At 40.2% G+C, this 144,179-nt stretch overlaps 2 protein-coding genes across 4 annotated transcripts; both read right to left on the bottom strand.

Annotated features, from left to right (window-relative positions):
• Positions 1-77,320: 77,320 nt before the first annotated feature.
• igsf9a (immunoglobulin superfamily, member 9a) lies at positions 77,321-132,372 on the bottom strand. Its single transcript, XM_072371647.1, has 21 exons — positions 132,169-132,372; positions 124,540-124,634; positions 124,203-124,403; positions 115,349-115,495; positions 112,689-112,834; positions 110,254-110,368; positions 106,136-106,277; positions 99,772-99,917; positions 98,383-98,525; positions 96,876-97,016; positions 96,295-96,411; positions 93,785-93,935; positions 93,416-93,527; positions 91,617-91,807; positions 88,154-88,371; positions 87,720-87,804; positions 85,862-86,035; positions 85,434-85,470; positions 82,870-85,173; positions 82,267-82,340; positions 77,321-81,033 (listed from the first exon to the last, which is right to left on the bottom strand). Exons 2-21 carry the CDS (start codon positions 124,598-124,600, stop codon positions 80,870-80,872), a joined length of 4,869 nt encoding a protein of 1,622 aa, XP_072227748.1. The 5' UTR covers positions 124,601-124,634; positions 132,169-132,372; the 3' UTR covers positions 77,321-80,869.
• A 595-nt stretch (positions 132,373-132,967) lies between these two features.
• Positions 132,968-142,301, bottom strand: tmem230a (transmembrane protein 230a). Of its 3 annotated transcripts, none has more exons than XM_072372240.1 (4): positions 142,191-142,301; positions 140,498-140,593; positions 139,556-139,678; positions 132,968-135,622 (listed from the first exon to the last, which is right to left on the bottom strand). In XM_072372240.1, exons 1-4 carry the CDS (start codon positions 142,215-142,217, stop codon positions 135,482-135,484), a joined length of 387 nt encoding a protein of 128 aa, XP_072228341.1. In that variant the 5' UTR covers positions 142,218-142,301; the 3' UTR covers positions 132,968-135,481. The 3 variants fall into 3 exon arrangements, with proteins under 3 accessions (XP_072228341.1, XP_072228343.1, XP_072228342.1); XM_072372242.1 differs by having other exon boundaries at positions 140,498-140,589; positions 142,191-142,275; XM_072372241.1 differs by lacking the exon at positions 142,191-142,301 and having other exon boundaries at positions 140,498-140,599.
• Between the last annotated feature and the right edge of the window lie 1,878 nt (positions 142,302-144,179).

The following is a 144,179-nucleotide window of genomic DNA, read 5'->3' as shown; positions in this document are numbered from 1 at the left end:
AAGACCAGAAAGCTGGACAGCGCTCTGATCATGTCACTTGGAGAAATTCTGCAGTTACTGAACTGTAGAGGCATAAATGACAGGAAGCGAGACGCAGAAATATATCTTCCCGGAAAGGAAACTTACTTGACAAATGCAGCTGTTATAGAATATCAATTATAAAAACCAGGAGGTTATCTTCGACTAGACTTTTATTCCTAACTACCCACTTCAATAAACAACTTATGTCACCATGTCATTCATTCTATTCTATTCTATTCTACCAGCGTTTTTAGGAACACCTATCAGATTGTTGGTGCTTCACAATCAGGGTTCAGGACTGCTTTGCCTCTCTTGTCCTCTAACAGAGTTTGACACAAGAAACAAACAAATGACGAAACGAAAAGGCATACCTGTCAGACCAGAAGCAAAAAGAATTCAGTCTTCAGCATTTTTACCTAATCAGTGCAATAAAATAACCATGCTGTTTTCAACATGTTGTAATGGCGTTTGTCAAAGTTGCCATTTGACTCCTTATTAAGAAACCACTCCAGATCAGTCCGGGAGGCTACTGCATACAGTATAGCTGCATATCTTTCAGAAATTAACCCATGCTAAGAACAGATGTGTTTTCTATTCAGTTAAAGGCAGAAAGGGATTTAAAGTGATACGGTGCAGGAAATGTGAAGTTAGTAGTTACAGCTTATCAAGCTAATAGTTTGTTAGTCTGCCAACTTTGTTTATTCAACTTTCTAGTACACAGTGTGGTCTCTCTCCCCAATCCACTGCAAAAATGAAACTTTTTCAACATACTTGCAGTTCCCCATTGGAATAAACAGATTTCCTTTTGATTCGCACATAACCCTGGAGATATAGGTCTGCCTCTAGTAGAGGCTGGTACCCTGAGCTGCTGAAGTCAATAAAGGCCTTGGCCTTTGTTTGTTTGGAAATAGGGTAATGCATTTTTTCCACCTTAGCTTCTTCGATCAGCACTCTTATCTCACAGACTGTGTACTTTGAATTGTCAGTTTTGGGAGAGACCAAGACAGAGTTACAGACTCATGCGCACATTTTCATGCTCATCAAGCACCTTCTTTTCAGATTTTGGGACTGCGACCTCTTTCAGTATGAAAGCTGCACATATGTCTTTCATTTGTGAGGCAGGCCCCTGGTGCGTGATGGTGCCCCCTCTCCCTGTTACTTTTGCACTACAGATGCACACACAGATTGCTGTCATCACTGTCTCCTCTCACATCAGGCAGCTGATCCCCCCTGTTGCAACTCTTTAATTGTGCGCATGTGCGTTAGCTGCAAGCTGCCTGTTGCAAAAATAATTCCCCCCTCAGGGGATTAATAAAGTATTTTCTGATTTTCTGATTCTGATGACTGTTAGTGAACACTGTATTCACCGCTTCAATTAAATTCACACTGCAGCTCAAACTGCACACTGGCACTTTCTATGAGGGGAGGGCATGTAGGAGGGTGACTGTCTGCGTGGGTGTATGTTCACTTACATGCATTAACGTGCCTGTATCTGTGAGGATTGAGGACACCTTCTCAATCCAAATCCATTTGCTGCACACACACTCAGATATGCAATAGGACATGCAGAGAAACCCACATACAGTTCCCAGTAGGAGGCCATTGAGAGGCACTGTGTAAGTGCCACATCTATCTTTCTGCATCAGCTGAATGCAGTAGAATGCCTTCATGGGAACTTTTTTCAAAATCAAATTCACAGTTTGACAGCTAAAAACACACCTAACCTGGAAAAACATTATTGTCAGATGAGATTTTCTTGAGTGGTGTGGAGGTTAAATGCAGCACCATGGTAACAGTAAAAGAGGTAAGCTAGTGCGTTAAACAAAAATCCATTATGTGGTCATAGAATGACAGCTTCAAACCTACAGCTAGCATAGATGGGTGATCGGATGAGTATATAATCAATACATGTATTTGGAGGCAGAAAAAAGATGGAACACACAGATGTTCTTGTTAAGTACACATCTGTTGAAGGATTTCTATGATTATTTGTGGTGTTGCGTTTGAAGAATTGCTCAAACACTAAAATTTTTGGTTAAACTGTTGCTCTGCATACTGTATGCCACTGAGCTGCTCTCAGCCATCTCACTGCACCCTTGAACATCCTAATGAATACTGCTGTCTGTTCTCTGGAGAAAGCCCCCACTGTGCCTCTGAATCTCAGTGGACGAAGCAAGGTGCTGCTGCTGGCTCTAAACCCGCCGTTGAATATAGAGTTATCTCTGAGGGATTCATCAACTTGAAGAACCAATTAATAGAAGGTACACATGTAAACTTAGGCAAGCAAATAACCAAAAGGTAAACAAGACAATTTCCAGCTGAGTACAGGCATGAGGCATTTTTGCCTTATTTAAATAATGTATTGCAGGAAAGGACTATTTTAACAATTTAGGCTTAAGGATAGCCAATACAGTTAGAAGAACACAGCTTGTGAGATAAAAGTTGTTTGATAAATGTCAGTGCATAGGTAATCAAAAGAAAGTCTTCCATCAAACCCCCTGTGGTCTGAATGGATGTTGCTCTAAGGAAGAAACCTTCAAAAACTTCTCCAACTGAAACAGCTAATTAGGTCTATTTGTATGTACCATGAAATACAACCTATAATGGTGTCCTTTAAAGTGTTACATAAACAGCAAGAGCCAACTTAGGTTAGCTTCTCCTCAATGGGGTAAACGTCATTCTCAAGTATTTCCTCTAATGACTCACACAATCATCTTAAAGAGGAAGGAGAGTGGGTTGGATTGCACAATTAAGATAAAATTAAATTAAAGTGAAAATACTTCACTCACTGTTAGACAATAATGTTACTTGGTTAGGGTCAAAATACATTATTCTTGCAATGTGAACGTCATCTTCACAAGAATTTAAAACTACTTGTGTGGTGCTGGATAGGTGTAGTTGGTTATGTTATACATGGAATATATAGTTGAGCCAAAAAAATAGGAAGAAACCTGACAACACCACCCTGTGAATTGCACCTAAGGAAATGTTAATTTAGGTTAGCCTAATTTACAGTTAAGGCACTCCTTAGGTCATCAGCACCTAAAGAACACAACAAAACTAAATTGACAGTCCAGAAAGAAACAAACAAAATGTCAAATAAAACCCCATAATATATTTAAAACAAGTTACTTGATGAATAAAAATCACTCACTCACACATGTACACCTTAAAATGATTTAGAGAACGACCAGCTCCAAAGTCAGTCAAAAGTCAAAGTCAAATTTATTTGTAGCACATTTCATTTACAAAATAATTCAAAGTGCTTTACATAAAATAAAAGCTTTGCAGCGGGGAGCAGAAAAAGCATTAAAAATATGTAAAAGAATATAAATAGAAATAAATAAAACAATTAAAATGAATTAAAACAAGCAACAGTCTAGATAAGTTAAAAGATACTGTGTTGATTTCATGCATAGACACATGAGAAAAAAAATGTTTTTAACCTGGATTTAAAAATGTCTACATTTGGTGACAGTTTAATCTCCACTGGCAGTTTGTTCCACTTGTTTGCAGCATAACAGCTAAATGCTGCTTCTCCATGTTTAGTCTGGACTCTGGACTTGACCAGCTAACCTGAGTCCTTGGATCTAAGAGCTCTGCTGGGTTTATATTCTCTGAACATATCACAGATCTATTTTGGGCCTAAACCGTTCAGGGATTTATAATCATTCCACTTATAGCCACTTATGAGCCAGTCACAAAGAAAATCATCAATATAAGTGAGCAAAACAAATGAAAAACAAAAAGACAAAACAGCAGCAGAGTTCCAGCTATGGTATTAGCGCAGGTTAACAGGAGGAGGCCACAGTAGCAGCAGAGTTAGCTTCTGTGGAAAGCTGCACAGGAAGGTCCCAATCCAGGCTTACAGCTCCGATCAGGCAACGCTTGTTGGCTCCAGGGAGAGACAAAGCGCTTGAGCTCATCCAGCTAACCTGGTGACCCACTAATATCCAAGGGAGGGCCTACATTAAAACAAGCTGCAGCAGTGTCAAAGGACGGGTAACTAGAGCTAACAGCACACACACCATTTGCAGGCATAATCTACTTACTGTATATAAGCAGCCACGTTTGAGTGACAGGCTGGTAAGTTCCATGCAATTAAAGGGGACCACTCAATAAATAGGAATAAAACATTCCTCCTGCTACATTCTACCCCTCCTTTTGCATCGTTGGCCCGAGGACGAACCCACAAAAACAGTTCTAACACCGAGGCCTAAAGATAGCAACAACTGCACTGTGCATATGATCAAAATGTGCAGGCTCTTGAACCAAGTCCCTCACTGGCGGGGGAATACGATGGACATTTGAATGTCACCCTGCTGTTGACTGTGTTGTCCCCCATACTACCAGGTCATTGGTGTCAGGGCGACTGCTGGACGGGACAGGCATGGATGAAGAAGGTTGACTCACTGCCACTGGAACAGCAAAAGAGTGTGACATTGTGGGGACTGAGTTGGTTCTAGGCTCAGCATCACAAAGTAGACAAATGAGAAGTCTCCTGCCTTAGGAATAAATCATCATGATCATATCAAAATCATTCATTCCCTGAAGTTTATGCAGGACCTAAAGATGGACCACTGATGGAGCTGTGGATGGGAGATTCAATTTCCACCACAGCTTTTAACAAGTTATGATGGACCTGCTTAGCTTTGACTGGGTCCTCCACTGGTGCGATAGTATAAACAGCACTACCAGGAGCTTTCACAATGTGATGCACAACAGAACTCCATATGTCCCGAGTCTTATGAAGTCCTCTTGCACTTGAATCGCCCACCAACACTAACTGACCTTTTGTGAGTGGTACATCAACATGAAGATCATAGTTCTCCTTCCTGTGTGCTGCTGCAGCTTTCAACCAGACCCTACATTATTCTGTAACCATCTCATTTATTTCACAACAAAAACAGGCTGCGTATGTTTTTTTTAAACACACTGCAATTACAAGCTGTTTCTGCCTACATGAATTAAAGACCCATGGGATTGATTTTGGCAGGAGGACAGTCTCAAAATCTTATGGTTTTGTTTTTCAGTGAGAGTATGATGAAGCTTGACATCAATGAGAAGACTAGTGCTGCACTTAGGCAAAAGTAGACCTTTAATGCTCAACAGAGGTTAGGCTGAAGATCCTAATTAACCTGTCCATCTGTGTGTCAACCCTTAGTTACAGTCACACTCTTAGCGTAGTGACCAGCTAAACAAAGCTATTATGGCAGAATGAAGCTACAGCTTAGAGTAATTATTGATGCTTAAAGCAGGAGAAATAACTCTGGATGCCTCTGTGTCACAAATATGCTGTTTTTGGGGGGGTAACAGTCCCTTGTAGGCACTGATTCTGGGGCCAATGTTGTTAAAAGATTCTAGTCAGGAAATCATCATAGAAACAAGGCTGTGAATGTTGTTCAGCTGATTCATAAGGTGGATGTTGTACTGTTTAAGTCAGACCTTTCTGCAGCTTTCTTTTCTTTGTCGGGAGCATCGGGAGCATCGATAAAGATCTCTCTCTCGTGTCATTTTGGTGTGTAATGTGCCACTGGCTCTGTCTAAACCTGTTGCTGCTTTCTCAGAGTGATTAAGCTTGTTGGATTCCTGTTGGTCCATAAGAGAGGTTACTCTGATTGGCTGCTATGTGTAATGAATTAACTCTGTAGTATGGTACTTTAACTGTGTTATTTTTCTATACTTGAAGCATAAATGCATAATACAAACATACACAAAACAATCCTTATGATGTGCTAGTTTAAAGTAAAATGCAGGTTTTTGAATCTCAACACTATGAAACACTGTGCTATTTCATTCCAATTACATTGGATACTAAACTCTTAAGTATTAATGACCATGTAATGAGTTTACACAAACCTTGTTTTGCTTACAGCTATCATTATTGGTGAACAATGCAGACTTCCATTCCATTGTGCATTGCAAGTTCTTGTATATGCATAAATTATATTTTGTACTTAACGGTTGAAGGTCATGTTATTGTTTTTTGGGCTTTGACCACAAATGTTTTGTCACCTCTGGATTTCAACAATGTCACAACAAGTAAAAGTCCTCAACTAGGGGATCTCTGTTTAGGTACAAGCTCATGTGCTTATGGCAGGTTGGGTAGCTAAGAAGGTGAAATGTCTTAACATCAGATCTAAAACATGCTAGGGGCCAGTACAAGGAGGCTAAAACAGAAGTTATGTGCTATCTTTTTTTGGTAGTTGTTAAAAATCTGACACCTGAGTTATGTACAATCTGGAACTGTATAATGGAATTTTGCCTTTGTGTAGAGAAGAAGCATGAGTTTTGGTGCATTTTACTGAATTTGAGCAGCACTCTTCAGGTTTCAAATAGCTATTTCTGTCTACTGCAACATCAATAAACACTGGTAGCCTGGTGCCATTGGACGTAATGGGATTCTATGCTATCAAAATGCCCCACCATGTTCCAAGCCCTCTCCACCTTCCCTTCATTCTTGTACAGGTCGATCTTCCTTTTGTCAACTCAAAGAATAATGTGTGCAGACCATTTTGCCTCCAGATGTGTCCTTAGCAAAGTTTAATCTAACATTTTTATTCTAAGGAACCAAATGGTGGATTTGACCTTGTGGTGAACCCTCAGAAGAGTGGACACTGATGAAATGTAGACCTGAAGTAAACCAAGAAGCTGCTGGACGGTCTACCTCTGGAATTGTAACCTGCGTGACCTGGACCTAGGTTTGGCAGGGTATTCAAGCAGAAGCAAGAGCTTTGTTGAACAAACAATTTTGTGAATGATGACTTTCATGGTGTTTCACTCTTCACTCTTTCTCCATTTTGAGAAAGACCCACAAAGCAAGGCAAGGCAAGGCAAGTTTAGTATAGCACAATTCAACGACAAGGTGATTCAAAGTAAAGCAAATAGAATACAAAGATGGACAACTAAACAATGCAGTAGTTGTATGAGCATTAAAGAACATGTTCAACTTCAAATTCGTTTGGTGAAATATGCTTAAAGGAAAATCTTTGTTTGCATGAAAATACATAGGCCACCTATGGGTGGATGGATAAATGGATAAATTTTAGCATCACCACATAAGTTTAAAGAGGTTTTACTGCTGCAGAAGGACACTGGAAGAACTCGTCCCTCGCATAAAGAATCCATAGAGCCAGGGCAAACGCACATTTTCATAATACGAGCTGAACTGGGTGCCCGCCAGGTATTAGACAAGACAGATGTCAGAGCAGAGAGCTTTGGCTAAAATGTGCCAGATGAACAAAGGACAAAGTGCGGAAGCCCGTAAGGCCACTGCCGCCCACTAAACATTACTGTTTAAGCACTACAGGGTCTTAGAATTTAGTTAACATGTGTAATTATACTATTAAAGAGACATATGTTATAGATTTGCCTGCTTATTTTCACTACTTCTCCTTCATATCTTTTGCAATTTAACTAATGCTCCAGTCTAGAGTAACTTATGAATTTAAAAAGGAGAAACAGGATTTTTTTTGCTGCCTCTTGAAAAGGCTGCTGTGATGCCAGGAGCAAATTCTTTATTGAAGGTTCTCATCTGACGCAAGGACATTATTTACTGGGTTGAATCTGGGTCGGGGTTAATCTTTTTAGGTTGACTGGAGGTTAACTGGACTAATGTTTAGATGCAATGGCCTGGAGGTGCGTGTGTTTTCTTGCTCCAAGCTTCCAGGGTGGGAGGAGTCAGGAAGCCTTATTAATCTTGACAGTGTGACTCATTTTTCTAGTATTATTTTTGCTTGCTTGTCACATGAATGGGATAATAGTGTTAGCTGGGAGTCTGGGGTTTTTTGTAACATGAGGCGGATATAGAAAATTACACTTGTCTAATTGTTTTTTATGGCACATGTATAATGTGTTTATTTATTTTTTCCTATGAGGAGTTTATTATATACCGCATGAGGCAGATTTTCACAGATGTACGCTGAAATCAATAACTATTACTGGAAATTCACTGGTTCAATGCAAAATGTTCTTATAGTGGACAAACAATTCTAAATTTTGTTGAAGAAAATGTTAAAAAGAATTACCCTTGATTCCAAAAGTTTACTTTAATTAGATTTAGCCACCTTTGGAAAATAAATCACACAGCAACCAACTGCAATTATTGAAACAAAATAATAATTTCTTGTGAATTTGTTACAGATTCAGACACATCGAAGCAGAAACAGCTTGCAAAATCTGAATTTTGGATTGTGCATGATGAACAGAAGATATTGAAATGCAAATGTCCCATTTGTTTGCAGAGGGAATGCATTGTAATATTATTCCATGTTTTCACCTTCATTTAACATGAGTAATTATAGCACAGGATGAAGTCACAAACAATTTGTCTATGAGATACTTCATCTTCAAATTCAATTAGCATTACCCAAAGCCTGTGAGCCTGTTTCAACACTTGCCTTGCTGAATTATGCATGGCGATTAGCTGTTTGTATAAATCAGATGTGAAAGAATAATGCTTCGCTCTTATAGCCTAACTGAGGTCTGGAATTATTAGAAAGAATGATAATGAGCAGCAATGAAGTGGAGGAGCTCTGCTCGTCAGAAGCGCACCACGCAACCTGATTCAGGGACACATTTCTTTTGTTCCTTTTTCTTTTTAAGCTCACACTCAACTTTTTTTTCTTAACTTTCAATAGATGTTCTCAGTAACATGGGAATGTTTGAGTCATGGTCATATTTACAGTTGTAAAGAATTCTGCACCTATTCTGGGCCAACAGAACTATTCCATTTGCAAATATGAAGTTGTTGCAAAAAACATAGAAACTTACATACCTTAAAGATTAAGAGTTTTATATCTTTTTTATATGCTGTATATTACAATAATTTTCATTCTAAGAGCATAAATAACTGAAGTTTTGTCAAAGGTGAAAGTTTTTCCAACTTGAAAAATGATTCCTGAGAAATCATGGGGAGAGGACAGAGAAAAAAGCCTCTAAGCTTTTCTTTTGGCAAGGATATAGAGCAGAGGGATGACTGATCGGACCTCGTTACAATTTATTTGCAATCCAAATTTTGTTGATTTATATGTAGTCACATGGATGCGTCAGCTATGTTGTTCCAGGACTGTGTGGATTTATCCTGGATCTATCTTTGTGTGAATTTTACAAGAGATGTGGTTCAAGATATGAACTATTATGTAGTAAATAACCAAAATTATTTACCTATGTAGCAGTGAGGGTGTATAGTCAAGCCTTGCAAACAGAAGCTGAGATACAGAGAGCAGTCAAGTTGACAGAGGTCGTTCTTCTCTCCCTGCAGGGCAAAAGTGTTGCAGAGTGGATGAAGAACAATTTCGATTCGGTTTACTGTCATGCACATTAAAAAGAACAGCAATGCCTTCCAAAGCAGTAAAATACTTATAGTCGGGCAATGCCCCTTTGGACAGCTTGCAACTGTGAGAGTACAACCTATCACTAAAAGTACAGAGACTTAGATTTTATCATTGAGTCCGTATAAAGCCTTTTCATTTCGGAAAGTGGAATTCTTGTCAAACCCCAGTTTAAAAAAAAAAAAAAAAAAAATGCAATAAACAGTAGCTCAGAATGAACATGGTCCAATGATTTTATGTATGAATAATAAGTGCAGAGTATCTTCCTCTCGTCAGTGACCCTGTGGGCGGACTCTTTGTGAAATCTCTCTGCCTGTGTTTTAAAAGCTCTTTCCTAAGCAGGAGGTGTGTGAGACTTTATGGTGTGCGAACCCTTACAGAGAAAATAGTAAATAGATAATGACTTCTGATGACCCAAGGGAGTTATAGCAGTGTCTCCCTGAGTCAGTTTGATACATACAGACAAATCAGTACAGAAACCAGGACTTTTCTGATCTGCACTGATCTTTTTTTTTTTTTTTTTTTTTTTTTTTTTAAAAAGGCAAATGTTTTCCGCTTGCATGGACTAATGTTGACTCTGAATATGGACAGCTGCAGGCAAGTGGTCCAATTTACATGAACAGTTTTGGAGAATACAGTCATCTGCGAAATTTGTGCTTTTGGAGGAAAAATGCTCAAATCGAAACAGCAAAAAGAGGACTATTGTGTGTTCTTCTGTGGTGTAAACTAACATGCTCTGTTTAAGGCTGTGATAGCACAAAATCAGATTCTGTGAGCCTTCATGTCTTATCCAAAGATGTCGAAATACAATAGAAAAGGATTTTGCTTTGTTGGAGATGCTGCAGTGTCATATAAAGATACGAGAGGACACGAGTTTGCAGTCATTTTCCAGGCAGCTGTGACAAATTTGACACAAAATAGCAAAGCTTTGCCACTAGACTGATTGCAGAGTTAGACGCTGTTCCAACAATTTAGGGGACAGATCTATCAGTTTACTTTGTAATGTTTTATAACCTGTAATAACCTGCCTGCCACCCACTGCCTGTAATTTGCTGAAAATAAACTGAGAACGAGTGGTTCACGAATCTCAGTGTTTGCAAGTTAGCTGCCCTGATCATTATTAGCATAGCTATTAAGTTTTTATATATACAAGCTACTAGAATAAGCTGATAATGTTGTCAAGCCAAATGTTTCTATTTTCCTTTATCGTTACACTTCTAATGTTGTTTAAGGGATAGAAAGTGAGTGCACTCTAATACTTCTGGTTGCATACCATCTTGTAGAATTTAGCCTCCTCTTACAGAGAATTGTTCTGGGGTCCAAGTATATACCCCTGACTTACCCAAATATCAAATCTAGTTACTCCATACCACTGCAGAGATGGAGGAAATGGGCATGGATATTGGTGGGACCATATTAGCTTATTTATGGATTCCGATTCACTGAATGTGTTGTAATCCAAGGTTAAAGTCGAGAGGTTTGGACCCAAAAGCAGACCGACCAACCAGAGGAAGAACATGAGTTCCCCTAAAGTAACTCAGAAAACAGTACACTCAAAAAATACTCCAAAGGAACAAAATCCAAAATCTGAACAAGAGAGCGTGACGGCAAAGCAAAGTGGCTTTCAACAACAAACTGGCAACTGACAAGGAAAACTCAGGAGATTAAATAGTGACGAGACATAATCAAATAATTGGAAACACATGTGCAACCAGGGAGAACTAATAGAGGTGTAAAATAAAACATGGAACTCAGCACACTAACAACTAACAGATCAGGACTAAACAGGAAACAGAAAGAACACAAGCTCAAGAAAACATGGACAAAAATATGAACAGAATTTAAACACATTAACCTAAACTAGGGAAATAAACCAAACCAGAATCTGAATTCTGATCAACCAGAAAACATCTCACAAAAGGGACTAAACACTAAGACAAAAATACAAAAAGAATGAATGAATGTACTTACAAAAGGTAAATAAGTAAAAAGCTCACAGGATATATTGATGTAGACATCAAAATATAAAGAAAATACATGAATTGTTTTTTCTTTGGACAGGCAGGCCAGTTCTTCACACCACACATACAGCTCACCTCTGTTCTATAGTTCTAGTTACAGCCTCCTTGTTATGATGGATTAAATTAATCACAGTTGCTAGGATGTAGGTACAAAGTCAGAGTCTGGCTTTTTCTTCATGGCTCCCTGTCTCGCCTCCCCTCCCATCCCGTTGTGTATCTTTCTCTTGTACTGTACTGCTGCAACCAAACCATATTCATAATAATTTTAAAATTTTCTTTTAAATTAATCAAAATACATGGCCTCCTAAATGAGGGGTAGCGTACCCTCATTTGGAGAGTGACTCTCTGTTGACGCAGCACTCCATTTTATCTGCAGTGTGATCATTTTGTGCACATCCACAGCAGTGTGGGAGATGTACTTTAAAAGAGCAAGAAGACACAGAATCAAATTTAACACACTACATTCACACAGTTTGAACAATGTTATAGCACTTTAGAGATCCCTGAATGACTCCCATTAACCCTTTGCACCTAAAGCCATCTTTCATCCCCTTTATTTCAAGGGCTAATTGCGTAGTGTATGTGTACGTTTCAGCCAGGCAACCCATACTTCTATTTTCAGGACTAGAGCTACTCGGAAATAGCCTAATTTGGAATGTCAGTGATGTTATTCATGCTGCTGCTTTATGTAGGGTCTTAATGGTGAAAACCACCAGCAGTTTATGCATAGCAGCAGTAGCTGACAAATGGAACATGATGCAGTATTTCAACTATGTAGCGCTCAGTGTCTTTCGGCCACTTGTATTTGAACATATTCTTAAACATCCAGGCATGTTACACTCTTTTAGGCATCACTATGCTTTCAGAGATGTACACAGTGTTTAGTCTATCATTTCAATGTAAAAGCATCCACCCAAGTTTGTGGAATTAATATTGTGCAACTTGCAATGAACACACAGTATGAGCAAAAATAACAAAGTTTCACTGACATGTCTAATTTGTTGCCCTGTGAGGCATATGCAGGTCGGTGTTTTAGTTTATAAAGACCTTAAACTAATGCAAGAGATCCAACAATGCCACCCTGGGAACTGCAGCTGAGGAATGTTATTATATTATGCACTTAGATATAATTCAACAGTGTATTTCATAACCTAAAAAGGCACTCAAGCTCTTTATTCTTAGGAGACAAAAGATGTTGCAACATCCTTAACCAGGTTTATAAATAGGAATATACAGCACTTTGAAATATTTTTCAAAAAGAAGCAAAAACACACAAAACTAAAGTGCAGCTGAGATTTACCCATAAGCATGTAAATGGGAGTAGGGCTATTCGTATATACCTCCAAATCATACATGCAACACATTTCTTTTAGAACCACAGTGGTGCCATCCGAACCAGGAGGTGCAAAACAGCTAAAAGTACCCAAGAGGGAGTAGCCACCAACAGAAGGACCACCACCTCTGTAATCTCTCAGCTGCTGAAAAGGACAGAAAACATAGATTTATGTAGGAAATCAAAAAACAAGCATCCAGAAGATGTTCACCAATAACTAAAACACATTGGAGATCAAGAGCAATGAGCAAAAAGCTACAAAATCAAAATATGTTAAAACAGTATTGCTTACTTTAAACTACTCAATAGATCTGCCACATAACTAAACTGGTCTGAATCATATTTATGGGACCGAGACTGCCCAGTGTCTGTAGACAATCACTAATCTGTTGGGAAAGTTCTGAAAGGTTCTACAGCGTATTCAACATCTGTATGCTCCCAATTACTTTAATTGTGTAAACAACATGCAGATTGACATAACCATGCTGTCAGGTGATTTTAATTTTGAATGTTCTACGTAAGGCACTTGGAATTGATTTCTTGTTGAATTGTGTAACATAAATAAATTAGCTTTGCCTTACTGTGTCCACTTTAAATGACATGTAATGCGGGTACTGTCCATCCATTTTCTATACCCGCTTAATCCAATTTAGGGTCGCGGGGGGGCTAGGGCCTATCAGTCCATCACAGGGCCACATAGAGACAAATGAGACAAACAACCATCCATGCTCACACTCACTCCTGGGGACGATTTAGAGTCAACAATGAACCTAACATTCATTGGGTGGTGGGAGGAAGCCGGAGTACCTGGAGAGAACCCACACATACACGGGAGGAACATACAAACTCCAGGGTACTGGTTCCCCTTAAATAAAAATATGTACAATACTGAAGAAATATTGGGTTACACTGGTGAATGGCTCTGTTGGTTGGTCAAAAGTGCTTCAACTACTTCAACACTGCTGGTAACTTGTCAACTTTAAGATTTTTTTTTTGTGCAGGTTTTGGATGCTATAATGCTGAAATAATTTCTGCTGGTAATTTTTGTACATTGGTTATGATGTGTAACCGTGCCAACAAGACATGCCAGAAAATTTGCACGAGAGCGGCTTATTCAGCTTTTCAAAGGTAAAGTAATGTCTGGAACAAGATCAATTAAATTTTTGCTCCCATCATCATGGGAAATGTCACTGGTCAATCATGGGTTGAAAAAATTGCAGTGAATTGAACTCTGGCTGAGTGGTGAAAGGAGGAGGCTGGACTCAAGACGTCATCCGATGCTTGTCTTTTATTCAGGTCAAATCTTCCAAAATTAACCAAATTTAAACTCATCAGTCACATAGTTCAACACCTGCAGGCCCTTAGCTGTAGGGCTCTAGCACTGAGATCTTTCAGGCCCAAACTGCATACCTCCCCCTCGCATGGAGCTGCTACTCCAGGCTTTATACTGGAAGGTCCTCCTACAAGTAAAACCAACATCAATTAACAGTCATCCATGTCCCACAAACACATTTATATCAAAAAATATTCACATGAATATAAATGAACCAGTAGAATTGACATGACAATGAAATACTCAGATTGACTACATTTCTAAGTCTACTGAATGAGGATTCTTTTAACATTATCAGAAACATCCCTATGTAGTTTCACACTATTGGTACATCCCATGCTTCTTGCTCTATAAAAGCATCGGGACACATTCTGGTTTAAATTCCAGTCAAGGAAAGTTCGTGCAGGCGAGACAAGGAAACAACATACGCAATAATCTAAACATCCAAAGAAAAGTTTAAAAGTACCGTACCTAAAATGTCTCGTGAAGGATAATGCTCTGCTCAACACAGTATTTAAAGTGGAGCACAACACAGCATAAACTCCACAATTCAATAAGCCTACCAGATGGAATAATGCAATAGAACAGTAACCTTCAGTAATCTGTGTGTGCGACCTGTGTGCAACGTACTTATCAAAAGGCATGGTCTACATAATGACACCAACTACCTCAGTGTTTTTCTGACTTGTGACTGACTTTATAAAGAATAGCCCCATACTCAACTCTTAAGATATTGCTTTCCTTTAGGGTCAACCACAAATGAAATTCAAATGTCTTGATTTAGTTCACATACAGTACTCCGAAATTAAGTTGTGATTGTTTTATTTTGAGCCTGGGAGGGGAAAAAAATGTTGTAGGATCTACTTAAGTTCTGACATCCCTGAGCATTCTTGTTTCTGAAAGGTCTTTCTATTCTTGCCAAACTTGAGTGGGCGTGGAACTTGACAACTTGACACCGGGAACAGTAATATGGCTTTGAACCCTTTTGTGATGGAAAAAATGGACTTAATATTATTTGTAACAATGGTGATAGAGGGTTTTCATTAATTTTCAGTCAGTTTACTGCTGCTATGGGCTTTCGTTCTTTTCTTAGGTTTTGCTTGTTTGCTTTAGCCCTTTCTCTACCTGTCTGTAGACAGTAACAGCCTTGCCAACAGCTGCGGTTTCTGAATCAATCTATTCGTTGTATTCTGATTAATCTGCTTCCTGACTAACGTTTGTCCAATGTGTGAACCTATACTTAATACTACTCGGTTTGTTTGACACAATGATTTTACATTCACAGCTACAAAATAAAGTAACAAATCTATACAGCGGAGACATAAAACCAGTAAAAATCTCATCTGTTATTACTAAAACTAACTGGTGAGTGCACTGTGATTGATATACAGTTTGTACTGACTATACATCCAAAGCTTATCAATCTAATAGGCTGAAACAGTTAGGATTGCGCTGTCATTGTTGGGACCTTCCACATAACACGCACAGTCTTTTACACCCTCCCTCCTTACCCCTCCTGTGTGTTTAGTCACGTACAGCACTAATGTCTAATCAATATCCATGGAGGGCAGAGTGTAGTTAGGTTTTTCTTTCCACCAATCAGAGAACCAACTGTAGATGTCACTGACTAAAGAACTTTCACTAATGCACCCTTAACATTTCACTTTTCTCCAGCGTTTCGTTTATTGCTTTTCTGTTGAGTGCACAGCTGATAATTAGATGTAGACACTGTTCGGGGCAGAGATGATTTAAGCAATTCATGGCCAAAGCAGATTTACATTTGCAAGAATTTTTCCCTGCAAGAAATCAAACTTTATAGCGATACAGGTTTTTAAATATTTTTTCTCATACAAAAACAGAATTTTCTCCTATGTCTGTGCCTACATCAAACTCCTGAGTGTGATCATAAGGTCTGGTGTACATACTTGTCGCAAAGACCCCATAGGGCACATAAATCTGCATTCACATTATTCCCTCCGGTTCCTGACCAAGACAGGCAGCTCATCAATCTTTTTGCCAGTGATCTCACTCTTCCCCATCTGGAGGGATAAGGTAGGTTTTAAATCTCCATTCCCTTCCTCCCTCCACCCCCTCCTTCACCCCTGCTCCCTTCTCTTTCCATCACCCAAGCAGCTCAGTCAGTAGATTCCTCAGACTCAGGCTGGCTGCCAGCATCAGTGTGATCAGGCGCTACCAAACGAAAGCCTGACAGCAGACTGAAAAACTGAGCAAGATAATCAATTGTTTAAGAAGGATCCTTATTTGTTTTTAGCTCCTGTTGCGGCTCTTCCGTAAAACTGCCTGAAAACTTACCCATCTATGTTAATTGGAAACCATTTTTAATTTAATTCTTTGAAATAGTTCAAACTTAATACACCCTCCTTAGCAATAAGTGGGTCTTAAACATAAGATGGACTGAATGGTAGAAAAAAAGATCTGATGTGATCTGTTCATCGAGAGTGTAGCAGAGAGACCGAGACAGCTCAGATGGAGTTTGTAGTGGAGCATCTTTGCATTTCTTTATATAGTGCCAGTTAAATTGGAATTAAATACAATGATTTATTGATTTTATTATGTGTAAACATAAATATAGTATATATACTGTATATACACACGCACACACACACACATATATTTATATATATATATATATATAAATATATTATATTGCCAAAAGTATTCGCTCATCTGCCTTAACACACATATAAACTTAAGTGACATTCCATTCTTAATCCATAGGGTTTAATATGACACCGGCCCACTCTTTGCAGCTATAACAGCTTCAACAGACACTGATGTAGGACAAGAACGCCTGGCTCGCAGTCTCCGCTCTAATTCATCCCAAAGGTGCTCTATCGGGTCGAGGTCAGGACTCTGTGCAGGCCAGTCAGGTTCTTCCACACCAAACTGGCTCATCCATGCCTTTATGGACCTTGCTTTGTGCACTGGTGCGCAGTCATGTTGGAACAGGAAGGGCCATCCCCAAACTGTTTCCATGAAGCTCTCTACGCACTGTTCTTGAGTTAATCTGAAGGCCACATGAAGTTTGGAGGTCTGTAGCAATTGACTCTGCAGAAAGTTGGCGTCTCAGCTTCTGCTGACCCCGCTCTGTCATTTTACGTGGCCTACCACTTTGTGGCTGAGTTGCTGTCGTTCCCAATCACTTCCACTTTGTTATTATACCACTGAGAATTTGAGTGGTCAGTTAGACTAGAAAAGTGCTATACAAGTACAAGTCCATTTACCATTTACTGTGGAATATTCATTAGGGAGGAAATTTTGCGACTGGAAATGTTGCACAGGTGGCTTCCTATCACGGTACTACAGTGGAATTCTTTCACAAGTGTTTGTAGAGGCAGACTACATGACGAGATGCTTGAATTTATACACCTCTGGCCATGGAAGTGGTTGGAACACCTGAATTTAATTATTTGGATGGGTGAGTGAATACTTTTGACAGTATAGTGTATATACATACACATTGCCCACTGTGTTAAGATACCAATAATTCATCTAATAGCTCTTTGGGAATCATCTTGTTAGTGTAAAAAGACAAAGATTTTTGCATTGAACCCTCACTTTTTAGAAATGTCCTCTTTTTCTCTTTTTTTGATATATGAGCTTTTATTTTGTTTATTTAAGTAGTTTTTATCCACAAACTTCAGGTTAAAGCGTAAGATCAATGTGATGTTTCCAGAATGCATTTCTAACAAAAGGCTAACGGTCACTTAAAATGGTATAAATTGATATTGAACAATTTATGCGGCTAATTAGACTAAATTTTATTTAGTGTTTATATTCGCTTTTTGGATGACAGACCAAGGGGGATCCAAGTGGATAATGAGAAAAAAACACTAAACAGAGGAGGAGAAACCAGTTAAGAAGGCAGATGGGAAGATGGTTATGATGCTAAGGCAGTTTTTGTTTCACCCATCCACAGCAGTGGATTCCGCTTTGATTTCACATAACTAAGAAGGGTACTGAAATAACGTAAACTGCATGAATTGATGGGGCCATAGTTCATTAGACACTAGTTTTCTTTTGGTGCTGATAGGAAGAGGGGTTGAATTCAGATGAAGAAGCAATAGGTAAAGGGAGCTTTATGAACAGTCAGGGCAAACAAAAATAGGTGATCCAGGACCTGCATTTAACCCAAAGGAGCAGTTGCCCCAAAGATTACCCTTGTTTCTTATAACTTATTTCTTTCATACCTAAATGTTTACCATTGTTCCTTCGAATATTGGCCGCGTTTCCTAGATTCGCTAAGCTCTTAGAAGCTAAGAAGCTCTTCGCGAATCTGGGAAACGCAGCCATTAAAATCTCTAGCCTATGGTTTCATGCGTATCCAGATTATAGAGTTTACCAAAGTAAGTTATGTAACGTGTGTCACACATGTGCAGCGCCTTAACAATGAAAAAACATGAGCTGAGCTGTATGTCTTGCAATGCTCCTGGTCCCTTATCCAACATGTTGAGGGGTGAAAATTCACACAGAGCAGGTGCCACACAGAGTGGTGAGATTGTGAGGGTGCACAGTGTTAATGAAAGTGTTTATTAGAACAAGTGATTAATAAACAGGTTGCATAAAATAATAGGAATTTAGGTAGTAGATAGTTGTCAAGTCGGTAAGAATAAGAATGCAAAAAAAGTCAAGATTTTACATCTGTAAGTGTTGGTCCTCACCTGGCGTTCTGATATTTAACTCTTCCCTTTTTTTGGATGAACACATGCATTAGATAAAAAAATAAAATAAAAATTAAGTTATTAAACCAAATTAAGCCAAATTAATAATAGGGAGAAAAAGGGTGAGTGATCTCCTATGGTATAAACATTACTAAAGATTTAAATAGAAATGGTCCTTTTAGGGTAAATATAAAATAATTGATTAGAACGGAAAATTGTAGGGGAAGCTGTTTCAGAGATGAAGCAGTCTGGATGCAGAACCTTCTGAAAGCTGCTTTCCGGTGACCCACATGTAAGCAGAAACATAGGGCTCATGGATGTAACTTGTCTGAAACATATGCTATTATCAATCATTTAAAAAGGCAACATAAATCTAAGAATTAGGCCTATATTTGTCTAACAGTCTTACATTGATGCCTCCAAATGTGGACTCTTCAACACTACCTGAATAGATCTTGGCAATTTGGGCATCTACTACATCCATCCATTTTCTATACCTATGTAATTTTAATACATAATTTATTACTTCCAATGGATTTATAAAGATCATGATCATTTTATAAATTTCTTTCAGATGAAGTGTGATGATATAATTATATAGTTATCAATTCAGCTATTTACAGAAAATGAAAAGAACTTGCCATCAAAGACACTTTTGTATTCTTTCATGATGAGTTTATTTGTGGAAATGAGCACATAGCAAGCCAATGGTAAAAGATTTCTGGAAGTAGTTGATTGTGATCCCTTTGACATCTGCACTGTCAGGGCCCAGATGAACACAGGACACAGATGCAGGAAAAAGGTGTGGTCAAGGAAGTTTGGAGCTGGTGATTTTGGCATTCTAGCAATGGGCTTAATACTCATAACAGAGCAACTGGATATTGTTGTAATTCAACCATTTAATCAGGCAATTTAATAAACTCCAACTAGGTTTACTGTTCCCACAGCGGTACTCCTGCTGTAACTAATCAGAATACTGGATTTTAAAATGCTAGAAACCAAAGGTATGTATGTCTAATTTAAAAGTTTTTCAGTAAATGCTCTGACAACATATGCAAGAAGTTTCCTTTGCGGGGTGGTGGTGAACTATGCTCTAAACCCACAACTGGACACTATAGTTGCAGTCCCATGTCAGATTATTATTTTATTTTAATCAAATTCTTAATTTTTATTTGACAGACTCGAGTTGATTAGATCTGGTCATGCTTTAGTGTGATAAACATCCATACATTTTAATGGGAAAATTCTTTTTTTGGACATGCACTATTTGACCATACCTTCTGGTGTGAGCCGAAAATGTTACTGAAAAGAATCTACCTGACCTTGTTGTGTTCATTTAGGTAGGATAAACTGTACTGGTAACATAAAATGTATCTGATTGCAGCTATGCTAGGAACAGAAAACTTTCGTAATCAGAGTTGCTCGTACTTTGTATCTTGCCTATGCAGTGCAGTGATTGCGGGCTGTAGGCTGCCCAGCGAGAGCACATATGGTGGAAGCAATTAGCTCAACATCAGTGTCTAACCTAACAAATGCACTTCTGGAAGAACGGTCAAAAATTCACATAAACACACTCCTAAACCTTGTGGAAAGCTTGCACAGAAGAGTTGAAGCTGTTATAGCTGCAAAGGATGGGCCAACGCCAAATTAAACCCTATGGATTAAGAACGGGATGTCACTTACTTTTGGCTTTTGGCAATCTAGTGTATCATGTATATATAATCCAATATGGTTGTGTGAAAACGTTGAAGTGTGTATGTGTGTTTTAGAATATAAATGCTGAGATATAACTTCTTTGTCTGGTTTATTGCTTTGTTCTTTGATGGACTGCAGTCTGTCTCTTACTTCAAAGATGTGATGCAAACATGAAACTTGGAGTTTCCAGTTTCTAACTTGAAAAAATTATCGTCACTTTATATATAATAATAGTAATTAGAATAACAGGCTGCAATCATTGTAACTTTTTTCCAAAAGGCACCTGTTAAACAGTGAAATAGCTCATATATATATATATATATTATTTTAAATCGTATAAAAGATTAAGAGTTTTTGAATTCCTGCATCCACCTCCAAGGTTATATTGAGTGCAGCAGTACTTGGCAGCAAACAGCAGGAATTATCATGTTGGAAAAGGCTGCATTTATAAACAGTAACGAGAGAAAGGTAACAGCTTTAAATATCCTTGAAAATAAGAAAATCTTGATGACTCATCCTGCACTATAGGCCATATAACTAATTTTGCATCAAATGAAAATGCTCTTGACTTTCAAACTGCAGCAAAGCTAATCTAAAATGGTTGACTTTGCTTACTCAGGTCAGTGGAGCAGACCAATCAAATAAGACTGGACATTTTAAGAGGGAAATCTCTTATCACACAAAATGTGTAAATATGCAGAAGCAAATAGCTATTTGCTTGTAATTTCACAGCAACTTTAAGTAAATTCATAAAGGACATAGCAACCTGTTGCAGGTGGCTGACCACAGAGTCATGAGAAAATCTAAATAACAGCATGACTGCAGATAACAATTAGTTGCTAATAGTAAAGTAACTCCCTATTGTTGAGGTATAGTGCATGCAGAATTAATTCAAATTAAAGTTGGGAGGAGACAAAGATGAGGAGACTGGACATTTCGTACTCCGTGGCAGGAGTGTGTACTTTCCCCCAACAAATCTGATGGGCTTGCCAAATAACATTTTATAAAACCTAAAGAGGTTCCAAACAAAGTTTGTCACAGTTTATGTTCTGTTCCATGTCTTGTCTCGTCATTTCCTGTTTTATTTTGAAAGCACTAACTGTCTCCTCTCGTTTCAAGTATCTTGCCCTTCCTCCCGTGTCAAGCGTCTGATTGTCTTCCCTGATTCCCAAGAATTTCCACCTGTTCCCCCTGGTCCCTCATGTGTTCATATAGTCTGCGTTTCCCTTGTCTTGTGCCAGTATGTTGTCTCTCCATATGAGCATCATTACCAGCCATCTGTCTCAAGCCTTGATCCACAGTTCCACGAGCCTGCAGTGAGCGCTCCTCCTGCAGTGCTATCTTGTGTTGTAATTTATTCTACCCATAGCCTTAGTTGATTTATTCTAAACGGTAAGTTTCACAGCCTTGTTTTTCCCTCTGTTTCCAAGGAGTGATTTTTGTTGTAAGTTTTCAAAGTCACATCCGTTAAAGGAGAGTTTTAAGTTTATCGTTAAAGTTCATAGAGCCTCTGCTTTGTGAAGAGTACGTCTTTTGTTTTATTACGCCTCGTTTTGAGAGCTTGTCTATGTTTTGTTTTGTTTTTTCAGCTTTTCTGTTTTCCTCCCAGTTTGGAGAGACTTGTTTTGTAACTTTCATAGCTGCGCTTAGGTTTTTCATAGCCTTTTCTTTGCGCTGCTTGGAGATCGCCCTGCCTTGCTGTGTGCTGTGTTTAAATAATAAACCCTCTTGGAACCCATACGACTCTGTGTCCTGAGTCCCCTGGTAAACTGACAGTTTGCAGTATATTTAGGTTTGCAGAAATCTAAATACATGCTCTGAAGTGCATTGCGACAGTACATTAAAAAAAAAAAAACTTAAATCCAAAGGTCCAAACCAAACACCAAAACTCATCTTCTGGTAATGTCCTGATGTTGTCTAGTCAATAATTTGTTTTCAAAACTTTGTCCTCATGTCAGTACACATTGAATATGAAACAAAATGCACTGCAGCAATTCTGTCAGAGAAACTGTGACAGAGGGTGTAATTTCATGGTTTGATTTTTGAGTCTTACAAACAGTACTTGTTGACAGAGCTAAGCAAATTGAGTCATCTTCCCACTGTGCCAGCTGAACAATCTCTATTGACTGTCAATTTGAGAACAGACTCACTTAGTCTGAGTAATATGAGATGATGGATAAGTGGATGGCTGCTGTAGTCACAACAGTGTTGAGCACTGCATCCCACAAACTGGAAGCTGATTTCAAGTGACAGGATTGTTGGAAGAAGAATCTAATGTCAGCTGCATTTTATCAAACTCAGTTGTCACAACAGTCAAGTAAAGTGGACATGCTCCTAAATCCTGAAACTGCAGCAAATGTTAAGGGCATGAATGTTGTAGTTGTAAAGGAGGCTTTGTCATTGTACATGAACAACAAAACTGAATATTACCCTTTTCAGTTCCTTAATAAGTACACTGCCCGTCCCACACACTGTGGATATTCTTTTTTTCCTTTGACTTTTTACCAAATAAAACAGTTTTTCATTTTTTATTTTTCATACCCGCTCCATTCGATTCGGAGTCACAGGGGGCCTGGGAATTGACCCAGCTGACACTGAACACCCCTTCATAGGTCATAAGCGCGTCACCAACACTGAAACAAATGAGACAAAGAGCCACGTATGCTCACACGTGGTCTTTTTTAAGAAGCTAGACAGGCTACATAAAGAAAAATTGAGTAAGAGATTAAGTAGATGGGGAATTAAAATGTCATCGTTTTTTTTTTTTTTTTTTCAATAATCTTAAGTGTAAATACTTCATTGCAGTTGCGACTTTAGTGACATGCGTCAGATTTTTGTTTATAAAGTTTAAACATCAAACGTGTTTTGAGGATAATTGATTTCCATAAATAGTTTTTCTTGTCGTTGGGCTCGGAATAGAGCCGCTGCTCCTCCGCATCGAGAGGAGCCAGAGGAGGTGGCTCGGGCTTCTGGTTCCGATGCCTCCTGGACACCTCCCTGGTGAGGTGTTTCAGGCCCGTCCCACTGGGAGGAGACCCCGGAGAAGACCCAGGACACACTGGAGAGACTCTGCCGGAGTAGCGGTTGATAATGGATGGATGGACAATCTATGTACTGTATGGGTGCTGTCAAAACCTGTCTGCTACGGAAATAAATTTTTTTACCGTACATGTAACAAGAGACTGTTAGGCCAACAGGTAAGCCCCATTTTGTCATGGATGAAAATGAGACAAAGATGACAGATTCTTGCAGAGACTTTTAGCTGCCGGTTTGGTTGATTTTGGACTAGATGCAAACCGATCCATAAAGACATTTTTTAAAAGCTGAATAAATTCTCAGAGCTTTGGTGCGTTTGGAAAAAAGTGAACTTTTCTCGCTATACTGCAGATTTTGAATCCATGCCAACACCACGTCTCTGGAGTGATGCTCATCGAACAACAAATATTCAATTAATATGTTACAGATATATTCATTACGCCCAGACATTAAATTCTTCTTGCTGTGGTTAAGATTTTCATTCTTTCAAATCTGTGTCATGTTCGTTTCTCTGAGAGAAGATACACAAAACTAGTCTAGCTCAGAATTTATTATATGGTCTAAGTTATCTCTCTGCCAGGCAGTCTGATCAGAAAAAGGGTACCACTCTTTTGCAAAATACACTTATATATTGCCATACAAACATGATGTAAATATTATTGGTCCAAAAGTTGGGGAGAAGCTGTGGTTTATACTTGAGTTTCCCTGATTGATGCTTGGTCTGATATCAGTCTCATACCCCATCTCTGCTCCATTCAGATCTCTTCTCCCTGTGTCTGGTACTTTTCCACTTTAGGCCTCATCTCACCTGTTTTGACTCCCTCTTTAAGCATAGCAGTTTCTCTAAACACTCAACTCAGTCTCTTTCCTGTTTTAACCCTTCACACCATGGGGTCAATGCTTGTTCCCTTCAAGGAGTGTATCAACTCTGTATAAGCACAATGCATAAATATACTTTAATAGTCAAAGGTAAAAGGTAATATTAAACCCTCAAAATGTGTCAGACTCTGCTTTATGGATTAGCCCAACATTGGATGCTGAGATTCATGTTCTCCACAGTATTTCAATTTCGCCAGTCCTATGGATATTGTCAAAATAAGTTAAAGACATTTGAGTTCCCACAACCGTAATTTGTGTTTTGGGCTAATCAAACTATTGTGCAGAACAGGATGAAGGCAAAACACAATGTGAGTGTATTAGCATTGTATTTGTATATTAACACCCCGAAATGATAGTTTAGCCCAAAACACTGCTCTACCAAAGAGACAGCCTGACATACGCTGAGGATGAGTAATATTATTTCAACATACTGACTACTTAAGGCAACAAGATGCATTGTGCATTTTATTATTATTTTTTATTTTAAATCAAATTATCCAAAGCTTTTGATTTGCTAAATCAAATACTTCTCAGTGTAGTTCTCTTAGATAACACTGCATGCTGGCTTGAAAACTACCTGCCAGGCAGATCTTTGTGTGTACAGGCAGATGGTCGACCACTTCCAGCCTCCTTGATGTAACTAAGTATGTTCCCCCGGAATCCGTCCTAGGTCTGCCTTAAATGATTTTATAGATAAATAGTGTTTCTTCTGCAAACTCTCACTTTTATGCTGATGATACTGTGATATGCAGATGATATTGTGATATGAGCTCCCTGCGAGCTGCATCTTGCATTCAGTACACTTCAACACTGATCCTCTATTAATAACCACTTTTCAAGGCTCTTTCTAAATCTGCATCTCATACATTTATTGATGTTTATCAGTGATTCTAAATCTCTTATTCACTACTTCCAACGTTTGCTTGTGTTAGATGACCTGCCTTTCCAACACTTACACTCAACCATTGGTACGTTCTAGTTTACAAAGCCATTTCTGGACTTTTACCTCTATATTTACAGACTTCAAGTTTTTCCTGAAAGCTCAGTCGGTTATTGTCCTCACACTTTTCCCAAACTATATTGCATTTAAATGTTTCTGCCTTTGAATGGGATATTTATTTGAGTTATTGTGTGAGTTTATCAAGATGCATGATTTATGTTTGCCTTCAATTTTGTGTAAACTTTCGAGTTATTTGCAAGAATTTGTTATATATCTGCGTGTGTGGTTGTGCTTTAACTGTGCTGATGCTAATGATGTAGCTGAAACTCTAAAGCAATCTTTGATAATTTCCCCGGGTTAGATAAAGGTAATAATAATATTAAGAAGAAGAAGAAGAATCATAATCATCATGATACATACGTGACATAATGTAATAAGTCTGGTCTGAGAATATTAGATTAATTTTGAGAATCTTAAACAAGCAGTCATGCATGAAGTACTGTGAGCCACTTCAGTATCTGTCCTTGAAGCGACAGTAAAATATTTAATACCATTTAATTTTGAATAGAGCCCCGTGGGACTGAAAGATGATGAGACTTCAAATGCATATCTCACGAGATGTGAGAGATGCTTCAGAAAATTCCCAGTGCAGGGTAGAAGAAGTGGATGAAAGAAGGCAAACATAAACACTGCTTGTTTCCAACGATGGCTCAGTGTATGAGATACATCTCTAAACTCAGATGTCAGTGTTGGATCCTGTCAGGGCAGGAAAAACAGACTCAGGGAGGCGTGCACATAAGCATAGGCTCTTCTATTTGATGCAGCTATAGTGCTGTAGAGTTACTGAAAGCTTTTGGCAGTTGTTGTGGATACCATCTGATTTACGGCATTATATGCCCGGGGAATTGGATTCGTTTTTGACAAGAACATTGTTGAAACATGATTGTCATACTAATGTGGTCGAGTTGCTGCATATGGGAAATCTGATGTGGAAACGTGGTATCAAGTTAAAAGTGTAAGCAGTTCCCACAGTTAAGAGACAGAGAGAACCATTATTCAATTTGATTTCATTGCTTTAATAGACTGTTTATATCACTTTCTCATTTCAGAATATTTCAGCAAATAATGCAAACTATGCAGTGCTCAGTGCCAAGTTAACCAGCAGATAACTGAAAGAGGACAAACATTTGACGGCTCCATAACTGTTAAGGTTTACAAGTAGGCAGGATCCAAGATGGAAGCAGACACTGAACAGGTGGGTAAAAAGGTTATTGGTTTATTTACAGTTGTGAGGTTGTTGGCCCTGTGATGGACAGGCAACCTGTCCAGGGTGTACCCCGCCTGTCGCCCAATGACCGCTGGGATAGGCTCCAGCCCCCCCGTGACCCGACAGCTGGATTAAGCGGGTATTGAAAATGAATGGATGGAACTTAGGTTGTGCAAAAGTGGAGGGGCTGTTCTCCTCTGGTCTGTGATGCAGTTCTGCGGCTCTGTGAGGGAATAGACTGGTTTACAGAGTACTTGGGAGTAGGAGTCTGGAACCTTGGTAAAACAGGAGAGTTTTGACCAGTGGCTAGGAAGGAGGGAAATTTGAACTGACTTTCGTGATGCTAGTTTAAGGTTAAACGTTGGCCGTGGTAGTCCTAAAAAGTGCAGCATGACTGTGACACTCATGGCTTCACAGTTTGGCTCCCGAGGCTATGAAAGTGCAGTGTTTTCACAAAGCAAGACTTGGCACTAGACTGAATGGGAGTAATTGGTCGGTGAAGTTCCTACTAGTAGTGCACAACGATCTGTCGTCAAACTCTGGAGAGTTTGTTTTTGTGTTTTAGTCTGGTTTTGAGTTACTCATTTTAGATTTTTCAGTCCAACTGAATTGAGAACATGTATTCTAAATGTCAGTCAATTGGTTTTTTTTCTAGTCTCATGTAAATGTGCTCACTGTCTGAGAAGGGAGATAATGGCAGTTTTGCTGTTTGATGTTTGGCTACACCTGGGTACATGGGGATAAGAAGCATGCTAAGCAAGGCTTACAGTGGTCCACTACTTTTGTTGCATTTGTTTTTGCATTGCAGCTCTTACTCTACCTTTTTTTTTTTTTCTTAACACAGTCTCATTCTCTGCTTCATGTATGGGCTCAAAGCCAAGTTATATCTGCAGTTTAGGCTTGTTACTTTCGTGCCCCTGCAATAAGTTTTGCTCTGTCATACCAACATTTTTACTTTCACATGTTGGAGACAGTTTTCAAATTTTAAGAATTCATGCACCTCAGTCAGTAAAAAAAAGTATCCATTGAAACCTACTGTGTGAATACGCTCACCGAGATTTATGTAAGAAAATGTGCAGGTATGTCAAAATGTCTGTGACACTTTTGCTCTGGAACAGTGCAGGATCTCACAGCTCCTCAAAAAGTAATGAAGCCGGAGTGCATTGTCATGTTGTGGTTTTCGTAAATCAGTGTTCTTAATCTTTCATTTGGAATAAATCTCCTCCCTTGTTTGTTCCTCTCAAACAACACGGACAATCATATTCCAAATGTCGACAGAATAAACAACTCTAATCCTACTGCTTTACTCATATGTATGTATCATTCATATTCCTATTTCTCTCCTGTTTCCAAGTACACTCACAGCCCTTTTTAATCAAACCTATATCCATAATCAAGGAGAGATACTAAATTACATAATAAAAGGTTCTGTTGCTGGTTGTCTTGTTTTCTACAGTGCATTTCCGTGATGTCAATACTATGGAGAGAACCCTGACAACAAAATGCACTCACCCTGTGATTGCCTCCTCATTAACATGCTTCTCAACCTTAATTACAATTTTCTAAGCAGTGAGTGAGCTTTCAGAATTCAACAATTCAATGAGCAAGGCATAACTTGAGAAGGAACTAGCAGACTATCTGACAAACATCCCATAAGATTGATGTCTCTAAATGGGGATGGAAATGCATTCCTATAAATAACACTTGAAGAAAAGCTTCTGAGCGTATGCATGAAACACTTTAATTGAAGGACAAAGCTAAACTACCAACACTCCAGAATTTAATAGAAATGATACAGTTGTAATCACCTTTTCGGTTAAATTATGTGGAAAGGCATCAGAAGCAATTGAGCTGAAAGAAATGTAACACGCACTCCTTTTTTTCTGATGTATGATGTTTCATAACAATGCACACCTTAGGCCCTGTTCAGACTTGGTGCTAACATGGGTCCTGGATGATTAAATCACAAGTGGACAACACCAAGTACCCCATAGATCTATTGTTGTCTCTGTAAAAATCACAAACCCATTTAGAAAAAGAAAAAAAAAATCATTTAGGTATGAACACATTTGAAAGTTGCCTGATATGCAATTATTGCAGTGATTTCAGAAACATTTCGAGACCTTATGTAACAGACACACTATAAGAGAGGTAAAAGATGGGGCAAAATCATTTATTAGTCATGTTGCAGAGCTTAGTGTCAGTGCAACACTGCTTACAAGAGACAAACTAATGCTTTTAAAATCTCAGTAGTATTCAGTGGAATGTTATTTTGATCTCTCCTAAGTGAGTGAATGAATAAAGAATATGCTGATGACATAAAGACATATGCAAATTATATAAATGGACCTGGGAAATAAGCCCTCAAAAAGAATAAGTAGAAAAATATAGAAAGGCACCACTTTTATTTGTCTAAAGTGACTTATTTCAAAATTCTGCGTTTATTCATTTCAGGGATTTTTTATCTTCTAATGACACATTTTCCCCTAGCTTTTCTAATATCCATTTCTGAATTAGGTGCAGTTATCTGATCGTATATCAAAAGGGGCACAAGTTCAAAATATCCATAAACAACATACTTCACATTGTGTGTCTGTATTATAGTCAGTCAGTGAGTCAGACATGTGAGGTCACAGTGCCACAAACCTGAGGGAATGTGACTCGTTGACTATTCAACAAAATACAGCACATTATTCAAAAAGCATTTTCCACTGAGAACACATCTCTGTCTAACTCTGACCATGAGTATTTCTGCTGAATAATGTAGGATTAAGTATCGTGTTCATCGACACTTTAAAGGCAAGGCAGCACCCTGCTTTATAATAATGACCTTTATTAAATCCTTTGGAAATAAACCAATTCTTAGCAAGAACCGACTCAGAAACTGGCTCAAGCACCAGCCCTGAACCAGCACTGGAACAGTTTTGGTCGACAGTTGGTCTGCAATTTTTTAATTTTTCTTTATCCAACTTGGACCATTTGTTACCAGTTTCCTCATACATTCCTCCAATGAAAAACCTGTATTTGTGGGCAGTAATATGCCTTATGAACTGGTTGCTGGCTGTGGATTCTGATTGGCCAGGCTGCATGTAGAAGCCTCCAGGAGTGCTTTGTTCTCTTGGATGATGGTGCTGTATAAACATTAGGCGCGCTAACCTGCATTTCAGAGGGTCCTGCCAGCTTCTCAGAAGCAAAACAAAAGCAAAAAGCTTGTTGGCATGCAGAAATCCTCTCAATACGAAGCCCACAGAATTGAAATGTAAGCAAACAGAAAGATGGAGGTAAACAACATTTGTGATGACACATATGGGCATACTTGCATTTAAACAAAAGACGTGCAGAGCATACATTGAGCCTTCAGAATATTCTTTTTTATTCTATTTGAGAGTAAAATGGGAGAGATACACTTCCGGACGCTGAGAGGAGATGGTGGGCACAGCTTAACACAATGGATTTTTTGGCTGAGGATCACTTCCTCCTGCCAAAATAACGATGCATTTCAAGCTAAGGGACACTGCAGGAAGCAGTTCATGTTTTGATCTGTCTTTTTTTTTCTTCCAAATCCAAAGTGAGCACCCAAACGCACAATGCCAAAGACAGAACATAATTCAAAAGATACAAAATTGAATCCACAGTCAAAAAATGGTAAACGGCAACGGCAAGGAAGAAACAAATAAAGTGTAAATCATGGCATCTATACGTCATCACTACTGTTCTGTAGTTCAGAAATCAAACGCTGTTTATGCACAAATTATCGGATGTGGAAGCAAAGTTGGAGAAAGACTGAGGTTAACATTGGCAAAATGTACTTCTGCCTTTATAAAAAATGGAAGTAAATTACCTGCCAAGTTCGATTACATCTCTACGCAGACAGAAAGGCTGTGTTTGTTTTGGAAAAGTTAAAAAAGCATTTTAAATCTCTGCAAAGTGGCTTGTTGCTTTCAAACACCCCACTGCAAGAGAGTGAAAATACATGATTAAATCATTTCTTTATTCATCCCATAAATATAAATCTGCTGAAAACTGGTGACCCGTCCAATGTGGTTTTTCCACTCTCTTAATTGCATGTGCTGACATTAGCATCAGGCCTTTTTTGATAGGTCCTGCACATTTACAAATCCAAGGAAAACGCCACTGTCCTGTTAGACTCATAGTATCCTGAGTTGCTCCTTGAACAACCGCCACTACAAACAGACTAATGAGCACTACAATTTAAAAAACCCTCAACAAAAATATTACTTATAGGCAAACTAAAAGCCTTAACTTCCATTGTTTACTGGACTAATGGCAATTGAAGGAAAGAAATGCTAACTTTACTCATTATGTTGGAGTTTTCCAACAGTATGTCTTCTCAACATCAAATGATGCTGCTCTGAGAGCTCTAAATTCTAATGCTATAAAATAAAATACTTGTTTGAATGTTCCAGTGTATACCAGCAGATTAGACCAAGCTTACTAGCAACTGCACAACTGGAGCTGAACCAACAGGCACAAACACAACCTCCCCAACCCCATCCCCTGCAAAGCCAATGTCTGACTACTTTGAAAGACTCCAGACCATTACCAACTTACAGTGTTACCACAGTGCAACCCTCCATTCCAATCATTCACATCAACAAAGCACAATTTTAAGACCAGTGGACAAATTTAGCTGAGTGCCTGCTCACAGATCCAGTCAGCCTTGTAAACATCACCTGCTTTGCCATCCTTAATCCCCTCCCTGTGAGACTTTGCAGGATGTTCTCAGGAGAGGTCTTACAGATAAAAACATGAGGAAGAAAAACATAAACCCATAAGAACAGCTGTAGCAGTGTGATGCCCGCAGGGCCTCTCTGCAAGCCCACTGACTCTTTGACCTGTGGATCTTTGTCTCACAGCACGGCAGCTGTTTGTGTTAAAACAACTATTTGAATCCAGAAATAGTCAAAACCAACAGTCAATATTCTGACTTAAATGCTTAATGTTTTAAAATGGCTTTTCTTTAAGATCAGTTGGATTTCAGTTGCATTCCACGTTTCCCATTGAAAACTGGCTACATACAGACTGCCTTCTGAAGCCCAAAAATATTCCTCTCAGCAGCCTGAAAGGCAAGATTGGAGAGGGGGTGGAATAGCTATTATTCATGCAGATTTATCTAATTGTATAAGAGATGACCTTGGGAAATAAAGTTCCTTTGACTATTCTCAGTGAACAGAGAACAAAGCTTGATGTATTGATCTTCTGATGGCGTGGTCACTTTTAGTCCGCCTGATCGTGCTTTGAATACAACTGATCCAGTTTCTGCAAAGCTTTTTAAGAGTGCCGTGCACTGTCCTGCCCCTGTAGAGCTCTATTCCAGTCAGGTTTATAAAAAGTCAGAGATATTACTTTGACTTCATGTACGTTTAGATCTGAAGTATCGTTCTGTCTATCACAATGGAAAAAGTCACTTTTTATCCTTCACCTTTACATGATAGGCTCAAAAATATTCTAAGATACACTCATATTTGAGTGAAGACATGATCAGTGAAAGTGGTTGTATTTGCCTCTGACGAGCTCAGATTGTTGTGTCTGACAACACAATAAAAAAGCTCTTTGCTAAAGTCTTGTTCAGGAAAAAGTCTTGTTATGAAATCTTGTTGGAGGTGAGTTGATGCATGAAGAGTTCATTTCAAATGAGAGTGCGGTAAGAAGCAGCTGCCCTGGGAAGAGTGGACTTTACACAGCTGGGGTACATGTGGCTTTCTGAAATTAAGCTGTGATGAGCCACACTCCAGACATTTTTATTCAGACTACCTTGGAAAGGGAATGCAGACCACTGAAGTTGCAGCCTGCACACAGCTTACACCAAGGCACATCTTTCTGAGGAAGAATGCCATTCAAAGGCAGAGAGGCTTATTGTATTCTGTGGAGGTCATTTTGTCAGTTTAGTTCACCCTTCTCTGACTCTAATCCTTGTCTGCTCTAAAATTACAAGGACATGCACCGTTATGAGTTCTGCTTTATTATTATCATTATTATTCAAGTCTTTTTATTGGCTTTTAAGTATTTATGAACATGCATGAACATCGCACAAGAAGACAAAATAGGTAGGGACAGCAGGCACTATAAGATAACAAAAAATACAAATAAGATCACAGAAATAAACAGACAGTCATCAAATTTAAAACCTCAATCAAAATCAGCAAACATCTTCTAAATATAAGGCCATGGTACGTTACATTGAATTAATCCAGGCGGAAGCCATGATTACTGAAATAAAGAGTCAGGTCTGATTAAAATCAGCATGGTCTCTCCACAGGTGATCATCTAACATTGGGGATGAGAATTAAGAACCGCTTCCAAATTTTCAAAAGCACTGGAATCCTATGCCTCTGAGCTCAAAAATTCCATTAAAAATTAAGTCAAATACACGGGGATCTCAAATCTGCATTGAATGTGAGACTTAAATCTCACCTTTTACACACCGTCAAGGCACAATTCATTTTTTTCACAGCAAGTTAAAAACTTATGATGTTGCAGCGGTTAAAAGAAAAGACAAACATCCCCAGCCTTATCAGCATGGCAAGTATGTTTTTAGATAACACCCTCAAGGTAATATATGCAATTTATCAGAGCAGGGTAGCATCTAGCATCTTTTTTCTGGAGTCTTAAGCCTTTCAGTAACAATTCCCCATGTGATACGAGTGTCACTATTTAGTTGGAGAATTAGTTGTGAAAGGCTCGAACCCTTTCTCAAAGGGACAACAGTCAAATTTCCAGGTTAGTTCCCCAGTCTTTTACAGCCTGATCTATGTGGAGTTGACAAATACACTAAACCACTAATTTATTCAGTTTCAGATAGAAAGCAGTTGTGTTGATGCTGAAAACCTGAATAGAGTACTTGTTTACACTAAGGAAATCTAAAGTAGGATTCACAGATTGTGTCCTTTGTTTTTGATCTTTTTTTAATTTATTTTTTTAGTACCTAATTATCTTTGTTTTTATAGAAAACTATCATAACTATTGCACTGAAAATAGGTTTTTCAGTCTTCTTACCTATGCCTCTATGGCAACAAAGTATCTGCTCATGTAGGACTTTAATATTTGCCACCAAACTATGAATAAAAGCTTGCATATGACGCTTACAGAAAGGCTTAGAATTTTTTAAGTAAGAAGGAAAAATATCTGCCATTAAATCTGCCATTCCGTAGTTGCTGTGTGACGAATCAAGACAACTGACACTGTCCCTTCAATCCTGTTTAGACTCTCACTGCCAAAAGAATGGGTGTAGCTACTAGGTGTTAATGTTGGTTGAAGCATCCTGGAAATGCCTTTTTCGCTGTGTTTGTAAAGGCAGCAGCAATTAATAAAAATAGCAGTTGAGAGAACACAGCCATATGGATGGGGATGTTTTTCCTGTTAGCCTCAACACATTTTTATGTGACCCTGAAAAAAATGTATTATATATGTGGAAATCTGGTTTAATCCAGGCTTTTCACATCTAAGGTCGTGCTGCTTTCAGACTCGCCTTGCTCACCTTGATCTCATAGTAGATGAGCAGTATGCTAATTGGCTTTTTTTTTTTTTTTACCTTTTCACTTTTATTCAAACATTACACTGCCTTGGTCAGGGGGTGTGATCCTTTCCTCCGTCAGTGGGTCTAAATGATGAGCTTAACTCGATTATAGCTATAGTTGGGTTATGCTCCTTATCTGAGGGTAATTATCCTTGGATATATGGTGGTGAATGAATGGAATCACTGGCACAAAGCATGTCATACCCCGGTACAATAGGTGGCGCTGTACCCATTTCAACTATTGCTGATAGAGCCACTTCCTGTTGACATCTTCACCACCAACAACAACAAACTCAGGCATTCAGAAAGATGGCGAACGAAGAACGAGATGAAGCTACGTCCCTCTACATTTGCCATGTTTATGGCACAAACAAATTCTCCATCACGTAATTTATTTCTTTGCGACGGCGGCAACAACAACAGTAATATCGTCTCCTTCGACTTCCAGGTGACGATCCTGGGAAACAAAATCTCGCACATGCGCAGAACGCTCGATCCGATCCACTGTCGTCTACATGCACGTTCAGTGTACATTTGGATCGAGTTATCTCGGGGTCTTAATTCGATCGCGAGTAACCCGATCCGATCTTATTGTAATTTAGCCATTAATCCGATCCGATGGCACGCATGTAACCCCACTGTGTGAGACGAGCGACTGCCAAAGGTCAATGCTGATTCTGTTGAAGAAATGTCAGAAACACTTTACAAAGAAGCAGGAGATTATCTGGGCAGTAATGCTTGGTTTGTTCACATTTCAATGCACTGACATTGAAGGGAAGAACATCACAGGGTGCCAATTGGATTTTTTGAGTTCTTAATTATTTTCTTATTTCTGTAAAATAAACCTCTGCAACCTTTTAATTTTTCCCCTTCCATTTTGTTGCATTTCGTTTTTTCTTCTTTTTTGGTGCGTGTGTTAAATTTTTAACACAAGGAAAGTTTACCAAGAGCACAGCATGAGCAGGGAATTCAGGTGTTCCGTAAAGTAGCATACTTTGAATTATTTTAAGTATCACAGAACACACAAGTATGCACCAACTCAGTGCAGTTTGTGGTACAGAAGAGTGACCATCAGAAGAGAGTCCATCTTGCAAGAATCCGGGCTGTGTGTGTGGCTGCAGCAAGGAGTTACAGATCAGCGTCCAGTTAACAGAAGTCACTTGTAAAGAGGTTGACGTCATGCAGCTGCTTCACCATTTCGGTTGATAAGAGTGTCAATGCACACCACGAAGGGATGACACCCTGCTATCTACTCGTCTCTGAGAACATGTTAAATAACCAAACTTGGAAAAACTGTTAGGACAAATGTACACTTGTGCTGTATACACACACGCATATATATGTACATATACATTGTGTGAAGAAATATGTTTCTCTAAGCTGCTTGATGTTAATTTTCTTCTGGGATAGAGTGCAACACATGGCTCTCCAGCCCTCTCCATAACTGGGGGGGGGGGCACACATTGACAGAAGGAGCCAATTCAGCAGATCTTAAGGTGTGACAGAGAGATAAGACCTGGGCTTTGCTTTCACTGCCATTAGCAAAAACATGTACACTCATTCATGGAGTAATGATATGCTGCAGGATCCATCTCTGTGTATGCTTTCGCCACACCAAGTTGAGCAGAAAAAATTAAATACATTTCACACTTTTACCAAAATGGATATTTTCTTGTCAGCGTGTTGTAACTGTCATCATATCGTTTCCCAGTAAAAAGAGGGAGTCCGGAGGGCATTTCAAAGACATCAATCTATTTCCAACGTTGAAGAGCTGGGGTGGGGCTGTAGTTGAGCTCTGAAGCTCCCTGAGGGAGGCAAACAATCATCCTGATGTGTGATTTCCCTCTCGCTCTCACAAACTGCACATGGTCATATGCAAATGAAACAAAGATTACATAAATGTTTCTAAATGCAAAAGCATTCCCCTTAGAAAAACAATTTTACAGTTCCCCAACAACACAGCGCCTGACAGCTTGTGATGCTAAGCTGCATGAGAATGTGGGAGCTGCTATTTAGCCTGTGCCTGTCTGAGGGCACACTAATTTAATTTTAATGCACCCATCTGTGCATTAATGGAAATAACGATGCAAACACACAAACAAAATGTGGACAATTGTCAACTTTATGATTACATGCTTATGTAAATGAGCTGCTGGAAATAAACGGTTTAAGAGTGAAGAACTGGAATACATGAATTTATATTACAAAATGTGTAACCAGAGGAGGGAAAGTAAAAAGAAAACATAAACAAAATGTTTCCCCCCCCACTCTAAAGACATTAATTAGGGAAACCCTGCTTTTCTATTCCATTTGATCCAGTCCGAGGCCGACACTGTGGTTTGTCAAGTCCTGTGCTGCAAAATAAGTCTCAAATGAAGCAAACAGGAAAGCACACAGTAGAAAACAACAAATCACTGAAAATCATTTCTGCACGCCCATAACCTTCCCAAGCAAGCATATGGGCATTAAAGAAAAGTTACATGAACACAGCCATCAAAAGATGGTGGCAACAGATGAAAACTATTTAAGAGGAGAAAAACAACAGTGTTAGTGTATGAAAGAAGAGAAATTCCTATTCACCTGAAATTCAGGCTAATAGCAACGCATAAAGCGACGCATAAAGGGTATCAAAATGCTCCTGAAATTATCCTATGAGGAGAACAATATGAATTGATCCGTTGCTGTTGAACTGCAAAAATTCACAAAGCGAATCAAATAAAAGTCACCTAGTGAAACTAGAAAAAATTGTTTTCTTAAAAACCTTGACATCTGTGCAATAAATAAATGGTCTCTCAGCTGCTGCTGCAAAAGTTGCTGGTCTTGAGATGGATGACGTCGAGAGAGAGAGAGCTGAACCATGAATACAGGACTTAGATTAAAAATAATTATTTTCTGACCAGCCACAGAACACTTTGTCATCCCATCATCAAACTGGATAGCTCCAACTGCATCACCAACTTCAAACCTGGGGAATTGTGTGACCACAAGTGTATGACCACTTGTGATCAGATCTCATTTCCCCACTCTGTATGCAAATAAACTGTCCAGTTTTGCAAACTGGCATCTGCATTCAACCCCTTACCTCAAGACCACAGCTGATCTGTTCCCTTAACTTAGCTCCAAGGCTAATCCAGACCTGACTCAAACCTATAACACCAGTCTTGTGATAAGACCAGTGTTAAAAACAGGTGTTGCATCATATTTGTGTTATGAATTGAGAGGGGAACAAAACTCAAGAGCATATCGTAGAATTTTACATGCACCGCTGTTCTCAGTCACTCATGTAAAAGATGTCCTTGTGCTCAAAATGAACAACTGTGAATATAAACAGAGCTGCCAAAGCGAGAGATTAAGACTACAGATTAAGACTCTCTGCTTGGTATATTCTTGAGGATGACTGCAACTTAAATGATTCTAAGAAATTGTCTCATCTCCCAGTCTATCTTGGTCTGTCAATAAGGGTCAAGGAGGATGTCTGTGAGGGTGGATTCACATTTAAAAGACCAATTACAAATTTCCACCTACATACTGTTAAAAGAGCTAAATCTGACTTCTGGGGTTGAGTTACTTGAGCGGGCATGCAAGTGCTTTATCAATCCCTAAGAAGAAAGAAGATGTTCATGTCACAGAAGGTCAGAACTGAACCTGTAAAACAAGGAGTCAATGGTTTTAATGTTGTGGCTGAAATGAAAGTAGAAGAAAAAGAAGGTAAGTGACATGCAGACAGGTCAGAATCTAACACGGAGCTCCCTATTGTGGTACTGCACTGCTGCACAAGTTGCTCTTTTAAAAAATAGAAGAGTTTGAATGAACAGTCCTTGAGCAGCTCTATCTCCATAGTAGCCTCTGATCTGTCAAAACCCACGAAGTTACAGCTATTGAAAATGTTATAAAAAGCCTCAAATTCTGCTCAAATAAAACAAGCTGAAACTGTGTTTTTGTGTATTCATGGTGTGCTTCCAGTACAATAAATCATTTCTCTGTAGCAGCAGCGATGAAGACGCCTCATGCTGCCGGTGTAAACAGTTAAGGCCGGTGACGACATCACAGTTTACTGGAAATTACCAACAGGGTAGCCGTAATCAGCCTTTTCAGAAATTACCCCTGAGGTGTGCAATCTAACATATCTTAAATAGTATTATATTTAAATATGAAAAAATACAGATAATAACTGTAATTATAAATGTAGTTTCTGAAAAGATTTTCTGTGTACCCTTGAATTTTTCTGAGTAAGCAAATATCGCTCACTATTTACCTTATTGTGAAGAAGGGCTTTATGGTGTAAAAAGATGTAATTATTGTGGCTAAAATTATTCACAATAACAATATAATCATAATATCTAATAATGTCTAAAGTTCTTGAAAAAATTGTTGCAGTTCAACTTTGTGATCATTTACATAGAAATAATCTGTTTGAAGAGTTTCAGTCAGGATTCAGAGTGCATCATAGCACAGAAACAGCATTGGTGAAAGTTACCAATGATCTCCTCTTAGCCTCTGATAGAGAACTTGTTTCTGTGCTTGTCCTGTTGGATCTCAGTGCTGCATTTGATACGATCGATCACAGCATTCTGTTACAGAGACTTGAACATGTTATTGGGATTAAAGGAACTGCATTAGGCTGGTTTAAGTTATATTTATCTGATAGATTCCAGTTTGTTCTTGTAAATGAAGAATCTTCCTCACACATTGGAGTAAGTCATGGAGTTCCTCAGGGTTCTGTGCTTGGACCAATTCTTTTTACTTTGTACCTGCTTCCATTAGGTAACATTATTAGACAGCTTGGCATAAATTTCCATTGTTATGCTGATGATACTCAGCTGTACTTATCTATGAAACCAGATGAAACCAATAGGTTGGTCAGACTACAAGCCTGTCTTAAAGACATAAAGACCTGGATGACTCAGAACTGTCTGCTTTTAAATTCAGACAAAACTGAAGTTGTTCTCTTTGGACCTGAGCGCTTCAGGGAGAATTAGTCTAGTTATATAGTTACTCTAGATGGTATTTCCTTGGCTTCTAGTTCTACAGTGAGGAACCTTGGAGTTATTTTTGACCAGAATTTATCATTTGATGCACATATAAAACTGGTTTCTAGGACTGCCTTCTTTCACCTTCGTAATATTGCTAAAATCAGGAACATCCTGTCTCAGGGTGACGCAGAGAAACTAGTTTATGCATTTGTTACTTCAAGATTGGACTACTGTAATTCCTTATTATTGGGCTGTCCCACATATTCTCTGAAAAGCCTCCAGCTGATCCAAAATGCTGCAGAGTTCTGATGAGAACTAACAGGAGAGATCATGTTTCTCCAGTTTTAGCTTCTCTTCATTGGCTCTCTGTTAAATTCAGAATAGAATTTAAGATTCTTCTCCTCACATATAAAGCTCTTAATGACCGAGCTCCATCATATCTTAAAGATCTCATTGTAAGATATTTTCCTAACAGAGCACTTCGCTCCCAAACTGCAGGTTTACTTGTTGTTCCCAGAGTTTCTAAAAGTAGAATGGGAGGTAGAGCCTTCAGTTATCAGGCCCCTCTCTTGTGGAATAAGCTGCCAGTAAATGTCCAGGAAGCAGACACCCTTTCCACTTTTAAGATTAGGCTTAAAACTTTCCTTTTTGATAAAGTTTATAGTTAGGAATGGCTCAAGTAATCCTGAAATATCCCATACTTAAACTGCTATAGGCTTAGACTGCTGGGGGACCTCATCTGTCACACTTTTCCTGACTTTGCTCTCTTCTCCCTGTTTAATTTCTCAAATGATTTTATGTACCTGTGACATTATTGTGGTTATTAACTTGTGTTTCCCTGTTCCAACAGGTATCCTTTGAATGGTGTTATGGTGTTTTTTCCCCCCTCTTTTCTGTCTTCTCAAACCCCAGCTGGTCGAGACGGATGGCCACCCTTCCTGAGTCTGGTTCTGTCAGAGGTTTCTTCCTGTTAAAAGGAGTCGTTCCTTTCCACAGTCGCCACAGGCACGCTCAGGACGGGAGATTGGACTGAAGACAAGTTTCGGTGCAATCTGTTGGTTTCCTTAGCTAGGATATTATTTTTGAATTGGCTCTATGATAATATAAGAATGAATTGGATTAATTTGAATTTAATTAATTGTATTTAATTGAATTATTATTATAATGAATTGAATTCCAATTGGCTTGAACTGGACTATATTATTTAAGTGCCTTGAGATGACATTTGTTGTAATTTGGCGCTATATAAATAAAATTGAATTGAATTGAATATCAACAGCAAAGCTGTCAGACAAATTCAAATCTTTTTTAACCATTTTGTCTAATTCAGGGAAAGTAAAAAAGATATATAAGAAAATGTAAAGCCTATTCCTCAGTGGTTTGTAAAATTCACAGCAACCTCCTAATCTGGGCTTTAAAACCCTTACATAATGCTCAAAGTGCTCTTTTATATTTAACTAATGACAAGACAAGGATAAAGATACCTTTGTGCCTCCGTGATACTCTTTTGCACTGTAAATCTAAGCAATCTTTTTTTTCAATTAAAAAATTAGTTGCTACATCATCATCATACGTCTTAATTATCACACTACAATGGTACATTTTCATTTTAAAGAGCTTCACAGGTGAGTAAACCGAGACCATAACTGTGTTACATCAGCCCACTGAGAGAGCCACACTTGAGCTCAAACCTTATCAGAACTGTCGGATGATGTGATCCACCGTTGAGCTCTGGAAATCCCTTTATCACTTTCCCGTCTGCAGACTGATTAGTGCTGCTGGAACCAGAATTCAGCATTAAAGTTCCCTGCTTCTAGCAATGCGAATAATTGTTAAATTCATATCTTCTGTGCACACATTCACTGCATCCTTTTTGTAACACTAAATTAATTTTTTGCAATAAGAGATGGTGTACACTAGTAAATTTAACACTGTGTGAACACTGTACAGGGTGAACTTTTCATAAAAAATGGAGATGCAGATTTTATTGGGCATGCCAGCCATGCAAAGCCAGTTTTCGTTTTGGAGTTTTTCCCCACCTGACAAATTCAACAGCCCTGTCTCATTTAGCCTTATTTTAGCCTCCACTGACTCCAGAGGGGCATATCACATGCTCATTAGCCGATAGCTAACTTCTCTGCCTGCTGTGTAGTGCCGAGCAGCTAGCATACTTCTCTGCTACAAATGACTGCCTGCTGAAAATGTCGTGGGTGAGACTACAATATAGGATTAATTATGATGGTGAGAAAAAAACTGCTGAAGGAAGAGCTGCAAGAGATTTTTGTTTAAGTAAAGGTTTCGTCTTAGCTTGCTGAGATGCACGCCAAGGTTGCACTTTTTCTTTTCCCAGATCAGCACCATGTCCTCTAAATACAAAACAGAAAACAACACAGATTTCATGCATACTAACAGCAAAATTGCACAGTAGAAAGAGGAAAACATCCAAACAAAAGGTAGCAGAGTCCTTACCAACAAATAGGGTTTTAAGTGTCTTACTCAGAGAGACTTTGACAAGGATCTAAAGACGGATGGATTTTTGTCTCAATACAACCAACACCAGGAAGCAACTCCACCAAAAACTGTTTTAGCTTCAAGCTAAATTGAGTCTCATCATCATAACTACTTCTTCAGTATAATTAACATCATTGGCCCCTAACAGTGAACATGGTTAATCCTGCACCGTCTTCCTGAAGCAATCTGCTGAGATGATGATGTAACTGCCGTTTTCACAACCAAGAGATGCGGATGAAGACAGATAATTATAGCTGCCAGAAAACGTGTGTCAGCTGCCAGAATGCCAAAGTTAGTCTCTGCAGCAAACAGACACCTGCTTGTTAATACATTCAGACAGTGTTAAGTCAATGAATAAAACACATGCAGTCTGGGAAAGCGATATCAGAGACCACGACTGAGGAGCAAAAATCATGGAATTTCCACTAGATTTACAAGATGTTTTTAACTTTAATCTCTGTGGCAAAAATAAACTCTAGCTGTGCAACACACAGAACACTTTGGCTGCAAATGTGAAATGGAAACTGTTCAACTGGAAATTCTCACTTTGGGGAAGATTTAAATCAGGATAAAATCAATTATGTGCGACTAAAAAACATCCTGTTTCACAAATTTGTCAGTCAAATAGTTTTCTTATCTTACCACTAAATCCAAACAGAGTAGCAAAATAAAATCCTGTAACTTTTAAGGACTCCCACCAAAACCATTTCCACAGTAAGAAATACCCCAGTATTTGACTTGTACTGCAAAGGCAAATACACCTGCTGCTATCTTCTGCTCAGAGCTTTCCTTCCCAACATTTCCTTGGACTGCAAAGTGCTTGGTCTGCATTTTTCTTGATATAGACCCAGCTTATCTTAAGCTTATAGAGATGTCAGCAAAACCCCCTTTTAATAGCACAAGACTCTTAATTCATTACCAAAGGTAAACTTTGCAGCAGAGGAGAGTGGAATGGGCTGGGGGTGAATTAAAGGGTATATTCTTCTTAACTAATTAACTAAAAAATCTAAACTCTGGCAGTTTTGTCTGCATTTATTAAATCCATGTAGCTAGAAAGTCTCATTTTGAATAATATTTATTGTCTTTTTTCTCTAAACAGAAAGACAAATCTTTTTTATTTTTCTTGCTTATTTAAAATTGTATAATTTGCAAAAAGCAAAGAAGTTCAAATAATTATCTGCTTGCGTTTCTTCTCCCTTTAGTCGCTCAGTTCTAGTTCAGTGAGGCAGAAAGAATAAGGGTTCAGTGTAAAAACAAATGTGTAAAAAATACATATCCAGACATCAGCTTTCAAAAGATGTTTTCTGCCGGCAGCCTTAGTGCTTCATACGGTTGCCAGGGTTACAAACAATGATATTCAGCTACCCCGTTATCCTGCTAATTATGATAACCAAACCCTTTGATGCATAGTTGTTGCCCTATCGGGGGGAAAGAATCATGTGGGACAAGACTAAAATCCTTGGGAACTGACTTTTTAACAACAGACAATAGGGTACTGAGGATAAGCCAGAGCAAGTGTTGCTTCTGTCTGCAAATCCGATGCATCTCATCTGAAGAGACAGATTCTAAGGCTAGGCAGTGACCCCACAACTGTCCAAGCCATCACACTGGTTGTTGTCATTGTTTCAGTCTGATAATGGGAATCTTGTGTTTGGCCTTAAGACACTACCTGAGATGGAAACTTTGATTTCCCATTAAAAAAAGTCAATCTCACAATGAATACAGAAAAGTATATTTCATCTATATGCCAACATATACGAAATACTAATGTCACATCACAATACTTCAAAGTGTACAACTCAGAATAAAAGTAGCAAAATTGTTGGTTTTACTACTGGCGTAGTCTTGGTTAAGGCATATAATCCTGACAACTCTCCCACAAAAGAAAAAAAAACAAATGTTTGAGCTACGTTTGCTGTTCAATGATGTATCTGAGCCCAAGCTTTGACCTTTTCTTTTAAAAAGTATTTTTGGGCACTAGCAGCCTTTATATTAAAATACGTGGACAAGAAAGCAGACAGAGAGAGATGCAGCAAAGGGCCTCAGGCCGGGAATTGAACCTTGAGCTAAAGGGCACCCAAAGCCTTGACCTTTTATAACCATACAGCTCAATGTCCATCCAGCCTTTCATTCATTTTCCATACCTGTTTGGTCCTGTTCAGAGTCATGGGGAGCTGGAGCCCATCTTACCTTAGGTGCCACTCTATCTCACGGCAACACAGATGAACAACACAAAACAATCATAAACACTCAGACTCACTCCCGGGGAGTGTGCTTCAACAGGGAGAACATGCAAAATCCACAAAGACGGGCTCCAGTTGAAAATCAAAACAGGAATCCTCCTGCTGTAAGGTGACAGTTCTCACCACGGCACCACCGTGCAGCCCACAGCTCAATGTAAAGAAGTAAACACTAAGATAATACAAACCAACATTTAAAAGTGAAAACAAAAAATTAATGGTACCACATTGATACAAACTGAAAAAAATAACCTGGTAAAAAAAACAAATGGATAAAAGTTAGTCAGAAAGGAACCGCAGTACCCTGATTACCGGACAGAATCCCAGTCCCCTTTGGTAAAAGTTCTGTATTCAAGCAGCGCCACTACGGTCTACACCTCCCTCCAAATGTGAACTTTGTGGCTATTTGTTTGCAGAGAAAAAGAAAATTTATAGTCACGTAACACAGATCCACTCAGGTGGGTAGGGTTTTATTCTCAAGACATACCGTAGATATTTGGTGGAGCATTTCTAAGTAGCATTATTAATAAAACAGAATCCAATAAGTAAGCCATTGTAGCTCATGGTATTGTGAAGTGTTACAAAATCACATATTTATATATACATATATATATATACATATACATATATATATATACATATACATATATATATATATATATTATATATTATTATATATATACACACACACACACACACATCATAGGCAGGCAGAGAACCCCAAGACCCAGACAGCCAGCAGCCCCAACGGAGCACAGAACTCAGGCTGCCCACCACACGGACAACCACGTTTTCACCCAGAAGACAGCAGAGGAAGGCCCAGGAAAGCGGCCCCCCGGGAACCAGGGACTACAGCCCACTGGCACCGCCAGGCCCTGGTCATCCAGGCATGAGTTGAATGTGGGACAGTACGATATTTTAGAGACAGCCTACATCCCTTTGAAGTAACGTGGGACAATTAGTACAAACTCTTCACAACATGAAATACAACAACACTTTCAAGGGGACATAATTATCAATGCTGTTCATGCGGCAGAAACAAGGTTACTGACATGATTAATTCTAAGACATAATTGCAGATAAGACTCTTGAAATATTTGATTAAAGATTGTATTCACCTCACTCTACTCATCTGTAAGCCAGGAATGAAACTAAAAAATCATCAGTTTGTGTATTTTTGCGTGTGCTCGTTGAGGGTGGGCATAGGAATTTGTGTCACTATATTTCCCCTTAAATGTATTGGTTACTGAAATATGGACTATAGCTGTACAGTTTATAGAGTAGGATAGATTGCTAAACTAGTTTGCCATCTATCTAACATCAGTTGCACTACTTACACATCTGAATGACAATAAATTATATTCACTTATATCAAGAACTAAAATATGATGCGAGACAGCTTGAACTTTTGAAGTTTAATTAAGCCAACTGAGCAATATGTTTAATATAGAATGTGCCTTAGAAAACAAAATAGCAGCAGAAATCACCACATATCACATAAATAAAATATGCTAATTGATATTTTCTAAACCGTATGTTTGGTAGATTTTGCAATTAAGAATAAACAGTTCTCATGAAGTGCAAATTGATGTCTTCAGCTTGTTCTGATGTGATGGACTATATGGAAGTAGATGGATTAGGGAGAGTATTTGCAGTAATAATCTGCCAGAAACAAAAACAAGTTAGAACTTTATCAAGTATGTAGTGAGAGTACAGGCAACATACAAGCAAATAGTATCCAACGCCATGAGTAAAGACTGGGTGGCGTGACTCCATAATGAATATTAAAAGTAATCAATGCTTTGTTGTGATGAAAAGATCTCAAAGGAAAACACACAAGGCTCACAACTGGTCTAACATGGGGGCAGAAAAGAATAGTACACTATTCCCTTCATCTCTACTCACCGTTTGAATTCACTTTCTTGGGGCACATTTTTTTTTTTTTTTTTTTACTGAATTTTTCTGCACTTTTCGGCACAGACATTATTGTCCCTAAAAAAAAACAGTCTGCACACAAGTATGCAGAACCATTAGACTTCCACACTTCTTAAATTTCTTTTTCTCTAACGTCCTTGTTTTCAAACAAATAAATAAAATAGCATTTTAACTAGTTAACCCATACATGAATTAAATAATTCCCCTTTTTCTTCACAGATGGAATGAAACATGTGATGAATTTAATTATTATCTGCATATCTAGCTTTAAACAATTATAAGCTTCGACATGAAAAATACACAGCATTTTGTAACACATACATTGAATGGCATTACTCTGCATCACTCGCAATTGCAGTTACAGCAACGCTACTGTATATGCACCGTGCACAGCCACTTTGCCGGCCGCGGACTAAATTAGCAGGCCGGAAAGGAAGAAAAGTGCTAAACATTCATCACATCATCACAATACTCAATACAAACACGTCTCAAGCATCATTGAACAAAATTCACCTACTATTCTGACTGGTTATTTATTTTCCAACGCATTGAACCGCAACTATAGTGCTAATTGAGCTAAGCTAACTCACCAGAATAGTTCGAAAAGTTTGAGGAAACACTCCGACGAAGGCTCTCTTACGACCCACTCCGACTCCTTCGAGGTAGGTACTGGGTTATGGTTCACCACTAACAGCAGCTCTTTCCCAATGCCTATGGAAAACTATCTTTTCCTCTGCTAATTAGAAAGCAGCGTGCTTCACGGCAGCATGGAGTTTCTCCGGCCTTCTCTTCTTTCTCCCGGTCCCACACCTTTGCTCTCACCGAGAGCTGCAGGTGATATGTTCAGGACAAGCCCGAAAATTAAATTATCAGACGAGAACCCTACGATACGGGAAAACTACGATGCATTCAAGGAACCCGATATTTCTGGGTGTTATAAATATTATCAGGGTTACAAAAGCATAGAAAGTGAGTATATTACCATAATGATACTTGTGTTTGACATTGTTTATTGTATTCCTTTGACTTTTCTTGAGAATTGCTCTCTGGGTATTCTGTGGCTGAATTTCTTTTTTCAACTAGGTTTTATTGAACATACTGTCATAACACACTGAATATATGGAGTGTTGCAAAGTATTTCTCATCAAATGTAGCTAAAGTCTGCTATAAATTTCCTAAATGTTGCTAGATGACCTCATACACTAATTTGCATATTAATAACATCACATTTGCACACTCGGTTCCAGCCCTTTATATATCTCCTTCCTGCCCCGCTACTCTGCAATCATCTAAACTGTATACGAATAAAACCACATTTCCATAAAAGTGTACATTCTCCAAAGATGAAGAAAATCAGAAACTGTAGCAGACAAGTGGCCCATAAAGACTAAGTATTCAGCCACAGTTCATTTGAAAGCATTGCAAGGCATCTACTCTGCTATCATAAAATCTTGATTTGATATTGATGGCGTCATCAGGAAGAAAAATAAAGACATTTTCTGTGCAGTGATTTAGGTTATGTACAATTGTACATGTACAATTATCACAGAGAAAGCCAAATGCTTTAAACATTTTTTCTCTAAGATATTTCCGTTAGCTGCAGCAAATACATCCTGCTCTTGCGAGAAATACTGAAGAGTTTTCCCTATGAAGTATCTAAGATTTGTCCAAACTCACTAAATGAACCATTAGTCACTTTTAAGAAGGAAGTTTCTCAGATTAAATCTGGCAACAAGTGGGCTAAGTTAGCAACAGTGAAAGTGAAGCTGGTCATTGCTCAGAAGAGACAGGGAAGTCCTGGTGTCAGCAACTGGTGGGCGGAGATATTGCCGGAACTGGATTGGAATATTCATCAATGCTCACTTATTGAATGAGAAAGAAGATAATCATATCCAAAAGAATTTGAAGACACAAGTTTTTATCCTGGCAAAAACTTTGAAAATTTGTAATGTACGATTTGGAAGTACACAGATGAGTTTTTGAAACGGTTGGAGTGGGACTTTAAGGCCCGTACACATTTCTGCAGGCTCTTTGTAAAGGGGCTTTGCCCATGCACATGTTATAGTACTTTGCTGCCACTTGGGACATATTAGAGATATGTGGAACATTATTAGCTGTGAGCCACTCTTGGTTGTGTTGGTGCCGTTGTTGGTCCTCTAGCTTTTGCTCCGCTTTGGAAAAGACAAAAGTCAAAGACGACAAAGTTGTGTTTTGACCCTCCTGTCTCCAGTTACTCGGTCAGTCAATCAGCATTTGACCATTACCTTTGTGGAGGACTGCACATAGTCCAAACTGAAACGAGTACCAGATGTGACACAGGTAGAAACATTTTCCCAAAAGTATAAAATGGTTCTTTTAAGTCTTATCTACACCAGTAACAAAACTTTGCAGCTCCAATCAAAGCAAAATGTTGCAGAGAAAATAATCATTTAAAAAACTCAGACTAAATGCAAAGAATCTGATTAGATTCTGGGTTTTGCTGTGAATTAATCTGATGCAAGGAAAACCATGCAGATGGTGTGCTGAGAAGCAGAGATCACAACAAAAGCGTGAGTGGAACAAAGGAAAACTGAAGCCAGTTTTTGTTGCAGCAAATCAACACAATCTGTTTTCCCTTTATGCAACTGTTACACTAGTATGAAGCTGAAGACTTTTTTCACAGTGTATCAAACTTTTTCTGTCATCTCTTTAAAGTCAACATGTTGATGTGGAATTTTAATTATAGTCCATACATGTAAACAGATGCCTTCATTTGGTAAAGTATTAACACTGATAACACCTTGCATGGTTATTCATGCAGCAAGCAGAGCGTGTGGAGCTGTGGAGAGAAGAAAAAGAGGGACAGAAGAAGAGAGGATAAGGGCTGAGAAAAGAAAAAAAAACTTCTCACTGATGGGAGCAGAGAGGCATTGTCTCAAGGAAATTATCACCTGCTCTGAAGGGGCGTTACATGTGCAGATGGGAATTGTCTAGTGAATACTCTCCAGTGGTTTGGTACTTGCAGAGAGCCACGTGGGGACAGAAGCAAGGCAGTGAGTGATGAGTGGTGAAGCAGTGGTTCACGAAGTGACGTGTGGCGTAAACAGCATGAACAACACGGGTTAGAGGTTAAAACAGTAAGAGGGATGAACTCTCCAGGGTGGCGGGAGAGCCAGTGTGACAGAGTGCTGAAGTGTGTGTGTGTTGCTGTGTGTTACGAGCAGACTGTGAATGCTTAGAGAAATTGCGGGAAAAAAAACCCCTCACTCTAAGGCTCCAGTTTGCACGTTATGTATGTAAGTATCATTTACAAAAGGCTTGTGAAATTGTACCTGGAATGAACAAGGATGGATGGGACCAAAGTTGAAATTTCAGCTCCCAAAGGGGTGCTTAGCTGGTGGTTAAGTTAAAACAGAGGTTTCACCACTTCTGGCTCCCGAAATAGAAGTCTATCCAGATGAGCAGAAGCCACTGATTCCAAAAAAATGGGCTTTTATTTGATTTTTTTTTTCTTTTACAGCTACATCGGAGTAAGTACATATATGCAGCTGTAAAAGAACCTCTGCTGCTTTGTGATGTCCAGGTTTGACATCCTGTGTTGGTTAACAGTAAGTTTCCTCTTGTTCTGTTCTGGGTGGTGTGAGTGATCCCGGTGTCGTCTCATCATAGAGCTTCAATCATTAAAGCTTCTGCAGATTGTTGTTTCTTGTTGGCTGTGTTGAAAGACCATCTCCAGAGGAGCTTTATTTTTGCGTGCATTTACTACTCTGTTATGTCTATCGTCAAAAGATATAATGTTTAACTACTTCTTAATTTAAGTTAAGGCTTCCAGTTTATTTAAGCTGGGCAGAGACGACTTTCTCTGGCCTTGGGGTTTTGACTGACTGCCAAAGCGATAACCTTAAACACACACTCCATCTCTCTCTCACACACACAGCAAATATTTCATTAGGCAATTTTTCTAATCATATCAAGTATAACTGAAAAAGCAAACATGCATATAAATTATGATACATCATCATCATTATGCCCCTTGGAAAATAAAACAAGAACTTAGAGAAAATGAGTAGGCCTTGCTCCTGTGTCACACATTATTCTGAGGTTGTATTTACCTCATCCTAATAACCTGCAAGGACCGGATTACTTTTTAATTACGTTTCACAGATTAAAATGACCATGTCTCATTCTGTGTACAGGTTCATGAATGGAGCAGTTTATAAAGGTGTTTTACTCCATCACTAATTCAGTCAGTGACTGTGCATTGCATATGAACCTTTTAGTCACTGCCTACTCAGCTGTGCCCCTTTTAGGTCTTTTCACTTTCTGCTCCAAAAGTCTGAGAAAGGGCGAAATTAAACTTTTATGTCTGTACTCCAATTCACACCGAGACCTTGAACAATAGTGAGGATGTGAAGAGGTGCAGTCGTTGGTCAAAGAAAGTATACCTTATCTGACTTTTAAAGTTTTTATGTATTAGCACATCAAAAACAAATAATAAAAAGAAACATCTGGTCATTATAATACATAAACACATGTAAATACTACACAGGTTACCAACACATGACTTCTAATGCAGTGACATTATTTATTCAACAAAAACTAAGCCAGAAACAGCGTGTGAAAACTAAGTACACCTTGTGATTATGTAGCTTGTCAGACCAATTTTGGTTGCAATAACTTGAAGTTATGTTTTCTCTGTCATGTTCTCAGTCCCCCTCATTGCTGTCGGGGCATTTTGGCCCACTCCTTACAGCGTTGTTTCGTTTTATCTCGGTCTGCAGATATTTGGCGTTCCACAGCGCTGTGAAAGTCCCAACATCTTTACATACAGCATCTAAAATCAGGTTGAGGTCCAGTCATAAGCAAAACCACAGTGACTGACAGGTGATATGCATTGTTGATATGTTGAGTTTTGCTTTCATTAAACTTGGTACCGTGCATTATGTCCAAAAATCACTACTCTGGTGTCATATATCCAAAGGATATTGTTCTAGTAGTCTTGAGTTGTTGAAAAATCTTTCTCACTGCAGAATGATGGATTCCGAATAATTTAGGACTGGCCTTATAAATCTTCTCAGATTGGTGGGCAGATACAATGGTCTAAAGTTAGTGCTGATGTCGTTCCTCCTTGGCATTGTGTTACCACAAACACAATGCTCCATGCCAGCAAACTCCCAAAACTTCTGCTTTTACAGAGGTGCTCACGCATACTGATGCCGTATGGGTATAGTTAAGTTTTTCTACACACTGTTTCTGCATTTTGGCTTAACTTTAAGCCAAAAAAATATATATGCCTCCAGAAACCACCAAAATGTCAAGTGGTATCTAGACAAGGTGAAGTTACTGTACCCAACAAGACTCAGACTGCAGATGTACATATTGTGTGATGAACAAACACATCGTGATGTGTGAAATGCATACAGGTTCAGCGGAATTCATATTGTACATTTCTCAGTACGATGTATTGCAAACAACCAGAGAACCTTTACAGACTACAAACCTCCAAGACTGCCAAGAAATCAGCAAAATTTTACATGAGATAAACTTATTCGTAGCACTGAAGTTAACTAGGCTTCTTCTGTTCATTATTCATTATTGGGCTGTCCTACATATTCTCTGAAAAGCCTCCAGCTGATCCAAAATGCTGCAGCCAGAGTTCTGATGAGACCTAGCAGGAGAGATCATATTTCTCCAGTTTTAGCTTCTCTTCATTGGCTCCCTGTTAAATTCAGAATAGAATTAAGATTCTTCTCCTCATATATAAAGCTCTTAATGACCGAGCTCCATCATGTCTTAAAGATCTTAAAGTTATATTTCCCAACAGAGCACTTTGCTCTCAAACTGCAGGTTTACTTGTGGTTCCCAGAGTTTCTAAAAGTAGAATGGGAGGTAGAGTTTTCTGTTATCAGGCCCCTCTCTGTGGAACCAGCTGCCAATTTGGGTTCAGGAAGCAGACACTGGGGGACCTCCCATGATGCACATTTCTTCACTCTGCTCTCTTTACTCTCCGTGTACATGTGACAATTTCTGGCCAGGGAACTGGCATAACAAGGGTTGGTTTACTTGATAATTAAAACTGTTTTAAGGTTCATGTTCTATCCTATTCTCGCTTCAGGGTTACCGTACAGTATACAAATTTTGATTATGCTGCAGTTTCTTTAACATGGCGAATTAATATATTGGAAGAAAGATGTCATGTTTCCTTTATATTTGCAGATAGTCAGTGAAGCCGCTTGCCGGTATTTATTTTGGCTCTTTGCAGCTCATTTTAAAGACGGTCAACTTGAAGCAGTCATCACTCTCCTTATATTTTGAAATAATGAAAAGACATACAAATAGAGTCAGTTATGATTACAAGAGAATAAAATAGTTTAGGGCTACAAATTTACACAACATGAAAAATAGCTGCTGATTGACATCTACTTACTGAATGGAGCGCAGTTTGTATTGGTTTCCATAACAGATTTTCAGTGTTTTGTTTCACTGAATTACAGTAATCTAGTTTAAGTTATTACATATGAGCAACTTTGCAGGCCTTTTATATCTACTTCCATCTGTGTTTTTTGCGTCGGAGCTCACAGTGAATTTGCCAAGTTCAATATAAAAACAATTTTCAGTCGCCTACACATGAATGTCTTCATATAAAACAGCGTACTTTTTCTAGTAGAACAACTGCAAGGTAAAATATAATTACTCTGAATCATTTCAGCAGTGTTTAAGCACACAGCCTTAAACATTGAGAAGGCTTCGCTAAATTGCAAAAGCTTGAAGTGGTATTAAGTAAAGAACCATCTTGGAACCGAGGAGGTGATTCTTTTTCCTGAGCCAGGAAATGAGCTGGATCTTTAAAAAGAGACAGAATTACCATCATTACCAAAAAGAACTGGTAACTAGCAATGGGCGAGATGAACAATTTTCTGAATCATGAATCGTTTCCTGTTGTTTCCGTTGTTGACCTCCCGTGTTGGTTTGTTCAGATGCCATTTTACATTCTCGCTCTGTTCTGAATTTGAACTTCAGGATAGTGTTTCTGCACTCAAACCGTAGAATGAGCCTCTGAAATCATATCCAAGTTTGTCCACTGTAAGTAAAAATCAAATATTTTAGTATCAAAAACATCAATTATTATCAATATAATACCTCATAAAATCTACTGCACACAGCATTATATTATACATATAGAGCACTGCTGAATCCATTTGGCATTCTAACTGGTTTACTTTATTAAAATTTGTCAAAAAACAGGTTAAGTTTTGTAGGGGATGAGATTTCAAAGCAATATTGACTGACAGATTTTGCAGTCAGTAGGGCAATTAAAATACTCCCAGTCAGGTCAGTCCTCCTTCTCCATCTCTTCTACACTAGATTTGCCCGTTTAGCCAAACTTAATATAAAAATACAGATATTAATGTAACTCTGGCGAAACTGAAACTGATTAAGCAGAAATACAGTGTCAGTGAGCTGTCACAGCAGCCAGCTGGAGCGGAGCTCTCCACAGAGCCCATGCGTCTTTTGCACGCTGCCATCATATACAAAAGTAATAATTGCAATTGCAGATATCACGGCTACTGCACAGGACACAGTTGCGAGCACTCTGCCTTGCCTTGCCAATAGAAGAGGAGAGAAATGACAGCATAGAACGTATAAAACACAACAAAATGCAGTAAAAACGTTTATTCATGTTATTCACGTTATTTATGAATACTCGCTCCAATTTTGGGAAGCGCGGATGGGCTTTGCGCATTTGGCACAAACACACAGCCGTTGCGCAAGGCTTTATACAGCCTGTTGATATCTTAAGGACCTAACTGGTCACACCTGGGAGTAAATGTCATGTAGAGATTGTTTTTACATGGCATTACAGCTGAACATATAACTTTCATCCACAAACCAACGTGGGAGAGCCCGAAGACGCATGTGCCAGACGCACATAGGCATGCGTAAAACCAATTTTGACCACTTCATGCTGTTTATTTGCTTTCTTTTAGTTAACTTTCGTTTCTTTTGGATTCTTGTGCGTATTATGGAGCCGTTTCGGTCCATGTTTGTAAGCCTTTTTTTCCTGGATTAAATTTTCGGAAGTTGAAACAAGTGGCATTGGAGTGTGTGATTGAAAACCACCAAGATCTGCTTCTCCTCCTCCAGTTGTCGAGACTTTTAATAACGCTTATCTGTAAACATGTGTTAAACATATAAATTGCATGAACAGAAAGAAGGGACTCGCCTGTTGAGTAACGCACATTTCCTTATACGGAAAGCCTTGTCGGAATGGTGGGATGTCGGAATGGTGGGATGTCGGAATAGCGGGATGTCGGAATGGCGGGATTTCGGAATGGGTGTTGCCACCCGTTTCAATGCTACAGTCAGAGATGTTCCATCACCAAGTGCACCATAAGTTCGTACTACACTCATGTGAGTTTGAAACAGTACACGCACACTGCTGCATATAATGTGTGACGCTCCACAAATCCAGTGGAACAGCTTGCACGGTAATACTAATGTACTTGACAACTCTCTTTTAGTGTTGTACAAGCGTGTCCTATTCATGTCCTCCAAACTGAATTCCTGTTCATAACGAGAAATAAAGAAAAGAGGAAAATAATTATTATTAAATAGAGAAACAAAAACAAAACTCCAAGTCAAATGGAGGGCAACCATATGAGGGAACTAGGGAATATGAGGGGGAATAAAAAAAAAAATAATAATAAAAAAAAAAAAAATCAGATGATTCTCCAGTTGATTTTATTAGTATTTGATGCAGCTGATTAGCTATGTGAACCAATTTCCCTTGGGAGAACTATTTCTGTAATGGCTTAACATACATCTGCTCTGGAAGTTTATTAAATTGGAGGGATATGGGATAAGACATAGAGGCAGGAAATCATAAAAGGGAAAATATTAAAATGTTAACATTTGTGATGTATTTGCATCTTTTTTGAACAATAAAATACATGAAAATAAAAATGTATGGAAATCTTACCTAAATAAAAAAAGGGACAGACAGCAGGCTTTTTGTTTGGCTCCAAAATGTTTGGGACAAAGTCCCATTTTTCTTTGTTACCCCTCTTATCCCCTGTTGAACAACGGCAACTACAGACTCCATATTGTAGACGCAAGCCTATGTTATCCCTGCACTAATGAAGCAATGAAACCTGGGAAGCCAATTAGCCCAAACATTATGGTGCCCTGAAACGAGGGGGACTATGTGAAGAATGTGTTGTAATTTCTACATGGAACTGAAATGTACTATGTAGCTACTGCCAGGTGCTCAGTAGACCTACATTTGGCCATTTTATTGTACCACTAATTTGATCATCGATTGTCTGAAAGCAGTAGACAATTTAGTACGTCGTCAGCTGTGGGATGAGGGTTGCCAGCCTCTGCATGCTAATGCCCTGCCGAGGTAGCGTCTAATCCAGTGGGTCAACAGTGTAGAGAAGGTAGTTGTTAGCATCCCCAGTGCTAGCACACATCTGACAGAATCAATGATCCACTGAGTAGCTGCATTAGGCGAATGGATGACCGCACAGATAAAATGAGTTTGCCACAGCCGGCTGCTTAATTGCTGGTGCAGGCTAATCGTCGATTGGTTCAGTGGTTGGCCTCAAGGGGTGCTCAGTGGTCTCAATTTTGGCTCTTTTACAATGCCATATGTATAAATATGCAAACAGAACTTTCCACAGTATGTGAGTGGGAATTTCTGTGGCCAGCAACAAGCTAGTTTATCTTTCCTTGTCTGCTGCAATTCATCGGTCCTTCTGAGATTCAAGTTAAAGATCATCATTTGCAAGCCTTTTTTTTTTCTTCCCCCCCTTCTTTATTGCATTTCAAATATCTTTGCAAAGTGTAGTCTTCCAGCATTTCTCTGCAAGATGTAATTTTCAGTATAGGAATATCCACAAGAAAAATAGGTGTTCTCATAAAAGCCATTTTCAAAGAGATAGTCTATATCTTAGATGAACCATTCTGGTTACATCGTTACTTTGCTGCAAGCTACAAACTTTGCTGTTATCTAACAACTTTGGAATCAAAGCACCAAGCAATATATCAAATGTTATTCGTTCCAGTCCATCAAACACAAACCTTTAATTGTGGTGCATCTTGGTAATCGCATGGATTGGACTAGGTCTTTTCAGAATGTCGATTAGATGGTTCATGTAACATTTAAGAATAGGCAAACTGTTTCTTTCACTGATTATATGTCTGAGCGAATAACCTTAAAAGGGGATCTACATGTCTACCAGACATTCTCACACATTTTGGAAGCACACAAATAAATAGAAACCAGCCCTTAATACAGGATGGGTAGGCAGGGAGGGGGGAGAAAAAAAGAAAACATAAAAGCACATCTGTCATTATATTATGCATACCAAAGATGAAAATAAATCTTGGTGTACCACTTTGAACAGGAACAATTCAAAGGAATAAGCATGTCCTTTCAAATAGTTTGTTGTACTGGATTTCGTATTTATAAAATTGGCCATTTAAGTCCCTAATTTTGAGTTATTCAGGTCAGTCCAGTAAGTTGTTAAATAGGTTCACACGATAAAAATTATGTGTACAATAAATAACAGTCACTTTTCCAACATGTTAAACATATTTTTGCTTTGCATAACTGCAAGGAGCTCACTGCTTTTCTGCAGAATACATCCCTCCCTTCGATGAGCCTCCAAGTATGAATACACAGCTTATAAGGAGTTTTAGTTAATCAAGGTCTCTGCCTCTATTTGAGGAAATCTGGTATGGACAATACAACACTGCAATTTCCAATTCATCGTCTTAATGTATTAGAAATAATTATGCTTCAGTCTTTGTTTAAACAGCAGTTCCCCAGTTCTATGGTGCTGAGACCAACTGGGATCAACTCAATACATACACCATGGAGATGGGGGGAAAAAATGGTCCATGTTGTCATTTAGGAGTAGTGTAGTTGGAGAATTGGGAGGGGGGGGGCTTCATCTGTTAAAAGAGTGAAATTGAAGTGAAGGTAATTGATTACTTAAGAGGCTCTATTATGTGCAACAATGCAATACCTTACAAATATCTCCACATAGTGGACAATCACTTCAGCTCTGGAACTGCCGATGGTCGTCCCATAGATGGCAGAAAAATCATTGCGTTTGCATTGATCATTCTCTGATTTAGCATTAAACCAATACTGGTAATTCTGCACTGGTTAACCATTAAATAAATAAGTTATTTTAAGATTTTAGTTTTTTTGTTTTTGAGAGCCCTAGTCGCATACTTTCTGAACTTTTATTGCCCTACTCCAATGGTACATCTTTGGAACAATGGCTTTTAGCTGTTCCTTCATAAAGGTCGGTCAGTAAGGGAGATTGTACAAAAAACAGCCTTCCATCCCAACAAAAAAAATAAATAAAAATAGATTGACAATTTTAAGACATACCTGAAGCCAAGTACCTTTTCTGTGGTTCCAGATTCCCCTTTACAGTGCAAGTATTTTATTCACACTTCATTTATTGAGTTACCCATTGATTACTTCTGGTACACGTTCTTGAAATAATTTAGTATTTCCTTCGGTGAAGTTTGACTCTTTTCTACGTTTTAAAAATACAATTTTTTTTTTTATTTTATTTTTGAGGCACAGACTGTTGGAGATGTGTTTGGGTTTTTCAACAATCAAAATGTACTTCTTTTGATGAATACAGAACCCTGATATTGCTAATAATTCTTTGCTGCAATAGGCTGGTGAAGGTCAGAAACCTTGAAAACGTCTGCATTGAAAAGCACAAAAAAAAAAACAGTATTAACGTAACATAAACTAAAGTGCTGAAGCAGTACTACTCATGCCGATTCATTCCCGTCTTGCTGACATTGTCACCTTTGCAATCCCTTAAGCAATTTTCTGGATTCCACAGGAACACATGATGTAGGTGTTTGGTAGCTACGCCCCTTGTCAGATTTCCGTTTCTTGTGGCCCCGCCATTTTTAAAAACTACTGTTGCAGCTACGAAGACAATGGACAGAGCCACTGATAAATGGACCGACGAAGAAGTAAAAGCTCTTCTGGCCATCTACGCCTCAGAGGAAATTCAGACTGGTTTTGAAAATTTTCGCGACGATAAGTTGTTGCAGAGGGTGTGATGCTGTAGTGTCGCGAGATTGTGTGAGACTATCGGCAGATTCAAACAAGGCGCGCCTCAAATACAGCAAACAATATAGTAAGATTATAATTACGCCAATAACTACTGTTTAAATAAATATATTATCGGGTGAAACAAAAACAAAACACTGGACTACAGTGAAGAAAGCCTGGAGAGCCTCACGGATTTCATCGACGAGTGTTTTGACAGGATCGTCATGGGGAAAACCAACCAAACCCCATCTGCTAGCAGCAAGGCTTCAACTTCAAAGAGAAGTCGCAATGAAGAGTCACCCGGAGCGACTTCTCCAGCTGGTAATGATTCGACGGACATTTTAACATCGATCGATAACAAATTATCCAGCTTCGACGCCCGTATGTCTCTGTTAGAAATTCTACACAGAGAGTTCCAGGCATTACGGGAGTCGTTGGAGTTCAGCCAGCAACAAGTGCAGACGCTGGCTGCAGAAAACGCAGCCCTCAGAGGATCGGTGAAATCACTCACCGAGGGAATGAGCCGGATCTCTGACGAGAACAAGAGGATGAAAGAATCAATTATTGATCTCCAGGCTCGTAGTATGAGGGACAATCTGGTGTTTTCTGGAATCCCGGAGCAGGCAGACGAGGATCCTGAACTCACAGTGAAAAGCTTCATTCAAAATCAGCTGAAACTTCCAGGAGATGTAGTGAAAAACATTACTTTTCACCGAGTCCACCGCCTGGGAGGGAAGAGACCTGATGCCCGCCGACCGAGACCGATTGTGGCCAAGTTCGAGCATTATCAACAGAAGGTCCAGGTGAGGGGCCGCGGCAGGGAGCTGAGAGGAACGGACTTCAGCGTCAACGACCAGTTTCCCAAAGAAATCCTGGAAAGACGCAGGGTTCTGTTCCCCATCCGGAGAAAGTTCATGGAAGGAGGCTCCCGAGCTGTCATCGCGGTGGATAAGTTATTCATCAACGGGCAGCTGTACCGCGACCAGGAAACCACTCCTTGGCTCTTCTAAACTCCAGGTGATCTGTATTCGTTAACTTGTATAAATCATATCACCATAGATGGTACATAAGTAACTCTGAAATAATCTATCCAATTCATATCTAGTTATCTATCAAGGCAAAATATATAGCTCACTGCCAGTCTCAGCAGCATAGGATATATGCAGCTCATATTTGTTTATTTGGGTATGTTTTTTTGTTTTTGTTTTTCCTTTTTCTATCTCACACTTCCACTCTTTTGCACTGTTTTTCTATTCTGTCTTTCTTCCCCAACCCGCTGCGTTTCCACCTTAATAAGTAATGTTAACAAGCACGGCGCACATAGAGTTTTGAGCAGAGCACATAATCAAGTTCCACACAGCATCGACAGCGCAAGTACATATTGTAGCAAGCTCATACTGACAACTGAAACACCAACAATGGCATGTTCATGGAAGCATATATGCACACACACGCACGGGATGCTTTTAGCAAGCATCCAGCACTCACTGCGTTAGTCTGAGCATGTCCACACTGAGGTTTATCTCATGGAATGTGCATGGAGCTGGGTCCAGGGAGAAGAGATTAAAAATCTCCAATAAATTGAAGGATTTACAGGCGGACATTGTTTTATTACAGGAGATTCATTTATCAAAGACTGTAGCTGATGTTCTCACCACAGCACAGTTTCCTCATGTGTACTCAGCCTGTTACAACTCCAGACAAAGAGGTGTAGCCATTCTGATAAATAGAAGAGTAAATTTCACCGTAAACAACACAGTTATAGATCCAGAAGGTAGATTTCTAATAGTTAATTTATCTGTTCAAAATATGAATTTATGCATTGCAAATATATATGGTCCAAATGTGGATGACCCCTCATTTTTTCACTCCTTTTTCACTTCACTCTCTGATCACTCAGATAACACACTCATCATAGGAGGGGACTTTAACATGGTATTAGACTCAGGAGTAGACAGACTCAGTACTTCAGGAAGTCAGCGGAACTGGCAGTCCATGAATATTGTTAAACAGTATATGAAAGATTTTGGTCTTTGTGATGCTTGGCGCTCCCACCACCCCACTCTTAGAGAATACACCTTCTTCTCACCGGTACACCACTCATACTCAAGAATAGATTATTTCTTAGTTAGCAGTTCCTTGATGAGGGATATTTCAGACACCAAAATCCACCCCATCACTATCAGTGATCACGCTCCAGTTTCTATCACACTGAAGAATAACAGAGTTATACCACCAGCTAGGAATTGGAGATTTAATACATCATTTCTAAAAGACCCTGATTTTATTAATTATTTCAAAAGGGAATGGTCTGTATATTTAGAAAATAATGACCTGCCAGGAATGTCAGCTTGTACTCTTTGGGAAGCCGGAAAAGCAGTTATGAGAGGCAAAATAATCTCTTTTTCATCAAATAAGAAAAAGAGGGAAAGTTCAAGGAAATCAGATTTAGAACTCAGGATTAAATCATTAGAAATTGTCTACAGTACCTCCAAAGAGGAACACACACTGAATGAATTAAGAAAAGCTAAACTTGAATTAAACAAAATTATTGATAAACAAACACAGTTTCTCATACAAAGACTTCGCTTGGAGAACTTTGAGCACGGCAATAAATCTGGAAGGTTCCTAGCTAACCAACTAAAGAGAAACAAAGAGAAAACAACAATCACTTCTGTTAAAGACTCAAAAGGAAATGTCACCCATGACCCCGATGTAATCAACAATGCTTTTAGGGACTTCTATAAAACCTTATATTCATCACAAAATGATCCATCAGACAGTAACATAGATCAGTTTCTTAGTAATATCAACCTTCCAAAATTACAAACCGAACAGGCAATGGCTCTGGATTCAACTCTTTCAATAGGAGAACTCCATGAAGCCCTTCAACATATGCCTAGTAACAAAGCCCCGGGACCAGATGGTTTTCCAGCAGAGTTCTACAAAGAATTTTGGACTGTTTTGGCACCTGCATTTCACAAAATGGTATTACAAGTTAAGCAGAATGGCAGATTATCCCCACACATGAACTCTGCTAACATTATCTTGCTACAGAAACCAGGAAAAGACCCCATACTTCCATCCAGCTACCGCCCAATATCTCTAATAAATGCAGACCTCAAAATAATTTGTAAAGCCCTCGCCAAAAGAATAGAAAAAATAACTCCACTTATAATACATCCTGACCAGACAGGTTTTATAAAGGGTAGACACTCATCCACTAACACTCGCAGGCTAATTAATCTCATAGACTATTCTAACATCAACAACCTGGAAACCACAATAGTCTCTCTAGATGCAGAAAAAGCATTTGATCGAGTGAACTGGAAATTTTTATTCGCAGCATTAAACAAATTTGGGTTTGGGTCACACTTCATCAACTGGATAAGGATATTATATAGCTCCCCAAATGCGTGTGTTAGGACAAATGATCAAACCTCTCCAAACTTCAGTCTGCAGAGAGGTACAAGACAGGGTTGCCCACTTTCTCCCTCACTTTTTGCTATTTTCATCGAACCTTTAGCAGCTGCTATCAGACAAGATAGAAATATTAAAGGCATCCAACCCCAAAATATTGAGCATAAAATAAGTCTTTATGCTGATGATGTTTTACTTTTCCTTCAGAACTCTCAAACGTCTCTCACTCACACGATCACACTCATAAATAAATTCTCAGCACTTTCTGACTACTCTATCAATTGGTCTAAGACCACAGTTCTGCCCATTAACTGCAGAGTCCAGAATATACCTGCAATCACTTTACAGTCAGGAAATATCAGATATTTAGGCATAAACATTTCCTCCAGGCTCTCAGAGCTAACAAAGCTAAATTATGTGCAATTATTAAAGACAGTAGAGGACGATCTCTCTCGTTGGAAGTCCTTACCTATATCACTTATGGGGAGAGTTACAACCATTAAAATGATGATACTACCAAAAGTTAATTATTTGTTCTCAATGATCCCCATAAAACCATCTGCTACTTGGTTTAAGTCACTAGATTCTTGCATCTCCAAATTTCTGTGGAAAAACAAACCACCACGTATTAGTTTAAAAACCCTACAGAAGACCAAGGACAGTGGTGGATTAGATTTACCTAATTTTCAGCACTATTCCTTAGCCAATAGGTTACAGTATATATCAAAATGGTTTAAACCTAGCCCAATAGATGAACCATGGATAAATGTAGAACAAGCATTGTGTGATAATCTGGAAATCTCTGACCTGCCACTTATTAGTCAAAACGTAAAACATCACAAATGTTTCAAAAGCATTAACATCAGCACCTCTCTGACAGCCTGGTGGGAATTTCTTAAAATAACAAAGTCTTCAATTGTCCCATGTAAGCTTACACCCATCTGGAACAATCCTGACATACTGCAAAACAAAAAAATGCTAAACTTTACTCTGTGGAAGATCAAAGGAATCAAACATCTGGAACATATAATCCAAAATGGACATTTTATTTCATTTGATGAGCTCATATCACAACACGAGATAGGCAGCAATAAATTCCTAGAATATCAACAACTTAAGTCTATAATAACAAAGAAATATATCCTCCACCAACCAGACTTACAACTCCCGATTAGGGTAGCAGAATTTCTAAGCATCTGCACCCCAAAACTACTATCAAAAATATATAAATTATTGTCTAAAATAGATGACACAATGTCTCTTCCATCCTCAAAATGGGAGGCAGATTTATCCATCAGTTCTAGTCATAGCTTCTGGCCACAAATATGTTTGAACACCTTCAGAATGACTCAGAATTCTAATTTACAGCTCATACAATACAAAATCCTTCATAGAACACACTATACAGGACAAAGGATGTTCAGGATGGGTCTAACACACTCAAACATCTGCGCACATTGCACAGATAACACACCTGATGATTATGCACACGCTTTGTGGTTCTGTGCGCCTGTCCAGAAGTTCTGGCTTGAAGTCTGTGCGGACCTATCAACATGGCTAAAGTGTAGCATTCCTGCATGCCCCACACTGTGCATACTGGGTGACTTAGACAACATCAACATGGAAATTAACTCAGCACACATGGTTCTCACAGTGTTATGTATCGCAAAGAAAACTATTCTCATGAACTGGAAAGCGAAGAACAATCTGTGTATTAACCAGTTTAGAAATTTTCTTTTAGATTATATTAGCATGGAAACAATGTCTGCCTCCTCAAAACATCAATTGGCTGAATTTAACTCTCTCTGGTTCCCGCTGATTAGCTTTATCACATAGTGGTGGTGGTGGGTTGCTGTCCCGTCGCTCTGGGCGGTTGGGTGTGTGCTGGGGGGGGCTGTGTGGCTTCGGGCGTCTGGTGGTCTCGCGGGTCGTGGGGACCGGGTTGGTCATTGCTGGGGGGGACTGTGTGTCGGGCTTGGAGGGCAGTTTTGGGGGCTTGCGGGTGGGACTGTCTTGCGGTGTGGGGCGGGGTCACTTAGAGGCCTTGGGGTGGTGGCTGCTGGCTCTATGCCGGGTGGCTGGGCCGCTCCGGCATGGGTGGTGGTGCTGGGCCTGGGCCCTGGTGGCTGGGCGCTGCCTTGCGCCCGGGGGGGGGCCCTGCCTGTGCCTGGAGGGGCTGGGTTGTCCTGGACGCGCCACAGTATGGGTGGGTTGGTGCAGGTCCTGGTGCCGGGCTTGTTGCTCTGGGACCTCCAAGGTGTCCGCAGATGGTTGTTTTTTTTTCAGGGTGTTGGGGCGTGCGGTGGGGGGGGGCGGTGCTTTTCCCCTGTTGGGGGGGGAGGGGTGGCCTGTGTGATGGTGGGTCTCAGGCCCGGGCTGCTGCGACTGGTGTGACCGGGAGGTTTGTTTGTTTGTTTTTTGTTGTTGTTTGTTTGTTGTTTGTAGAGGTCCTCCGGGGTGGGGTGGGGCGGGATGGGTACCTTCTGGGGGTACAGTAGCTCCCGCAATATGGTCGCTGCAGGCCCCGAGCCTGGTGGACATCAGCCCCTCCTGCCCTGGGTTGGCTCCCAGGTAGCGGGGATGCCTATTGCAGCCAGTCCCTGGCTGCCTTCTCCGGGGGAGAGTAGCTGCCCCGGTGTATATCCCCATACCCCTCTCCCTTCTGGCTCCTGTACACAGCACACACTCACACATGAAGGGTTTTGGGGGCGTGTGTGTTCGGTGGGGTGTAGTGGATGGGGCCACGTAGGTGGTCCCCTTTGGTTGCACTCTGCAGTTCCCCGCCCCTGTTTTAATTACACCTTAGACATTACTACTTATCAAACACACACTCACACACACACATTAGGTCTTGGGGGGTGGTTACACTGAGTGGCATCTGGTGGGCGGGGCTCTTTGGGTATGTAGGCTGCCCAGAGGGCCGCGCTCCCAGTCCTACAAGTTGGGCTGCCCCTCAATTTTAATCGCTCACTATTAGAAAATATTGAAGAACCAGAAGGGTGAGGGGAGGGGTCTTCTTCCCACACCCCTGCTTCCTGGTTGCTGCTCGGGGCGGGAGGGGCCAAGAGGATTAATTAATTGTTCTGCTGGTTCGGGGTCTGTGGTGGCTGGGGGGCTGCTGGCCCCCTGGTGTGCCCGCTGCACTACACCCCAGCAGAGTCGAGGGAGGGAGGATGTGTGGATGTATGGGACGTGAAAGTGTGTGTGGTAATGATTGGGCCTGGATCTGGGACTTGCTGTCGCCTGGCCTGCCTGTGCTTCTCCCGATGGGGGGGCGGCGTTGCCTCTCCCCGCTGCTCGCGACTTCACCCACCTGTGGGCACGTCTTGACTCCCAGGGCACTTGGCCAGGGGCGCTGGGGCAGGCGCTGACCCACTGCGTGGCTGTCTGGGGCACTTGGCCCTCCTGGGTATTGGGTGGGGCCTCTGCCGGGGGGTTTGGGGGCGCTCGGGCTCCCGGGGCCCGGGTCCAGTGCACGGCCCATGTCTGGGCGGCTGGGACCTGGCGGGGTCGGTGGGCTGTTGCCCCTGGCTCTCTGAGGGCCTCTGCCCTATGCTTATGGGGGCTCTATCCGGGGGCTTCCTCTGCAGTCTTCTGGGTGGATGCGTGGTTGTCCCTGCGGTGGGCTTCGTGGGTTCTGTGCTCCGTGGGGGCTGCTGGTGGCCTGGGTCTTGTGGCCCTCTCTGCCTGCTTCTGATTGCTGGGGGGGGCTGTGGATTGTGGCCCTGTACACTTATACACTCATAACTAACCACGGTTACCATGTAGATCCTGTGCCATGGGTGTTGCATGTTCTCACACACACATTTATTAGCCCAGTAGCATGCTCGCTAAGCAGTTTATGTGTTATCCTGTGGTTTCAGGTCATCTCTCCACAGCTGTGTTGTATGCGATTACCGCTTCTTGTGCTTGTTTTTGTTTGTTTGTGTGTTTGTTTTTTCTCTGCTTGTCTGCTTTCAGGTGCTCCTGGTGGCGCTAAGGCTGGATTCCCCTCAGAGGCCATGGATTGTTGTCTGTTTTGTTTTTTACAGGTGTAGCAGCTGGTTGTCTGGTTTTTGTTTCTATTTTTGTTCTGTTTCCTCTTCTTTCCTCTTCTTCTTTCCTTGTCCCCCGGTCCGGTTCAGTTCTATTACATGTCATATATTGTAAACAGAAATAAATAAATGGGCATCAAGGGGAGCTTTACATTTATAAAACTTCCCTTGGCAAAGCAAATCTGTTTGGCATCAAAGGTATTCAGACTACAATTCTGCTGCCATAACGCTGAACAGGACAAGGGGGAAGAAAAAAAAAAAAAAAAAAAAAAAAAAAAAAGTTGTTGCAGACGGTTGCATCTCTGTACAAATGCAGCTATTGACTGTTTATAATGACTAATCATCATTAACATTTATGTACATTGCAGTTGGATTCATAGAGTGTCATTCAGTTCCACACTGTCCTATCCTATCCTCTTTCTATATCTATTTTAACAGTATCAACTGTCATAAGTGGTGTCCTTATTGGCTTTTACTTACTTAACTGCAGCTCGGTTCATCCAGCAGCGCCAATTCTGCTTACCAAAAGTGGCCACTTTTTGTTTTGCATATGAGGAAAGCTGCTCAGACGTACTCACATAAAAGTTCTTGTTTTTACTTTGGTGCCGATGTCCATTTTGCATGGCAGGAATATTTCACAAAAAGGGATTCATGAGATTTTTGATTTTTTTTCTGTGCATGAGGAAGCTGAACTCATTCAGAAGAAAATTTACAGACCCATTGATCTTTCCTGATTTTTGCTATCCATTTAACTGGAGAGACATTTCTACAGATCCCATCATTAGGTTAACATGACTGAAGGAGTCTTTGTGATTATAACTATTGTTCTCATAGAGTTAATAAGCAAGACATTAGCATCTCCGCTTATCAGTATAAGACTATGAATAATCATAGTAGTGCTTTGTGCGAGTAAAGTTTCAAGGAGAAGCTCTGAAAAACATTTCTGTCCACAGACTAAATATCTCTCCATCACATAACTGTACCTGTGATTGCTAAAGGACGTTTTGAAAATAGCCTGGAAGAAGCTTTGTGCTGAAATTCAAGAGGTTTTCCTGCAGCACAGCACTAAAGGAAGAATTTTCTCATGATGCCAAATGGCAGTTGTTCCCATTTTAGTCAGCAGAGCACTGCCAGCAACAGACCAGTGAATGTTTTACCAACTGTCATTAGCTTATATTAGGAATTATTTTCATGAGCGCGATGGGGTGTTTAGTTACGTGGATTGACATCCTTTAAGATATTTTCCCTTGAACATTAAAGCTTCTTTAAAGCAGAAAATTTCAAAGTGTTAACAAGCCGACTTGACAGAAGTGTTTAGAAAGACAATAAAAAGACAAACATTCAAACATCAGGTCATGGATTCACTGAGAAGATGGAACCGACTAATTCAGATGGCCCCAGGGATTAACAGCTGGAAAAAGATAGACGGCATCAGTAAACAGCAGATGTCAGTCCTCATTAAACAGTAGGCTAGAATACTATACAGATGTTACAGCTGCTGGAAGGTAAAAAACAACAACAACGATTAGCCACCAGTGATGTCTACAAGACAATGTACCAAAGCAAGGAAATCATGACAATTGCATTGATATATAGTAGTATAGAATAACAAAGTAGTACATTAAACTATGCTGACATGACTTGAACTCAATAGACCTCGGCACACCATCCTGATTGCAATTACTTTGATCTAATTTCTTGTTTGGCCAGCACACAAACCCACTTGTAATCAATTTGACTAATGGAGTAATTTATTTATCTGAAACATTCATTTTGTAAGATGTCAATAGACGGGTGTATTGTGGGCTGAAAACAGACCTTTTACACTGTAATCATAAGTCATGAGTCAAGAATCCAACAGAAATCTTAATGTTGAGTTTTGAGATATTTTCATCTCTGGACAAGCATTTACGAGCATGAAGCCAACTGTATAGCAGCTGACCCTGACATATCACTGCTATTTTTCTGAAACATTTTTTGTATTTGGTCTGCTGGAATTCTAAGTGTGCTTTTGTATTAGGTTATATTTCTCTTTACACATTATAGCAAAGTCATTGCATCTTGAGCAAAGAGGAGCAAGCAGCAAATCAACAGGTGCCTTCTGGAGATCGAGTGGACGTGCGATTTTATGCAGCCGCTGTGATTGAAATGAACAGCTGCAGGCAGCGCCAATCTCATCTGAGGGGAAATCATCATGGGAGTAACAAATCACAAGGGATTGTGTTAACACCTCAAACTGGAAATACATATTAGGATTACAGCAATATGAGAACAGAGTTCTGTTCATTACATTTTTTCTCCACTATAAAAGATTTTGTTAAGACATACAATTCGAGTTCGATAGGTCTTACAGATTGGCTACAATTGTATACTTTAATTCAATGTGACCCTGAATTTCATGTGCAACAGCACTTTCTTTACAATGCCATAATCAATACTGAATGCAAGTCACTTTTACTATCATATCACATTTTTGTAAACAGAGAGAAGCCTTTCTAATCAGTTTTCAACATGATGGGTAAAAACTGTATTTCAGAAAAATTGTCCAACGTGCCACCTTAACATTGTGAGGTTACTTCCTAAACCAAACACCAAGAGAAAACTAAAGAGTGAATGTAATGCATCTGGTCTTGGATATTAGCAGTTATAAAATGAATAAAAGTATTATGGATTACAGTACTATCAATTGTACTTAGTCTATTAGCAAGTGTCAGACCTGCATATCTTTTTGCTTTTCCATTATTACTTTATTTTAATAAATTAAGACGTTTTCTCAGATGAGGTGGCTTGGGCATCTGGTTAGGATGTCTCCTGGTGAGGTGTTCTGGGCACATTCACCGGGAGGAGACCCTGGGGAAGACCCAGGACACGTTGGCTGACCTGGTAACGCCTCGGGGTCCCCCCCTGGAAGAACTGGAGGAAGTGGCCGGGGACAGGGATGCCTGTGCTTCTCTGCTAAAAACTGCTGCCCCTGCGACCAGACCCCAGAGAAGTGGCAGATAATGGATGGATAAGATGTTTTTTCATGTGCATATTTTAGTCACCAAAATATATGTTAAGATAACACAATAAACTGCAGTTTGACTGTACAAACAAAATATTTGACACTGTTTAAATGTAAAGTGGTGCTGATAATATTAATTTAGAAGTGTAGCTCAGTAGTGTGAGGTCAGGTAAGCGTAGCTGCACTCAGCTGAGGCAGAGGGAATGTGGGAACAAAAAAAAAAAAAAGTCTCCAAGTTGTTAATGAGGAGAAATTCTATGCAACTTATGAGCCTTCTCACAGGCATGGTGAATAAACAGAGGAAATGGTCTCATACAGCAACAGATTATACTAGTTTAAATTGTATTGTCCAATTTTTAAATCTCGAAAGAGTGCAGAACTTAATTAAAAAGTCAACATTCCCAGCCAGGTCTCACCAGAAAACATGCAATTTGTACATTTGTCCCCTTGTCTGAAAAGTAGAGTCATGATCCATGGCTGTGAATTGTGAGATGGCAAAACACCTCGAGGGTATCTGTGAGGCAGTGATCAGGTGATGCATCTAAAAAAAAACGCATTTAATAATATGGAGACCTGAGCATGTACATAAATTCCAACCCTAATGATGTACTTTTAAATTAATCTACCGATTTATCTTGTAAAAAGACAATGTGTTGAGGAAATGTTGACATCTCAGTTTATGAGATATAATACACTGTATTAAACCGTAACACAATTTAAAAGTTGTAACATCAGATATAAGCAGCTGCTACTGAGAATCAGATTGTTAAAACATACAGACTTGATACCATTAACAATTTTCTGCTCGTATTCCACCCCCCTCATTTCCACCAGTGTTGCTTTTTTTTTTTGCCATGAATTTTTATATGTCCTTCTCACCTTTCCATTTTAACAAGCCGTTTCACTCACCCGGATTAAACTGAAGGTTACAAAATTCAGTCACAACGGGTCCAATAATGATTGCAGCATGAAGCTCATGACATCACTTAACGAAAACTCATCAGGATCAACGCCATAGGAACCTTCAATTTGCATGCAAAATTGAATAGCAACCAATTTAGGTTGCTGTCAAGTTATTTCTGCTTCGATCCAAGTGATGAACAAGTGAGGAAAAACAAACCTTGGGGAGAAAAGTCAATTTTACTTCAGAGCCTGGCTAACTGAGTGAAAAGACCCAAACATATCACAGAAGCAGCCCTGATAAAAGTCATTTGCATTCTTTATGTGCAAGCTCCAATGCTTCTTAAAATAAATACCATCCTTTAAAATAGGAGATAATTCTGTTCCACAGTACCTTGTGGGCACAACCTTTACAGCGATGATCGGTCATTTTCATCTGTTAGTTCAAGGCTGCAATGTTGTTGTTATTGGCGGCAATCGGGGGGGCTTATCGAGGGCTTTCTACACACTCGTCTACTGGGATGACTTCATCGACGCCCGCCGTTGCAGCACAGCTCATTCCCTGCAGTAAGGACGTCCATCGTACTCAAAGTTGTTGTCCACGTCGTCAAAATCTGATAAATATTCTGTCATGTTGCACAAAACTATCAGTAGCAAACTATGTGTGAAGTTAGCCGAGCACGGAGCTAATGCCTTATTTAGAGGCTGCATCGTCTAAGCCCCGTTCACTCCATTATGTGGATCTCGAGGAATCTAAATATCTTCTGAAGGATGCCGACTTTCACCAAACTGTTCTCGGTGAGTAGATAAACGTATTTCATGCCAGAAATAAGGTCTAAACTCCGGTTTAAAAATACAGGAGTTCCCCTTTAAATTACAAACTTCGGTCCATTTGATAAAGAGGAGAGAAACTATGAAAACACAGTCCCCTAGATGACGAAGACATCAAGACAGGAAAAAACGCTTTACCAGGGTCGGTCTCGAGTACGAGTCCTATGCTTTGGAGTTGGATGTCCAACGCCTTCCTCCCCTCCGACCTCCTGATGTCATTCGTGTTACTTGTTGACAAGACGGCAGAGGAATTAACTGCCATGGGTATATCATGCGTTGAAAACTGAGCAAAGGCCTCTTGGCCAGGTGTTGGTATGAAAAAAGCTGGTGATATTAATGTGTTACACTGAGCACTCGGGACATAGCAGTTTCAGTAAGATGACATAAATAGGGGTTTATGTCAGGGGATAGGAACGCAGATATTTCCACGATAAAGGAAGAGTGTGAAGTGTAAATATAATGGTCTATAACTGTTCCAAATATGTGGAAGGATTTTGAGTTTTCCAAGCAGCAACTTAATGATGGTGGCTGTAAAAGCAAAGGATACTCAGCCGGACGCAAAAGATTATTTACATAACTAAAATGCTTACATAATGCAGGGCCTAATATGCAGATAAAGTCTTTAAAGACTTGATTCAAAATGTGGAAAAATGCACTTAATCAGAATGCACAGACCCAGCACAGTGTTGAGGAGTTCATAATCTTCATTTTGAGGGGACTGTGATGATGCTTCACACACAACTAGATAAAACTTGAATGATATGCCAAGAAGAATGGGGGGCACTTAATAAGCAAAGCTTTGCCAAGTTATTAGGATCTTTCTCAGAAAGATTTAAAGCTTCCCTTCCAGCTAAAAGTTCTTTAACTAAATACTCGGCACAAAGTCTGAATGTTTATGTAAATCATTTCAGTCTTCCTCAAATTCTTCCAAAACGTGTTTTTGCCGTGTCATTTTGAGAATTGCATGGACACTGATAAGAGAAAGGTGCATATAAGCTATAAAGGTACAGCTATATACTTACTCTAGATGGTAATTCATTGCCTTCTTGTGTTACAGTGTGGAACCTTGTACTTATTTTCTAACAGAATCTATCCATTGACTCACACATAAAACAGGTTTCTGGGACTGCCCTCTTTCACCTTCACTAAATTTAGGAACATCCTGTCTCAGAGTGATGCAGAAAAACTGCTCCATGCATTTGTTACTTCAAGACTGGACAATTCTTTATTATTGGGCTGTCCCACAAATTCTCTGAAAAGCCTCCAGCTGATTCGAAATGCTGCAGACAGAGTTCTGATGAGAACTAACAGGAGAGATCATATTTCTCCTGTTTTAGCTTCTCTTCATTGGCTCCCTGTTAAATTCATTCATTAAAGCTCTTAATGACCAAGCTTCATCATATCCTAAAGATCTCATTGTTAGATATTTTCCCAATAGAGCACTTTGCTCCCTAACTGCAGGTTTGCTTGTGGTTCCCAGAGTTTCTAAAAGGAGAATGGGAGGCAGACACTTCAGTTATCAGGCCCCTCTCTGGTGGAACCAGCTGCCAGTAAATGTCCGGGAAGCAGACAGCCTCTCTAGTTTTAAGACTAGGCTTAAATTTTTCCAGGTTTCTTCCTGTTAAAAGGGAGATTTTTTTTTCCACCGTCACCTTATGCATGCTCAGAATGGGGAATTGGATTGAAGAGAAGTTTCAGTTCAATCTGTTGGTGTCCTTAGCTAGGCAGTTTTTTGGTGAATTGGCTCTGTATGAATTGGACTAATTAGGACTAGGTCTGTAGCGATACACTAATCTCACAATACGACATGATACATTCAGCCAACTATTCAATACGATTTTATACGATTCGATTTGATACGATTTAATAAACATCATTTTCTGAACGATTTTAAAGGGACAGTATGATTTGACATGAATCGTCGCTGATTGGACTGGTGGTCCTCCTTCCAGGAGGACCCCGAGGCGTTCCCAGGCCAGCCGAGAGACATAGTCTCAAATCCAAATTCTCTAATCACAAACCATCTTTTTAAATTTTCGAGAATGAGCTAAAACAACACATTACAAAAATCCTACAATCTATAAACAGAAAAAACATCAAAACCACTGAGCTAGGCACTTTATATAACATTTTTATGAAGTAATTTATCACTGTTTTGTATAATGTGACCCCCCCCCCGGCATTGTTTTGTATTATGTTAATGTTCTGTGTTTTCACTAATTGTAAAATCTGACTTTTCAATAAAGTTTGCTAAAAAAAAAAAAAAAAAGTAATCCATACTTGCGGCTGTAAAATCGATATATATCTCATATCAATAAAATCGCTCAGCCCTAATTAGGACTGTATTAGACTTATTTTTTAGCACATGCATTTCTTCTTCTCTGGGGCTGTAGATTTGTTCAAATGTTCTCATAACATCAACACTGATCTTTTAAAACTCAAAGAATTTCCTTTGGACTTGTGTTAGTTAAAAATCAACCTTCAAACTAATAAAGAGATTCTTGTAATTTAGAGAACGTCCCGTTTCTGGAAATGGAGTTACTCAGGAGGCAGCGATAGATAACGAGGTCACGCAAAGAGACCGTTTTCTTCAGTCAGCCCACTGATTGTACCGGGAAGACAAACATGTTTGATAATTTCTTATTCATTATTACAATAAGTTCCAATCATAGCAGCCATCCCCACCGCTGTACTCTGGTGTTACTGTCTATGATTGAATAGACGCATTTGACGGGTTTACTGCTGTAATTGAGTGTGAAATTGCCCACTCAGCCCACTGGTAGTGTAGGTATTTATGAGCAATTCCATTTGTTTGGTTTTTTTTACAAACATGTGTGTCTATGGGAAAGGAGATCCATTTTAAAAATTAATTTAAAATTTATGATGTGATTATTATTTTTTTTTCCCTACCAAGCACCACATAAAGCATTTTACTTGTATAATAACAGCGTGGAGACGAGGTTAGGTATCATGGTGATGAAGCAAAAAAAAGTGCAATGAAAGCAACAGTTGCATCTCTTTTCTTTTCATTAATTCATTCCAAGACATGTCATTTCATATTTACACTAAGCATCAATATCAACTTTGCTTTTCAATTACAGCACTTTCAAATTGTAAGTATGTTCATTTATTGGTTTCAGTAAACGTTGAAGAGAATGCTACATGCATATAGAAAATATACCATTGACACGCACTTAAACTACTCTAAGTTAAGTGCATCTCCTGTTGAAATTCATGATAATAGAACCTAGTTGTGATCCTCATGAGATGGAGAAAGGAACTGTGTCGTGTCTATTAAATGATCTATTAAATTGTCAGCTTCATTGCAAATCTTCTCTGGACATTTCTAATAAGAGGCAATGCTTTTCCCACGGTATACTTCTTTGGTATTACCATTTGTTTTTTAATTTTGAATTCCATTTTAATCCCAGTGAGCATCTGCACTCTTTCCGCATTAGCCCCACTTTTTGAAGGTGTCGCATCACTGAGCTCTCACTGATTGTGAAAGTATTTGTAAATGCAACACACTCAAGATGATAAAAAGGGAATACCAATCACTTTAAGAGTGTGTTACATTTTTTGGCAAGGAGGAGTCCTGTCAATGTGTGTGTGTGTGTGTACACTTTCAACCAGAGCTGACAAACAGTGGAAGGTAAAGACTCAGTAAAGACCAGAAATAAATTTATTTTTCAGAATCATATTTCATATCAGACACAAAAACAAGAGCATTCGGTGTAATCCTGTTTGACTTTCAACAGCGATTAATGTTGGATGAGTTTGAGGTGGTGGTGAACCATCAATGAGGCTCGTTACACTGTGCGTAAATTCTTAAAATAGTTTGCAATGCTGCATTTTTTATTTAAATGCTTATCTCAAAATGCAGAATCGCAAAAAAAAATGCAAACATGAAAGCAAGAAAACAAAAAAATTTAATCTACAAAATCGTCATCATAATCAAACCTTAACATGTAATTCTGAACATATGGGATGAAAAATCTGACTTAAAACTGAGAAGACATTTAAAAACCGTGATTCCATGTCTAAATATCAAATAGCAGAAATATTTCATTGTGAACTAGATGGATGTAAAAACTCTTGACATGCTTATCCTCAGTTTAGTCCCTTTTGTAAACATTATTGCTGACAAGTTGATGAAGAAAAGAAAAGACAAACTTTATTTACAAACAGCACACATACAATATATTCTTAATTTAAACTCATAAATCCTTTTTTCACTTGATTTTCTTGATATAAAAGCATCTATTTCCTCATACTGCAGTAAAAATATGTCTCTAAATCAAAGCCTCAAAGCTGTTACCTACACTTCTTTCTGTTGATGAAGAGAAAGCCATCGTTGTCAGTCAAATATAACTGTCATAATTCAAATATCCGTAGTAGGGTTCATTAGGTCAACCATCACTGAGAACTGGGGCTTTGTTTTTCTTATTAGTACGAGTGTACAAGGACACACTAAAGCCACCCATTATAATAAGGTCATCGATTCTGGTTGAACACTTTGTAATCAATGAGAGAAATCTGCGAGGTTATTGCCCCAAGGAATAACCAGAACACAGATGTTTTTAAAAAAATCTGCCTTTAGTTGGGCCCAGCTAAAGCGAAATAGGGGGGAAGAGAGATTCTGTTGTGCTAAAAACCAAAAGAACAGAAGAAAAGTGATTCTCTCAACTGATGCTGTTTTTCCAGTCTACTCAGAGGCATTCAATGAGGTAATTAACTTGGGTGACATATTTTGAATTCTTGCCTCTCAGACTAAATGCTGTATGTGCAGATAGACTGATTGAAAAACTCTTGAAAAACCCCTTAGGTTTCTATCTTTAAATGATCCACGTCCAAACGTATTTCCACGGCAATAGAGCTGATAATCACACTAATTTTACACTTGGCTGGAGATAATAGTCGCGCCTATCGTCATCAACAAGCACTAATTGCTGTCTTCATGCTTTTTGTCATGCAAAACAAAATACCTACAAAATAAATTGATGCTTGAAGATGGATAAACAAAAATAATTATCATTGTCTGCAAGGTTAAATGAAACATGGACCTCGCAACATGAAAATGTCCTCTTACATGGATGAAATTAGTCGTGCATTTCACGTTGTTCTAAGTTTGCTCCGCATCTTAGAATTTCATTACTGATGAATCTATCAGCTGTTTTTGTGTAACACTATGATTACAGGAAATTAAAAAAACAAATTCAACTTATTGTTAAAGTTTGTGGTGCATGTGAGTCAGTGACTTCACACTTTCAGTCTACTCGCAGCTATAAACTCAAACTTGCATCTCACACCAGCTTTCAAATGACAGAGTGCCAGTTGTTATTGTGCACGTGCTTCCATGTGCCTCCAAGTAAAATGACTGAAAAACATTAGCTTATTTCAGTCATTGCGCTTTGAGGCAGGCATGCGCGAGTGTCTCTTCGAAACGTGGCAACAATCAATACTTCGTGCTACAGATATATCAAATGGCAAAGCGAAAAATGTGAAAACTACACAACATTCAAAAGGGGCATCTTGAAGCAATGAACCCTGCAAGTTTCAGCCCACTTTTTTTACCATTTTGGTTTGGGCCACTAGGGGAGATCTGACATTAGCTAACATGCTATCTCCAAGTAGCAGCTATCTGACAGTGCCTTTATCGAGCATAATACGGCATATGCTGATAGATTCATGCATTTCCAGAGTTAAGTTAGTGTAAATAATTGATTGAATGTAGCTAATTGACCAAAAACTCCAAGCTGTTGCATGTATATCTAAAGGCACATTTCAACCAACAGTATCTGGGACTCCAATGTCCCGGGGCTTTTTGTCAGAGAGCTAAGAGGCTATTTCAGCAATGGGTCTTTTGAATTTCCACTGATTTCTGAGTGGTACAGTGAAATACAGTGTGGATCAGGCAAATGAAGTCGGTTAAAGAGCTGGGACTATGGTGCTGGCACAGCACCCTACACAGAGACATCAAACCAGGATGTCCCATTGAGTTTCACTCACTTTTGAGCCTGAGAACGTAACCACAAACATTTATTGACAAGAGCTCCCGGATCATTTATCAACGCATGAGGACAGCTAGTTATTGCCTATGGTAGTGCAAATTAAAGAATTCTATCAATTAAGGACATACGTTTGGGAAAAATAAAAAAGGTGGATGTTGGAGTTGCCCTCGTTTTGTATCTCTTTAAAAGTGGCTGCCCCTTAGAATTCTGGGAAGTCAAACCTCTCCTGCTGCTACTGCGAATATGAAATCAGCCACAACGTGAACAGTCCTAGTTCTTAGAGTAGAAACTTTAAAAGTCACAAGTCAAAATTTATCTTAAGCATATTTCATTCTTAATGACAGCTTCCGACACGAGAAAGTAAATGCAATTAAAGGCTTTTGTAAAATATGAGGGCTGAGAGCTAATCAGACCACAAGAGCTTGGAATAGTTTAGGCTTAATTATAAGGGGATTTCAAGCCATGCATAGAATCACACCTACAGTTTCTCTGTACACCGCTGTTCTCGTTCTCTCATTGCTGAACTGTTTATAAATGGGTGGAAATCCATAGAACACGAGTGGAATATGGAGTTCTTTAATTCACAGAATGTCTGCTGAAAAACAAACAAGTTGCACCCGTCGGTCTGAACCTTTGTTGTCTGAATTCTTTTCGGAAAGTGTGCGCACTCAACACAGTTCGAGTACCTGCACTCTCAGAATGGTGAAAACGCCCTTTCCCAGCCAGAGACAAAAAATAGTCTTTTTTTTCCTCCCTCTGATCTCTGATGTCAAAGGCATAGAAATAAAAAGAGTAGCAGAAGATTACAAAAGGGGACCGTGGCATTACTTTTGATCGTTTCACCAGGATGAGGATTGTCTGATGCTACGCCACTAATGCCATTAGTATAATTAGAAACTGGCAAGACGAGCATTTTATCAGTCAGTGAGGTTAGCTGCTCACTCACTGTCAAAGAAGCAGAATCTAGCTGTGTATGTGTAGGCTATCACAGACTGCTTCTACAGTTAACGGTGTCTATAAAGAGCACCGAGGAGAGCATTCTGCTATGCCTGAAACTCTGTGACAACTACTGAGACGCATATTAGTTTTATACACTGAAAGCTGTTAATCTAAGTCAGTTAAGCAGGTTAAATCAGCCAACATTACAATGTTTTCGTTCTTTTAAGTCGTCAAACGTACTGATCCTCGTTTGAGTAAAAGGTTTATATTGAAGTAATCCAGCAAGAGGCAATAGAACGGGTTCGCTGTTAGCATTTCTTATTTTAAAGATCCAAAGGAATCTACTTTCCCAAGTGGATTCTAACTGTGATTAATAGTTTGGGTCAATCAACGTCAGACACAGCTACTTTTTCTAAATGTTTTTTTTTCCCTATAGCTTTCCTCTCTGTTATCATCTCTCAGCAAGATAAGACTCGGTTAGCAATGCCTGACATCACACTCGTGCACCAATCCAAACAAAGCAGCAGACTGATCGGTCGGTGGGTTGTTTGCTAACATGTGCAAACAACCACACTCATGCGGTCCTTATAAAACAGATTCTCCAGATTATTACAGCTGAAGGGTGCAGCCAGTAGAAATAAACAGCAGATAATTATTCATCATCTTGTTTGGGTTTGTTTTTTTTCCCACTTAGCTGCTTCACTTAAAGCATCCAGACAAAAGAGGCTTTGTGTTGACACGCAATCAACACTAAACTCCAGTTATCAATTATGGGTAGTTAAAAACATTGCCGAGGAAACACGAGCACCATATGGCTGCTCTTTTCAATTTGTAGATGACATTTCCTTCTCTAAGACCTCGATTGGTTTCTAGCTTTGTGAGTCACTTCCTGGCATTTGAAAATAATTCCTTTATGGCTTAATGGACATAGTAAAAGGATTCCTCGCTTTAAAACTAAGCTCTCTCAGTACACACAATAACTAAAAGAAAAAGCTGTCTAAATATCATGTTCATGAGCAGTGAATGTCGATTTAAAAAGAAAAAAAACGGGTATTTCATGGTGTTTCTCTCCAGGTACTCCGGCTTTCTCCCACCGTCCAATAACATGCATGTTAGGTTAATTGGTGTCTCTAAAATTGTCCGTAGGAGTGAGTGTGAGCGTATGTGTGGTTGTTTGTCTCTGTGTGGCCCGGTGATGGACTGGTGACCTGTCCAGGATGTACCCTGCCTCTCGCCCGATGACGGTGAGGATAGGCTCCACCCCCCCCACCCCCCCGACAGTTGGATTAAGCAGGCATAGAAAATAGATTAATCAATGGATGGATGGATGGGATGTTACAACATGTCTTTGTTTGATGTAGGGCAAAAGAAAAAAAATAGTGCTGACGACAAATTCAGATAGCAACAAATGAGGTTTGATTATTTATAGATCTGAAAATAGAAATGTGCGACAAAGGTGAAACACTGATTTGCACTAAATCCAACCTCTATGAGGGGATTTCAATTACAGGATAGATACAACACAATGCTCTGGTACACTGTGGAGTTAATTACATGCTTGAGTTATTGAAGCAGAGAATAAAACGCATATTCCTTTTTCTTTTGTCCACTGTTCATGAAGAAAAGAGGCACGGACTTGCTTCCCTAAAGGGCAGCGGTGGAACACTCTCCACAAGAAAGTGGCTAGTTTGATAGTTGAATAATCTACAGCAGAGAGAACGTCTAGGTCAAACGTCAAACTTTCTACGTCACGTGACAGCTTGGGTTATACAGCACTATGGAAAATGATGAGACTGATGTTTAATGCCAGAGGTTTGTGTCTCTGGTAGAAATCTGAACAAACCAAATATCGGCTACACCAGAAGGTAGAGAAGGTGGCACAAAGGTTCAACTGGCCTATATTCTTATGAGCACAGTTTTAGTGAGGAGGATAAAGTCACTATCTTTGCATTGCTCATGAATGCTCTCTTTTATATTACTTTGTCATTTTGGGGCCATCTGGTTAACATCTGTGACAGCAAACTTCCAACAGCTGCTAACAAATGACAACAGCCAGCGAGTTAATGAGACAACAATGAACATTAGACCAGAGTTAAGGGCCCTCCTAGATTGATTGTTTCTGTGGATTTCTGTCAGTATCAGGTGCTGCATGAACGGTTTAATGTTCTGTCCTTCTTGCCACCCCCTCTCTCTCACACACACACACACACACACACACACACACACACACACACACACACACACACACACCCCCCCCCAGTGGAAACTAACTTGCACAGCACTGAGAATAAGACAGCCTTATCCATTTTGGATTGTTGTTTTCATTTCCTCAAAGGTCGGCGCCGTCAAGATGGCGTGCAATCGGTCAGCACCGCAAATGTGCATGACGAAGTTCATCAGGGACGATGGCGTGATCTGTTATTTCTGCAGCTCACGGAAAGATGTTGCATCCGAGTCGTTTGGCGATCTCTGCTGCACTTCCAAATTTCCGACTGACTTTTTTTTCTGCTTCACTTTCTCTCTTATTTATTCGATTCAGTTTGTTCTGGAAGTTCAACGGGCACCGATACCACTTCCCTTCAGCTCGGTTAAGCTGAACACGGGGCGTTGGGAAAGTTACTCATCCTTGTTTGGACTCACAGTCGACCTGACGCGCCCTGACCGCCTGCCTCTACATATCATCATGCAATAAGCTGTCAAGGACAAAAAAAGTGAGCCCTGGTAGTAAAGCAGAGTTGCTTTGATTGATCTTTTTAGTTATTTCTTTTTTAAATAATCCACTACACTTCTCATTATTGTGAAAATCAATCATCCGTGCTCAAAAAGGGTTTTTTGCACTTGCATATCAAGAAGCACCGGCAGGATGTATTAGTGATTTTAAAGAAGAACAGTCTTAATTAAAACTTGGATCTTGACTTTTTACATTTTAAAAACCGATTGCAGTAATCCTCATGAATCAAGCTCTGAAATCAAACTGACTTTGCCTCTGACTCTGGCTCTGGGGGATTTCTTTACGATGTAGAAGTGTTTTTATGAATACTGATGTGCCCAAGTCGGAATGCAAGGTTTGTAAAGGGATATGAATTTTGCATCAATGTCAATTTACGTCAAATAATTTCAGCAAAGAAGGGTTATTGTCACCTTATGACAATAACATGATGGCAGGGAAATGCAAAAGGAAAAAAACCTGAGGCCCACTTCAGTTACAGAGCTTGAGTGTCGCGCTTCCCTGAGCAAGGAGAAAAAGAGGAAACTAAGATCCACTAGACTGAGCTGCATTTGGGATTAAAATTGACTTCTTTTGTTTTTTCACTGACAAAACGTGGATCACCTGTTCTTCTGGGAAATGACCCTTTTTGGAAGCTGAGGACGAAGTACATACATTTTAATCACCCTTCCCTATATATTTCAGTTCCATAAACACCTATTTTGTTCAACTCGAAGGCATCTAATAACAAAATCATTCACCGCACAAACCAGGAATTTGATGACTAAGATTGCTCTGTTCCTTGTGGCTATTGAGTCATGCCTGGACGAGGAATGCACAGTTATCAGAACACACGAGAGAACACGGTGAATCCATCAGCACAGTGATATGCTTTGATATCAGCAGATTGGCAGCCAGTCTGAGAGGAAAACAACAGAACCGCGATGGGTCATAAAGCAAATCTAAATTTTAAAGCTTTTCTTAAGGGGAAAGGAGTCTTATCTACTGAACTTTGAGCTTAACAAAGAGACCGAACAGAATGCCCTCTGCCAGAGAAGCCGCTCTGTCCGTTGGCCTTTTTGTGTCATAATAAAAAAAGAGAATTGATCACAGAAAAGTTCCCTTTCTGCCACAAACGCTTTCTGTCACCAGGTGATCCGAGTCAATACAGGAAAGAACACACCAGGTGAGATGAGCCGAGGGCTGGCGGTGTCAGAACAGCACGGTGTCTGGTTCTGGCTCAGCAGAGCAGCTGCTTTGATGCCCCGAGAGCGATGAAAACTCAGTGCAATCTTTCTGTGCTTTAGTGGAGCGCTGCATGCTGGGAAGGCCAAAGCGAGGAGCAGGCTTCTGTAGATTCATTGAAGGAAGTAGGCCTGTGGGTGAAAAAAAAAAAAAAAGAAATGTGTCAGTTTTTCATATCCTATCAGAGATGTTGTGTCTCTAAATGTCTGCGCCCTGTGAGTTTCCTCCCCTCAGTCTGTAACACCCAGAAATCTGCATCCACAGTTTATGGGCTGGATATTAAACTGCCAAGGCAGGTTTTGACCTTTCTCGAAATTTGTTTTCCAGAAATAAATAACAAATGTTACCTGGATAAAATTGCCTTTTAGCCTGTTAAATGTTCAATTCGACCATAAATGCCAAGCTGCCTAAACAAGACAACAGATGCATGTTAAAGGGGATTAAAGGTGATTTATTATGGACAACTTTTTCATTGTTTAAGAACACTTAGACCATTAGCTGTTTACAGTGTGGCAAGAGACCAAATCTCTCCATCTATCTACCTTCCTACCTACACATGCAGAAATACACACTCAACTTTTTGCACATTCTTCAGAATATTTCTTGTGTTCATAAGTAAAAATGGCTTTCAAGGCCTTTCGGTTTTTGTTTTTTTAAATTTTCCTTTGTTTTGCTCGTTAAGCTACTTAACACCGGCCCATCAATCATTTGAGCTTAAAAAAGGAAAGAAGCATATAAAAGACAAGGATTAAACCAGCGTCGTGTTTCCACATAACAGACAATTCCTCTAAAAAAAATGATCAGGGATAAGCACAGGACTGAAAATTGATGCTGGAATTCAAAGAAAAACTTTGAAATCCCTCAGAAAGCCTGGAGACGTATTGCTCTGTATTACACTTTAAAAGATTACAAAAACTTCAGGTCTGGTTGCCTGGAGAGAATGTGCGTAAAAAAATCTCAGGACTTTTTAACAATTCTGTGTAACATTTAAGAAACGTGAGCATTTGTTATATCTGCAGCAACATTTTGAGTAATAATTAAGAGTGAACAGTTGATACACGGGTATTAGGGCTTCATGTTCACCACAGCTGACACAAACGCTGCTCATGCTACAACGTGCATGGTTGGATTCATACTGCAAGCCATCTCTGGGTGGCACCAAAATGATTACAGATAAAGGCCTTTATTGACAGCTGTGATCAAAACGACCGCAGAATCTTCATTGTGATGCTCTTTTACAGCAGAACTCTTAGTTCATTTCACTGGTGATTATCTGTCTGCAGTACCGTTTTCTGTCGTTTTTCCGGCGGTACCTGAAGCAAAACATGAACCGTAGTTCTCAGTAAGAAAATGTAAAAGCTCACCATCATGGTCTCCAGGCTGTGAGCAGTTATCAGCAGCATCCCACTCATAATTCTCATCCACAGAGGGCTTTCTCCTAAAGAGGCCACAAAACATCACTTAATAGCAAATATATAAACACAGCTGGGATGTTTAATGCACACTCATGCACTCAGTAATGTCTACAAATGGCAAAGCTCTTCCATTAAACTATATGTCAAGAGAGAGTTCACCCAGTTTAGCACAATTTGCTTGTCTCTTCTAATCTAAACAGTTTCACATTTGCTTTATGGTTTTTAAAGCCGAATATACTGGTAGAATAGGGAAATCTGAGCTATTCTGTCCAACCAAGACACTTTACACTTCTGCATTTTACTCCATTTCAACAGATTTTTTTTTCAATTCTTACTGGTCAAAGACACTTTAAATATGAAAGTTGCTCATTGTTTATCTTCTTTTCATGTTGCTCACACTCTACATCAAATAACACCATGATCCAAACAGAATTACACACCAATGCACTCAGACTTTTACTAATTTCCTTTTATAGTAACTTTTTCACCTTGGAATCGACATTGGCCCATTTTCCTCCACAGTTTTCCCTCAGCCATTATGCACTATAATACCTTTGCCTTGGGTCCACTTGGTGACTGTGCTTGTCCAGTGCGCTGCCCTGGGTGTCCTCTACAGTCTCAGGTGAGCTGACGAGGGTCGGGGAAAGTTGACACAAGGAAAGGCGCCTGTTTGTGGCCTCCATGCTGCCTCTGCCACTGCTGGCATAACTGCTGTAGCTGCTCCCAGACTCTGGCACTCCCTCGTAGTCTCCTGCCTCCACCTCCAGCAACTCTTGGTCTCTGTTGTTGGGCTGTAAGCACGTGGGAGCTTCCTTCAAGACGTAACCTGCTTCATTCATTGCATCCTGATAGGCTACTGGCCATTTGACACGGTCAGCTGATAGGGATGCAGATCTTCTTGGCTCGTAGCGGCCAGACATGCCGGAATTAGGTACCAGTCTTTGTGGACTGCTCCTTTGAGATAAATGGTCCACAGCAGGAGGTGAATGGAGGGCTGTTTGGATAGCTGGAGGTAAATTTGAAGGCGATTTGGAGGTATATCTGTGAGGGGAGTTGTGAGGTTTGCAGAATAGAGAGTCTGTTTGACTGGATGATGCAACAGAGCAGTTCTCCTGGCTGAGAGAGTCTATCCACGCAGCTGGTGGGAGAAAACTTCTCAGCTGTCTCCTTGAGGGCAGGCTCTGACTTCGCTGTTTACGGTCCCAGACTCTTGACGCTGGTCTCACAGCTCTCCAGAGTTCTGGTTCTGAAGGTTGCGGAGAATGTTGGACCCTGTTCATGTTGTCCACTGAAGCAGGGCTACGGCAGTTGAAGCTTGTGCTCCTCCTCATGACATCATGCCGGCCTTTTTGAGCCAGCGAGCACCCATGTTGGACATGAGATGCAATTCTGTGGTGCAGCATGGGCTTCGTAGGCCGCGATACGCACACCTCCAACTCTGGCTCATCTACACTCATTTCAACACACAGGCCTTCACCGGTGAGTTCAGGGAACGTCGCCTCCAATCCTGAAGAGTCTGGCACAGCATCAAGAGTCAAATGACATCTTTCATCGTATCTATTATTATAAAAAGACGACGTTGAAAGGTTGCCACTTCTGACATTGTTCTGTGGCTGCACCTCAGAGTATGAATCATTTGTTTGAATGTCTAAGACTTTGGATTGGGCTGAATTATCATAGCCCTCTGGTGCTGCCTCTAGTCTTTCATGTCCCTGGTGCTTTGAGGAGAGGTGTGTGAGAGTTAACCTTTCTTTCAAAAAACGGCCTGCCTCCTCAGAGTGGACAGAGGTTTGTTTGTCCAAGAGTGGATAAGGATGATTGTTGGACTTATAATAAGAAGGAGCCAAAGGTGAAGATGTGCTGAGACGTTTCCTTGACATAATTAGATCTGGCTGGGAAACAAGATTATGGGCTTCCCAGTTGACAGAAGAAGATGAGAATAGGCTCTGGGACAGACCAGAGCTCTCCTTGATGCCTTGACGATGTCTGTTGGGCAAGGTGCTGCTCTTGTATTCCCACACAAGCTCCCCACCGGTGTCCTCCCTGCTCTCTGTGTCCAACTGCTCACTTTTCATTTCTCTCAGGGAGTTTCTCTCTAGCGTGTACCTCTGGAGCTCCCTCTCCAGTTCTTCTCTCTCCTGAGCCAGTTTCAGACAACGACTCAGGTTCCCTTTCTCCCGGTCATGTTCCATTTGGAGCACCAAAGCGCTAGCCCTTGTAGACGGCTGACCGAGGCCAGCTCGGATATGTGGGAGCACTGGAAATATTGGAGTTAGTCGTCTGTTGTGATGACGCATGGTAGCCAGACTACTGTTCGAGCACATGCTGCTGAGATCAGGAAAGCCATCATAGCTTGCCATGTGATCCACAGCAAATGGGCTGTGATGTGGCAGCTGGGCCATGCCACACGTCTGACTTGTGGAATCATCCTCCGCTTTGCAAGGCGGGAAATCAACAGAGAGCACAAACGGCAGCTCTTTTCTGTCTTCCCCCTCCGACTGCAGTGAAACAGACCTTCTGATTGTGGCATACTGGTCATACCGCACTTTCTTTCTGCTGTCAACACTCATAGTGTCATGATTGTACGCTGGAACTGTGAATCGCCCATCAGGACCTCGAGAGATCATCTCTATTGAAGGAGAAATTAGAGAAGTCGTCTTAGTGAGGCGTCCTCTACTGTAGTTGGACGCAAGGTGCTTGCGCCGATGATGATTCTCGACGCTGAGGTAGGAACCATCTGTCTGCAAGGACGAGGAGGTGGTGGTGATGGTAGAGGAAGCTGTGGGATAGAGGGAGGTGGCTGGGAGTAGGCTTTTCTTCAACAAACTGTCTGGACTGCTGCTGCCTGAAGTCTTTCTGTGAGAAGAAGAGGGAGAGAGAGGAGTCAGGAGAAAATTGTCAAAAGAAAAAAACAGAGGTGTAAGTAGGAGAGAAACAGCCTGCAAAAAACAAACTGAGTAAGAGTGGAAGAGAGGGCACTAGAGATGTAGACAGAGGAAGACGAAGAAAGCAGCCGCAGCGATAAGATGAAGATGAGGAAGAAAAATACGATAATACAGAATGAAAGGGAAAGGTCAAAGAGAGGCTTTACAATGAAATGATAAAGGGGTACTTACATTGATGTGGAGCAATTATAGATGGCTGGAAGGGGCTCTGAAAGGGATGAAGAGGTGCAAGATGGTATCTGACTCATTAGGATACAACCACACTGACCAAGATGTAAAAACATAATCAACTCTAATAAGAGCCCATTAAAGGGCCCGAGGCACCCTGGCTTGTCTAAAAGTTAATTACACCTACATTTGTCAGCCACTAATGAGAAATTACCCTAATTAGCAAGTAATGTAAATGACATCAATAACTTTTACAACAGGATGGACGAGTAGGGGACAAGAGGAGCTCCGAATCCATGAAGAAGATTCTGATTTATATCATGGCGAGGAGTGCCTTCAATATTTTATTGAATAAATGATGATATTCATGATGCAGTTCATCTAAGTGAGTGTCTGCTGAGTCTACAGAGTGAGGCGTGGAGGGGTTTTACCATCCTTCTTCCTTCTGTGGCGTCGATCCCTCCTGCGGCTGATGACACAGGCGGACCCAAGCAGCAAGACCAGTGCCAAGCACATGAGGCCAACTCCGCCAAGCACAGCGCCCAGTAATGACTCCGGGACGAACTCCAGGAGCCGGGATGTGGCGGGGTTTGATATCTCCATCCCTGTGATATCATTTCAACAGTTATGAATATGGATAAAAATTAAAAGAAGTTAAGTGTTATCGTAAAGTTTAACCATAAGGGAAAAAAAGTTAGGTAGGTAGGTAGGTAGGTAGGTAGGTAGGTAGGTAGGTAGGTAGGTAGGTAGGTAGGTAGGTAGGTAGGTAGGTAGGTAGGTAGGTAGGTAGGTAGGTAGGTAGGTAGGTAGGTAGGTAGGTAGGTAGGTAGGTAGGTAGGTAGGTAGGTTGTAGTACTGTACAAAAAATCTTTACCCCCCTCTCATTTCTTTATATTTTTCTTCAAAGCAGCCAGACATTCTTGTAACCTCTTAAAGTGGTCTTGAGCGATAGTTCTCCAGGCTTCTTGCAGGTCTTTCAAAGTTTTCCTTTGGACATTGGCTGCTTTTTCACTCATCTTCAGTTAAGTGCTTGTACACATACCAGACAAATGAGCAAAGAGCCAATTTCGAACAGAATTTAAAACTGCAATAACACATACGCTGTTCACTTTCGTTTACTTGGGTCTGTGAAAAAAGCTGAAAACTTATCCTGACATGGTGTGCAATGTCTTTAAAAAACAGGTCTTATGAAGTGATGAATCCTCCCAAGTGCCCAAATTTGAACATTAATAAAGCAGTGTGGGATCATCTGACAGAGAACGGAACAAAAGGCAGCCGACATCCAAAGAAGAGCTTTGGGATGTCCTTCAAGAAGCCTGGAGAACTATTCCTGAAGACTATTAAAGAGATGACAGAAAGCTGGTCTGAGAGCTGTGTTGGAGAATAAAGGAGCTCGGACCAAATATCAACCTTTTCATCCATTAGAATTGGACAAACTCTGAATTTGCTTTAGATACCCTATTTACCTTTATTTCTACTGATTATTTAAATGAATCACTGCCCCTTTTCCTGTTTTCCTGGTAATATATAAAGAGTGTGCGAGTGCTCAAAACACTTGCACAGAACTGTAAATAAAAAATAAAAAATAAAATCCATTCTTGATGCATTTAATTTGTTTTTAAGATGGATATTCAACAATGCACCTTTCTGTTAAAGTCATAAAAACGGAATTTATATTTTTTGTAAATTTGAAAAATGACATTATGTTTGGTTTTCCACTCAAAAGACAAAAAGTTTTATTCATCAAGCTCATCGTTATAAATGATCTGTTTAGACCTACTGACATGACAAAGAAAGATTACCGGTTTGAGCAATTTAATCACTAATCTACATCCCTGATGAGCATCATTATCATCGTCAGATCATGCACACGTTTGAGGAATTTGCTCAGTCAGACACCAACCAGAGAGTAGAATTAAATCCATGGTTGTGGTTGCTGTGCCAGTCCCTGGGTAACACCAGTGGGAATTGTGAAGCCCTTTGGTTCAGTCAGAGTCCTATATCTAATGTAACATTCATGCCACATTCATATTAAAATGTGGAAAAAAGTTTATTCTTAACACTGTCGAGGAGTTATTAGAGGAGCTATTTCTATCGCTCAGGCTTCTAATGGACAGCCATCCCTGGAGCCCTGCTCTAATTTTGGTCTAATGATGGTAACAGAGGGACAGGAGAAGAAACGTGGAAAGTGGGAAAAGAGTCAGCCAAGGAGACCGAGCGAGGAGGATGGTTTGAAATAAAAGGTGGGGCAAGGCTGCAAAGGGGGCAGGCTTGCTCTCATACACCTACCGGTTGTGGAGACATTGACTGATGGACTGGGCTCACTCAGCAACTCCCCACGACGAGAAAGCAGCCGCAGCTCGTACACACAGTCCTGAGACCGCCATCAGCACACACATAAACACACACAGCAGGGAGGACAGAGGATGAAACACACTTTGTCAACACACGACTGTGCCTGCAATGCTAATGAAGTTCATTTGAATTCATGTAGGCTCATACAGGAGAGAGAAAAGGAAGATTAAACGGGCAGCAGGAAGAAAAGGCAGCACAGGCAGGGTGGAAGAGCACAGAAAAGTGATGACTGCCATGTCGTGTGCATAATTGAGAGTGTACAAAATAAAATCACTCATGGTAAAAAAAAAAAAAAAAAAAAAAAATAGCATTTAACATGCAGTATTGACTGATTAGGCACACAGGGAGCAGGGCGGCTGGATTGTTACCTTGTGTAGACCCGGAACCACCATTTCGCTCCTGTTGGCACTGATGTCTTCATCCAAATTAAACCACTCCCCTCCCTCGTTGCGGGATTGGAGAACAAAGCCTGTGATGGGGGGCTGCTGTGCTTCAGGAAGGGACCATTGCAGAATAACACCTGCTGAGCCCTGATTAGCAGACAGCGATGCAGGAGGCTTTAGTTTATTTCTTCTCAGTGGATGATCTAATGCAGAGAGAATGAGAAAGACTTTCAGTCAATCAGTGTGATACATTCTGGTGGAAAAATTAAATTACAGCAGAGGAAATTGCACCTGACACCAATGCTCAACCTTGAGCATTTGAGGGGAGTAAGAGGAAGTCTGATGTTAGTTCTGAACTGTAACTTTGCTTTCAAGTCTGTTTGGTATGCTAAAATCCAAGAAAAAAAAATTCTAGTTAGTACTGTAAGTATTTTTAGGGTATAAAAAAATGAGGGAAGGACTCCAAACTTTAAGTCTAAAATGTACCTCTCTAGACATATAGAAATTGCTTCACCAATATCAACATCCACACGCTTACCGCTGAACACTGGCAACAGTCACAAGTTGCATCAGGAACCTTTGTAATGGGATTAACCCAATGAAAACACTGTTCTCAGTCGTACTGGTATTGTAAAAAAGTCACAACACATTCTCAAGATAAAAACAGCTGTTCTACTTGTCAAATCACAGCTGAATAAATGACGAGAACAGACAAAGTCCCATTCGCTTTCTGCAACGCTTACTCAAAAACTGTCCAAAGTCCAGAGGAATGACCCCAAGGTTCACCTGAGCATTTCTCGTCAGATTAAATGTAACCTAGCTAATATACAAACCAGAGAGAGGAAATCACTATTTACTCCTTGTACACAAAATTCTCTGTACTGTTCTAGGTACCCGATGATTTGAAGTACTGTTATCTTTCCAGAAACTGCAGCTCCTAGTAGACGCAGAGGCAGTAGTGTGTCTTCACTGAAGCCTTGCATTAGCCTAAATGCTAACTTAGTTGAACGTTTGGACGAATGGCATTGCTCCTGTCACAGTCAGTGTTTTTTGGTCTGTGTTTTGCTGTTCTGATTTCCCTCATGGTCTGGTTTCGTTCACATCGCAGTGTGTCTTGCTTCCTGTCTCTTTGTGTTTCCTGTAAAGCTGACGTCCTGTTCTTGTTTTACACCAGGATTCGTTTAGCTAATCGCTACCACCTGCCTTTTGTAAGTCCTTTGCTCTCTCTGTATAAAACTTGGTTTCCTTTATTCATCTTCAGATCCTCGACAGCACCTGGAGTTTTATGTTCTTGTTAGTTCTTGATAATAAGTATTGCGTTTGTCCTGCCTTGACAGTGCCTTTCGTTAGTTTGACCTTCAGCCTTTTTTAATGATTTTTTAAATGTCAAATCATGAGGCCAAATCTGTTGCGTCATCAGTGCGAGGCTGTAAGCAGTAGGATTCATGTGTGAATGTGGTAATATGGCTTATATAGTAGAACAGTTTGAGCAGTTGATGACATCAGAAAAAGTCCAACATAAATTCCTTCCATTTAGCACACGTCTACCAGCAGATGCTTCATCAAAGGCATTTTCACACATCTCAGCTGTGAACTCTCTTCCCAGAATGATCAAATGTTTCTGGCAGAAAAAAAAAAACAGGATTTGACAGACCTCAACATTCACCACCCAATTCTTAAATAGGGGAAGGTAGAGAACAAAGCACAAACGATTATATCAGACAATTAGTTTGGAAGAGAGGAGCAGTACCGAAGGATGTCTCATGTATGAATGTTGAGTTTGCTGCAATATTTTTGATAATTCAACGAGGAGCCTTTTAAGCATTCACCCCACTGCTGGAAAACAGTATATACAGTTTGATTTAAACTTGACCTTTAACAACTTTAACAACCTGACCTTTAGTTTTATTTTAGTGAACAAAATTATTGCTTTTTTTTTTTTCTTTTTTTAAAATTTTATATGAAGGAACGTAAGGAATAGTCAGTGAATCACAAAAAGCATGACACCGCAAGGCTCGGTCTGTGTAAATTTCTCTGATAGTGAGTGTGTGAAATTTCATGGGAGAAGGGAGAGCGATAACATTCCTCCAGAGCCCATGGCCTAGTTGGACATAACATAGAACACTGGATTCCAACCATCAAATTGGATCAAAACTTAAAAATAGGCTGCAGTGGGTTCTGAAATTAGATTCTTCTACATAATTCTGTTTTGATTATATCATGGATAAGATACTGGATATAAAAAAGTGTGTCTTCACCATTTCTAATGAGGACTGGGATACTTGTGACTTAACAAATTCAGAATTTTCTTAATACCAGCAGAGAGGAGAAGTGTGGATTTCAGGATGAAAAACTGGAATAAAACTTTAAAGATTGTAATAAGATACATTTGTTTTATGCAGTATACATTTATCTATAGATATATACATAAATATTGATTTATTAAGCTGCTGCAAAGATAAACTAAGTTGGGTAGAGCTCATAAAGTATGAGGAAAACTGACTTTAACCTTTAGAAAATACACCCTGAAACACCTGTAAATTTCTAACAAAATACCATATTTAATCTTCACATTTATCATAATTGATTAACATTTTGAATCCCTTGAATTAGCATTCATTTAAATTGCTCATAGAATTACTTTTAATTTGTTAAGTTTTTCTGTGTGTTTCTTAATTCAGGAAAGTAGGGGACTGTCCTGACCCAAGGTCCACGCAGTGGCGGTCTCGCTGAAGGAACTTTGACTCTCATACCTTGACCATCAGATTCTCATTCCCTCAACCGGAATGAGATAAAGTAATGAAAAAAAAAACTCACCTTCAACCACTCCAGTGGTAAAACTTTAAACTTAAACTTTAAAGTTAAGGCAATAGCCCGGCAGTGAAATTTAACAAAACTAGCTTATGTTTTGGGGAAAATGCAAACTATCCTCTCCAATAATGATACCAACTGGTAGCTCAACTGATTAGTGTACAGAGGCTAAAAGTCCTGGATGCAGCTGACCTGGTTTTGAGTGCAGGTTTAGGCCCTTTGCTGCATGTCATCCCCCTCTTTCTGCCCCATTTCCAGTCAAGCAACTTTCAATAAACAAACTAATCCTAAAATTTTAAATCACACTATCAGGCAAGCTGTGTGTTCACTCAGGTGCCAGCTGGTGACTGTGGACATTGAACCAACTAAATAACATATCCTCCTAAGTCCTAGCCTCGACGAGTCGACACAGACACTAACCGCAAGAATTTAGTATACAGATCAGCAAGCATATTGACCAACCATTAGCTACACCTAATATTGGCCTTAGGGTCAGTTACTCACAGAATTAATTTGTTGCGTTTAATATGTGCTCACTGCTGGCAATGTTTACCCTTTTAAGAAGTGACAGTGGACTGATAGCTAAGTTTTCAGCATGTTTTGTCATGGCTCAGAGGAAACAGAGGATTGGACTGACCCAAGGTTTTTGCAGTTGTGATCTCGCTGAAGGGCCCTGTTCCAATTTTATTCTGAGACAAGATGCTGAACTGGTAGTCTGTGGCAGGAGACAGGCCTGACACTTGCAGCCTGGTGCCAGATGAAAGAGGAACGGGCACAGAGAACCAGTCCTGCTTCCCTTCATTATTACCAGCTGAAATCTTCTTCACCCTGCAGAGAAAGAGAGACCAAGAGAGGCGGAGTGAAAACAAAAGCGTGGCGGGGAAGTCTGGGAGTCTGGTTTTATGGAACATGACAGAAAAGTAGGTTTCATTAATCATTCATGCTCATCATCAGTTCCAGATATCGTGGCAGAGGCAGCACTGATGTATTCCTGAAATTGCACAAAGAGCTTGCAACTCCATTTATGAGTGATTTTCATGTTTCTGCCAAAGCTTCTAAAGGTTCTACAGTTACTTGACCCTCAGGCTTTAAAAAAAGAAAAACCTCTGCACCTATTCAGAAGCGGAGAAAGAATGTTCAAGTGAAGCTGATAAGGCCTTTTTGAAGATGACGACTTTGAATTAACTGCAGTGTTGTGTTTCTTTATAAGAAAGGGCAGGATAACAAAAGCAGATGCTTTGACCCCCCAAAGTATTCAATCATGTATTTTTTTTTTATTTATTTTGGGTTATAGTAGTTTCAGCCCTCTATATAAACCGTGGTGCAATCAAAGCTCTCTTTTACACGCACAAGAGCAGTTCAGCACACATAATGGCTGTTACTGTCGGCACGATGGTGGTCACATCCATAAAGCAATACACAAGAGCAGAGAGTCGAAAAACTGACAAGAGCTTGTGGTCTTCATGTCTCTTCTGTTCCGTAGTAATGGCTTCTGCACGTGAGTGCTTAATATGCCGTGAATAAATGTGCCCCCAGAACTGTTGTCGCTGGCAAACATGTGCACAACATCGTTGAAATTGCTTCAGTGGAATCCACAAAGCACTAACAAAGCTGTCTGCTCTCAACATTGGGCCTTCATGGAAACTAATTCCTGTTGAAATGTCAAAGGGAAAAACCTTCACATTGTATGATGTTAAAGCTCTTGCAACTATTGATCTTTTGCTTTTCTCATCATTGAGTGTTCTCTCTTATAATAAGGGTCAAAACATGTCAAGTTGTCAAAGCCAAGATGAGCAGCTGAGACTTGTTTGCTTTCATTTGTGGATCCGTTATTACATTTTTCATGTCATTTGCATTTATTTCTGTGCATCTAACTGCACAACTGACCCATTTCCTTCTCAGGTACTGAGACAGATTATCGCATGTTATTCTCAAGCAGCACACGTGGGTTAGAGTGGGATTACAACAAGCATTAGAAGTCTGCTGCGCATCCTCAGTTTAATTTTCGACCCCCAAAAAAGAAAACCTACAGTTTTGTATTAGGAAGTTAAAAAATTATCTCCTTAAACAGCTTTTTAAAGACTTATTTGTTCAAGAACATTTCTATCACAGCGGTTACATCAAAAACACAAAGCCTTCAAGCATACTAAATGCATTCATTTGTGATTACTAAGCCAGTATAAAAACACTGACTCACAGAAAAAAAAATGAAAATAACAAGCGTACTCCACTCTCTTTTATCAGTAAACCTCTATTGTAGCTAGCATGGCCACTGCATTATAGAGTTATGCTCTGCAGCAGTTTTTCAATGTAGCTGCCAAGAGGTGATAACAGATCAATTAAGTCCTCATCCTGGAGATCAATAGAGTAATACAAACGCTGTCGATGGCTGCCATGGCTACAGCCCGAGAAGAAGGTGGGCGGCTTTTCACTCACCAAACTGAAAATGTCTGTACTGATCCTCCGTCAAAGCCAGCCTCCCAGGATAAGTTGGCCTGCTTCACCCCGGGAGAGATGGACAGAGAGGTAGCCGCATGGGGACTGGTTCCTGTAATGGAGGGAGTGGAGAGGATGGTTGATGGAAATCGGCCAGCTCTTCAACTACCTGATACAGCAAGAGTTTAGAGGCCATCTCTTGATGTACCACATTTATACATCGGAGGCGGAGTGGAGGCACAGGCATCCGGCCTGCGCTGGGTATAACAGGTTTACACAGAAAACTATTTAGGAAAGAGAAGTCAAGCTAAGAAAATGGGGACAGCTCACGTAACCAATGTTCTTATAGTATTGTTAGATAAAACTCACCCAGGACAAAAACTTGTGTGCGTGCCGTCACTGAGGCCACGCGATTAGAGGCGCTGCACTCCCACTCCCCATGGTGGTCCTTGGTTAGAGGCTGGAGCAGCAGAGATCCGTTGGGTTCGATGGAGTAAGAAATGTGACGAACCAGGTCGACCTAATGACAATATCAAAATGATTCACACAAAACTCGAAATGTAAGATTCACACAGTGCGAGCAGGCAAGGAAAGTTCAAAGTACGATTGAATATATTCAGTGCATACAAGTACAAAAAGTTTAAAAGCCTGACTGTGACAGGCATAATATACACATCTGAGATCATACTGCCTACTTCTAATATGCAGTACAGTCTAAATTAATTGGAAGGGTGAATTTATTCCAATCAGTACACTGGTAAACATACAACTGCAGACACTGACGACAATAGTTATGGTATGACTTCGCCAATTAAATGACTGTAAACTGCGTGAGAAAATGTTGACACGTGGTCTTAAAGCAACACTAGAGAAGTGTGTGAACCTCACAACTCTGTGGTTCTGACTGGTTCAGAGGTACACTGGCTTTTGTTTAGTGCATTCCCGGGCTCACACGAAAACAGTGCGTTAAATCTCACAACCGCAGGATGTGTTTAGCCATCTAACAAAATGAAAGAGAGCAACTTCGTAAGGAATTCAACTATATCAGCACACACTTACTCACTTACTCAAATGTAGGAGTTATTTATACCCAAACAGCTTTATCTGGCCAAATTAGTCCAGCTTAGAAGCTCAGTTTAGTGTAATTTCAGTAAAAGTAACATGTTTGTATTAAAGTCTGGTTTTGAGACGAACACAAACTTCTTCGGACCGCACACTGTTTTGAAACAACGTTTCTTTAGTTGAGAAAGGAGTGATAAGGCAAAGACACACCGGTGAGCCTGTTCTGAAGAGCTATTAGCTCTCGCAGCTAACTGTTGCTAAGATACTATAAGAATATTCCTTTCAAGATCAGCTTCATGTTAAATTTGAGGTTGTAAACTTTGTAAAGGGACTTCGTTATACTCTCACCTTGATTGTAGTGAAAAGGGATGTTAAAGAAAACACAAATGCACTGATGTCTGTGGGTCGTGTCGCAGTGTGGTTACTGGCCTTCTTAAACTATTGAAATGGCAGTGATCTTTACCTCTGTAATGCTACTTATTTCTGCATAAAAAATGTATGATCATGATGGCACTATACATGGCAGCTGAGGAAATCCCACAGACTTGACTGTGAAATGGCTGTACAGTACAACTACAACCCAACATGCTGCAGAGCTGCTTCTCCAAGTCTCCCTTAAAGAAGAGATGAAGGAAGACTTGAAAATGAATATATTAGACATGAATTGCTCTCTTCTGGCAAGCTAAACAAAAGCATTTGCCAGCAATCAAAACACACGCCTCCTACATTGTATTGCTCTAACAGATAGTACTGCCCACAAGCTAAGGTCAAGTGCAGTTATGTAGGATGGGAGGGGTTCCCCAGTCACCCTGAAACATGTGTGATTGGATAAATGTATGCATACAATCTGAGTGTAGGATGAGTCATCATGAGTCAAATGGACGCAGGACAGGAATGTGGAAAACCATAACATATAAGAGTGTGCTGCTATGTAAAAACAAGCTTGCTGTGACATTATTTCCATCTTAGCAGTTGTTGGTAAATGCTTTCTAGATATTAAACTGATAACAATAAACTGCTCTTCCTCCCAGAAGCCCCCCCTTCATTTAAAGAAATGTATAGCTTCAGTAATGCAACCAAATTGTGAGAGTAGCTCATATCTATGTAAGTCATTTGATGATTCAGTGAACAGAACATCGACAACCACAGATTGTAGCTAAATATGCCCCAAATCCTGACCAAGGAGATAGCGGTGAGCACATGAAAGCAAGCCAAAAGCCTGGTTTTCCACTCCACACAAACTTTATAGTTCAAGCCAGTGAAAATGTTCACCCTGGAAGTCTATGTGCAAAACTACCACTCCAGTGCAAAACTGCCTTTACATGTGGCCACTAGGTGCAAACGCAAAAGACCACAGAAAAACCTGCGGCTATCAAGAAAACAGGAACAGCGTATTCATCTGCTTATCTGGTGTCTCTGCCTGATATCCACGTTACCTTATTAGGTCAACAAATCTAATCAAATACATTTGCTGTGCCATAAACCCTGCTGATGAAGATTCTTCTACTTCATCTTTATCACAGAGTTTGTGTATATTATTGAGGTGAGTACAATATCATGAACCCCTTTAAAATGTTATGCACTCCCACCCACTCACATTGTGTGTGTGTGTGTGTGTTTTCTACCATTACAAACAATGATATGAACTTGGGGGAAATCAGGTTGGCAAGGAATGACCTTTGTGCAAATTGTCCTTAGAACATTTCTTTACTTTGTTGTGACATTAGCTAAGCACATTTTAAAATATAAAACGTTTGCAGTGCCATAAATAAAATATGACAGCTTACTTATTAAATACCCAGCAGACGGTGATTTACCTTGCTCCAGGTCACTTTAATTGTTGGCTCCGCATTTCCTTGACAGGGGATAAGCAGTGTTCTACCAGCCTCCTGTTTGTATTGCTTCTCTGGACCGATGCTGAATGATGGGGGGTCCTGCGAATTACCAAAGCAATATAGCTGAATCAAGGAGATTGTGGCAGTGCCAGCAATGGATTTCAAGACTGAATTGCTCCCGCTTTGGAAAAGATTATCTTAGCAACAAAAGGATTAGCCACACAATTAACTCCCGGTTGTGCCACCATTGTGGTGGCAGTCTTAGTTGACTTCCATTAATGTCAGAGAGCCCACATGTCAGTGCGAAAAGGTCAATAGAATGTCGTTTCTGTTAAGAGTTTTAATTTGCTGTGACGGACGCAGTCGTGGATAATTAAAATACATCGAAGTCGACGGGTAGATTCATTGGTTTGAGTGAGTTTTTAGGGCATGCGTGGCCAAGAATGTGGTGTTTTTTTGAAGCATGAAAGACATTCTGCCTCTCGTGAGTCGTGACGGATTACAACGGCTTCGAGTGGTTCTCAGTGTATGTCTGAAAAGTGACCAAGGTGGCGCACACCAACCTGTAAAACTACGCTGGTTTCCCCCGATGCACCCATGCTGCCATAGCTGTTGTGCGGAGTACACCTGTACACGCCTGCCGCATCCTCGTTGACCGTTGCCATCACCAAAGAGCCGGCGGCTTTTAAGGTCCATCCTGGATACTGAGAGGAAGGCAAAGTTATCACACCACTCCGACAACTACAAAAGAAAGGAGCGAGTACTCACAATCTTGATGGATATGTGCATAAATTTCATGCTGGGAGTGTGCAGAAATCTATAAGAGCCAGAAGGCAGGGATTCTGCAACCACTCCACAGTAACGTACAAGCTCCTCAGCTGTGTTTGAGGGATTTACAGAAATACTTTGAAATACTTCATTCACCAAAAGGCACTTCCAATCTTCTTTAAAGATATGCATTATTTATTGCTGTCACAAGCTTTGCATGGCAGCAGATCTTCTTTTCTTCTCATTAGAAAAGTTGATTTTTACTTTTTTTTTTTTAATTCCCCTGTTCAGTGAATCCTAACAGACATAACAGAAATGTTCTGTACAGCCTTCATGATCACCTTTGGAGTATTTGCATCAAAAGCAATTTTTGGAGTCATTTTTCCCCCACTAAGCCGCAATGAAAGGTGAGCTTTACGGTTTGACTGCTCAAAAAGATTCCCACTTAGTTTAATGAAGTAAAAATGCTACTATTCTCCCTGGGTTAAAGCTGTAAGCATCACTGTGTGTATGCGAGCTTGTGACAACCGCAGCAGAATTAGGATAATTGGCTGAATAACAGCCTGACTCCAGCCCCCATGTCCTGCACTACAGGAATCTATCACGTCTCCCATGGTGCCTCTGATCCGACGACGTGTCGGTTGCTCACACCAAAGCGCTGAAGAGTCGGCGTGTAAATGTGAGGGGAGAAAGAGCAGGGTCACACTTTTGCATAAAAATGAAAAGGAAAGTGGTGATTTTAAAAGCTAATACAGAGAGATCTCAAACTGAAAGAGATATATGAGGGACTATGGTTTTCCCAGTCAGGAAAAATGAGGATGACAAAGGGTTAAACAAAATGCAGGGATGTCCCCGCTCCAGCTCCCTGATCTGTCTTAGTTCCTTCAGTCATCTTTCCAATGAGGTGTGCAAAAGATTGAAGAGAAAGAGGGAAAAAACAAGAGTAATTCCTTTGAGCTTGCTACCAAAGCTTTTAAGATCGAACACATTGCCTGTATTCATTAAAATACGTGTGCCTGAATGGCCTTCCGCTGGAAATCAGAGCGCACATTTCCATCACATTTCCTACATATGTGTGCAGACTGTGTTGCTCTGCAGGAAACATGAATGGGTTCAATTTAAAAGTCAACTGTCACTTCACAGATACCAGCAGTGCTGTCATTCAAGGCTCAGCCACAGTCTCCCTGTTAGATTTACTGCGCAAGGAATCAATATGTGAAGGTGTGTCGACCACACACAACAAGGAACAGAAATGTAAGTTTTAGGCACGCAGTGAAAGTTGAGCACTGTTATTTTCATTACCAAGGACAAGTCGAGAGGTTCTCCATCTTTGATCCAGTCCACATGGAGCAGCGGAGGCTGAGCCGCTGCTGGGCAGGGGAGCACACCCTCCATACCTGTGGGAAGGTATGTTTCTTTGGGCATCTGAAGTGCCTGGGCTGGGTCTGAGTGAATGAGAAGGATGATTTGATTTTAATTGAATTACTGTTTCAGAAGAGTAAAATCAGAACGTTATAGAGTTTCAACAGATGATGACTGCTGTTTAAATCTCTGTTAACTTCTTCATCTCATTTGCAAAGTTCAGTTTCATAAAAACACGCTGCTGCTCATTCTGACCCCCCCCCCCGTTCTTCTTTTCTTCCACTATACAATTGGATCAGTTTAGCCTGAAATTAAGCTGAGCAAACACTGAGAATTTTATTGCATTTTGTAAACCGTAAAGCCTGTAAGTGATGCAGCCCCTCTCATTTCTTTATAAAAAAAGTGAAAATTAAAGGGGATGAATGGGACAAATAGTTAATCATTTAGCTTGGTGAAATGGTTGTGTGGGCTCTAACTTACACAGTCATTCTAAATACGGGCAGCAAACATGGGAGTGAACATTAATAATGAACTTTCAGTTTTTACTGTTTTTGGTTTAGGCATGTTAATATGTTGTGTTTCCATCACTCCCTCTGTTATGTTGATCTTCCAGGTTAAAGCCCTGAGGGTGGGAAGTGCATCATTAAAAACCATTTGTCATATATATGTGTTTTTCGCCCAGTTTCAGCAGAAATCGTGTAATAGGCACATCCGTACACTAAAGTAGCTTTATTCTATGGGTGAAGACTGTGAGGTGGGAAGGTATCCCCTGGCCTTTTATTTGGTATAGTTCAGCAATGCCAACCATGGATTTTGAAGTCCTGATCAATCATGAGTGGGGAGGAAAGTTGAAGAGTGAAAGGACTTTGGGAAATCTGCAGGATAACCTTTGAACTAACAATCTTTTGCATGTTAGTCAGTGGAGTAACACCACCCTCCACCCCACCCCACCGCCCGTTTATAAGCGACCAAATCAATGGTGTGCAACTGGCAAATAACACAACGTGTCGGGTGAACAACATCAAGATGCAGCAAAACGTGGTCGTCGAACCTCCTCACCAACGCGGTGCTGACATAAAATGTGAGTGTATGCAGCTTCTCCGTATAGATAAAGGAAGTTAGAGTGAATAACAGAATTACCGTCGCATTTTGAAGCCTTGTTTGTGAAACTACAGGAAAATAAGGCAGCTATTCATACTTTCTGTGATCAGTTTAGTGCCTACAGGTTGAGCAGGCGCTTCATCTTGGGATCTTTTCCATGTATATGGTTGTATGTAATGGTAACTTCATGAAAGCCTTTGAATGCACTGCTGGATATAAAATACGTACGCATCACTGTGAGAACGGCAGAGGCGGCTGGCGGAGTCAGCAGGCCGTTGGTAGGAATACAAGTGTAGTTCCCGGAGTCCTCCGGGATGAGACTGGAGATAAGTAGAGTCCCATCCACCATGATCTTCACACGTGACTTCAGAGACCTTTAAAAACACACGTGGGAATTCATCAGTAGGAAAAAATATAAACCAGCCACTTCAGAGCAAGAGTGAAATATTGCACCTTACTCCTGTTCTAGTGAGGTCAAACAGGCTCTCAACAGTGTAGGAGGTTTTTCTTATTTGTTTTTGTTATTCACGACTGTGGACAAATGGACGAAGTGCCCACTCACTCTACATACATTCAATTAGATAAAGAAGCAGATGACTCTACCAGGCTCTGTTGCATGTGTACATTAACAATATGTTTTCTGGGACATCTCAAAATCCAGGGTTTGGGCTCCTAAGCAACCTTTTCATCACTACTCTGTTTTCCCTTCTCCTCCTGATATCAAACATAATTTCCTCATTTTTAGGCTAAAATGTTTCACAATATGGTTTGTCATAGTAACAATGAATCACATGAAAATGTGAAACGGGTCACTTGGAGCAGCTGCAAAAACTCTTTTAAATCAATAATGCACTTTTCATCTACTGCAGGGATGTCCAAAGTTTATTTATAATGATTTATTGTATAATTCAGTGTCTGCGACAACAGACAAGCTTCATTCCAGCAGACAAATCTCTCAAACCCACTGCATTCTACCAGGACACTAAATCAGGAGGCACTCTTTATATCTACAGTATATGCATATATACATAATCCATAAGCAAGTTACAATCTGCAAAAAAACAACAACTTTGGTATATAATGATTTTAGAGCCTTTGTAGAATGTGTACTTTGTGAGCCTCTATTATAAAACTGCTGCCATTTGCACTGTGAACCAACATCACCATCACACGCTGTGGAGTGATACTGCGATCCCGCCATTTATTCGTCCAGCAGTGCATCCTCTGACTGATGGTCCACTCCTCTGTGTTTCCATTAGCTGTGGTGCTGTGCGAGAGAAATTAAAAGGACTTTCTTTTCTGGCATTCTCATACAACACCTCACTATTTTTAAAAAGCAATTACAAAAGAGCTTATTTCCTAAAATTAGTGATGGTTAATCTGAATAATCCTCATGTGATTTACTCAGCTGTTTACGGCGTTATACCGCGTGTCAGCCCTAAAAAGCCTCCCTGAAAAATGTCCTCGTCAAAATGAGGTTGAGCGTTAACTCAAGTGCAGCTATTGTGAATCATGATGCATTTGATATAGAAATACTAAAGAGGAGAGGTGATGCAATCTAAGCCCCACGTCTGCTCATCTGAGTTTAAACCCAGCCGCCGTTTTCTGTGAGTCTTCAGTGGACTGGTAAGTGATATGCTTACCAGATCATGAACCCTTCCCTCCACACTCAGATCTTCTATCTGGCACCGAACATTCCTTTTGATAAAGCTCTCCAGCAGGAAAGCTTGTTCAGTGCTTTTAAAGCGACATGAGTGAAGTGTCTGCAACCACGCCTGGCACATTTACACTGCCTTCTGAAGCTGTTGGGACACACATGTACATGTACTGATGAATGAATGCCAAATAGTCACAATATATAGCCTCGCTTCTCCTTTTCCCCCTCTGGCTGGTGTGAGTTTTGAGCCAGACAGTTTTGGATGTGGGCTTTATCACTCCATGCCTCTCAGGAGCACCGCCCGATACTGCCATTACTAGTCTTAATCCAGACTGTTCTCATCTGTTGTTTCATGATGGGGGAATGAGCTACCAAGTGGAAAAGGTGTAGTCTGTCTCTTTCTTCAAGAACCTTATGAACACCCATCTCTTCAGAGAACACCCTCTCTTCTCCCACCCGAACACACCTAACCAGTACTTCTGTACTTGTTCTACTTATACTCTCATTTACTAGACAGATATTTTTTGGGGATTAGCATTCAATTTAAAGACAATTTCAGTGCTGTTTAATCACATAAGTCACTTTAGTTAGAAACCATCTGCTAAATGACTACTTGTATTGCAAATTGAATGGACAAGACACACATGGCTATGGCTTGGAGGAGGAAGGTAATCCAACATGTAAGACATGCTTATGACTAGAGGCTGCCAGAGGAGGCAATTCCTCCAAACAAGATTTCACATCTATATAAAGCACCTCACATCTGTCTTGTAAATTAACTTTTGCAACCAGGTAGGGTTAACAAGTCTAGGCTTGCTACCAAGGCAGACAGCATGGCTAATTAACTAGCCACCATCAGCTAGTTACCCTCCTAATGCTACCTCACAACGCAGCAAAGTGCTATTTTTCTACATTAGTTGTTTCACTCTTGCACTATGATTACGGTAAATTTACCTGGTGTCGATTCTATAAATTTCATTAAGTCTCCACTGTGCATTTGTTAAAATGACACCATTTTTTAAAGCAGCCTTCTTGTTAACTGGTGTTTGTGCAAATTGCCTTTTTCAGTGCTTGCAGAGAGAGCACAAGTCAGTGCACGTGTCTTTCGCTCCTTATGTGTGCAACACCATTGAAATACCAATTTTACATAACTGTTTAATCATCTCAAAGCAGCACTTGTGGTAGCAGTATTTGTGATTTTACATCAAATTAGATTGTGTGTAATGTATTACTAAAGTTTATGTTTATTTCAGTAATATACACACACGTTTATTAATGTTCCATATACAGTATTCTTTGTGTTCAACTGAAAACTTTGTTTTTCATTCAGACAATTCAAACTACATACCATTAATCTGCTCAAGGTTATCAAACCATCAGAATCTCATGCTGGCCCATGCCCATTTGTCTGGTGTTAGTCCTTCACCAGCCACCTCATTTTTAGCATTTCACACAACTGGTACCTTGACTTCACTGTAACCTTCAGGTGTTTTTCATATCAACATGTGGACGCTGCCTTGTTCTCTACAACCAAACAGACACACAACACCAAAGCTAAATAATCTGCAGCAAAAATCCAAAAAGAAAACCTGTGCTCTGACTTAAAATAACTGACATCAAATGTCATGCTCAGAGGAAGAAACCTTCGTGTCTTTGCTTTTCTTTTTTCTTTCTTTCATTTTATCTCTTTTTATGCCGATATGAATTTCACAAGGTAAGAAGGAGGAATGGCAAGAATTTTGCCCATGTACAGCTCTCTGCAGGGCGGATACAGCGGAGGAATAAAGCATTCTTTCATTAGAGGCAGACTTGGCTACATCGAAACGCCTCTGTTTTTTTGCTCGGGTCCACCAAGGAAGCTTTAGATTTTTGAGTTTCAAAATTAAATGGCTGATCATTTTCTTTCCAATAACTTAGTTTAGTCTGGTTTGGTGTTTCATCTAATTAGAAAAGCACAGCCAGAGTCTAAAAGAACAGGTACTTCTTGTTTAAACACTCACACTGCACTGATCTGACCATTTTTTGAGTCAGTCTGGGATTACATGAAAACACTAAAACAGATGCAATTTATAACAAGTAACTACTTTCATCCATCCATTGTCTATACACGCTTATTTCACTTCAGGGTCACAGGAGGCTGAAGCCTATCCCAGCCGTCATTGGGCGAGAGGCGGGGTACAGTCGCCAATCCATCACAGGGCCACAAAGAGACAAAGGAGACCAACGCTTACTCCTAGGGTCAATTTAGAATCATCAATTAACCTAACGTGCATGTTTTTGGAATGTGGGAGGAGGCCAGACTACCCAGAGAGAACTCATGTATGTACGGGAAGAACACGCATCCTCCATGCAGACAGGCCCCAGCAGGGATTCGAAGCAGGAACCCTCTTGCTGTGAGGCGACAGCGCTAACCACCACACCAACGTGCAGCCCAATAAAAACCATGTGGCATTATTTTTTTAAAGCATTATTTTTTTGAAAGCATTCTTTACTTTAGTGACAGTGTCACACAGCTTGGCAAACAATGCTGGGTTCACACCACACAATCTACTCCGTCTTATGCTACAGAAAGTTTTGGGTCAAAGCATCATTCTTTAGCGTCATTGAAGCATTAGAAACATTTTACATTTGCTAGCTCGTGTTGCTATTTCAGTGCCAGCTAAAGTTAGTTAGCACACTTTCAGAAAAATTAAATCATGCATGCAGGGACATCCAACATGCAAAAAAATGCAGCTTCAGTGTGACTTTCATGAAAAATTCATCTCATAGCTGACTTTCTCAAACCTGACTGGCAGATGTTTTGAGTGTGTGATAAATAATGAAGTTATACTAACATATAAAATTGATGGGTTACACTCCAATTTAGACTGATAATGGACTTTTGGGGCTGATCCCCATAATAAGTTTGGTGAAGTAAAAAATTGTGGAATCAACATTTGGACAAGCATACACACAAACATTAATAATAAAGCGTGGCAACACGAGGGCTGGAGTTATGTTAAAATTACATAGAAAAGTAAAAGCAGCGGAGTCATCGTTTTTCAACTTCATCTGTGAATTTCTAAGCCAACACTACTAAATACCTCCACCAAGGCGGAGTGAAAAAAACAATCTGGATACAGAGGTGGATCTAGGTTTCAGGTCTCAGATATAGTTTGTATGCATGTTTGTCTACAACCTTTTTTTTTTTTTTATCCTGATAAATAAATAAAAAAGAGACTAACAATCAAACTGAACCGACAACATAACCTGATGTCATCTTCTTTTGCACAGTCTGCCGCACATCTCGTGCCTGTGAATCCTAACACATACTTATATTATAGCTTATATCTAACTTCCCTGTTTTAATGTGCTCCTTTTGCTTATTTATCTACCTTTTGTTCATTTTTTTGCTGTCTAAATGATTTGGCAGTCTTGCTTTTTTTTGTAAAGCACTTTGTGGTAAACTTGAGTTTGAAAGGTGCTATTTAAATAATAATTTGAGTTGAGTCTGCTTTAGCACTGCTGCGTCCTCTGCAGGAAATGCATGCAGACCGTATGCAGTGTGCAGACTGAAGGCTGAAACATCACAAATACAATTGGAAAATCGGTATAAAAGGCACAAAAAGAGTTTTTACAATGTTAATGACCATGAAAGTCAATTTGGTGGGGCCATCTTTATTCTTCTACCCTCTTAGAACAGCTTTCTTATCATTTCTTTAAGTTCTCTTTAGGAATAGTTCTCCAGGCTTCTTGAAGGACATCCCAAAGCTCTTCTTTGAATGTTGACTGCCTTTTGTTCTGTTCATGATGATCCCACACTGCTTCAATAATGTTGAGCTCCAGGGGATTCATCCCTACATAAGACCTGTTGCCAATGATTTTCAGTCCACTTCTTGTGTCATTTGTCATAGCTAAGCCTTTTCTCCCAGTTTCCCTTCCATAAGAATGGCCACTTCTTCTTTTCCAATTGTCCAGTTTCCTAAATTTTTCGAAGGATGCACTGCACCCCAATGCTGAGTTATGCCAAGTTTTGAGCCACTAGCTCTTTTGGAATGACCATGTTATGTCAGTCAAAACTGTGTTATCTTTGTGAGTGCAACTTAGGAAATGGGAACAAATTGTGTCTTTGTGAGACGCTGCTAGTCACAAAGGTTATTTTCCAAAGTGTCTGTTATGTGTAGACACAGCTCTGGTTGAGATCTTGAATGAATCATTCAGAGGTCAGTGTTAACTGGCTTAACTAACAAAAACACACTCGTCAGAAAATTATCAGGTAACAAGCCTTGTACTACAAGGACTGAGTTGAAAATAAGTGAAATAGCAATCAATGTCCAAGAAGACCTTCAGAAAGCCTGGAGAACTGTTGCTCAGGACTACCGAAAAAACATAACAGTGCAAGAAAGTCCTTGGGAACATATAAAGGAATGAAGGTTGGTTCAAATATGTTTGCACAGTATATATCTGAGACCATGGGCTCTGCTCAAAGAGCTTTCCTTCTATCTTTCTGTGTTGTCTTCTGTGCAATTCCAGAGCAGGGTGTTAATATAGCCACACATGAGCAAGACATGACACAAAGCAGACTTCATTTCACTTCTTAAGGGCAAATAATTCAACATCAAATCACTCTATGGACTAGCACATGATTCCACATTAGACAGGCTTTTCAGAAATGTTGCTTCTGTATTTGTCTGATTCACTGAGCTTTCTTGTATCTCTGTCACCCAGAAGTAAGACATATATATTATACATATATAAGATGAGTATTTTCTTTTCCTTTTTGAGAAAATAGGCTAATGTCAGTGTTGTGACTAACCGTCTTTCATTTCAGCTTTCTATTATCACCTTGCACCTCATTTTTCAGGCAATCAATTCCATTAAAAAGCAGTTAGCTCTAAAGTGATTGAATGCTCTTGTGATGCTACAGTGTTTGATGAAACTGATGATTCCACTCACTCTATGTGATGGACATTTTCTCCACCTCTCTGCCACACATATGTCATGTTGGGAGGATCAGCCACTGCCTGGCACTGGAGAAGTGCATTATGGGACATGTTGACGGAGGTACTTTTGGGAGGAACGACAATGACAGGTGGACCTGGTGAGAAGCAGATGACAAAATGCATCAAATTAATTTAGCTTCATGTGCAGAATAAAAAAAACTTAAAACACTAAATCACCACTACAATTCCAGCATGTTTAATGCTTAAGTTTATCTGAAAAGTAGTACAGTACTGTATTTATCCTGAAACACTTAACTTGTATATGAAAAAGGTCATCAATCGCATGGTGAATGCTGATAGTTACTTTTTCTTGGAGAGTAAGATTTGATCATCAAAAACAAGCGGGCAAAAAGTTTCTAAAAGAGCTGGCCTTCTGTGTAGGAGTGTCACTGAAAAAAAACCTGAAACTCCTCTCCCGAAACAAGTCAGATGGGCTGCGTATCTTTGAACATAAATCTTGATATCTTGTCTGTGACTTTTAGGCACCTCTGGCAAAGCGCCTGGTGTAGCTGACCGTGCGGGACAGCAAGCAGTCAGTCTACAATAAAAATCCAGCGATAAACTTCTTCTCCCTCTGCGTTTCTGAGTCCATTACAAAGTTTCCCATACCTTGTTAACACTTGGGCGACCTGCAAAGGTAATATTAACCGTCATCCAAATATATCTGACAACACATTCACATCAAAGTAGTGAAATGTACTACTGTACACATACACTGTATCAGGCCCTTCCTGCTAAAAGACAAAAAAAAATTTAAAAATGACAAACACAATACAAATTAATCCAACTCTGTGTCCTTTCTTGGACACCAGCTGTGTCTACAGTGCGACAAAGAGCATGCAGGGTTGTTTGCAGATGGGATAAAGCTTGGAGATACTGATAATCTGTAACAAAGTATCAACAGCTCAGTGAAAGCTCAATAAGCTGAATCACAAAGTGTTCACTGTGGGACTTTGGTACAAGGACTCGTCCTTTAGTCTTTTCTTCAATGAAAACATTAAAATTTGTGCTGACGCCTTATCAACATATGAAATATAGGAAAGATGGAGGTTCTATCCGATTTCCCTGTGTTTTTTTTTTTATTTCCCTCTTTCTATTTTTGCTTCAGTTAAAAAAGTTAATTTTTCTGTTACTGAACCCTGCCTCCTGTGTCCTGCATGTGAGTCATCTTTTTAGCTCAAAGATGGTGTGCCTTTGCAAACACATTTCATCCAGTGTGAGTTTTATTTTCATTTTTTGTGCTTTCCCTTCCGCGAGAGTGGTCTTCTCTCCTCTCTGTGATGTCTGTCTGGTCCTTGTTCCGCACCTGCGACACCAGCAAACAATTTCAGCTTGTCTCTGTGGTGTATAATTGAAAAGGAGCACATAAGACTGATCGTGAAAATCCATCTTGTATAAGCTCTTGTGTTTTGCAAGCACTGAAAATAATGAAGACTTGCACTCAAAGGGTTGTAACAGATGGGTGCAAACTTTTACAAATGACGTTTTACAAAATGAGCCAGTTGATAAATTATCTAATACAAACCAAGGCAAAGGTTAGGAAAAAAAAAGCAAAGCAACTAAAAACTATTTCTCAAACATAACCTTGAAAAAAAGGCACAATAAAAACAACGTACTGCCGCAATATCCATTGAACCCTGTGTTGTCAAATATAACAATAAAATTGTCTTGAAAACTAATCACAAAAAGCCACCACAGAGTGGTGCCATGATGTCCCATTTATCTGCCGTTCCAACATGTCAGCAATCTGAAGAGAACTAATAAAAGTGGCCTGACACCACCTGCCTTATGCATGTACAAACAACCACAAATCTCTACAGCGGTCATGACAGATCAGGTTTATGATCCATTCCAAAAAAGGTTAGACGCTGTGTTAAATCTAAATAAAAACAGAATGAAAAAAAAAACAAAACACTTTTCTTCCCCCCCCCCATTTAAATTGACAACAAAACACAAAATGAACAATGAAAATGATGAAAGTCAGACTTTTTTTTTTTATCATTTTAGGAAAAATGTTGACTCATCTTGAACTTGATGGGACAAGGTTTAATATTGTGTAGCATTCCCTCCATCATCTGGACTCTTGTACTACAAAGCAATATTGTTGTAACATATATATATATAAAAAATATATAATATAAATATAAATATAAAAGGCCGTCCCTGAAAAAGAATGGGAGCAAATGTTGTTCGAACATCTGTATATACACTTCAGCTTCAGTGGTGATTTTCCAGATGTGCACGTTGCCAGTTCTATAGACACTAATTCCCACCCATACCATCAGAGATGCAGGCTTTTGAACTGTTCTGGTACCTTTCCTCTTTAGTCCAAAGGATGCAGTGTCCATGATTTTAAAAAATCTTTTAAAATTTCACTGACCACCAAACAGTTTTCCACTTTGCCTCAGTCCATTTAAGATGAGCCTTGGTCCAGATAAGATAGTGATGTTTCTGGATCATTGTTCACCCAAGGTTTCTTCTTTGCATGGTAGAGCTTTAACCTGGATTTATGGGCGGTACAATTAACTGTATTCCTAGATTATGATTTCTGGAGGCGTTCCTAAGCCCATGCAACGATTTCCATCACAGATTATGGACATCCAATACTGATTTTTACTGATGTCCCATGTGCACAGAGACGTCTTGCAAAACGTTTGATGATAATATGTGCGGCAGACAATGGAACACTCTTTTTGTTTGTTTGTTTGTTGTAGAACATTACTCTGAAATTGATCCATAATTTGTAGTCATAGTTTGTTGCAGATCGCTGAACCTCTGCCATCTTTGCTACAGAGAGGCTCTGCCTCTCTCAGGTGCTCTTTCCATCCTCGGTCATGTTACAGACCTATTAAAGCAATTAGTTACAACGTGTTCCTTCAGTTGTTTCTTTTTAGTACCACTTACTTTTCCAGCCTTGTTGCCCCCATCTCAACCTTTTTAAAGGAGTGTTGCTGCCATCCAATTCAAGATGAGCTAGTAAATTTCATGAATAGTAAAATATCTCACTTTCAACATTTAATATGCATTTATATGTTCAGTCGTTAATCAGATATTGGTTTATGAGATTTACAAGCCATTACATTTTGGTTTTATTTACAATTTACACAGTTTTTCAACTTTTTTTGGAACTGAGGCTGTACATGCTCTATGAATAAATGCATGAGTGGCAGTTTAGAGGTTACTAAAGGATTTTAGACAGACTTTATCTAGATCAGCTATTAGTCTTCTCTAATCCATCCATGTGGCAACACTGCAGAAAAATTCAGCCAGAGCTCAGATAAAGTGACTTAGACCGTGTGTGCTCATGAGGATTATTAGTCCAAATGTGACCACTGTGTCTGTGAAAACTCAAAATTAAGTGAAACCTTGATGAGACTATATGCCAAAAATATATAAGTTCTCCCATGCACCGTGCTGCAGATGAGTCGTGGCTCTCTGGAGAAAAATCAGCAGTAGGAGTTGGAGTAGGAGTACAGAGAGAAGTCAGAAATACATTCCACAGTGTATTATGTGTGCTGTGTCGGTGTAATCCAATGATCCACAGTTGCCTATTTGCATATTCTTCATGTATTTGTCCTTAAACTGGACTGGAAATCTGAAAACCCATGAATCTGTCAGGAGTCTGTGAGTGCCTGAAAATATTGTAAATACAGTGATACATTTTCAACCAGTTTTTCCACCAAGAAACGTTCAGATTTTTCATTCAGCAAGTCATTATTTCAGATAACACAATGAATACTAATAACTAAACAGCAATATTACTCACCACAATAACTGCAACGTCTCCAAAACTGAGCAAACCTCAACACTTAATCACAATAAGGCCATGCTCTAAAGTCCCAGATGATACCATGTTTCATATAATAATGCTGAAAATATTAGCACATTGACAAAATAAGGGTCAAATTCAGTTTGAGTTACTATTACCACTCTGTTGTGTGATGCAAGAGGGAGAAAGAGAAAAGTAAATTACTGTGACTTTAAGCCAATAATACACAGACATCACAGTGACTGATGGAACAGGCAGGCAGAAAGACAGACGCACAGATAGACAGGCAGTCAACAACTGACCTTTGATCTTTACTTTTGTCACGCGAGTCACGTTCCCCTCAGAGTTGGAGGCGTGGCAGGTGTACAGTCCTGCTGTCTGCATGCTCACTGCTGGCAGAGATAAGACTTCTCCCTGGTAAATAAGATATGACAGACAACTGAGAGGTGGATGGATACAGACAATAAAGGCAGATGATTATATATGATAGGCATATAAACAGGAAGAGAGACAGGTATAATGCACATAAAGTAAGATGGATGAATGTGCTGTGATATGTGCAACTGTCTATGGCCGCGTTTCCCAGATTTGCTAGAAGCTCTTAGCGAATCTGGGAAACGCAGCCTATGTCAGTGCACTGCTCTGGAAGCCAAAACCTGATTGCAACCAAAAGCACAGTGGCTTCTCCATATGTTGCTTCGCAGGCTTCAGATGTTGAGTTTCAGTCATACGACTTTTTCAGGGAGGTGCCGTTTGTGCAGCTCAACGTTCCTGCAGCTCCTTTGCTGCGGCCAGATGCTCATCAAATAAGAAATAAATAATCCATCTTAACATCTACAGAAAGGCCTGATTGAATGTGTGCAGGTATTTACTTATTTTCTAATTTGCTCAGGGTTACTTAAACATCTATGTACAGCTGCACACATAACAGTGAGTGTCACTACTTTGATTGAGCAGAGTGCTTTAAGAGGAAAACACAAACGTGGGGGAATTTGTTCACTACACCACATTTAGGTGACAACTACGCCCATCTAGCTTGCTATATTGCATTAAAAATCATATTTTTCTTCAAGAAATTGTGTTATTAAATGTATGACAATGAATAAACACATTAAGACATTATCTTTTTTTATTATAAAGCTTATTGTCATATTATATATCATATTTCGAGTCAATGTAAACTCTAAAACACACACCTGGCCCTTTGTTTGGGACTGCGGAGGCTTGAAAATATATCATTCAGTGAGGTGTTCAAATCAGCGTCACATTCCCAGCACGATTATCCCACCTCTCCATCTTTATCTCATCCCAACTTCAACTTCAGGTCCAGCTGCGTTCACTGAGCCATTGAACTGGTGAGTTGTGTTTTGCTTTGCTACCAACATCAGCTTCTCATCAACAGCCAATAGTTCACTTAATTCAAGAAATAAATGAGATGATGATGCTTGATCAGTAATTTGTTTACTATTGTTTCGTAGTTTATATCCTAAGTAGAAAATCAAACTTCTTATTAGAACTCTCTATTTCTTTGCCAGTTGGAAGACAAAGTTTTGATAAGTCATTTGTAATTGAATGCACCATTTGTTGCACAACAGAGTTCTGCCACTGAAAAGCAAATGTCCATTATACTTTGCCCATAGAAGCAGCAGCTCTTACTATCAGCATGAAGCCCATGGTTTAGGAAGCCAAGGTGTCATGACTTAGAATTTGAGTGAATTACCCAGTTGGCTGCTACCTTACTTTATCTGTGACGTGGTGTTTTAACAAACTAGGCCAACTCAACACATGACTCACAACAAGATTGTGCCAAAGAGGGTAATCAATACAACTGTGTGTGGTCAAACTACAGAGGAGGGAAATGTAGGTATCTGAGAATAAAACCCCCTATCAAGTATTTTTCCTGTCAGTCTAGTAGGTGGTACTCTGAGCTTGGTTAGCTTTGTGTGCTAGTGTGAGCTCTCAGGCTACGGTGCTGTATGTTCTCCAATAACATGATTCAGAGGTTATTGAGTGTAATTTGTGCCAAAAATTTACAACTGCATGGCAGCTCGAAGCTCTGGGACTGATCTCAAATAAAACACAGCCTGCAGAAGGAAGGGGTGGAGAGGATCAAGGGACTCATTCCGCGCCCTAAAACCAGTTTCTATGAAAAGAACTGTAAATTCAAGACTGAAAGGAGAGCTGTTATATTTTCTTGAGCATTTTGGCCAAAGCATGTCAAAAACATCTCATTAAGACATCAGGAAATTGTGTCAACTTGTGAAAAGGGTTTAACAAAGCTAACTAACTAACTGTCATTCACTTTTTAAAATGCAGCTAAATTGTCAGTGGTTACTGAGTGATGTCACCATTTTGTAAAAGAGCTCTGCCAACTTCAAACCACACCAATTAAAGCATACAAATTACTCAAAAGAGTTTTATGTTCCATTCAAGATGTCCTGACACCTCCGATTTATCTCAGTGGATAAACAACATGCCCAGATACAAAACTGCCTTTTGTCAGAAGTTAAATGCAGCTTTTTCATTGGCACATCAGTCATAACAATTTAAAAATGCCATATCTGACTATAAATGAGTGACTTTTTCCATACAGAGATAGAGAAACAGATCTGTCCCAGCAGTACTGTGTAGTGTAAGTGGTTCATCCCTTGAGTAGTGCAAGATATCCTAAAATCACGTCCGTTTCAGAGCAGCATGAATGCTCTGCACTGTTGTATAGTTAGGTCACACATACCAGATAGCTTGTACTTTCAATGACACTGCCATCTTTTAGCCAGGTGATGGTTGGTGAAGGGTTGCCAACAGCAACGCAGTCCAGAGAGAGGTCACTTCCAACCAGGGCCTCCAGCACAGGAGGCGGGGCTTTGGTGAAGGTGGGTGATGCTATGAAAATAAAACATAGAGCCAAAGTTAATACATAAGACTTCATCTGCCTTTGAATAAAGACACAAATCATCTATATTAGATGACTACCATGTTAAAGCAACTGTATCCAGATCAGGCTAAATAAACTCCAATATCAGGTACAGGCCCTCCCTGTTTAAGGCAAGATGAGCACTGTTCCCCAAGCAGCAGGAATAAAAAGAGAGCAGACAATAAATCTTTTTTTCCCCATCCCTCCCTTTTTGATCAGTTAGACACAGCCTGACAGGAGCACAGCCTTGTTTGTTAAGCAGCACTTGCCTGTGCCAAGTTTACTCACATCAAAATGCATTATTATCTCACAAACTTAAGTGAAATTGTCAGTTACAAACACTGCCTTTTACATCGGCTAAAGTGGAAGTTTTGCTGCAACTTCAGAGGACTCAGATCTCATTGGGAAAACATTCGGAGAACTTCTCTTTTAGCTTCTGCAAACCCTCCAAACATAAACAAGCCACCTGGAAATCCCCAAGACACATATCATTAGATTTCTTTTTTGCCATGATAAAACAGATTTATTTCCCCCCCCCCCACTCCCTGGAAACAGTGTTTGGTATGTTAATGAGTCATATAAGTACTGTTTTTATTGTTCAGGTCTTTTATCTCTGAGTTTCGAGCCTGTGAAGGCTACTAACAGTCTCATTTTCTGGGCAGAAGAGCAAACAATCGGTGAAGAGCATACCTGCAGGGCATGTCACAAAAGGCCTCAAGTATACAGTCACAATCTATCATCATTCTCATCTCCAACCGCAGGCTCATACAGACCAGCTCATAGAAAATGGCGTGCTTCTCTTTGATCTGCGGGGTGCGGATAATTTCTTCTGTACGTTTGTGCGTGGAATCATAGCAGAGGTATTCCAAAATACAGATGCACTTCAAAGCCCAAAAAAAACAATGATGCATATTTCATGTCAAGATTTAATATTTAAACCTATCAACAAGCACGATCATAACTCTATAGTATGGAGCCACACTTCCCAAAACCAGAATGTCAGAGGTTATTAAAGTTGTCCACATTGCTTGATCCGTCACTGAAAGTTTTAGACACTTTTTGAAAGTTTAAAGGAGCACCTGTATATAGCACCTGTCAAGATGTGATGCCTAAGCAGTGCTTTGCAGACTAAATGAAATCCAAGGAGCGAAAGTTAAGTTTAAATTCAAAAAGCTTAAACTGCTTAATGAGGCTGAAAAACAGTCACCTGATTTTCTAGCTTATAAATAAATCAAATTTTAACTCTGCTGCTTCTAAAAAAAGTAGAGAACAGTAATATTAGAGCAGGAAAAGGCGTCTTCAGGGGCACAAAAAGTATTTTCTCTTAAATCATCACCATCATTACCAGTGATTAGGAAAATATGAACGGCTAAGGATAAGGGGATGGATTTTTAAACAGGTAATCTCCTGATGGCGTAGAAGATAAGTACAACAATGCCAAGTGCAGAAAGGGCTCAAACCTAAATTAGGATCCTGAATTAATGTCGGTTTTATCATTATTCTTATTATCAGTATTATTATCATTATGCTGAACCCTTTAGACTGGTGTTTTCTGAGGAAAGACTTTTTACTTATCTAAAGAATTGGTGCAAGTTCTAACTAGTCTCGCTATTTCTTGCTGTGGATTTTAGCATTCTGGTCATTTGCTATCACAAAAGCTGCACCTACAGTATAATACCATGTTTACAGCATCTGTCTGTATGAGCAGGGCTTTATTTTACGTTGGTAATCAGAATCGTAACCAAAACCGATCCAGTAACTATCATGTGCTCCCATTGGATAAGCCTGCAACTACGATGATGTCAAGGGATGGTATTGCTTTTGTATCTTGCAGGCCACGTTGGTGCAACTTTCTGAGATGATTAGCTTGATTTGATTACTATCAACTGGCCCACCGACGTCAGCCCCATACAGCAAGGCTGAGATTGAGCTGCCAGCTGTTTTGCAGACAGTTAAAGAATCAAAAGATCTCATTTCAGTTTTTCTGTAATCGGTTTCAGAGCCACTATGTAAGGTAAACAGAATTTTTAAAAGTGAGCTATGCCCACTCTTTTGCCCCCAAGTGGATTACTCTCAATGAAAATTAGCACGATATAACAATTACAGATCTATAACAATCTGTAATGGTTAACACTCAGAGAACACTGGAAAAAATAACGTGAAAACTAAACAACCAGTTCCAACATTTCGTTGTTGCTGGTTCTCATTGAGAGATACAGACACTTTTCAGCTTGTTAAAAATTGATACAGTAAGGGTTCAATAGCCAGCCTAAGGCTTGCTTTGCTGTGTAACATGCAGTAGAATTTACCAAGAAAAGTAAAAGATAATCCATGATTGACATGACAAGCAAAAGCGAGCCCTCTGGATCAAAACTTCTTCATCGTTCAAACAGGTTTCAGCATTGCCTTTTGTGTATATTTGGATCAATTCATTTTAGGACTAAAACTCAAAACCACAACACACACAACTGCATTAAACTCACCAGTTACAGAGAGCAGAGTCCAGGTGCTATTTTGCATCTCATCTGTGGGTTTATCTAGTAAAAGTATTCGACACTCGTACAAGCCCTGGTCATCCAGCTGCAGGCGCTCCAGCCTCAGAGTTGTGATTCTCACCAGAGACACTCGGCCTACAGAGACAAAGTGCAGGGAAAAGTGAGGAGGGCAGTTATGAGGAACGTGAGAGAGAACAAACTGCACATAATGCTTATTTCACTTGACATCTTGCAGGTGTGTGTGACGCCTTGTCGCGCCAAAAACAAACGCTGTCCTCAAACTTTGCCTAAAAATGGCCTCGCTTCCACTAACAAGTACAAAAACCCTGCATACATGCGTGCACAATATTAGAAATCTGATCCCCTGGTTGCCAGGTGATGGCTCCCTCGAGTCACTTGCCTTTATCTTTTCCAGTCGACACCTTTACAACTGTCCATATAGTTTTCACACCTTAACAGACACACATTTGCTCAGTGACCCAAAGACATGGAATGACATGGCTGAGGAGATACTGTCAATGAAAACTCTATTTAAGGACACCAAGACTTCTCTAAGAGATAATGTGCAAGCAGGAAACACACTGCTGCAAGATGCAATCCACTGGGATGCCTCTGTTGTGATGGTAATTATTAACAGAGGCTCTGAATTCTAGTGACTGTGGCAGGGAGGGACATGCCTGACAGGGAAAAAAAGATCCAGGAAGTTGGAGTTTGGTATGCTAGCAGCGATAACACACCCAATTTACTTTTCCACGCCACCAAAGGGGACTAAATCCACAGGGGGAAATAAGAGGTGGGGGTGACAGTGGAGCAAAATACACATCAGCATACGCTCTAGGGATTAGAACATTTCAAAATCCTACCCTTTGACCCTCAGCAGTTTTTTTCCCTCTCTTATGTTTATTGCCTTAGCGCGATATGGGTCACTATGGCACCTTGCTGGAAAGGTTGTGCTGAGGCAGGGATGTTGTTGGAACGCAGAGTGTCATCAGGTAAAAGGGAAGGGAGGGGCGGGAGGGGGGGGGGGGGGGGGGGGGGGTTGAGTAAAAGCATGACCGAATGTCACAACTACTGCCATAAAAAAAAAAAGAAAAAAGAAACGCATCATTGCAAGAGATTTAAGTGCAGGGCAAATTTAGTATGAGGTTAGATATACAGTCATGTTCAAAAGTCTTGAGCTGCTCTGCAGTTCTTTATATATAGAAATAAGAAATAGGGCTTCAGAGAACAGTAAATGGATGCACCTCTCAGGTCCTGTGTTAGGATTTATTTCCTATTTCTTGAGGACAATCGCCTCCAGATATTGTTCATCTGAGGTAGATTGTTTGTTTAGACCTGACACTTCCTCTTTTGCCCTCTACTTATCCAGTTTGTCAAAGCTTTTAAGGATACATGGCACATCATGCTGGGATATGCCAAGTTTTCAGCGGCTCTTTCAAACGGCTCTTTGAGAATCACCTTGTTGTTGCAAAGAAAAAGATAGATGCAACTAAAGAAAAAGGATAAAGAGCTGTCTTTGAGACAGGCTGCTTGTAACCAAGAGCCTTAAGGTACTATTCAACATAGTTGGGTCTGGTTCTGTGCCAAGTTGTCTGTTAAACACTGGTTCATCCCTTGAGTTAGGTGCCCTTTTGATGCTTGAATGACCCAGAAATCTGCGTGAAGTGGTTCAATAAATGAAAAACTTACAGAACTATTGTACAAGAGCTATGCTGATAGACACGATTTAGTGGGTATCGGCATAGCTCCTTGATGGTTATTTGTTTTTTGAGTAGCCATAATGTTGGAGCAGGTCTCGTAACGAATGATCACCTAGGAAACCTAAAATCAAGCTCTGTGAATAAGGGTTTAAACCATGGCGTCTTTATAATGAAACTAATATGGTGCAGTGGACTGGTGGTGCAGTAGCTGCCACATATTTAGATGTAACACTAGGTTGTCAGATGAGTTGTACAACAATGAAGTGGAGTCGCAGTTAGGGTCAATCCTGACCTAAGCTCCCAGCCTTAGCACACCTACTTTGTGTGTAGTTGTTTGCATTGTGCATGTCTGAAACCATAAAATGAACTGTGCATGCTTGACAAAGGTTAGTGTGCTGGCACCAATAAATTCCGAATGTAGTAAAAGAGGGAAAGTTCAGCTTTGCATAGTTGATGCAAATAAAACAGCAGCGCTTCCATTAAGTTCTTCAAGTCTCACTCTGCACTGAAAAAAAAAATAACATAATTATAACAAAAGCTTTATGTAATTACAACAAAGACTGAACAGTTCAATGCAGTAAATGTGTACTGCACAACATGCTGCAGCAATGACAACTGTTCTACGTAGTCTGAAAGTATTCTCACTTTTGTTATTTATCTCGCTCCTTTAATCTACCGTTGCACATTTACTGTAAAGAGCTCAACATTTCGGCTAAATCTGACCTACACACATTCAAGATTCCAAGGGGTCACACCCTATGACCCAACACAATAATCTAAAGTAACTAAAGCATTTATGGCTGAACAGATGCAAATCTCTGCAGTCAGGTCACAAAAGCTTTTCCATGAAGGGTGGAAGCTGTTGCACATCATCTGTGTCCCTAAACTGCTCCGTAAGAACCCAGCTAATTTAATTGCTGAGGACAGTCAACATTTAAAGTCCCCATGAATCAGCTAACAAAGTGCTAACACAGTACCGCCGCCCCCGTCCACACACACACTCTGATTGGTTAGCAGCAGTGATGTGATCAGACACAGCCCACCATTCTGCACCAGTTTGGTTTCAGTTTGAAATCCAAAGGAGGTGTGCAGCCACTTTTAAATCGTTTTCCACTAGATAAAAAAAAAATAAAAATGACAAAAAGCAGTTAATCTACGAATATTCAAATGGAAAACTTGATTCCATTGGGGCTTAAATCTTTAGATATATTTACAAACTTGTTGCTGTAAATTTCCTTCAAAGCCTTAAACGACTGGCTAAATTTGCCTAATTGCCACAACAGAGCCTGAAATATACACGCCGACAATAAACGTCATCCAACCTTCACCGACAATAATCACTTCTCCTCCTCATGTTCTCCTGCTCTGCACACCCACAGATTTGAATTTTCCAAAGGGCAGCTTTGCAGGATTTTCACACGTTCAAGCTTAACAATATCTTCTCTCAGTTCAATTCAGCACACAGCAGTGCACACACACTTGCACAATGCATTCATTTGTCAGACTGCCTTCAACCGAAGTCCCCTAAAGGCTCCGTGCTTTAATACACTCTCAGGTGACTCAAAAACAAAACCATTCAGGGTTGTGAAGAAACACAACTCTCAACAAATAGAGGAATCTAGTGTGAAATGGGAGGTCCTCAGATTTGAATTAGAGAGGAGCAAGTTCATAGATGAGGTGCTTGTTACCTCTCTTAAGACAATGGCTTTGGAAAAGAAAAATCAGACGCCGTCTTCACCAAAGGGAGCTTCTAATTAAAAAGCATTCTGTTATTTGTGATGGATCAAGAAGCAGTTTGAAGTTACGTCATTCATACAAATCATGCTGTCTTTGAAAGACTTCTTAAAAGTAATTTCAATCAGTTGGCCATCAGGGAATTTAACCCTAATCTGCTGCCGTGCTTTACTGTGCAACTGGTCGTTTCTTGTTGTTACTGCTGTACTTGTGTTGAATTCACTTTCTATTTCATATGCTTTGAAAAACAAAAAGTTTCACTCGAACACTTCTTATGAGGTCAGGTCTGACGTCCTCTATAGAGCTCGCTAAGAAGCAGGAACATTGCTGACAAAACTAAACATTTGGAATGCCACGGTATGTGCTTTTTCCATTTTATTCAGAGTGAAGGATGCACCACAGATATTGATTTTCTTTCTCCCAAAATGGATGTGAAACATTTCAGAGATGAAGTTTTAAAATAATATATATATATGGGGTAAAAGTCTTTAGGGGAATCATCTGCAAAGTGTCTTGTTTGGTTTGACAGGGGGCTGTATGAAAAATTATTTAAATTCAATACCATTTTGTGCAACACAGACGTTTATGTCCCTGAAAATGTGATGTTCACGGGCAGCGGGCCCACATCATCTCTAAGAGATGTCGTCAGCTCTTGGCAAGAGGCGGAGAGGCGGTCAGGTTTCAGTTAAAGAAAGGAACCGATAGAGTTTCACTCCTGGTTGCTTGTGGCATTTTGAAGCTCTCCTGTGTCATGGTTTGAAATTTGAATTGAAGAGCTCCGTCGCTGTTGTGAAGAACATGAGTAATCCCAGTGCAGGCTCTCTTATTTGTTCACCAGGGAAAGGAAGCACATTAGCTGTTTTAGCTGTGAGTAACATGTTACTCCTGCATGCAGACTGATTGTGGAGGGATTTACACAGGAAGAGCTTGAGAACAGTGCATTTATACAGCTGTATTTGCTTTTTACTATGATCAGCAGATGCATAGGCGCTAAGGGAGCAGCATCTAATCCTTTGATCTTTTGCTCTTTTTTTTTTTTTTACAACGAATACTTTTAAACTCCTGTTAGCTCTTAAAAATCTCAGGGGAGCACTCTAAGGTAAACCGAATGTATCTCACATTACGTGAAGCTACGCACATCACCAAAGGCAAAGAGTCTGGACGAAGGGAAAGCTTGATCTATTTAAAGGGGAACTTCGGTATTTTTTAAACCTAGACCTTGGAAATACATTTATCTACTCACCGAGAACAGTTTGGTGAAAGCCGGCGTCCTTTGGAAGATATTTAGATTACTCGAGATCCATGTATATCCATATAACGGGAGAGAACAGGGCATTGATGATGCAGCCTCTAAATAAGGCATTATCTGTAGTATTTCACCAATACTTTAAGACGAATGAAGGTGCTCTGTGACAGTCGGCTAACTTCACACGTAGTTTGCTACTGATGGTTTTGTGCAACATGGCAGGATATTTATCAGATTTTGACGACGTGGACGACAACTTTGAGTATGATGGACGTCCTGGAGTGAATGGGCTATGCTGCAGTGGCGGGCGTCGATGACGTCATCACAGTAGACAAGTGTGTAGAAAGTCCACAATAAGCCCCCTGATAGCCACCAATAGCAACAACACTGCAGCTATGAACTAACAGTGCAAAAGTACGCGTTCATTCAATCATTCGTCTTAAAGTATTGTTTAAATAAAGACATAATGCCTTATTTAGAGGCTGCATCGTCTAAGCCCCGTTCACTCCGTTATATGGATCTCGAGGAATCTAAATATCTTCCGAAGGACGCCGACTTTCACCAAACTGTTCTCGGTGAGTAGATAAACATATTTCATGCCAGAAATAAGGTCTAGGTTTAAAAATACCGGAGTTCCCCTTTAAAGGTGGGGCAGAGGAATAAATGATGAAACAAAACAATGAACCCCAGCAGAGTGCTGGATTAGAGTTAGAATCACAGCAGCCAAACAACAGTTGGAGTCTGGTTCCTGAAGCCAAACTGCTGAGACATCTGAGAACATGCGCAGCCCGAGGGGGTGAAATACACACCATTCGTTTCAGCTCCACAGCTTTAGTTTCCCATGCTGCACCTGTTACTAACAGACCAGCCAGTACCTGTGAGAAAGCCTGAGCTCAGCATCGGACTGGACAAAGCATCTTTTACAAACCTTTTGTACCGGTCGAGAAATAGCTTTCCGCTTGTCATTGGAGAGGCATGTGATTAGCATGCCTGTCCTTCTAAAGACAGGGCTTTTCTGTTGAGGATGCTTTTTTGGTTGAGTGAAGTGTTCCAAAAGTGTAATTCTTGGGACAAAGAGTAGGCAAATTTCCGGGTTATTCCTACCAGCATATTACCCTGCTTCTTCTCAACTGACACCCAGAGTGGTGAGGTGTGACATCGATGTACAGCGTGAACAGTCAGCAACAAAAAGCCTACTGTCTTTTATGAGCCCCAGCTGGAATTAAAGTCCATCCTGCTCCCACTTAAGGCAATACATCAGCATAGGTTCTCTCCGTCTTTATGGCTATGTAAATGTCAGTATCCCATTTCCTGGTCAGGTTGGCCAAGGGAGTGGCATCCCACAAAGACGGGAATGGCTTTGACTCAGCTAAAAGCAGGTTCTGATCCCTTGACAAACACACACCTAAGTGCACAGATTACGGATCATTACCCTGTGTTTGAACGAGCAATCAGTCCGATGCCAAGGGTGTTGTTGCATTTTAGTGTAGAGACTTGGAGGATTGGAATATTTTACAAATTACAGGTTACGAGAGCACATGTGTGTTAATCCACATTTGAAAGTAGTCCCCAGAAATGCCGTTAACTCCAGTTTGGGTACCTAAAAAAATTGTTTTGGGAAACGAAAGTGCATATTTCAGAGTAATATTGATATAAATACCTGATCCAAAGGGGCACTTTTGTTGGTTTTAATTTGTACAGCTTGTACAGCTTGTATTAATTTGACTTTTGGGGCTACACCTAATAAATGTTCACATTTTTGATAAATCCATGCACTTCTTCAACTGTCCAAGAGGAGAGAAAGAAATAAACTGCCCAACGTGGGAAGGAATACTTTGTAGAAATCAAGAATAAGAAAGACTTTTTGATGAAAATCAGAATTGCCTAAACTGTATTCGATTAATTTATTTTTCTCTTTTCTTTTTCATCCCTTCAACACCCACTCCTCACGTGATATCAGCTTGTTTTAGAAAGCGTATCACACCTGTGATATTTATGGCAGAGTATCCTTTTTGAAAAGGGAGAAGAAAAAAAAAGATGAAAGTACAGACTGACATTAAACTTGTCCCTCTGCTTTTCCATCTGATGTAGCTTCGTGGTTGCTGAAATGCTTCGAACTCCTTTCATTCAAAGCGTTCAAGATGTTTTTTCCCCCTGCTACTATCACTTTAAACACATTTCCCAAAATACAGACATAAGTAGTGTGTCTAGAAGCTCCGTTGGAATTCAAAATTAATTTGCGTGGGCTGGAACAGTGTTTAGCCACACAGGAAGTAACAACTGATGCAACGGTGAGTAAGTAGAAAACTAAGAGGGTTGCTTTAGCAGTAATTAAGCTAAGAAGTGTCTACTGCTGCCATCTGCAATCTATCATCAGTAGTGAAGTTGCTGAAAATAAATTAAGAGGTTAACTACTTAATGCAACTTAGTAGCCTGCTAACTCCCACCTGAGTGTTATTCTGCAAATTAATTCCACTCTTTGAAGTGGCATCTCTATGCTACTTCTGGCATTTTCTTTAAAAACTGCACTAGAGTCAAAACTCTAATGGTGCTCCGTCAGAAACTCAAACACCTTGAAAAAAAAGTCTATAGGTGGAATATCTCCAGAGGCATCTCTTTGGAAAAGAAAATGGTTCTGACAAAAGGAAGATCTGAACCACCCAGACATGCCACATTTGTCCCATTGTTTGTGACTTTAAAGGATAACAGGAAGCCACACAAAGGTAGTCTTAGCCCACTGAGGACCTTTTTTTGTCACAGACCGTCTTTGTTCTCTGAGCTGTGGGCAGAAAAGTGCACAATAGATGATGATGCAACGTGAGAGTTTCAGTGCATTTAAAACTAGCTGGTTTGAAAGGCCACTAAGGTGTGCTTTTGATTAAACTCTGAGACCCAGATACTGGTTACATTTTCACAGTGGAAGAAACTGGAACTCAGGCCAATGGCTCTTAATGAAAGACTTTGAACAGGGGACTTTAATTTCTACTTTCTTTGTGAATGACAATTACAGTAAAATGCTTTAATTTTGTACTCTGTAGTGACTTCCCGGCGCACAGTTTTTCCTCACACAGAGATTACAACAAGAGGACAGTCAAAACATGGACGAACACCAGCATGCAGGCAATCACTAAGATGTATAGTGATTATCTTTCGGGGAAACAAGGATCTGTGAAAAGGTTTTTCCAACAGTCACACAGATTTGGACACAGCTCAGTCTGAACCAAAGTCTGACCAATAACGCTGACATTAATAGTCGTATGAAAGAAAGCACACTCTTATTCAATTACATTACATTACATTCACTAGATCTTATGGCTTCAGCTTCAGATGAACATGGCTTTGCAAAAATTAGGAACAATGCAGAGTCATTGTGTGAAAAACTAAGAACAACAGCTTATTAAAGCACCTCTAGCAGCAATAACTTGAGGTAGTTGTTTTCTGTATATCAGCCTCCCCCGCTCGGCTTAAAATGATCGTTCCAATTCATTGAGGTTTATGAGTATTAGTTTATGCACAGCTCTCTTAAAGCCCTGCCACAGCCTATCAGTCAGGTTGAGCTCTGGACTTTGACTGGATCATTGCAACACCTCGATTCTTTTCTTTTTCAGCCATTCTGGGATCATCGTCCTGTTGCATGATTTGCTGTGGGTTTTTTTTTTTTTTTAAATTCAATTTCTCAGGGCATTTGGGATTTAACACACTCCAGACCGGCAAACTGAGAAAACTGCTAAACAAAATGCATTTGATTAGCAGCATCTGGTGACGACTCACCTTTATAATTCCAGTGAGAGTGGACGGCTGAACGGTGCTTTCAAACACTGCTTCTGCATTTCGGCCTAGCTTTTGTGAAAAAGATAATGACTCGGTTTATTATGTCATTATGAACTGAACAAGGGTGTGCTTTCTTTTTCACATGATTGTGTGCCCATGTGCTAAGCCATGTAGCCTAGCATTGCTACCTGAGATTACTGTCAAGGACTTTGAGACAACTGTAACAAATCAGAATTTTGTCCATTAGAAGTGAAGTAGCTCCCATGTGTAGCTGGTGGAATATAAAGCAACGTCAGGCTTAAAAAAATAAAAATACCAAAATAACACATGTACTTTCGGAAAAGGCAACAGAACACAAATACAGCTATGACAGTGAAAGAAAGGCGCTTACCCTCATAATGCGGGTGGACCCGGGGGGCATGGGATCCAAACTTAATCAGGACTGGAATGTCAAGTCCCTGTTGAATCCACTCCACCACATGCAGGGATGCAGAGGACACAGCCACTGGGTCTGATGGAGAAACACTACACTCCAGCTCCGCCAAGCCTCCAACCTTTCCGTGGACCTCTGACTTTACGCCTTCGACAACCACTGTTTGGTTAATTAGCAGCAAAATCACAGTTTAGTTTTAGTAAACCCCAGCATGTGCAAAGGTTTGCAAACATCTTGGCTGGAAATATAGCAGTTTGTAAAAACGTCTTTCAAATCAAACAATGGAGGTACTTACGTAAGTGACAAATAACTGCCACCACAGTGAAAGTCTGCCAATATGATCTCGCAGGCTCCATATCTGTCACTCACACAACCCGCAGCATGCTCAGTCTGTTGGCAAAAGAGACACAGGTGTCACATTCGCATCACCTCCTGGGCTGCACATCAGAAGACAGCCATCTGTGACTTCATTTCCAAGCTAAAAAGGCTGTAGCAGAGCTGTCACTTTTCTCATAATTTCGCAGGAAGGGGGAAGGAACGTTTACATTTTTATACAGTTTTCCAATAACTGGAATTCATCCCATGTCATTACACAAATGGGCAGAGCCGCCTCTGCAGCCAGAAAACCTGGCCCTATCTCCTTTTCTAGACGTAAATGTCATAAATGTCAAATAAATCTTTGGGGAGTCATGTGTGGAGCAGCATCTAAGTGTTTTTTGTAGAGCACATCAATGAAGACATTTGGCTGGAGCACCCAAGAGACTCAGCACTCAAGGACAGAGTCCAGCTGAGCTGACGGGAGAGCGAGGCATCAAAGAGTGAAACCTAATGTCAGAATGAAGAGACGGCGTCAACCTTCTCAGAAGCAAAATTGCCATCTTTGTCATTGGAATCTTGAGGCTTTGAAGGGAACGTAGCGCTGACATAATGCAAGATAATGCAGTGCAAATGCTCTATGGAAATACATTTTACCGCTGACCCTGAGCACTGCTTTATAATGTTAAGGTAACAAGCCCTACTTTGTCTTGCGGGTTGTATAAAATAGAGACACCAAATTATTAAAGCTTGAGCAGTCTTTGGCTGCAAGGTGCCAGAATCAATAGAAGTGGATCGAAGTTGCCAAGCAAAAACTAAATGTATGGTGTTGGCAAATGGACCCAATTTCTATAGCACTTTAAGTCTTGTTGATCACTCAAAGCGCTTTAACACCACAAACCACATTCACCAATGCAAAACACACCGACACTCATACACATCTTTGTCCATGCAGTGTTACAGGCTCTGCAGGGGCCCCACTATCACACACACACACATGCACACACCCTGATGAACACGTCAGAGGCAGCGTGGGGTTCGGTGTCTAGACTGATGAAAGCACCGACTCACTGACCTTTTCCTACTAAAGTACATTGTTGAAAACCCATGAAATCTTTTAATTATTTCAAAGTCCTCAGAGTTTAAAACATACTTTTACACCCTTCCAATCTGGACTGATGATGACATAAAATGTCAGGTTAAAAAAAATGCCACAACTTTTACGATCCGGCAGTAAATGTATCAATTCAGTGTCTCCTGGTGCAGCTCACAGATGAAAGTCGAAAAGGAGAAGTCTTCACAGCTTTCCTCAACGACAGACGAAGCAATGACAGCTTCCTGCGTTCTGACCACGTCCTCCCTGACCCATTTGATACTTTTGTCAACATGAAAGAGCTTCTGGGTGCAGCTAGTTGTGAAAGGAGACCATAACGAAACCTCATCTCATCTCTGTTTCTGTACTGCTGAAAGACGAGTGAGATCTGAAGTTTGACACTAACATCAGCTCTCACCCCTGCAGTATCACCATTGCTTTCATTTCCCTCTCTGTGGGGTGCGCTAACTCTGACAGCGAGACACGCCCCTGTTCACAAACATTGACCGATTGTTAATGTTTTACAGAATCCTCAGCAGCAGTGCCCATTGTTCGGTTCAAAATCTCAGTCTCTGAAACCTTTTAAAAGCACACGAATCAAAGTTCAGACTCAAACCAAAACCAACAATTAGGATTTGAATTCAGCGCTGCCATTGGTCTGTTCACACTGCCCTGAGGGGAAGTGTCCAGGAAGTCCCCCACTCGGCCCCACCACAGCGTGTTTAGCTGAAGTGGAGCTCCCTCACTTTAGTCATGTCTTCAGTGTTGTCGTCACCACTTTCACTGTGCTAAGGTTCAAACTGAAGAGGCCAAACACAAGTTCTATTCATGACAAAAAGTTACGCTACAACCAGGTCTGTTAAAACAAGCCAGTTTATAACAATCTAACAAAACTTCCTCTTAACGCCACTTTTTTTTTTTTTAACGCCAGACTGATTCAATTCAGTACAATTTTACTTATATAGCCCCAAATTACAACAAATGTCATCTCACTCTTCAAAGGTACAATCCAATTAAATTCCAAATCAGGCTGATTTATACATACAAAGCCAATTTTTTATAAAAGCAGCCTAGCAAAGGTAATCAACAGATGGCACCGAAACTTCTCTTCGATCCAGTCCCCCGTCCTGAGCGTGCATGAGGCGACTGTGGAAGGAAAAAACTCCCTTTTAACAGGAAAAACCTCTGGCGGAGCCAACTCAGGGTGGGCAGCCATCCGCCTCGCTCAGCTGGGGATTTAACGTAGGCTGATTTAAGACAATCATGCAACTAGTTACAATTTAATATTCTAACCAACTGAAAACCTTGATTCTATAAATGAGGGGAATAGAATTTGATCAGATGAATGAAGTCCTTGCCGTCTTGAGCAACCTCTGCACCCCACGACTATGAGCAATAAAACACACTCTTGTGCCAGTGGCCGTATGTATGGCCTTTATTCCGTCCCTGGCCATGACGCTTTTATGAGGCTTTTGCATTTCATGGCTCGGGCTGTACTGGTAGAAAACAATCACGCAGGCTGTCAACAGCTGCTGTGCCTGGTGCAACACTCCCATGCTTCAGCAAACAGCACAGCATGCAGAGAGTTGACAGAATCAACGTGAAAGTCAAAAAAATAAAGAAACTCAGTCCGCAGCACGTCTGTTCATCACAGCTCATTAGAACATAAACACTCCCGTCCCTGCGTCCTTCACTCGTGTAGCTTTGTGCAAAGAAAGTTTTATCCTAAAGTTTTCACATCTGATTTAGGCTTTCATTGTTTATGGAGACTGAGCAAGCCTGGCCAAGGAGATGCTTCAACACCGTGACTCTGCTGCTTCTTTTCTTCACACAGTAACTGCCTGTTGCCACGGCTTTGCACATACCAAACAGATGCTCAGCATCTGCTTCTCGTTCTTTATCGCCAGCTTCTTGTTCCCTCAGAAGAGTGGAGATGATAAGGACTAAAATAAAAATGACAAATGCAGACGGCTACAGATTAATACAAATATTTTTTAGGCCTTAACTGCTGTGGTGAGGTCAGACTTATCTGTGCATCTGGTGAAACAGCAAACAGCAACAACAAAAAGAAAAGAAAAACTTTTGTACAAAGAAAGTGAGGCAAACACAGCAAGGAGAAAGATGAGAGGCAAAAAAAAACCTCATTAAGACGCAGGACATTTTCCACCATTAAATCACAGCAAAACAAAGCTCCAAGTCTTGGTAACCTCGAAAATGTCTCGTCCGGAGACATTTTCCTTCAGACACTTTCCTCTGACACCGAGGACGTGCATAAACATAAGCACGGTGACAGCTCAGCACTCTGGCAAATGTTTAAGGCCATAATAAATGAGCCAGCAGCACTCAAAAGAAAGCACCCTGTCTCACGCAGATTCATCAGCTGACTGAATTAGAACTGTCAGTGATGGAAATTCTGTTGCTCCCATTTGAATCTACATAAGTGAGAAATGGAGACCAGCTTATCAATCATGACGGAGACAGGACAACAGATTTATCAGCCGCTCCGTCTCCTCTTAGCACACCAGAGGACGGTTTTAAGCACAGGGCATTTGATCAGTGGGTTCGGTTTCTTCCGAGGCCGTTTGTGTCTGCCAGAGACCTAAACTGGGCATCAACCTCCGAACAGAGACCAAACAAAAAGGGCGGGAAAGGTCAAACTGCTAATGTAGACAACTTCATGGAAAACGGTGCTCTGAACTTACAAAAACATTGCTTCAAAGACACCACTGAGAATATTCCATTTCTACACAGCTGAACAACAGAGACTGGAGGCATGGAGTTCAGTTCAAGTTACAAAGGTGAGATAAACTGCAAGGTGGCCAAGTTTAACCCATAAATACAGCAGACAAAGCCGAGTCAAGTTGTGACTGCAAAGGTAAGGCCTCCATGATTCCATCTCCCCCGGCTCCAACATGATACTACACAGAAATATCATTATTTTTATTTTAAGAGTCATGTTAAGCTGCGTGGGGCAGATGAGCCGAGCTAGGAGCCAGTCAGAGGAACGGTACAGAGAATCCAGGCTATTTTCAACATGCAACCTGTGTCAACTCCAGATCAGAAATATCACATCACCACAATGACAAATAACCCATTCAGAGGATTTTAATAATCAAAGCAGATCATTTTTAAAGTATGATAGCCACTTGGGTCCACAGATGCTGGACAATGACACTGTTTCTCTTACTCAGTTGATGCCTTAGTACGAGATGACATGAACGTTCAACGTCTCACAACATCATTCTACGTCGATCCCCATACTGACATTAAACGTCTCGCTCTCGGTTCCACGGCAGTTTGTGATACACACTTGGAAGATGTGGATAAGTCAAGACGAACGGAAATGTTAATAACGAAAAGAAGAAAAAAAGAAATGTACAAAAAAAGGTGGTTGTTTGGCTGTTTCGAAGATAACTTGATTCAATTCCTTCAGACCTGGCAACGATTCAAATGAATGGAGTCAGAGAGTGCAGTCCCCTGTGGCGCTCCTGTGCTGCTGACCACCTCCTCAGACACACAAACTGTGGTCTGTTTGTCAGGTCGTCAATAATCCAGCCGGTTGTGGCGGTATTTATAAGGATTTAATCAAAACTCAAATACTGGGAAACTACGAACTGATGATGGTAATAGAGGGATGGCTGGGGGAGTATAAAAGCTATTACAATCTCTCAAGTCAATATTTATTTTCATATCTAAGCATTTATCCAAAGCGAGTCACACTCATATCTGAGGTAGGCAGGTAGTGTAAGAGGGTCTTGCCTAAGGCAGAGGGGGGTCAGGGTTTGAACTCTGGTCACCCACATGAAGAGCAGCAATCTTATCACTACACTGTCCAGCTACGTGGGAACAGCCGGACTGTCCCAAAGACTGTCGAGGCCATGAGCCTGGATGTACTTTGGAGTTGCCTTCCTGATACAGAGCTGACCTGTGACACGAAACGAGGAAGAGTGAATCCAGAGTTTCACAGTTTGACCTGTTTAAGATCGCACAGCAGCATGAAAAGAGTGACATGCGAGCCTCTCTGCTCGATGGACAGTTATTTCAATGTTACACATTTGGATTAAAAGAGAAGCATTTCAAACCAGATAATAAAAAAAGAAGTGCATACTCTCCCCAACAGCTTTAAATCCCATTCTTTCAGCTTTAAGTAGTCCTGAAAAAACGTTAGTTTGACTTGAAATGTAATTTTCTTGCTCTTTCTGAGCATCTACAGCTGTACCATGTTGTATAAAGTCTACCATTTTCTAACAATGGGACTTTAAGCCCAATCTCATTTACATTTCTGAGACTGTGCTGCCACTCTACTTCTGAGTTTTTTTCCCCCTCTGCATTGGCTGCCGTCATTACTTGGTCTCCCTATTTCTTTCCTGACTTGCACATGGGTGAGAAAAGCTCACTTTTTTTTCTAAATCCACACACATACAGTGGGAGCCCTCTGCACAGCTAGCACTTACAGAGAGGAAATAGGACAGGTTGAAAAGGGAAGAGAAAACAGGGGAAATAAAGAGATTTTCACTTCGTAAGCATTCCTGTGACCGGAACACAAACATCAGGAATCTCTTCTATGAAACGGGGTGAATGCTGCTATCTTTTGTCCTCCAAATCCATTAAAATGACTCACTTGTGAAGCCCCCGGTGCAAGTCCCAAGTCAAGAAAGACAATTTCCTGGTGAAGCTGAAGTAAAACTCTGCCTTTCAAGTCCTGAACAAGTCATACAGCAGATCCAATTCCAGCTGAATGTTTTTTCCAAATGACTAACCCTGAGCATGATGGTGTGATGTACTGAAATATCTATTGAAGTTGTTTTTAAAAATGACTGCCATCCAATTTTGAGCAATTATGTGTTATTTCAGTGCTGAATCATTTCAGCGTTGTCATCTGCATTTCTTTTGACAACCGCAGAGTCTTTGCATCTGAAGGAAAACAGGGCGAGCTGTCCTCTGCTGATCTGCATTGCAAAGCGCTCCTCTCCCCAGAGCTCGTGCAATGTGACTGGCTGCTGTCGAATTGATCCAAAGCCGTGAGGAAAATGCACAGATTATTGCAATTAAGCTTTTAATCTTTGGGTTTAAGCGTGTTCTGAGTCAAATTCGAAGTGAAAACACGAATGATTAGTGTTTAAGTCAAATTAAGGCTTTTGACTCTAAATATCAGATTTGTGACTCCCGAGTTTGGTGGCAGTTTGAGCCTTTTTACGCCTCACACTTTGTCTCCCAGGTGGCTCCTCTTTATGGTTTTATGTGGGTTGGGCTCGGTTTGCTAAACAATGAGGTCACATACTCCAGTCAACCAATCAGGATTTGGCGAGATTTGAAATAACACTTGATCAGTTGAATCTTTGATAACTTCTCTAACAATAAGCGTTATTAATAAGTGTCCTTTTATTCAACGCTGCATTTTCAAGGGCTTTGAGTAGAAAATAGCAGTTTTAGTGAGTTTTCCAACATTCTGAGCAACAAAAGGTGATGAAGCAGTAATTTGTGTCTAGTTCAGACTGCTTCAAGTGTCAAGACGTCAAGCGCTCACGGTCACAATTCAACTGACAACCATTATGTTCTCGTCCATCATGGAAAACGCACCGTATTAATTCCAACTGAGCTACCTCTGTTTGACGTCAACTTTCTGGAAAGTATTACATCAACTGCACCCAGCTGGTGCCTGAGCAGACTCAATCAAACCAGGAAAAGACTTTGAGATCATTAAATGAGGCTCATGTGGGAAAATTACAAGAATATTTCTTCCATAATTGCGGAAACAGAGACAGACTTTGGTCTCAGACTAATTCAATAGTACAGAAAAAAAATAACTAAATAAAATAAGATTTTTGTATTGCGGCTCTTTACATTCTGGCTCCACATTTTTCCCTACTGGGTAGAAGAAGCACACAGGCATCACATGAAAGAGAAAGAAAAAGAAATCCATGTCCTCGTTAAATGCACTGAGTAGGATAAGAATCAAACGCTTCTCAGCACACACACTCTGCTTGTTTCTGAACCATCTGGGTGAAATATTTCCAAACAATGCTTTACAGCTGTTAAAATTAATGTATTGAATAAAAAAAGATATTGAGAAAAAAACAGCACTCTCACAGAGGCTTTCTGAAGCAAAGTTCTCACACACTATCTTGTCAGAGTGTGTGTGTCCGTGTGTGCAGTCCCAGAGGGTCCAGAGAGCTTAATAACACATTATAAAGGTTGTCACACCCAATTAAACCAGGGGCCACCAGAGGACAAAAACAACAGACTCGGGCCACAATAAAAGAGCAAACAGTTTGTATTGGACACCTTTGAGGTGATCGTGAGAATTGGCTTCTCTTGACTTCCTATGCCACATTCTAATGAAACCCCCCCCCCCCCCCCCCCCCCCCCCCACAGAGACCTCATTACTGACGTTTAAACGCACGACACAGATCAGAGGATTGAGAGGAAATTTCGCACTCCGCAGTATGAGCTCGAAATCATCCACTTCTCCTCCTTCCAAAGCCGCAGGACGTCAGAGGCTCGCTTCCATCTTACCTGCTTGTAGCTCGTTTAGTGGTGAATGTCCCCTCGCAAACTCATCATCTGCGTGTTGCTTTTAGTCCACCTTCAGCGTCCCTTTTGCTGACACCAGGTCACCGCCTGGCAAACTGGAAGCGGGCCTCGTCCCCTTGAAACACGAGCAGCGAGTTTCTCTCCTTTCACAGCCCACCGGCAACAGGTGTTCGTTTCACGCACAGGTGCCGGGGAAGCGTGTGCGCGCTCTGCGGCTCCCCGGCCTGGTCCATCCCACCCACCCTGCCTCCTCCCCCCTCGCTCCTGTTTCCTGATGCTCAAAAGAACTCAGCAGCACATCAAAGTAGACCAACACACACTTCAATGTTTAAGCTAATTCTGCGTATGTTTGTGCAGACACAGGATGAAAAGGCAACTTTTTTTTTTTTTTAATCCCTTGATGGCATCCAGATTAATGGCAACCACAAGAGGGTGTGCTTTACCTCATGCTGACGACCAAACAAGAAGTTCCACCCGGGAGAATCAACATATGTTCTCGCTGCACCTTTCATTGTGTTACTAACAATACGGGGAAAGAGATAAATATCAATCTATATGTTCAATAATACTTTGGTTGTTTTCAGCGGTTTTCTTTAGGTTTTGTTCAAGTTAACCATAAGGTGGCAGAAGGAAGTCCAGTCTGTCCAATGTCAGTCTTACTTGTTTTATTTGTGCAATAAGTTCCATAACTGAGGTTCTTTTGCCAAAAACCACAACTTGTTTTCAGGCTACCATCACAATCACTTCTAAAGGACTTTACAGGCGATTCAACTGTAAACGGTCGCATTTCCACTTCATTCATTCTTTTATTTTCAAACGCACAAGCTTAGGTAAAACATACAACTTTCATTATAAATATTTCATACAAGGACTAGCAAGAATACGCAGAAACAGCAAAGATATACATTTAATAAAAAACATACACCGTACATCCAGAAAATAATCACTTTTGATAATGCTGCAAATACAAACCTGGTTTCCAGAGAAGTTGGGGAATTTTTCATTTGAAATTATATTCAGCAGACACAAATCCAAAGAAAAGATGAGCAGCGTCTTCAATGATGCTCAGGAGGGACCTTCTGCCAATCAGAAGGTTGATGGTTTGATCCCATTCTGCCACAGAGGACATATCCTCGGGCGAGACGCTCAACCCCACTTTTTCTCAGATGCGTTCACTAGTATGTGAGCGTGTGTGATTAAAGAAAAAACACTACACTGACTAAAAAGAGCTGTAATGTAAAAGTGCTTTGAGCGGTCCACAAGACTAAATTGAGCTAAATAAGTTTAGTTAATTTCATTTTACTAACTTTATTGTGTTTGGAAAATGTAAACCGACTAAACAAATCTGATGTCAGCAACGCTCCAAGACATTCGTCAGAGAGGCAAGAAAGAGAAAAGGTTATAGAAATACATGTAACAGCGTTCTGGAGGATTCTACAGGCAACAGATGTTTGGTGGCAGGTAAGGGTGTCAGGTTTGGGTATAAAAGGAGCAGCCACCAAAGGCTTTATCTTTCCAAGCACGGATGGGTCATTGCTAACGTCTTTGTGTCACAGAAACATCAGTAAGTTCCAAAAAAAAATGTTTCTCAATGCACGATGCAAATAACTCTGTTCTTTCAACATCTACAGTGCATAGTACTGTGAAAAGATTCAAAGGAAATTTCAAAGGATGGTGGTTTGGATGCACATGACCGTCAGTCCCTTGGATGAAACTGTTGCGTTGTGCTGATAAATTTAGCCATAAAACTGCATTACACAAGGAGCAAGCCACACATCAGCCCTGAGCCCTGAGTCTGTGCTCAGATGAGTCCCCGTCTCAGTGGCGTTTGGAAAAATCTGACATGTGGTTCTGAGTGCCAGAGTTCAGAGTTCAGAGTCCAGGCCATTGCCAAAGCTAACATCGTTGATGGTATGGGGGTGCGTTAGCGTGCATGTCATGGGTGATTTGTAAACGTGTGACGATAACGTTAATACCTAGGTGTATACTAGGTGTAAACTGGAATTTTGGACAGACATATGCTACCATCAAGGCAACATATTGTTCCAGAAGGTCCGTGTTTTTTTGTTTCCCAACAGGACAGATTCTGACGCCATTCTTCCAATAGTGCGACTTCAAAGGCCCTTTTCATTTATCGATGTGCCTTGTTGCCGACACAAAAAACAGAGACATCCTTGTTAATCCTCCTTAGTTATTCACACATTAAACAGAAGAAGATCAGCCGTGCATTAGTGTGTGCTTACACACATCAAGCTGGGTGACAACAGTGTCGTTGGACAGAGTGGCATGTTTCGCTTTGCTGGCTTGACCTTGCACAAAAAAAGCCTGTTTTGCCCCTGCTGTTACTCACCTTTCCAGCTAAGACCCCCTTAGAGTCCGTGTGCTCGACACATACAATCTGGATCTGTTGATCTGATGAAATCTTGTATGCCGCAAGAATAGACACAGCTTCCTCTATAAAGCACCAACAGTTCAAATATCGAATAAATAAAAAGTGTAAAAGGAAGGCTTTGTAGCACAATGGCAAACATGCCTTTTTCTCAAGTTTTTTTTAGTGTGTTGCTGGCACCAAATTTTAAAATTGCCGATATTCTGCAAATACAGTTAAGTCAGTCAGTGAGGACTCTAAAAATCAACTCCTTTCATCTGTTTTTTTCTAGATTGAGGTTCAATTAACAAATTACAGATTCGACTTTTTGCTGGATTTTAAGAAAATTCCCCAACTCTTCCAGAAATAAGATTGGTTTGATGATTCAGGAAAAACGGTTTCCTGTGATTGAGGTGATGATTATATAGACAAATATCTAATATCATTTGTTCCTTCATTCAAGACACAGTGTGATACTACTGCGCAAAAAGCACAAAGATTCCGAAACAAACCCTGTCAGCTGTAAGAAAATAAAGGCATCACTTATCCAAGGTATGTTATCATTTGTTAGGTGGGAAACAGTTGCAGGCATGCAGCTGTTCTGACATTCTCCACTCATACACTTGTAATAAAGCTGCGTTAAGTCTCTAAGGTCTGTCCACCTTCTGTGTGGAGAGTAAAAAAGAGAAAGAGGCAGCAAGAGCTAACCACTTATATGAAAACAGATACAAAATTATAGATTTCAGCAGAGCTCCTGCATGATTCCCCCCGCTGGATAAACACAAGTCTCTACGGTGTTGATCCAAAGGATTTAGCTCTTTTTGTGCTGCATACATTCGAAAAGTAAACAGTAGCAGGCGTCAGTCTCAGGGTACATAGTGTGTCAAAGGGAGAAGATTATGCGACTTACACCAGATTTCACTAAGCTCAGTCACCAAAATCTGGAATGTCATCGTAGGAGTAACCCCGGTATCCCTTGGCGGCATAGTAGGCGATCCTCAAATGGTAAAATCCAGGAAGGAAAACGAGGACACCTATGATGATGACAGGGATGGTGCGGTCGGGATGCTGGGGGGGAAAAAAAAAGCGTGTATTTGTAATGAGGGAAAGACGAGCTCACAATTTACCACAAATGCTTCACACTTTTGTGCTCTCTAATAGATTTCCACATAAACATGAAATACTTGAATAGATCATCTGGTAATATGATGCCAGAGGAGGTATCCCAGTAATACATGGAGTACAGTAAAGACTAATGCACTCATCACGCTCTAACGTACTTAACACCACACTGCCTGCCAGCAACAACATAAATACGCTCAAATGAAGAGGGTGTGCAGGAGACTTGCAGGCTTGATGACTTCATTCATCTGTCTGAGCTCTGGTTTCATGTAAATCAGCAGTTGTTTCATGCACAGGAGGCGGAGGCTGCTGTATCAGCTGGGTGATGTGTTGGACTTCACCACCAGATGGCAGTCTCATGCACTGAGTTGCTGCAGACCTCCCTCTTGTTTTCAAAGATGCACTGCAGCAGTACTGTGTGGTCAGGCTTTAAAGCATTCTCTTTGTTTGGGAGAAAAACTTGAGTTTTAACCTTGTGTTGAGGTTTTCATTTTTCCTTATTTTACAGTACTGTGCAGTTCTTGAGTCAATCCATTTTTTTTTGCCAGGAAATAAGGAAACGGGTTCAGCAATTTATTGAAATGTGCAAACATGAATAGAAATGCAGCATGTAAGGCTAAAAACAGAGTTAAGAAAATCAATATCTGGTCTAAGCTCCTTTATTCTTCAACACAGCCTGAACCCTCTGAAACAAGCTTTCTGTCATTTCTTAAGTAGTCTTCAGGAATAGTTCTCCAGGCTTCTTGAAAGTCATCCCAAAGCTCTTCTTTGGATGTCGGCTGCCTTTTGTTCCGCTCTCTGTCAGATGATCCCACACTGTTTTAATAATGTTGAGGTCCGGGCTCTGGGGAGGATTCATCCCTCCATAAGACCTGTTGCCAGTGATTTTCAGTCCACTTCTTGTGTCATTTGGCATAGCTCAGCCTTTTCTCCACGTTTCCCTTCCATAAAAACAGCCCTTCCATGGAGACCATTTCTGATGAGGCTGATGATGGATCAGCTCAAGGTCCAGATGCATCTCTCTGTGTCAGCTCTTTGCTGGATTTTTTCCTGAGTCTTCAAGACATCACGTTCAGCTATTGCTCATCTGCTGTTGATATTATGTAAGCCTGCTACTTCTTCTTTTGTCCTCCACTTGTCCAGCTTCCTCAAATCCTTTAAAAACACATTTTTGACTACTGATACTGTAGTTCTGTGAGAAGCAGCTTGATGGTGCATGTGCAACTCTGTTTTCTTTGGTATTATTTCTAGATGCAACTAAAGAAATGAGAACAAATGATGTGTCGTTGCAACAGGCTGCTCCTAACAAAGAGCTTAAAGATAAAACTGATTCACAGCTAAGTTGTTTGTGATGGGTAGACACTGGTTCATTCCGGGCATTAGGTGACTTTTTTATGCTTGAATGTCTTTATAGGTCAGAGTTAAGTGGCTTAACAAACAAACAAAAAAACAACACATTCCTCTGAAAATGGTCGACTACAAAGACTGGACTGAAAATGAGCAAAAAAGCAGCAAATGTCCAAAGTCTGGAGAACTATAGCTCAAGAGCACTTTAAAAGATTACAAAAGTCAAATATAAAGAGATGAGGGGTAGCTTAAGGCTTCTGGATAGTACTGTGATTCACAGCAAAAACTTTCATTTTCACAGTGGTGTAATGTGGGTGAAGAGATCCACGATGCTTTCTGATTTCAGGTAAAGCAAGTTTTACTCCTGAATCAGTTCCCACTTTTTCTTTCATTTGAGTCGGCAACGCTTGGCCGTGTTACATGACACAAAGAAGATTTCGCCCCACTCTTTCGGCCCACAGCTCTTACAACTTTTTCAGACAGAATCCGTAGGCTCTCCGTTTCAGCATTATAAACACACCGAACCTTGTGTAATCTGCTAGTATTAGACACGCTACCCTAAGTTGTGTGGGCTAATTGGTAAATTCAGCAGGCTTAAACAGTCTGATGCTGCTTTCATGTCAGATAAAAAAAAAATCTGCCAACACAACCTGTAAACTGGGCTTAAGAAAAGAAGAAAAAAAATTCCATCAACCTCCCACTGATGATTACCAATAAAAAACAAGCAGGTTCAGTAATCTCGCCATGAAATGCCAAAGTAGAAACCACAGCATGGGATCTACTGAGGCTGGCACTCCCTGCTATTAGTTATCACAATCATTCATTATATTCAAAAACACAAAAGTGTTGCAGCCAAGAGAAGCAAAAGTAATATCAGGAGAGCAGAAGCATGACAAAGAAACGTCAGGACAGCCGTTCAAACACTGCTCTAACACCTCACATTAAAAAATGGCTGCGTTTCATGTTGATAAGCCAGCTGAAGATTCCTTGTGTCGTGCAGCTTCGCTCCCTGTTACGGCTCACCGAGTCACTTAATGAGACTGAGCCAGCGTTAACAAAATGTGCCTCACCTGTGCTTTTCCTGCTACGATAAGTAAAGAAGTCTGCTGTGAAAAAAAGAAAAGAGTCCACGAAAAATATTGTAATCGTAATCATCAAGCCGTTTAGGATATTATGCAGAATGGCAGTTATTTGGAATATGGCACACTTTCCGAAGTAGGGTTATGTGAAGTACTAATGAATGGTAATTATCTTCCCTGCAGCAGACAGAGCGCTTTCAGTTTGGAGAACCAAAGACGTTTTGATGACAGCGAGCCAAGCTAACCGCTGCTCAGACCCTGAAAGAGCCAACTTTCACTGATGTTCTGCAGTTAAGAGAAAGGAACTGAGAAAGTTAGTAACTGCCTGAAGGAAAAGAGAAGCGGTGTAAAATTCCATTACACAGCTTCGGCTCAAACTCCTGTGAACTGTTTGAGAGCCGAGCTGCTCCTACATGACGCTCTTTCCATGACCCTGCTCTGAGCTTTTAGCCGTGCTAGCCCGGTGACCGCAATCTGCTCCATGTAGGACAGCGACTGCTCATAAGGGGTTTTACACAAGTCTGCTTTTAAAAGAAAAACAAAAAAGGGAAACAGTGATTCTAGATCTTTTCAAAACATTTTCATGGAAATCAGTTCTTCTTCTGCTTATTATGATCCAACATTACAGAAATGCATTGAACTTTGCAGTGTCCCAGTAAAATCACTACTTCAATTTGAAATAATTGCAGTTTTTCTCCAGAACAAGCAAATGACATGTAAAATAGTCATTGATGATTCTATTTAGAAAAACGCTGGCAAGTACATTTTGTTACTTTTGGACCACACAAAACTTGTTGAAACCTTTTAGCCTGCTACTAGCATTCATGCTAAGCTAACTAGCTGCTGCCCCCCTCATCCCATATGTTTTACAGGAGTCCCTGCTCCTACACATGTCAAATAAATGGCTCATTATCAGGCTTTTGAGTCTAATGAAGAACTGAGGACCTGCTCTATCTTTACGAATCAGGTGTGTTGGAGTAGCTTGTGTAAAACATCCAGGCCGGGGGTCCCAAATCCGAGTACAGCAGAGTACTGGGTTTTACTATTCTTTTCAAATCTAGACGCTATAGCTATGATAGCCTTGATGTGTTTGGGGTCATGCAACTGACAAACACACACAACAAGATGAAAACAAACCTTCCCTGAGAGGATTTACATAAACATGATATCTTCCAAAAAGGACAGGTGGTGGCTGAGACAGACGTCACAAATACATGTCAGCAGCCATGTATTCCAGAAACGAGCTTTGCAGGATGTTAAGCGTCACTTTAAGGGAATTGAAAACTGATATGCTTTGCATTTATCATAACAGGATAAGAAACTGTCCTTCACTCTTCATGCTGGGAATGAATTTCACAACTTTTTATTCGTTCCAGGCAATGTATGTTTGAGATCCATCAGTTAAAATCTTTGATTGAAAAGACAAATAATTACATTCACTGGCAAAACTCACCTCAACCTTTATGGTTCCTGCCAGAAGAAGAGCCCCAAAGATTATCAGTAAGGATCCAATCAGAAACAGGAATATGGCCAGGGCGATAGCCTTGTACGGGACCTTTGGGGGACTCCTCTTGAACTGTAATGAGCAAAATTATTACACAATGTTTTCATTTTTGTCAACTGGTTTGTCATCACTATGCTGAAGATATTAGTTCATTTCAATTCGTCTTTTAACATGACACAGACTGGAACAGACAGCTTTTGCTCAAATGTTCTGTCCCAAAGCCGCGCTTTGTGACCACAGTTTGTTTATTTACGGCCATTTGTGCGGTAAGAAACTGAAAAGTAGAAAGGATAAACTTGTAGAGAATAAAATGAGACTGTCGGTGCATAGTACAAGCATCATGAACATCGTCAATATTTCCAAAACAGGGTTGAAATACTAAAGCTGAAACATATCAATGTGAGTGGATAGACCTTCAATACGTCACCGACAAGGAGCTGGTGACGTTGTATTTTAAAATATGATTTAGTGACAAGGAAATCCTTCCTCTTTCAGCACATAAACACAGTGAGATAATAAGTACTCCCGCTTTAAAGAGAATTGCATCTGCTCAGAAGGAGCAACTGAACACAGATGTGGCTGCATTACTGCGAGCTGAAAAATCTGCATCACCGAGCTGCATCACAAGATACAATAAGACGGTGGACAAAGTTGTTTGATCCTGAAGGTGTCGAGCTCACCGTATCACCAATCACCTACGTGCTCTGGGTTAGGAATTCTTACAATAATCTCAGGGGTTTAATTCCCATGTAACGTGGACGATCGCACCACCTCGTAAACTTACATCCATGGGTGGAAATCTTTTACACGGCCCTGTTCAATTCCAGCTTCTTTTTTAGTAAATCAACTACTCTGGCAATAAAAGTATGTGGTAGCGAAAGTGTGTCTCACCTGCAAGTCGATGTAACCATCGTCATCAGCAGCCAGCCTCGAATACTTGACCTTGTTGTTGGATACTCCAGCCGCATACATATTGCTTCGAGCTGCCTTCATGATAGCATAAAAGGTGTTTAGAAATAGATGCAGTTATTCATTCAAGGTAGCCTCCCACATGTCTGCAATTTAAACTCTATTCTGTTACCATATATGCACACACACACGTATTTATTGTGCTTTGAAGTGCTTTTTGTCAACATTCTCAGTTACACATCATACACGCAACCTTCAGGAAAAGCTCATATAGCTGCAAACTTAGAAATCATTTTAAACTATCTAAAAACATACTGCCTCACAATCCAGACATAACCAGAATAAAAGCTTCACACTTTGGAAAAGATGACCTAATGAAAGAGACAAAGAGGTTATGGGTAGAACATAATGAGCCCCCATTTTCAGCTCCACTCTGTCGCTTCTGCTCACAAACATTGAAAGACGCTTTCATCTGAGCGAACGGCTCTGTGTTATATATATATATATATATATATATATATATCTGTATGTGTGTGTGTGTGTCGAAAAGAGAAATGAGGTGTCTGAGGAAAAGTTGGGGAAGTCTCTGATTTACCAGCGACTGAGCGAATCATTTGACTCTTGAGGTGTACTTTTTAAAGCAACAAGCCATTTCAAACACATTTTCTGTCTGGGGAAATTCCCATCATTTTCCCTTTGTCATCCAGGAGGGGCTCATCCTTCTCAAGTCTCACCTTCACTCCACACAAGAAACTCAGAAAGTTAATAAAAAGCAGTCTCATCAAGACGACTAATTACCACCGCTTCAATGAAAGCAGCATCCACATGCAAAGAGAGGCTGGAGAGAAACACTAGAATACCAATCTGCCCTAGAAGGGATCAGACGTGTGACCACACATGTGATCTGACGCTCCTTAAGCCCTTAATTCTGTTCATGTTGGAGGCTTTGGCCTTGTCGGCAGTCCCTGCACTTGAGCCCACCACCCAAGAGTCGCCAGATCCATGAAGAGGAATCGCTGTTACCTTCTAATCACAGTAAAGAGGAGCGCTGAACTGTCTCATCGACACGTCTGTCATGCAGTTTTTGTCATCTGTAGCTAGGCTGTGCTGTGGACCCTTAGATTTAAATGTTCAGATATCCATATACAATTATAAAATGTAACAAATGCCTGGCAACAACAAAAAAAACATAACCTAATTAAACTAAAGGGAACATCCAGCATTGGGAAGGAAACAAAGACTGAACGGGGACGGGGTTGTTTTTATTGAGGAGGGATTTGAAACTGTGTTTGTAAAGTCATGAGGACTGTAGTTCCCTAAAGACAACAACTCTATAGTTACAGGCTTCGCATATGGCACTGCTTTACTGTGTCACACAGGAGATGACCCCTGAGTCGTCCCCAGAGATGCTTCGCTTATCTGCAGCTTAAAATCATTGTCACAAAAGCACATTTATTGAGAACTTCTGTGTACTGTTCATCTCTCCGTTAATGCTGGCAAACAAACTTAGTTTTATGTTTTGTTCAATGGGGAGCTGAGTTTTGTGCCTCGTTTGTTTAAGCCTAACTACCTAAATTAGCTAGAGCATTAGCCCCCCCAGCTCGTAATCCTGTCAAAAGCCAGACTGAAACACGAGAATTCTTTTGAAAGTATTTTTGTCTCCTTGCTTTCTTACCTTCGTGTGAGGTACAACAAACACCATAAATGTCCCAGTCCAGCTAAGGCTGCAGCTTACTGGCGCCGCATCTGCGTTGTTTTCATTGATGAAAAACTACGTCAACTTCCTCATTTGTTATTGCGCATGCGCACACAGATCTTGTCCAGTTTCTTGCTGTATCGCAGACTCTTGTTTTCCGTCCGCACGCAAGCTCATTGCCGGCAGTAGTCTGAGGACAGGTGATAAGTGATAAAATTAAATGATCCGTGTTAAAGTATCCACTCACAAAGGAAAGTATTTAATTCAACGTCAGTTCTGAAAATAGCTTGTTTAACAGTTGTTTTATGATTTGGGGTTTTATTTTGGTAATGATTCGTCAATAATAAGCTGCCAAAATGAGTACAGTACATTTATTTGTTCTTTATGTTGAGTGATATAATCTCTATAGTAAATACCCAGCATTTCAGCAAATTAAATCTTACTTGTGGTAAATTAAGTCTATGATATTTCTAAAACCTTTTGTCTGAACTTTATCAAGGTTTAAGTAAATAATTTAGCGAATAAAGTCAAAGCTGCATTTACGTGTAATCCTTAGGTCAATGCACCTTCCTGTTGTAAAATCGTGATCGTTTATTACCAAAGACTTTATTCCCGTGGTTTAAAATCAATTTTTATCGCGGGTGTTTTGATCCTGTTTCATCCCTGTCATGTGTGACAAAATGTGTGCAGAGCTGAACCTTCTCTCCAAATTGAACTTTGCAATTATTTGATGTACTGTAGCACACTTAAGCTGATCTGAGCTTGCAAATGCACTGTGCAAAATATATGAAAGACAAAAGTAAATGAAGGTTTCTTCCATTTAAACTTTTAGTGAGGCTGACCTTCAAAATTACACCAATGTTTCGTGTCTTATTGCTGTTTCTGTGTGGCCTGTGTTTCTTTAGTTGTAGCATGTACCCACAGTTTCTCTGTAACTCCATTTCACTCCTCCATATATTTCCAGGCATGTTTTTTGGCTCCACAGCTCACAGGAGTGAGTGGAGAGTAAATATTTCTATGCTTCTGGGAAAATATATTTTCTTTAATGCTGTCTACAAAGTGAATAGTGAATTTCCTGCAGTTGTGGAGAGTAGCATACTTAGTGTAAAACTGATGTGGAATTTTTTATTCTTTTATATTTAGAAATCATCCCACTATGCGTGGAGTGAATATTTAGTTTGTAATGTTGTTAACAGAGAGGAGATGTGTAATGGGCAAAGCAAGCAGTCAGCATGGACTCAACATCAACTTACTGCATATCAAAGACAGTTTAAAAACTGCAGTTTCAGACAGCCAGGGTTTCATAGTCTCATCAGCTTTCAGGGTGGGAGGGAGGTTTATTTGATATTACCATTTAACAGCACTTACTTGGCTGCATGCCTTGAACAGTGTGTACATGGTGTGAACTGTGTCTAGTCAGCGTACAACCAACAGGGTCAAGTGGAGCAGACACATGTGGAACAGGGAAAAGAGGGGGGATAGTTACAGCGATGATGACTTATTTACACAGATGGAAACTTGTGATGTAACTAGGAATGCATTCAAGCTGTCCTGCAAGTGTTAATCTGCCAAAACAGAAACCTCTTATGTGTTTGTGTTAAGCCTTTTAGGTTCTGTTATTATTTTAAAAGAAAAGAACAACTCTCCCTTGGGGCAGTGTTGGCCAGCGATGTGTCTCCATCAATGTGGAAGAACAGGTCAGAGACTTTTATCTTGTTTTGCTCATGGGAGACGAGACGAAGGAGATCTTAATGCTGGGAACACAGTTTCCATGTGTGCATGTGCAATATGATTGGGACTGTGCAGATGCGCATACGGTCCCATACATAATGCCTTTTGGGTCAGCGGTGCTGAAGCTATCCACACACTGGCTTGTAATCAGTCTACAGTATATTATAGAGGTTAAAAAAACTCTTCAATGCTGTTCTTCTACATAAATACTTCTTTGTTTGGTGTGTTAGAGTTCTG

Source organism: Leuresthes tenuis, unplaced genomic scaffold (assembly GCF_036924035.1).
Source record: "Leuresthes tenuis unplaced genomic scaffold, fLeuTen1.0.hap1 SCAF_19, whole genome shotgun sequence".
In the NCBI taxonomy this organism is placed as follows: Eukaryota; Metazoa; Chordata; class Actinopteri; order Atheriniformes; family Atherinopsidae; genus Leuresthes; species Leuresthes tenuis.
The sequence above is the reverse complement of the archived record's forward strand: the minus strand, read 5'-3'. Positions and strand labels throughout refer to the sequence as shown.

Bases quoted from the DNA above. Each gene is read 5' to 3' on its own strand.
- igsf9a (XM_072371647.1), bottom strand. From the start codon at position 124,600: ATGGAGCCTGCGAGATCATATTGGCAGACTTTCACTGTGGTGGCAGTT. The intron at 97,017-98,382 runs GTAATGAAAATA...CCTTCCTCTCAG, and splicing joins AACCTCTCGACTTGTCCTTG to TATCCAGGATGGACCTTAAA. The intron at 85,471-85,861 runs GTAAAACCCCTC...CATCCCTTTCAG, and splicing joins CCACAGAAGGAAGAAGGATG to AGCCCCTTCCAGCCATCTAT.
- tmem230a (XM_072372240.1), bottom strand. From the start codon at position 142,217: ATGGTGTTTGTTGTACCTCACACGAAG. The intron at 140,594-142,190 runs GTAAGAAAGCAA...GCTATCATGAAG, and splicing joins TTGTTGTACCTCACACGAAG to GCAGCTCGAAGCAATATGTA. The intron at 135,623-139,555 runs GTGAGTTTTGCC...TTTCCCCCCCAG, and splicing joins CAGGAACCATAAAGGTTGAG to CATCCCGACCGCACCATCCC.